Source organism: Sceloporus occidentalis, unplaced genomic scaffold (genome assembly GCF_023333645.1).
Source record: "Sceloporus occidentalis isolate IW3139 unplaced genomic scaffold, rSceOcc1.0.p SCAF_5, whole genome shotgun sequence".
Classification (NCBI taxonomy): domain Eukaryota; kingdom Metazoa; phylum Chordata; class Lepidosauria; order Squamata; family Phrynosomatidae; genus Sceloporus; species Sceloporus occidentalis.
The window spans coordinates 169,621,107-169,765,285 of NW_028316985.1; the positions used below are offsets into that span (position 1 = coordinate 169,621,107).

The following is a 144,179-nucleotide window of genomic DNA, read 5'->3' on the forward strand; positions in this document are numbered from 1 at the left end:
CACTGTCTGAATATACAAGAAGGCTCAGAACAGAATATATGTGCATACATTCACACATATGCATAGTATGTAGGTCCAATTTATTTAACAGAAAGGTACAAACTGAGCAATACCATTGGGTTATTACTTAGGACCTAGGAAGCATCGGTTTGATCATGTCTTTTAACTGACTGGCAGCAATTCTTTAGGGTAGTGTTTTTTCATCACTTCTGCCCTGCTTCATGATCATTAACTGAAGAAGGTAGGGATTGAAGCTGTTTGAGTGTTTTTCTATGCAAAGCATGTGCTCTACTATTGTAAGGAGAACTATAGTACGTATACGCAATGAGAGAAACAAAACTGATTCACAGTAGACTGACAAAAACCCGGGGGTTTATTATTCCAATAACCCCCACCCCCTTTGCTGATTTTGGTTATTTTTCTTCTTGCTGATTTCTTGCTATCATGCTCTTTAGTCGATATTGACTTGTGTTCATGACTTAAAATACAATGTTGGCTTACACAAACTACTGGACCCAATATTAGTCTCATATAGTAACTCAAAGGTACTGTCAGATGTAGAGAAAGACACAATGAAAAAAAGAAAAATTACTCAAGAACAGAGAAAGAGTAAGAGGCTGGTAACACTTTATTGCATTTAATTAGATTGCAAGCCCACTGGGCAGGACCTGTCCTTTTCGTAGTGTTTTTGTACAGCACTTAGTATCTTAAAACACTTCAGTTATAAGTTACCTATACTCATAAAAGTCAAAGTAACATCTATTTATAAAACCATACAATTATACCTTAACAGGAAAATTGATAAGGAAGTTTACTATATAATCCATACACTCCTAAACTTAGTTGGACAAATCAAAGGTGATTACAAACACGTAACTGCTTAGGGACATTAAAAATAATAATTTAAAAAACTCACGGGTCTCAAAGTTTTCTGATGGGCCAGTTGACATTCTTACCATTTCTTAAAAACCATCTAAGGATTTATCCAAAAGGATAAATAATTCTGGTTAAAGAATTCCAAAACATGAATTCAGAAGAACTAAAGAATTCTTAAGAACCAATAATGAGAAGGCCTCAGTATAAAGTTACAGTGTTTCATAAAAGGTACCTTTAAAGACCTAGACTTTTGTCATTCCATTCTGTATTTCAAATAACCATTTAGCAAAAACACAATCTGTTAGGGTCAAATTTTATTATGTGAACATACAAAACAGTACAGTACTTCAAATAAAAACAAGCAAAGAGACAACAAATATGGGCATTTAAAATAAGGCACATTAAAAAAACCACACATCCAGTGAAATAGACAGGTTCTATATATATATTTGGAGGTAGAAATAATTACAAAAATATGGAACAATTTTAAGCATTAGCAGTTCCATTAAAACTAGGGTCCCCATTAAAACTGCCTTGTTGAGTTAGCTTTTGTGGTATTTTATGCACTACATTTTTCCATCAGCTCTACACTTTGCTTTTGAGTACCAGTAGGGGGAAACTATGTCATGAGCAAGACAACCGGGTAATTACAAAAAGTTATAAATGTCCATACAAATGTATTTAATAACAAAAAGTTCTTGAAGCACCACATTTTATTTTTCCTCCAATAAAAAAAATATGTACAATGTTTTTCTTTACATGATTATTAAAGACCTAATGATGTTTTTAATAGGGTTGCTATATCTACTGGAATGGCCCCTTCTTCTCCTGTAGAGGGAAAGAAATATATCAGAGCTGCACATGTATGAAGTATTTTATAAAACAGTTTTTATAATCTATACAACTAAAACAAATGAACATGAAGCAATTGTCCCAGGCCTCCAATACAAGACCTCACACACTGACATTGGCATTGCTACATTTTTGCCAAATTATTTCTTTCAGTAATCCCACTAACTAATGGGGGGGGGGGGGGAGGAATCAAACAAACAAACTTTTGTTTAAGTAAGACTGTTACACTCACAGGTGGTACTAATAGTAGTAATCCAGCACAAACTATACTGAGACATTTTTGTCATTATATCTAGGGCCCTTATTTTCCCCTCAAAGAAATTCAAGGCACTACAGAAACCCAAGGTGCTTACTCTTCCTCCTCCTCATTTTGTCCTCATAACAACCTTGTGAGGAAGTTTAGATTAAGGGGCAATCATTAGCTCAGTCACCTAATGAGAATCACAGCTGAATCCTAACACTCTAACCACAATGATCTAAGCTCTGAGTTTCACCATGACTACTACAAGAACATTTATTTATTTATTTCTATCCCACTTTTCCCCCAGGTTGGGACTCAAAGTGACTTACAATCATCATCATCATCATTGTCAAAAAGGCCTTACAAACCAGCATATACCCTTTTTATAATCTTGGTGACTTAACACTGGAATACTGTTCCAGTGACTTGGAATCAACATTATTGTAAGAGGGAGTAAGAGATGTGAGAGTTTCTTGGGCCTATACTTATAAAACACTGGCACAAACCAGTCTATACACAAAAATTGTTCTGCCCTGCTGACAGAAAAGGACACTGTGCACACAAGTGCTTGTGCATGCCCAATGTGGCTTTTTAAAACTCAGTAGATTATATCCCAACATTTCATCACTAACTGCATTTGGCAGTCCATTGAGTGTCACAGAAAGGATTCAGTAAGTAACACTTTACAAAACACTAGCTCAACACTTATTCAGGAATATAAAGCTAGTTCTGTGGTTCTTTAGACTGTTATGCAGAGAAATACTGGATTAAAGAGCAGCAGGTTGGAAACTGAGATACCTGAATCTCTACAAAAGGAGAGGCCAGTTTGGAACATTGTCAAAAACTATTTCATTCATTGGCTTTTCTTTGCGAAGGAAAATTCAGGAAGGACTCATCCCGCGCTTTCTATAAGCGCGTTGATGACTAAATAGGCCAATATATAACTCCAATAAATGCTTAGTCCATGCCACTACATACAGGTCCTGCTGTGGAAAACAGTGACATATAAACTGAATCCTACAGCTCCAGACTAATCAATGGAGCACTAATCAATACAGGCTCTGGAAAACCTGGTGCAGTGAACTATGCCTTTATCAGTGCTGTATTCCAGGTCTGAAAATAAGGCCTGAACAGACAGGCCAAAATAAAGCTGCTTTGGGTCACTTTGGAGTTATGCTGTTTAAATAACACACGCATCTTAAGAGGCCAGAAGCTGCGCCAAAGCTGTTTTCCAGTCCTTAGGACTGGAGCATGGCTTTGCCACAGCCTCCGGCCTCTTAGGATGCATGCATCATTTAAACAGCATACCTCCAAAGTGACCTGAAGCAGCTTTATTTTGGCCTGTCTGCTCAGGCCCAATATATTCCCATTGTGAACATGCTCCCCACCCCCATCTGCACTTCTTTCCATATGAGAACAAGTATTTTCGGACAATGTTCAAGAAGGCTATTTGTCAAGGAGAAGTGCATGAGGTCTGTCCCCAACATCCATTAGGAGCATTAAGGTATCTCTGCCATTACCATCAGTTATTTGTGCTGTGAACTAGCTAAGATAGATTTTGCTTGAACTGCAGATTCTGTTGCATAACTTTAAATGTCTTTATTAAAAAAAATCACTAAATGCATAAACCACTCTCACTTTTCCTTCACAATTTGGTGTATCTAGGGTGGCTTTGTGAGAACTTACCTGCATCTGCTGCTGTCATGTCTTGTTCTAGTTTTAACTTCTGTTGACTGATTTTGAGCATAGATTCCTCTATAGTCCCTTTACTTATGAGCCTTATGACTTTCACCTCTCTAAAAATGAAAACAAAAGAACCAGCCTGTTCATATAATTCTATAAATCAACGTTACTGATTTAGGAAGAAAAACACTCTTTGCATTTAAATTGCACATTATGCTACAGAAAACAGTGTTTATAGTTCAATTTATTTTTATTTGGGGGGAATAGGGTGACTACCTCCTCTTAGACTCACAATGACGGTAACAACCAGTCCCTATTTCAACATTCAAAAGAAAGTTAAAATCAACTTGTGAGGAAGAAAGCACACTAGCCCTGCATCCTCTATCATCACCTCTTTGCACAGACAGAACAACCACCTGAATAGAAAAGTCTGTGTTCTAGGTGTGGCAACTTTCAGTGGGGTCAAGCCGACAGGCATGATAGAGTGGTCAGAGGTCACTCCATCCATGATTGCCTGAGGACTGCAGCAACCATACAGCCTGCTCTTAAAGCAGCCCACCACCACGGTCCCGAATGGGCTGCCAGCAAGGAAGGCTTTTTCCTTTTTCTGGTGGCCACAGCTAATCTGGGGGCATGTGTCGTCTGCATGCCATACCCCTGTCACTGCTGGAAGCTGCTCTTTTTTGCTCTTGTGTTTTGGACCTATGTAACTAGGAATGTGAAAGGCCTCCCTGTGTAGCAGGGGCTTTCCTCTTCATATTATCATTCTTCACATGAAGAGAATGTGCCACGTTAACTCTCACCATAATCATTTACTCTCCACATGAGGGAAATGATTCCTTGTTAGTTGCTACATTACTGCACTACACTCTTATAGTGCTGCTATTCCACTTTTACTGCTCTGTCTGCCTCCTGTTGCATTCTGGTGTTTGTAGTTCAGTGAGGCCTAAGCGTTCTCTAGCTAAGAATTCTAAATGCCTTTCCCTGAACTATAGTGCAGTAAATCTCCTATGTTCAAAACCTACTCTGAATGCCAGAACAGAATATTGACCCCATTCTGAAAACCTAATTTTTTCACTTGGGTTCACATCACTGTACAATGTCAGTAAATTAAGTTTTTGACCAGTGGTTTCAATTTGTAAAGGCTCAACCTTAGGATCTGCACCTGTACTTTGGGTTTTTATCTACCATTTCACTCAAGTGATATGATAAAGATAGGACAATCATCTAGCCTATCACTTAAGCTTAAAAAGCATTCTGAAAGGTGAATCCTACTGCCAAGAAACAGTGTGAGTATGTATGTATGTAGTTTTCCCCATACATATATAAGGACTATGCTCAACTTTGAAAAAGGGAGAAGAAAATGGAAAACAGAGGAAAGTCCTATCCAGTGTAATACCATGTTACATATGTCAGTTTAAACAGTCATGAATCTGCTATGAATTCCACAGGCAATCCAAAACTTTTGTAACACACATATCTGCTGCCTTCATAAATTAAACAAAGAATCCCATACCTGGTTTGCCCTACTCTATGACATCTGTCTTCAGCCTGTTTGTCATTGTAAGGGTTACAATCAATGTCATGAAGGATGACCACATTGGCTGAGGTGAGATTAATTCCAAGACCTCCAGCTTTAGTTGAAAGCAAGAAAATGAAGATATCCATATCTGAATTGAACTCATCTATCAGGTGTATCCTACAGAAAAGAATGAAAACAAAACTACCATCAGTATGCAACTTGGGGGTGGGGATTGTCCTCCACAATTCAACACTATAGGACGGACAGACACATATATGTTCATGCAGACTGCTAGTATCAAGTGTATGTGCAAATTGCCCATTACAGACCTCATCCCACAGGCATGCCTTTCACATTACCTGAATCACAAAACATTTCAATGGAGTCAGTCCACATTCAGTTTCCAATCACTGAATGTGGATAAACAAATGGCATGCAATCAGTTTCAAACTTCTCTAGTCATCTTGATTATCAATCATTTAATATTCTTATTTTCAGTTAAACTATCTGCTGAGATATATATATATATATATATATATATATATATATATATAATTGTGAATTATGTGCAATACAGGTATACCTCAGTGAATGAAGTAGATGTGTTCTGGGCATTACTTTTTTTACCAGAAAATTTGGTAGCAGAGGTAGAAATAACATGGGAAGAACAGAGATAGGTTCAAATACCACAAAAAAGGAAAAGCAGTTCAGTATGTTCCACTGAAGTTTTTATTCAAAACTAACAGTATGCACATTTGAAATGAAACATCCAAGTCAGATAAGTCCTGCATAAGTAAACAAGAACATTTTGACCCTTCCAGAGACTGCTCAAAGGCCTCTTCCAAACTGCATCCAGGATAGTTTTGTCTTTCATCCCGCTCTACTTTTCTTATGACTTCCATTTTGGTGGCCAAACATTTAAGTCTAGGCTTTTTAAAAACATGGGTGTACCAGGTGATGCAGGCTAATTCACTTTCCAACTTTTTTTCTGTTTTGCTGTTCACCCATGCTCATTAAGGAATTTCAGAGGCAGCTGATATTACTTCGAATTTACAGCTGATATTACTTTTCATGTTGTAGGCAGGCACAGACAACAATTGGCTGAGAAGTATAGGACTGTTTCTCAGGTCAAGGTTGATTGTGTTGTTTACTGAACACATGCTGCTACAACCTGGCAACAGAATATCTATGTTTCTCCAGTGCTTTACCGTCCTCCCAGTGCTAATGCTGTTCAGAAAAAACTTCCAGCTAGATGACAAAGAGGAAAAGAGGAAAGGCTGCATGGGGAGAAAAAGACTTTGTAAAAAGCTGAAAGGCTTTGTAAACTTAGGTATGCCTGTACTTTATAATTTTTGTTTTAAGCTTTACGGCTATTGGTCTGTTTCCTTTCATTGCACATACCATATGCAGGGAAATAAACTGCATTCTGAAATTATAACACTTCTGGTGTTCAATGCTTTCTACTTCATCATCAGTACATACCAACAATCAAATCCAAATAGAGGCAAAAATGAATATTAGTAGGACCCATCAATGGTGTACTTACACTGTCATTTGAGGTTTTACTAACCTGTCAGCAATCTGTGTTTTTCCATCCAGCCTAAGGTATCGATGTTGCTCATGTTTCAGAAGAACCTCTAGGATATCTAGCATCATAGTAAATTGGCTAAAAAGGACAACTCTATCACCCTAAAGGAGGAAAGTACAGACATTAAGAAAAATCACATCCTTGCTGAGAACCTGAAGTGTGTACAAGCACACACACAAACTGAGAACAGGTTGAATGTAAGTACCACAGATTTCAGATTGTTTCTTTCAGTCTATGCAGCCGACTTCTTGCTTCAAGTGTTTCAGATATGAGCACCTAATATACTAATCCAGTGATGGCAAACCTATGGCACACGTGCCAGAGGTGGCACTCAGAGCCCTCTCTGTAGGCACCAGTGCCGTCGCCCCAGTTTGTTACTAGAAAGCCAGAGGGACATGGCACTTCACAATAAATAAGTGGGTCTTGGGTTGCAGTTTGGGCACTCGGCCTCTAAAAGGTTCACCATCACTGTAAGTCGAAAATGTATGCCCCAAAATTGACCCCAAAATCCCAGGTCAACTTATTTACGGGTCAGTATGGTAATGTGATAGCAGTTCTTTCAGATTTCCCCATGCAGTCAGGAGAGTCGTTTCTTTTTCTCTTGAGTCAAGCAGAAAGAGCCCTGGGGGATTAATTGCTGTTTATTTGATAGTCCCTCTCCCACCTGCACGCCTCTCTGTCTGTGAAGTGAAGGCTGAAATGCTGAAGCAGAAAGCCTCATGGGTGATTGATTGCTGTTTCAATAGTCCCTCTTGCTGCGCACACACATACACACACTGAAGGTATAGATGAGGTCAACTTATAGTTGAGTATATACAGTATTCAGCAGCAAACTAATGCATATTTATTTCAAATATTTGCATCTTTTATTTTAATTATGCATGATCCCACCCTTTCTTCAAGGAAACTGAAGTCCCCTGTTTACATATTTAAGACAGAGTTACCATACATATAGCACACTGCCATAGGTAAACAGGAAGACAGGCACAGTGTTAAGCAGAGTTAATAACAAACCAACATAGTGGGACCAGCAAGATGTAAGTTCAAAATAGTATGAACAACTGCTGACATCATATGTCTAGTTAGTGTTATGTCTACAGTTGACCATTCTTATACATGGATTTTTATACACAAATTCAAGCATCCACAGTTTGAAAATATTACAAAAAAGTATAAATTTCAAATATCAAACCTTGATTTTCCATTTTTATAAGGGACACTATTTTGCTATGTCATTATATTTAATGGGACTTGAGCATCCACAGATTTTGTTATACATGGGGGATCTTGGAACCAAATCCCAGCGTATAACAAGGGTCCACTGTATTATGTCTCCAAATGACCTTCAGAGACAGAACTTCATGGACCTGAAACCAGGCCTTCCATACTGAAGCCCAATTATTTCTATAGGCTTTTATGACACCAGAACAGGTGACAGGTGAATTCAGCTCACATATATATAACATGTAACACTGCAGAATGTCCAAAATACATTGGTAAAACAAACCTTTTCTTTGAACTCAGATAAAATGCGTGTCAATGTTCTAAATTTTCCAGAATCGAAAATGAGGTCCATTCCAAGTTTAAAGTCACGAATATTTGCATACTGTTTACAAAGCAAATGCAATTCATAATCTGTCATCACAGACATATCTTCATAAATAAGGTCAGGGTTTGCTTCACAGTGTGTTGGTTCCTAAAAAACAAACAAAAAGGTAGCAAATAAAGTTAGTTGTTTAGGAACTAACAAGAACACTCAAGCACAATTTCACCTAACACTGTTATAAAATCATCATGGTATATGTGAACTGTGGATCATAGTATCACAATTAATACTTCAAGAATTGTTTTTAGATAGGCCAATATGAGCTTTTATCTTTATTTTTAATTGGAGTGCACAGACAATGGGGTGAGAGTCCTTTGGAAGCAATGGATGCCAAGAAAGGATTAAATCTCACAAGGTTAATTTTAAAAATCCCAGCATGAACTCACTGTTCACTGTGGATCGTGCATGTTACACATTATCATCATATGCAAATACAACCAATGAACTTTGTATGTTCACTTTCCATTGTTTATCATCCTCTCGTGACAAATAAAGCTGACTTTTGACAAATCACAGAACATTTTTACTCTTCATTAATTTTATTCCATAATTTGTGACATATTTATAATTGCAGCAAAATTTTGCTAGATACTTGGCCTATCTTAATCAGACTTTAATTATAACCTTTACTTAATGCTGAACACACAGGTGAACAGCTGATATTTGGCTCATTCTGACTTAAAGTGTATCAAGAAATTATTGTAGTATTTAAATCTAGCATCCTACCTTGAGCATGAGTTGTGACATCACCTTAAGTTTTTCAGACGTATAATACTGGCGATGTAAGAGAGGATGATTGGCCATTTTTCTTAGCTGCATCATTACATTTCCCATTTCTGTATTTTTTTCTATGAACAAAAATGGATGATACAGCATGAATGAATTGCAAACTATACTACCAATTCTAAGTGTGTTCATAAAATTTGTGGATACTGCTGCTCCTGCTGCTTTTTGGGAGACTGCCAATGAATACCAAGTGGCTCTATTTCAGAGGAAGGAACTGGCAAAACCACCTTCTTGCCTAAGAAGACCCTTTGAAATTTGTGGGGAGGCAATAAGTCTACAGGCGGCTTGAAGGCATGTTATAGATACACACACCTGCAATCTCAACTGAAGTCAGTATTTTGCTTTGTTCAAAACAAAAGGGACAAAGGATGGAGAGAAAATTTAAAACATACATACCGTGACTGTCAATAGATTTCTTCAATGAGCTGAAGAGATCTTGGTATAGATTCTCCTGTTTGTCAGACATTTCACACCACTCCACAATATCTTTTTTGGGAGGCAGCTGTTTAAGGACCTGGTGGGTCAAAACCAAAGCTTTTGAATTATTTGCAGACAAGACTATGGATCATAGCTACACCTGCTCGGAAGATAGTTCTGTTTAAGAGACGCTGAGCCAAAACGATTTCTGAAGTCGAAAGCTTTCATGGCCGGCATCGATAGTTTTTTGTGGGTTTTTCAGGCTATGTGGCCATGTTCTACAAGGGTTTATTCTTGATGTTTCACCAGCAGCTGTGGCTGGCATCTTCAAATAAATGATTTGTTTATACTGAAACAATTGCAATAGGTTAAAATGAAAACATACCTCTTCTTTTACTCGTCTCAAGATGAATGGTTTGATTATCTGCTTGGCATGTGCAATTCTCTCCTTTTCATAGATACTGTGTTCCTCAGATGCCTTCTAGGAATAAAAATCAAAAGCATAAAATGTATTTCATATAGTGTACTCAATCAGGTTACGTTAATTTAAATTAAAATGCTACTTTTTATCCTAGTGGAATGCAGTTATTTTAAGTATGAATATTTGATTGAAGAAATATTGTGATAATTGGGTGCAATTTCTAAAACACTTATTACAGTATAACGTGTCAGTTTAAAGACACATAGGAACATTTATGAAACATGATTTTGAATTGTTAGGATAAGATAAACCATCTATTATGAAAACCTGGCAACCATGTTTCTGAATAGTAAAAATGTAATCAAAATATACTTACTGTTTTAGAAGAGAATATCCTCCGAATTTCACTGGTGCTACTACTGAACATGTGTGGCATCACAAAATTCAAGAGGGACATAAGTTCCAAAAGATTGTTCTGAACAGGAGTTCCTGTTAGCAGCAAACGATTTTTTGCCTATTTTCATAAGAATAAATATAAACATAGACAATAATTAGTGACTATGAAACAAGATCACTATGGTCTCTTCAACATGACAATAAAATTCTCTTATTGTTAAGCAATTTAATTTTCTTACTTACTTACTGTATATGCTCACGTATAAGTCTAGAGATTTTAGTCAAAAAATTGACTGCCACAACCTGATTATCCACAGGTCAGTGGAAGTGCTGTACTTTAATTCTTACAAAATAATAAAAAAAGAACCACCCCCACCTGGCTTAAGGAGACAACATGTGAAAGGGATCTAGGAGTCCAAGTAAACCACAAGTTGAACATGAGTCAACAGTGCGATGCAGCAGCTAACAAGGCCAATGCGATTTTAGGCTGCATCAATAGAAGTATAGTGTCTAGATCAAGGGAAGTAATAGTGCCACTATATTCTGCTCTGGTCAGGCCCCACCTGGAATATTGTGTCTAGTTCTGGGCGCTACAATTCAAAAAGGTCATTGAGAAACTGGAGCGTGTCCAAAGGAGGGCGACTAAAATGGTGAAAGGTCTGGAAACGTTGCCCTATGAGGAACACCTTAGGGAGCTGGGGATGTTTAGCCTGGAGAAGAGAAGGTTAAGAGGTGATATGATAGCCCTATTTAAATACTTGAAGGGATGTCATATTGAGGAGGGAGCAAGCTTGTTTTTTGTTGCTCCAGAGACTAGGACCCGGAGCAATGGATGCAAGCTGCAGGAAAAGAGATTCCACCTCAACATTAGGAGAAATTTCCTGACAGTAAGGGCTGTTCGACAGTGGAACACACTTCCTAGGAGTGTAGTGGAGTCTCCCTCCTTGGAGGTCTTCAAACGGAGGCTGGATGGCCATCTTTCGGGGATGCTTTGATCTGGATTTCCTGCATGGCAGGGGGTTGGACTGGATGGCCCTTGCGGTCTCTTCCAACTCTATGATTCTATGATTTTATGATTCTTTCTCTGAGTAAACTGGCAAAGGGTGAGAGCTTAGTCTGTCCTGGAAGCATCTAAAAAAGCATTGACGTCTTCCCCCTCTACTCTCTGCCACAGCACCACTTTTCACATTTTTGAATGCCTGGGCAGGAAAATGGTGTCGGTGACAGCTTTCTGGTACTTTCCCTCAAAGGAGTGACGAGAGGAATTGGACTTTGAAGAATCTGAATAGAACAATTGTGTACGTTTGTCAGCTTTTTTGTATTAAAATCAGGCCAAGTTATGATATTAAAGTTAGCAACTACATTTCTATACTGTTTCATTCTGAACTAAGCAGTCTCTAATGCTTGTAGGAATTTGTAGGTTTTTTTGTCATCATTTTCAATTACATCTTTTACATCTTGTGTTACACGTGTCTACGTTTTACCCTTGACTTAACCACTGGTCCTATCAAAATCTGTAATTTTGGTCTCCAAACCTGTCCTGAGTTTATGCATGCAGTAGTATATACATTATATTTTTAAAAAGAAAGTGCTCTGCTTCTGGGTGTTAGCCTGCATTTGAATGAGGTACCAACTACAAGCAGGAAGATAATGACACTGGTTGAACACACCTTAAACTAAGATTTAGCTTCCCTTCCTCTTCTAACTAAATACAGTGTGCCCTTACTTTACGTGGGGGATCCATTCCGGACTCCCCTGCGTAAAGCAAATATCGCCTATGCTCGAGTCCCATTTAAATGAATGGGGCTCGTGCATGAGGTGGCGTGGCGATGCACACGCACTATGGCTGTGCGACCCATTCATCCCTATGGGACGCGCTGCCCCTTCTCTCCACATGGCTTTCAGTGTATGCTGAAAGTTGCATAAAGCATGCCCGCGTATGATGCGGGCGCACTGTACAGTTTACCCACTGTAAGTCCAAACTAGAATAAACTGTGGTTACTATGGTTTAGGGTAATAAGGAAATTATTTCTACACTTTTTAAATCATCCTTACCAGGACTCATGCAAAAATGGTGAAGATAAGAAAACATAGTTTACAACATTTGTATTTCCTGGTCATTTTAACACATCTAAAGCCATTCTAGCTGCTAAATATTAAGATCAATTATAGCTAAATAATCAAGAAGCTCTGTACAAATCACTGCATGCATAGCCAAGAATCTATTTAAACCTGTATACTATCCAATGACAGAAGATGAAATCAAACTATGCAAGGATTGTAGAGAGAGTGGTTTGACATTCTACCACTTGTGCAACAAGGAACATTGTCATAGTAGTAGTAATAATAATAATAATAGGATTTATTTATATGCCACCCCAATCACTGGGAATCCGGGCGGCTTACAACAGAGGGGATAATAGATGGTTCCCTGCCTTCAGGCTTACAATCTAAAAAGACACAACACAAAAGGAGAAGGGAATGGTTGGGGGGGGGGAGGGGATCAGGTCCAGTAGTTCTTCTCTCCCTCTGAGGCCTAGACCAAGTAGGAATTACCATATGGGCAAGAAGTAGCAATTTCATGGTACAACACAGACAGAGCTTTCCCCTCCGCTGGCCTTCAAGAGGATTTTCAATAAACAAATGTAGTATTCAAACCAAGGAAACAATTTAATGTCAATTTCCAATTGTTTTTGTTTTTAGAATGTGAGAGTATATTTTAGAATTTGAGAGTTCCCTACTGTATCTGGTTTATATCACAATCCCATGTATGCTTACTCAGAAGTAAGTTCTACCATATGTTAGCATAATTTATCCAAGTAAATATGCACAATCTACATATGACAAGTTCCTTTCAACAGAATAATGAAGAAACCGAACATCTTAAGTAACATTTGAGAAAGAGTGCCCTAAATAAGAGCACAAAATTAAAGTCTTACATTAATAGTCATCAGATGCTGATAGCGTACAGAACCCATGTTTTTCAACATGTGACCTTCATCAAAGATTGCATAATTTAGGTTCATTCGTCGGAACAGGCTGCGATCTTCTGCACTGCTAATTGCACAATTATACCTAACGAGAGAACAGACATTAATAAGAGCCAGAAGAGGCAAATATGAAAGAACAACAGTGCATTTTTCATCTACATGTCCTTGACCTAATAACAGCTACTTAACCCTTTATTAGAGTCAAAAGAATTGTGGGTATAAGGAAATGAGTACTGTTCTATTAGAACTTCTGCAAGTGAAGAGTTTATTTAGTGTTATAATAACTAAGTTAGCATACTATTAATAAGCTTTCTTGGTTTCAGTTTCAATTTCACTTTTTGCACGTATATTAGTAAAAACATATTTCACACATAAAGAGAAACATCAGACCAATCCCCGACATGAAACATTTTAAAAGGTAAAGGTAGTCCCTTGACATGAATGTCTAGTCATAACCGACTGTAGGGGGTGGTGCTCATCTAAGACGAAGAGCCAGCGTTGTTAGAAGACGACTCCGGTGCACCAAATGCTGTTACCCCTGTAATAAATACTAAGGGCAGGGTTAAAAGTGCTTTATTTAAAACTAGGAGCAGAAGAGGATTTAAACCCCCTGCCATTCCCTTTTTATTTTAAAGAAGGGACTACGTAATAAAATCAATTTCATGGCTACTGTTTTGGATGGCAAATCCAATTTAATTGTAATTAATGCATATGTTCAAAAGGGTACATTCACTCATAGTCATGACCTCTACTTGCATGTTACATTCAGTGTGATAGCAATGTAAGAACTTCTTTCTCCCCTTTCCCCAATACCCAATACCATCACATTGATAATTATTTACTTAGGTCCAAAGCACATTGCAGAAATAATCCAGTTTGAGTAACTGCCCTGGCTCAAAGCTAGGGAATTGTGGGAACTGTAGTTTTGTGAGAGATTTAACCTTCTCTGTCAGAGAGCTCTGGTATCACAATAAACTACAATTCCCAGGATTCTATAGCTCTGGTCCAGGGCAGTTAAACCAGTCTCAAATTGGATTATTTCTACAGTGTTTTGGACCTTAGAAAGTATCTATTATAAATAACAACTGACTAGATATAAACATAGGTCGGTTTTTGCATGTTGAAATCACCTTGGACATACAACGTATGCTCTGTACACTCAGATACAATGCAAGAAAGGATCCTGATAAATGGAATCTTGCTGAATGAGTGGGTTACATGGCACCACACGATTAGGCTATGTTTTCACTCTAGCAGTTCCCACATTGCAACTTTTCTTAAATAGAAGGAAAGAGACACCTCTAGGGATTCCACTAGAATTAAACCTGCTCCCTGTAATTATGGAGAATAAGCCAACAGTTCCTCCTGTTTGTACAGCCTCATCTTGGGCTTTACATGGAAAGTTTGGATCTGATTCACCTTCAGGATAAAGTGGAAGATATTTGGAGGCAGGATGACTTCTTAGGAAACAAGGAACAGCTAAATTTCATATAAGACTTATATGCTTACGTTGTTACAATCACATTGAAATCCACCACTTTATTATGGATATCCATTCTCAGATGCCTCCTGTCCTCCTGAGACCCTAAAGGAAAAAAAAATCATTGCATTTCTAGAAAACTCTATACAAATATGTTGTGTGAAAATGGTAACTTCTTTGTGTGACACCTGAAAAAGGAATTTTGGCTACATTTGTTGTTCTTATATATGCCTTCAAATGAATTTCAGCTTATGGTGATCCTATCAATGAAATCAATGAAGATTTATTCAAAATCAATGAAGATTTATTCAGAGGTTTGTATATCAGTCTACATTTTACCTTAAACAGAATTTCTTACCATAATAAAATAAGACTTGGAGTTCAGGACACCACAGGTTAACTTCTCTTATCCAATTATCTATTTAAAAAAAAAAGAGATTTGAATAATTACTGTGAAGTTATTTACAACTGTACATTCATATCAACATTAGTTCCAGCTCATTTCACTAAAGTACATATCTAAAATTGTCTTAATTAATTTGTGATATGCAGCTGGATTCAGAAGCTAATCATGTTTAGCCATGAAATTCATCTGGCAGACCTGTTTCAGTTAGCATCCCTTAGCTGAACTAATGCCACTTGTACCTGAGAATGAGTTCCACTGAAATCAACAAGGTTTCTCTGAAAAAAGGAACAAGATTCTTCTGCTAAAAGGCAATCCCTTATGTGCTGTCTAAGTTCTTTGGGTAAAGGACAGAACATGTATTTTTTTTATTTTAAAGCTTCATAAGCCATGGCCTCATCTCAGAAGAAATGTATATGAATATCATAATTAATATGATAATTATAATAGTATCTTCGAAGTACTTGACAATGAACAAAAATGAAACAATAAAACAGTAAAACTGACACCCCTGCAAAAGACACACAGTAGGCCCTCCCCTTATGTGGGGATCCGTTCCGGATCCTTCCGTGTAAGGGGAAATCCGTGCATGCTGGAGCCCCATTAGAATTAATGGGGCTTGCACCTGCAGTGGTACAGTGGCGCCCCTGCATCATGGGCGCGCGCCCCATTACATCTTCTGTCACACTTGCGTAAAATGCAGGCACACTGTACAATCTTTTAAATAAATAAATAAAACAGAATATATGAAGCAAATTCTATGCATGTTTACTTGGAAGTTAAGTGTCACTCAGTTCAGCTAAGCTTATCCCTATGTAAACTTGTATAGAAATGCAGCCCTAAAAATAATTTATGACATTTCTTACCTATTGTCGATGCTGGCACTACAATCAAATGTGGACCTGTGTCACCTGCTTGGTAAAGATATGCCAGAAATGCAATTGCTTGAATGGTTTTTCCTAAACCCTAAGTAAAAAACGGAGCAAAACATAATGTAATCACTTTTCCAGGTTGCAATTAGAAATCAACATTTCACTGATTAACTTTGGCAGGGGACAGACTGCCCCAAAAGGGTGGCCTGCCGGCGGCCTTTTTCCCTCTGGAGGGACACTGCAGCCGCTAGACCAAACGGCATCCCTCTGGAGGAAAAAGAACCTGGAAAAACCGGGTTGTTTTTGTGCTGCTCAGCGGATGTAACGTGTGCCAATTGGTGGATGCAACAAGTGCCGTGCGCCACTTACGGCATAATGGCGGCACCCTATGGACGGGACGCCGCCACACTGTGCTAGGGTTAGGGACTGTGTGGTTGCCACGCGGTCCCTAACCCTAAAATCGGTGCCATCATGGTGCATTTGCTTCCTTCTTGTTGCCAATAGGGAATGTACCATATGGTGATGTAACATTGTGAACAGTTAATATCATCCCAACCACAAAAAGCATTTTCCTTTCTATTTGCAGAACCAGCACTTCTCCCCTTTACAAAAGTCCACCAGCTATCTAGGCTGCTCTGTTTCCCTTGACTCTCCCAGCAAGTGTTGGCCCTCAGGTTTTTAATAACAGCTGATGCTGATCCATTCACATCAGCTGGTTTCACTTTTGTTACTGGTATTTGATATTCTGGAATCCCAGCTAAAACAACAGCTTCTCAGCTGGCTTTTGATCCCATCAATTCCTACTCCCTAGCTATTCCATACGTCCCCCTAATCACAAGTCATTCTAAAACCTGGACTAAGTGACCTGTCCTAGCTTATGTTTTCTTTCACAATGACTCAGTCTAGGTCCTTATAGGTCATGGCTGCTATCCCAACATGCTTCTGCCTATCATGCATATGTACCCCAAAACACTACAAATTTGAAATCCATTGCTGTTGTAACTGAGAAATTTCTCCTTCTTTTCCCTTTCACTATTCCTTCCAGAAGTTGAAGGTATCCCATCTAGGGCCCTAGATTTCTTAACTACTCATGTGCATAATTGTTGCCATTACCTCTATCATTATTTTTTATGGTCCTGCTGCCAGAATTACTGGATAGCTGGAAAACAGTCTTGTAATGAGTCTCCCTTCATTACCTCCCCTCCTTAAACTGAATAGAAGAACACACACTGAGACCATGGTGCCTTGATTCCAGCAGCTGAGGACAAGCCCTGCCTCCAGACCAACTGTCATTGCTCTGAGGGAGAGAACAGTAGTCAGGCACAGCACCATTGTATCTTGATTCCGGCAACTGAGGAAAGACCCTTTGTCCAGACCAATTGCCATTGTTCTGGCCTCTTGCATTTGCTGGACTTAATTCCCTCCCCCACTGCTACCTCCTTTTCCTTGTGTTTTCTGTGATTTCAGATTGTAAGCCTGAAGGCAGAAAATTGTCAAATTGGGTGGGGTAAAAATGCAATACAACAGATACGTAGATAAACAGATAATAGTTGAAGGAAAATCTTCTTTCATCTCCTGTTCCAGTGTCCTCCTAGGTAGCTAAGGTCAGCCCTATATAATTCACTCATAGTTAGTCATGCAATTACGAACGGTTTCATCAGAATGAGAAAAGATCACAGTATTTTCAACCTACCATTTCATCAGCCAAAATGCCATTCAGCGAATGTTTATGCAGAAGTGCTAGCCAATTTAAACCGATCTTCTGATATGGCTTAAGCTCCATGCTAAATATAGAAAAGAAAAGACACCATTAATTCTTACGTAAACTCAAAACGAATGACCAATAATTCTTCAGATACATAGGGCTAAGAGCTGGCATTACAAAGATGAAATCTCCCATTTGATTTTTGCCTCTGACATGAGCTCACAATTAGGAAATCTACCATTCCTCAGCTTTGGTCTTTCTTCCCAATTAATTGTGTGAGGAATAATAATACCAACATACTTTATGTTGTTGTTGTAAGGATTACAACCAAATAATACACGTAGATCACTTTTATCATGCAAAAGTGCTTTACAAATACTTTGCCAATGTTGACTAACTTCATTATTACTAAAATAAGTCTTAGGGTATAACCTAAAGATCCCTTAGTCAAGAGATTTTGTGTCACTGATTTCAATGGAATAAACTTTCCTGTTATTGATACAATTAACATCCATGTAATTTAGGCAATATCAGTTCCTGAATACTACACACTAAGCATGAATGGGCACCATGAACTGCTAGGAACTATATTTAAAAATGTTGTTCCCATGGGATTAAAGATAGTTGATATTTACAATACTTGATAATCTACACATCTCTAGTACAGCCTAGTTACACTGTCCGAAGTAAAACAAATTACTAAACCCAACACAGACAACTATATCCAAGAGAAATGTACAGTAAGTATAAATCAAAGTCTCTAAGATTGGCTGCACCAGCTCAGGAAAAATGCTCAGTGCTGGCCACTTTTCAAAGCTAATCTATTGTATTTAGATTTTAAGGACTTTCTGCTTCCTACCAACTTACATTTTGCATACATTCAACATTAAATAAAGAGCAATTATGCCAACCTTTGATTCAGAATGGAAGGTTGCTCGATATTCCATCCACCTGCCCCATCTCCGGTGATCCTTGTCACTTGTTTGGTCAGTTTATTTGAGATCTCTTCACATTTATTCATGAGTTTTAACACAACATCCCTCTCTCTTAATAATGTTTTACAATTCCATATAATATCTTCTGACAAGCCGTTGGTCTTGCACATTTTTGTGAACTTAAAGGAGAGAGGAAGAAAAAGATTAGCCACCAGTACTAAATAAAAGCTAAATCAAAACCAGTCTGAGGAAATTGTATTAGACTCTCAGCCTACTGAGCACCCTAGACTACGTAATTATTTTTAACCCAACTGGATCAAATGCAGACTTCCTCATGAATGGCTCCTTGTGTTGGCATAAAGAACTAGGATTCAGTGAATGGCAACTTTCATTGACTCCCCCCCTTTCCTTGCACTGTCCAGCACTATCGCACACCCTGTTCTGGGTGATTTTGATCCAGACTGAGTAGGTTTGGGAGATGTAGGACCCAGGCAGAAGGAAGTGGCAAAAGCTGCATGCTCATTTTGCAATCTACACAACTCTGTATTCTATCCACAGTAGTACACTTGAATAAAATACTAAAAAAGAAAGAAAGAAAAGTTTTGTATTAACAAAGCAGATTAAGAAACACTGTTCCAATTTTATGGGGTTTTCAGGCCCACAAAAAACTATGGCCTGTTACAGACTGCCAAAATAAAGCTGCTTCGGGTCTATTTGGAGGTATGCTATTTAAATGATGCATGCATCCTAAGAATCTGGAAGCTGCAACAAAGCTGCACTCCAGTGCTTAGAAATGGAGTGTGGCTTTGGTGTGACCTCCGGACTCTTAGGAGCCAGGCATCATTTAAATAGCATACCTCCAAAGAGACCCGAAGCAGCTTTATTTTGGCTGTCTGTAACAGGCCTGTAACAGGCCTATGGATGCTGGCCATGAAAGCCTTCGACTCCACGCTGCTCTAATTATCTGATACAGGGAAATAGCAGGGATTTTCTTCTCTATGCATCAGATGACAGGACCATATTTGTGCCCTTTGACTACAACTGTTTCTTTCTTTCCTGGAAATGTATTGGGAGCAAGGACCCAATAATTCATTTGCTTGCATCACTTTGAGTAGCACTGAACTAGATGGTCTGTGACAGAAAGACATAGAACACAGACCCCTATGAAGGTACACACAAAAATGACCACTGGCTTAAAACTATACACAGAGTATATGCCTATCATAAGCTGTTAACTTTCATACTAAATGAAATTGTTTCCTCAGAGAATTGTAGAGTAACTTTCCCTGAAGTTACTTAAAAGAAAGCATGCCTGCCCATGAAAGAAATCCAAACTAGACTTCATGTCAGTATCTCCTGAACAAACTATCAACAACCTGAGACAATTTTGTTGTGGTTTTAATAGACCTTTGCAGCCTTCTTTGTTTTAAACTTTGTTTAAATTGTAAATTTCCTCAGATGCCTTGGGAGAAAATATATATATATATAGAAACAAAATAAATAAATGAATAAAGATAAGGATAATAAAAATTCAAGTAGAATAGCACATAATCTATATTTCATGTAAAATATGAATGTGTGAAAAGTGAAAAAAGACTTGATTGTGCATTATTCCCCTTAACTGGTTCACACTGAAAACTAAAAAATGCTAATTTCACCAATAATTTGTTTTTAGCTATGACACTAAGACTGCTGTACAACAATGGAAAATTTGTATCTCAACAACAGAGGGCACTATCAATACAGAGTTGAGGACATGGCACGTTACATTTGAGCTGTTTTTACAACGTGCAGTGTGTGTTTTATTTTTCCCATCTGAACGGCTAATGACAAAGTAAGGATCGTTCATACTCCCCCCCCCAAAAAAACCCCTCAAACCACTGGAGAATCAGACCTCTGGCAAGCATTTTAAAGGGTCTATGCCCCTAACTTCCCATGCTGGGCTACCGTGGCTAAAAGTTGCTGTATATGAAACTATCATTTCAAAAGAAACCCATGAACAACTAAACCTTCAATGTTTCCATACCTCCCATATAGAAAAGTGGGAAGGGGGAGAGAAGAATGTCCTTTCAAAACTGCAATAGCCTTGTCAAAGTTCTGGCTGCTATTCTAAGATTTCCTCCAGCACTAAAGAACCACCCGCCATGTTTTTCTAAGCAGGGAAGTGACTCGAGGATAAGTGAAATAGCATGCAAAATAAGCTAACATTTTCCTAATCCTGAAACTGTTAGAATCTTGTTGTGACCCCTACAGAAAATCAATCAGACATTGCATCTGTTACTCTCTTTCTATAGAAGTTAATCTCATGCATAATATGGAACTCAAGAGGCCTTTTTGTTTTGTATTTTACCAAGATGTATCTTCACAGGCAAAGTCCTCTTGAATTGCATTTTGGGGGAAAAATAGCTCAAATTAAAACACACTCCTCAGTTATATTTCTTTTGAAGCAAGAGTCTCACATTACCTAAAATGCACCAGAATGAGGCAGACTGCTGAGGAGACAAGGGCCATTACAAATATGATCCATGCCAACATTTTCCTACAAATAAAAAGCCAATACAACTGGCAATGGGCCGACTGATAAATCCTTCCACATGAGTCTCTACTATTTTAAAGGAGATTATTACAGTACACTTGTGGAGCATTCAGAGGTATTCCCTGCTACAGTATGACACTCTATTTTACCAATGTCATGTGTAGAGCTTTCCCTGTGTAACTGTTTTACCAAATGTTGGAATGAAATGGTAGTTACTTGGTAATCTACCAGGATGAGGTAAAAAGGGCTGGAAGGCATTAGACAATATGACAATATGTTTAGGAAGTTCACATTTCCTAATACTCTGATGGCCTCATCAAAAATTCCAATACCTGCTCCAAGACAAGTTTTAAACTTTAACTCTGGTTAACATTAACCATGATGAATGAATTATTTATTTATTTATTTATTTTTTAGGTATTTATATCCCGCCCTTCAGCCCTAATGGCTCTCAGGGCGGCTTACATTTATTATTATTTTTAACCAGACAGTTTCCTGCCCGCAGGCTTACAATCTAAAAGACAAGACACAAAAGGAGAAGGGAATGGTGAGGGGGGGAGGGGATCAGGTCCAGCATTCTTCTCTCCCTCTGAGGCCTGGACCAAGGCAGATGGACCGGAGGGAGGGCTCTGCTTCTTCCAGGCAGGCCTGGTGGAGCTCGCCTGCCTCTCTCTCCCAGATGGTGGCTGAAGGGAGGGCTGGTCCTCTTCGAGGAAGGCAGTTGGAGCTCGCCTGCCTCTCTCTCCCAGACGGTGGCTGAAGGGAGGGCTGGTCCTCTTCGAGGAAGGCAGTTGGAGCTCACTTGCCTCTCTCTCCCAGATGGTGGCTGAAGGGAGGGCTGTCCTCTTCAAGGAAGGCAGTTGGAGAATTGGCTGTGATAGAACTATGGTTAAGGATGCAAAATAATCGGTGCATGAAAAAAGCAGCAGTATGAAATCCAGTGGCTTGTTGGTGCTATTTAAAGTTACATTTAAACAGGCAGGGGCATTGAGAAGGAAATACTACATGGTGCTTCAAAGACAGAGTTCTTAACAAGTTCAGTTGCTTTTCTGTTTCAGGCTTATTCAGAATATCTTCCTCTTTTAAGAGTGATCCTTTCTGATTTGGCTATAACAGTTATTTTCTGACTTTTTAAAAAAGCAATACTCCAATAGGATTTATAAACATTTAACCTTTTAAATAAGGACACTACAGAAGCAAAGGATAGAAAGCACCTGAAAAAATCACTTTCAGACTGTGTTTGAGCAGTTCTAGCAAAGTCTTGTTGGAAGTATGTTTACAAAACATCTGTCAATCTACACAACACTGAACCACCAAGGGTAGAAATGAGTTTCTCTTTAAACCACAAGGATATTTTTAATAAGAGACCAAACATTGTAATAATTATTCCAAATGCCTAAAGCTCAGGTTGGCATGAAGATAAGACTTGTAATCTTTAAGTAATGCATGTGAAGCGAAACCATCTGTTATAGAAACCACCCATTTTCTTGCATGCCAGATTGTTAACATCTGTTTCCAAGTTAGAACAAGAAGTACCTTCAGCTATTTTTCACCATGAACCTTATTAAAAATAGGATATATCCAGTTAACATACTTTGGTTTAAGTGTAGACATTATTCCATTTGCTAAGTACAGTTGTAATCCAGTCAACTTTAAACTGGTTAGAATCCCATTGCCTTAAAAGTGAAGTGAGTTTAGGTCAAAAAAGTGCAAGTGTTTTAATTATGAACATAAGATACTTCCTTACATCAAGTCATATCATTGATCTGTACTAGAATGCATTCTATAATGCACTGAAGATGGCTCTGAAATTTTAGAGACTGCAAAATGCAGATATCAGGCTGTAGATGGGAGCCAGGCAGCTGGAACATGTTACATCAATATTCTGGGTCTTAATTCAAAGTAGTTACTTTAAAGCATAAACCAGTGTTCAGTCAGTTTATATGAAGGGCTACCTCCACCAATATGAGTATGCCTGTATTTTAACACAAACCTCACTGGCCTTTCTTGTATGTCTATTAGTTCTATTAGGAATACCTCTCAGGTTGGTGAGCATAAAGGGTAGGTTTACTTGAAAAAGTACCACCGATTGTAAAACTCCATTCCAACAATCCATACGTAGTCCTTTCAATCCAGATCCTTACATGGGCCCTATGAACCAATTTATTTTGGACTGCTGTTTCCTTTCCAGCGCCACTGGTTTTAAAACTATGTGGATTATGTGCATGTCCTTAGCTGATTTTTATGAATAGTTACTGGTCTAGCATGAACAGTTTTAAGGTTGTATATACAAATGTTTTAAGTTGTTTTCAGTTGGTTGTTATTTTAGTATACTAGAGGTTTATATACAAAGATTATCTCTAATCACACCTTGTGTGGTCTACATTCAAAAAAGCAACCTGAAAATATTTAAACAAAATACATATTACCCAGCCTGAGGGTCATGGCTGTTTCTCATCCCGCTCTTGGAAGTCTCTTCTTTAAAGCCAAAGATGTTGAGAATTGGTCTGAGACCTTCTTCATATAAAAGATGATTTCTTCTATGAAGCCACAGACTTTTCAAAATGTAGCTGGATCCAACTAAATGTTTTTAACAACGTATATGTATCTCAGAAGACTGTGGATCTAATCTTCACCTAGGTCAGTTTCCATTCCATCCAATGAGATTTGCATAAATACAAAACTAGGAGCTTCACGTACACATTTCATGTTACTCTATGACTATTGAAGTAAACAGCATCTGACTCTTGCATGCACATATATATATATATATATATATATATATATGCTTTTACGATTTCTGCATAAATCTTGTCTAAGTAAAAAGTAACCATCTATTCCATTAGATATTTATGCAAAGAACTAACACATATGGTGATCTCACATGATGAAAAGCAAATCTCACATTATGAAAAGCAATAAACCATATTTATGACAAATTTGCTTCAAATGTTGCTTTTATCCAAGGCTGCATCCACACTGCAGAAATAATCCACCACTTTAAACTGTCATAGCTTAATGCTGTGGCATTCCGGCTTTGTGAGCCATTTACCCTTATCTGTCAGAGGGCTCTGGTGCCACAACAAACTACAGTTCCCATGTTTCTATAGGATGGGCCCATGACAATTTAAGTAGTGTCAAACAGGATTATTTCCACAGTGTGGATGCAGCCTAAGTGTTAAACAACAACAGTATGGCATACTGGGATGCATCCAAGAGTACTTTCCACTGAAAAAAGGGGAACCTCTGGCACCCAATATATTTAATAGTTTATACGTTTTCTACTGATTTCTACTATTTAAAATAATTGCTTTTTTACTTGTAATGAAAATTGTTCACTCTTAATCTGCATTAATAATTTCCAAAAAATATCTGAAGCTATATCCTAAACCAGCAATTTTAGCATTCATTTCTTCAGGAAATACTTATTCCTGAAATTCTAATGGCCAGCTGGATAGTCCATTAGGAACAGCTATCAACTACATACTGCAAAGCTGCAAGGATAAAATTATCAATTTAATTCCATCCTACTTCAGCATATTTCCTCATTAATAAGCTTTATGGAATGCTGTTTCTTAAATAAGGGGTAATTTTCACAATTTGGGGAGAAAATTTTATTTTGGCATTGACTGTCCTGGCCCCCCTATTTATTATGCTGTTCTGTTGAGATTTTAATGGTTCTTCTAACTTTATTATGAATACTGCTCCAAATGCGGTTTTAACTGGATTATTCCAACATAATCTTTTTATTTTGTTATTAAACACAATGGACAGAAAGATAATTTACAAATGTTTAATATTTAAAGTAAGAGCCCACATGGTGTAGCTTTGAGGGTTGGTCGATGACTCTGGACAACATTGTTTGGTTCCCTGCTTGGCCATGAAAACTCACTGAGTGACTTGGGTAAGTCACATGCTCTCGGCCTCAGGAGAAAAAAACAAATCTTACCAAGAAAACTCATGATAGCGTCAGCATTGCTATACGCCTTAGCATTGCTATATGTCACCAACAACATTTAAAGCAATAACTAAATATAAGAAATTAACTGCACATTAGCACTAAAGATTTTAACATGCTTCTGATCACAAGAGTTAGTTTTTCTTCTTTATTTGCAGGTTCCATCATAAATCATCACCACCACCATTTATATTTTGTGTTTCCTCCACAACTCAAGGAAAGTAACACTTAACCTCATTGCAAAATCCATTTTACTAATACATTTCCTACATACTGAAGTTCAGTAGTCTCTCTTAAGCACCTTTAAAAGATATACCTTTTTAAACTTCCAAGTATTGTAATTTGCTGCACTTTATTAATTCTGCAGGCATGTAGCTACAACAACTATATAGATGTCTGCCTGCTGAAAAAATACATCTGTTATAAAAGGGATTACTGAATCTAAGCAGGCCCACACAACTTAATTCTACAGAACTATTTCAGAGAACAGCAGCCCTGTAGCAATAACTTTTGAAAAGAATTGGTTTAGACAAACCTCAACATGTTTTCAAAAGGGACAGATGTTCTATTCAAAGTAAATGCTGCAGGCGAAACAGTCTCTGGAGAAGTGTCTCTCTAAAGCTGTGCCTCTACGCCTTTCACGTATGATCTTTAAAATACACAATATACTTGGGTATTTCTTCTTTTTAATTTGAAAACTCAACAAAGTTATCTTAGACTCTCATATAATGAAATGCATGATACACAGTATAGTATGTATAAAAAGTGTTCCTTTAAAAAAAACTTTTAAAAGTAGAATGCATACCAAAAAAAAAATCTATCTTGAGCATACCTTCTCTCCAAAATGCTAGTTGAAAGAAAACATTCTCAGCACAATTGCTAACTAAATAAAAGGCCAATTTTCTACTATTTCTCTAAAACTGAAATGAGCAAAAATCATAGAGTCAGAAATACTAGAATTCCACATTTAGGTTCAAATAATTACATCCATTTGCCAATTTGCACTGATCAGGTTAGAGGCTGTACACTTTGCAGAAACATACATAGCTCAAAACAAATAATTATAGAAAACATTTGGAACACAGTGCCACAGTTTGGTACAGTGTTCCACGTACTCACCAGTAACAATGATTTCTACTTTCCACTTCCATAGTAAGATTTTCTGACGTTGCTTTTAAAACTAAAAACTTAATAGCTCTTCATAAAATGGCTATTTTGCTTAGTTCCCAAAACCAAGGTTAAAAAGGCAGCAGAGTATGATTCAAATGAAGATCAACAACAAGTTAATTATCAAAAGAACGCTTTGCTTAAAAGCGAAGCTTAAAATATCCATCCTGGGATTTTCAATCATGGAACAACCCTGGACGTCAGTTGCTGATTCTCTGAAGCAGCTGCAGTAAAAATTATGCCACATTCTTGCCTTCTGCATGGTTTCTCAGCTACAGCAGATCACAACAGGCTTGGAAACAACTGTTTCCCAAATGAAAGCTAAATTCTTCTTCTGCATTGAAATGAACCAAGTTTGAGTGCTCAAGAATGAGTGACAGTGTTGCCAGCCAATCAGCTTGTGTTTTTCAGGAAAATCACCCCTTAATTCATTCAAAATTAGGTCATCTGACACTATTTGAAATGCTATTGGCTTAGAATGAGCATAGTGTTTTAGCCTGATCAGGAAAAGGCCACCTATCTATGTCTTCCTGGATTTAAGGCATCCTTGACTGCATTACATACTGTGGATATTTGAAATAAAAGATGAATGCAGACTTACCAGATCTTCCCAACTGTTAAAGGTACGGAGTTCTATTATTCTCTGAGCCTTTTTCTGAGAACACTGTGGGATCAAGGTGAGTTCACTAGGTGTAGCTTCTTGCAGAAAGTTAAGAATTTTAGCTCTGTAACCGTCTTCCATCATTTCATCACCACTGCCGTAGTCTTCATCAAGGGAGCTACCAGCTTCTGAGGCAGATTCATAATTCACAACTTGTGAGTCCTTTTTAGTATTCCATATTTTTTTCTTTTTATCCTTTTTCCTGAAGCCGTTCTGAGATTTTGTGGGAAATTTCTCTTTGAGTTTCACGTTAGTGTCATTCTGATAACTGGTATCAATGGAGACCCCTTTTCCATTTGAAACTTCACTTTTGGAAGGATTCTGTGTATCTGTATATACAACAACAACAACAATAAAAGTTATAGAGAACTTAATAGTAGACAGTAAAAATCAAGGGAAAATTACAGACTATCAATGGCTGTGTTCTGGAATATGTTTCCATTTCCTTATTCCAAAACATGTTATTCAATATTTGCCAGTTTTTCCACGTTCATATTACTGTTCCAATACTTTATACAATTCCAGTACATTTTTTACAATAATATTTAAAACTTTACCTTTCTCAGTATACTACAAAAGGAAAAGATAAGCTTTAAAATCCAGGGCATTTATTTATTACCAACCTTTTTTTGTAAATCTTACCTGGTTAAATCAGAACATCAGCCAGCACTGCTTCTTATAGTTTTTATTGAATGCAGTGAAAGGCTTTTCTATAAATTATATAGAATAGAATAAAATAAAGTATAAAATTATGTATGTATGCTGTGTTCAGGACACTACTGAACAGTATTTACATTATGTATTTTAAATAATGTATTTTAAATTGTATGAATCTGTTTCAATGAAATAACCACACATTTACCAGTAATGGTAAAACATGCTTCTGTTCTAGTAATCAATGTCTTACATTTCTATATAATATTTATAAAATATTTATAAAGTAAAACAGTAATCTGAACCCTGATTAGTGAGCTTTGCATTTTAGCCCTGTAAGGGAAGTTAACTTAACACATACATGGAGAAAAATGAATTGCATTTAAAATCAAGGCAGTTAATTTCATCACATTTGAAAAAGGTGCACTATAAACTGCAGCAATTAAATCCATCAGCATAATACTTAAAACAGAAGTTAAAGGACTGCCATACTTGCAGAGGAAGTATTACTTTATGCAGCTCATTTCAGCATATGAAAATTAGGACCCAAAGAATGAGCCCAAGGAGACTTTAGACTTGTGATCTTCAAACAGCAGCTCCCACTCACATGGTAAACTCCTTATAAAATTGATAAAACCTCTGGTATATATATATTTTGGGGGGGGGGGGGGTTGCTGGTCAAAGAGTAAACATAAGGATGCCACTGGATTGTTGTGCATTCTTGTGACGGTCTCAGTCAGTTTTTACCGATCTCAACATGTAAGTGTACCATAGATATTACAACCTATATTGAGTGAAGCAATCCATTTTCTTAAAGAGTAACAGCTAGAGCAGTATTGATATGTATGAGCAACCTGGGGAACCTTTGGCTCTTCAGATATTTGGATGACTACTTCTGGAATTCCTTACCACTAGCCATGCCAGTGAGAGGTTCTGGCAATTGAAGTATATTACATGGGAAGGGCCCAAGATTCCCCATTTCTGATCTGGAAAGTTAACAGTTTCACAAGTTTTTGTCAGTTAACTACTGCTGCTAGTAAGAAGCAGAAGCTGCAGATTGTCCAACTATTTAGATAAGAAGTCCACCTTTCTTGATACAAAAATAACCAGTCTGGGTATAATGCAACTTAGGATGGCTCTTGTGTTGCCATTGCAAAACTTAAGTATACCAGCCTCAGAAGCCACAAAAGCTACAATAAACTTTAAGGAATGGGGACTGGCCATTTTACACCATTCCACTCAGTGTCTTCATTCACACCAAATTAATATTGGTTCTTTTCTGTGTTATTTTCCCTCTCTCTTAGTTGCCTTAGATGGAAACTGTTAGGCAGAAAAAATTACAACCATTTTAAAATTAAAAAGTGTGTTTCATTTTTTTTTGAAAGTAACCTATAATTAATTGACAGCCACTTACATAAAAAATGCTCTAGCCTATTCTTTTCCCACACCTCTCAGTAATCTCTGCTTACTATTTAAAGCACATACAGAGAAGCTGTACACTGTGCTTTTATATGAAAATTCGTTCTGATTTAGTCCACAAACCTAGAACTTCACTATATTAGTATAATGTAAAACATTATTCTAGTATTCTAGCAACAGAACTGCTATATGATACATTTTGAATGGCAGATGGTTTTATCATATTATTGAGATGGCCAAAGCAATATTTTCTAATTTAAGCAGGAAGTTTCCTGTTGATTTTAACATGATATTTTCAATGTATGTTGATTTTACAGGCATTTTCTTAGATCCCTCCCGCACCTCTCATGAGGGCAACAGCCAAATTGGGGCAAAACATCCCATTTCATAAACAGGAAAGAAATCCTACAAAATTTCAATTTTATTAAATAGATAATCCAGCTATATCTACTGGGCCAAACCAAATTGCAGCACCCTGTTTTGTACAGCGGGGAGGGAGACACATCTGGGAAACTCACAAGTAGAACATGAAGACAACAGTTTTCTTCCACTGTCCTTCCCAAGCAACTTGTATTTAGACTAGATAATGTCTCTGAATAGTGACATGGCATATAGCCATGATGAATAACTGCTGACAGCATTGTCATCAGTGAAGCCACATGACTTGTATCCTATCACTTTCAAATAGAATAGTCATGAAATTATCATTATATCATTGAATGAGCGGGCCTGCAATATTTCAGACAGAAGCAGCCCTTGAATATAGCGCTGATATGTGCTGATTTGAGGGTGACCCAGTGTTTATATTGTGGGTATATCCTCTAGATTGCATCAATTTAAATTGCTAAAAATATGAAATGGACAGCATGCTTGCTGGTTTCTTGCTCCCTGGATGTATTTGAGGCCCTCAACCATGATGCATTTCAGAAGGTGCCTTGCAAACCCCTACCCACACTAAAGGGGAAGACTCCAGGAGCAGCAATTGTCCTTTTAAATTGATTATAGGGTCCCTCTCATTGTTCAACAAACATATCCAACATTTCAGCATCAGAAGTGGACCTCTAGCCAGTTGCCTTTTTTCATTTGTCATTATTTCTTTTCACAACTCCAAGAGGGTTCCAAGAGCAGAAAACTGACCCCTAGACCATTCTTAGTTGCCCTTCCTTGCTCTAAAACATGATAGTAGCCTGAGACATTAGGGATGGTCTTGCAAGTAGTCTGATGATTTTAGTGAGCATACCCCTGGTTCTTTTTTTGTTTGTATGTAATGGTGGCCAGAAACAGATGTACAAGAAAGAAAAGCTTCCAGCTGCTCTAGGGCAGGGCATGCAGATGATGCACACCCCCAGAGCAGCTGGAAGCTGTGTGGAGAGCACGCCCGGCCAGGAAAAGCCAGCTGGACAAAGAACACAGAAAGTTTGCTCTTTGTTGGTGTCCTGTTTGGGACCCAGATCAGGACCAATTGCTGTGCTCCTGTGCTGATCAGTGGTGGTGATGATGACTAGGCCTGCAGCAGCCTCAGGCTGCTCCAAGCTGCCAGTCTGCATGACTCCACTGTCAATCACCGGCATGAGCCCAGTACACTATAGCTTGTACACACACGCAGTCAGCATGGACATAGTTCTAGGATGTACTATCTGCAAGGATTAAGGATTTAATGTACAGAAGATAAGAAGAAATGGAATAAATGTATCTGACAACGAAGACAATGTGAAGTTAATACAATGTATACCTTTATTACTTGCTTCTGCAATGGGGATATTCTTCTCAATTAGTGTCAGGGAGGGAGAACACCTGCAAATCTCATGCTATTTGGATGGAAAAGCCAGTGATGTAAGGAAGCACACTGGCTGATAAAGTTAGAAAATGTGGCTTTGACTATCTTTATGACATTTGACATCTAAACTATCGGCCTCAGAGGGAGCCATCAGGCAGACCCAGCAACATCAGGGACTGCCTGAAGGAAGAGGCCCCTCCCTCCTCAACTGTCATCTCGGCCTCAGAGGGAGCCATCAGGCAGACCAGCAACATCTTGGACTGCCTGAAGGAAGAGGCCCCTCCCTCCTCAACTGTCATCTCGGCCTCAGAGGGAGCCATCAGGCAGACCAGCAACATCTTGGACTGCCTGAAGGAAGAGGCCCCTCCCTCCTCAACTGTCATCTCGGCCTCAGAGGGAGCCATCAGGCAGACCAGCAACATCAGGGACTGCCTGAAGGAAGAGGCCCCTCCCTCCTCAACTGTCATCTCGGCCTCAGAGGGAGCCATCAGGCAGACCAGCAACATCTTGGACTGCCTGAAGGAAGAGGCCCCTCCCTCCTCAACTGTCATCTCGGCCTCAGAGGGAGCCATCAGGCAGACCAGCAACATCTTGGACTGCCTGAAGGAAGAGGCCCCTCCCTCCTCAACTGTCATCTCGGCCTCAGAGGGAGCCATCAGGCAGACCAGCAACATCTTGGACTGCCTGAAGGAAGAGGCCCCTCCCTCCTCAACTGTCATCTCAGCCTCAGAGGGAGCCATCAGGCAGACCAGCAACATCTTGGACTGCCTGAAGGATGAGACTTCTCCCTCCTTTAACTCTATTTTGTTTTTTTTACGATTTTACTGTACACCGCTATGATCATCGCGGAATAGCGGTCTATAAATAAAACATATTATTATTATTATTATTAAACCCTGTTTCATAAATGTCAGAACTGGCTACTGTAGGGAAATGTAATCCATGAATATGAATTTTTTTAGAAAACTTTCCCACTTCACTTGGCACTGGTTTCTGGTCTGTCCCACAGACTAGCACCTTTGGGTATCAGCCTAAAGGTTGAACAGAGCTTTTGGAAACATGGCATAAACTTAGATCCTAAGAATCTCTTCATTCAAGAAAAGGTATTTCTATTCTGAAAGGCCCCCTCTGACATTGCCTCCCTTGCAACATGTCAACTTCTTTCAGAGGACAACCCACCCCATAAGATTTTGAGGAAGCACAGCTGTTACAGAGGGAAGGAAAAGACAGGAACACTTCATAAATGTTAACATGAATTAGTCCAAAGTCTCATCTGTCTGGTGTGCTACATTTAAGTTGTGAGGCAAATTTCATGTTTCAAGTGATAATAGACTGGATAAGGAAAAACAGACTAAAACTGAATCCAGGTAAGACGGAGGTACTTGCTATAGGAACCCCTAATCTGAGTATGGAGATATGTTAACTGGTCCTGGATGGGGTCACACCTCTCCTAAAGGACTATGTTCACAGCTTGGGAGTACTCCTGGACTCGTCTCTCCAAATGACAACTCAGATAAATGTGACTGATGGTCAGGAGTGCTTGTTATCTGCTTCGTCTGATATGCCAGCTGCGACCCTACCTGGAGCCAGGAGACCTAGAATTGTTAGTACACGTGCTGGTAACCTCTAGACTAGACTTCTCTAATGCACTCTACATGGGGCTACCTTTATGCCTAATTCAGAAACTTCAATTTGTTCAAAATATGGCAGCCAGATTAGTTGCTGGGAAATCTAACACCAATCCTAAAATCTCTGCACTGGCTGCCTATTAAACAAACAAACAAGCTTCATTTATATACCGCTTTATACCGCCTAAGCAGTGTCTAAGTGGTTTACAACTGTAAGCTAATTTGCCCCCAACAATCTGAGTACTCATTTTAGTGACCTCAGAAGGATGCAAGCCTGAGTCAAACTTGAGCCCTTTTGCTGGTCTTGAACTTGCAACCTTGTGGTTTTGAGTGAGTGGCTGCAATACAGGCATTTTAACCACTGTGCCACCAGGGCGCTGTACAACGTGTTGGTAATAACCTTTAAAGCCCTTAATGGCTTGGGTCCAGCTTACTTGTGGGAACGCTTCCTTCCATACAATCCACCCTGCACACTCAGGTCCTCTGGGAAAAATTTACTGCAGCCAATAAAAACCAGGTTGAGTGCAGTTACCCAGAGGGCCTTTTCATTGGCCACTCCTAAATTATGGAATGGCCTGTCAGAAGAGATCCAACATATCACCAATCTTGATGGCTTTAAAAAACTCTTCCGACAGCCCCTCCCTGACTGATCATCTTACTCTCACAGATATGGATTACCTTGACTACCCCAAGATGACTGGTGTAATTTTTGGTGTTTTAGTGATTTTAATATGATTTTATAATGTTGAAGTTGTATGTGTGTATTTTATTACTGTAATTTTTTACTGTTGTAACCCGCCTTGATCCATTGGAGAGGTGGTATAAAAATAAATTATTATTATTATTATTATTATTATGTTTTTCTAGAAACAAATAATTTCTTTTAAAAAGGCAATGAAAGCAATATGATGGCAGACAAAAAGAACAGTAAAGAATCTCTTGGTGCTGACAATACTAGAACTAGCTCATGTCAACTCTCTGGCAGAGAAGATAGATGAAACTTTATCTAAATGGTAACAAAAACTTCCATCAAACTTGAATTGAAAATTAAGAAAGCTGTGTATTTGCATATCAGAAGTGGGTTTTGGGAACAAGGAATGGGGGATAGGAAAATACTTTGATCTATTCTGGCAAGATTGTATTAAGGACTTGTCTTTATGAAAAATAAAACAAACTGCTACTACCACAGCTTGCTATCTCTGAAAATTGCTGTCTAAAAGGATCTAACATTAACTGTACCAAGGAATGAGCATTAAGGAAGAATGAGAGTGGTTGCCTTGCACATGTGGAATGCATACAATGCTGTACTATTCTTACAAATCTCTTCACAGGGAATAGTTGGTCAAAAGGGGGAAAACAGTATGGCAACAATCCACAAACGCACTATAAAGTTACTTCCGCTCAAGTGCTGAGAATTCTGGAATTCCCTCTCTTTGCACAGCAATCTCACCTTGCCCAGAAGTTAACAGTGAAAGTCAAAGAATATCTGATTTAAAGGACTGGATCATGCCTCCCAAATCAAGAGTAGAAGCTGTGTGGCCCTTTATTTGTTGTTGATACTCAACTGTCAGCATTGCTCAGCACTGGTAGAGCTGATGGGAATTGTGTGTGAGGGAATCATTTAAAGAGCCAAAGTTAACCGATTGGCTGTGGGGAATTGCAATTCAACCACATGTGGACACCTACATAATTCTGATCCCTGCTCTACATACAAAGTTCTTACCAAAAGGACAGAGAAACTGCATAATAAGAAATATACTACAATAACTGTGACTAAAATTTTTACTCAAGGCTAAGATGTCCCCAGCTTTAAACCATTTACAACATTCCTTAATGGTAGAGATAGATTTTCACATTAAATTCAGTTATTGCTACAACAAGATATGCAACTTCTTCAGAGAGATAAAACATATAATGGCAGGAAAAATGATTTACACGTCTTAGGTTAACTGTACATATTGACAAAAATAAAGTGAGTGTTACCCTCTTGATCTTCCATAAACACTCTTAAAGACTCCAGAGATTCTTGATATATCCAGTTATGTTCTTGAAGTACATCCCTCAGTTCCTAGTTATGAAAAATATTATAAGATATCCTATATAGTCACATAAATCATAACCTATAAAGAGCAAGGTATTATCACATTTGCACATATTTTCACCTATGCATATCAAAACTAAGGGAAACGTGTTAGGAATGTTCACTTTTACAACTATGTTCACTTTTACAATTTAGGCATATAGCAGTGTTGGGGGTTTTTTTCTGTTTTTTTTCCCCTGTCGTTTTTTAGTCAGTGCACAAAGCTGAAAGTAATCCAGAGGGATCAACCCTCACTCCCAGAAACACACTAGCCTAAGTTCCAGAACAGTATATTGTAAGAGTTTACAGAACTAACTTAGGACCTGATAATAACTTTTTTTACTGTTTCTTGAGTGGACTGACACTGAGTCTTCAACAAGACTGCTCCAATACCATACACATTAATAGAAAATTCATTCTCCAAGTTAATTAATTAATATCAATTAATTAATTAATATTAATTCTGTCCTTGTCTGCCTACCCCTTTCCTCAAAAGAAAGCAGAGCAGTGGAGGAGTATTGCAAGCATTCACCCAGCTTCATCCTCAACCTTGCCTTCTCCTTAGGAGAAAGCCAAGCAGTAGAGGAGACTTGTAGGACAAGTATTTGCCCATCCTCCTCATCCACTGTCCAGCCTCCTCTTCAGAAAAAAGTTGGATGATGGAGGAGCCTTGCTTGGCAAGCATTTGCCCATCCTCCTCCTCTGATGTCTGGCCTTCTCTTCAGGAGAAGGCCAAGCAGTGGAGGAGCCTTGAAATCGTTCCACATCTTTGTGGTCCACCTAAAATCCTTTGGCGGGCCACATGTGGCCCTTGGGCTGTATGTTGTGCAGGCCTGTTTTAAAAGGAAAGCAACCTTATTGAACTCACTATATAATTTATACATACACATTATATTAATCATATATTTTGTGCCAAAGACAACATACCTCTTTATCCAAGCTGGGAAATTCTTTGTGCAGTTTGCTCACCAAACCTTCACGCTTTTCCCACTGATTTTCAGGACTTTGCAACTATGATTCAGAAAAAGATTCATTTCTTTTACTCTTCATCTCATTTTACTAATTTGAATACTACGATATAGAACAACCCACTCCTAGAAACCTCATGTATTTGTTATTTTGAGTACAACAAGTTGAGTCTCCCTTATCCAAAATGCTTTGGACCAGAAGCGTTAGGGATTCTTTTTTGGGGTGGGTGGGTTGAAATACCTGTTTTTAAATATACATATTTAATGAGATATCTTAGAAATGGGACTTTATGTGAATTTGAAGGCATTCACCACAGGCATCACTAGTTTTTGTGGGTTTTCTGGACTACGTGGCCATGTTCTGGAAGAGTTTATTCCTGATGTTTTGCTAGCATCTGTAGCTGGCATCTTTAGAGAATGGTAGCATAGAAGTGAGTGGGGTATATATACTTTGTGACTCTTGGTTGAGAGGAAGTGATTTACACATTAATCAATGTGTTGGTCTGTTGTTGAATGGCAATGCCTCAGGGTGTCTATTTAATTAATGATCCATTGTCTGCTGGGAAGCACCCCTGACCCTGCGTGGTTTTCATTTGCACTTGCGGGGTCTTGATTTTGGGTTTTTTTTCCAGGACTGGTAGTCAAACTCCATTTCCTTTAAGGGTTTTTTCTTTCCTGTTGAAGTTGTCTAGGTGTTTTTGGATTTCAATGGCTTCCCATTCTGACCTCATATTTGTTGGCATGGTCCATAATTTCAGTGTTTTCAAATAGCATTTTATGCCCAGGTGGTTAATAATGTGTTTCTGCTACTACTGATTTTTCTGCCTGACCCAGCCTGCAATGTCTCTTGTGTTATTTAATTCGTGTTTGAACACTGTGTTTGTTCCTATGTAGATTTGTCTGCAGCTGGTTGGTATGCAGTAAACTCCTGCGGCCATGAGAGGGTCTCTCCTGTGCTTTCACTCTACACATAACCTGAAGGTAATTTTATACTTTTTAAAATAGCTTTATGCATAAAGCAAACTTTGTGTAGACTGAACCATCAAAAAGCAAAGGTCACCCACAAAAAAAGTTTTGATTTTTGGAATATTTCAGAATTCCAGATGCAAGGGAGACTCAATCTGTACTACCATTTGGAGAAGTAACTTCTGTGTAGCCAGATATTCCCATGCTTCTGTGTGTTAGATTCAAAGACTGAATTCCTCCAATAGTAAAAATGACTATTTCAGACATAAATGTCAGCAGTTTTTATCAGCACACCTCAGTTTTAGCAACCTACCTACCTACCTACCTATTGTTCAAGATCACAGAAAAAGGGCTGGAAGCTTGCCCAAGTAGTGCTAAGTAGTGTTTTTCTACAAAACTATTTGGAAATACAGATATCAAATTCTGCCTTGCACACTAAATGCATAAAACATTATATATAATGTATGTATCTGATTTCTGGAACTCCAGCAGCTATTTAAACAGTTAAATCTAGTCTGGATTTCTGCACTTAAGATATCCTCAGCTACTTACAGGGTCAATCTTTTTCTTTTTTGCACTTTGGTCATCAATATCTCCAGAATCACCTTGAGCACTTTCCTCAAGCTTCCTCTTTCGAGATCCACCCTCTAAAAAAAAAAGTTTAGTTTAGTATAATCAGAAACGTTTTGGAGTCTAACATCAAAGCACTTCAATTTTTAAAAACTTTTTCTGGCAATTAGAATAGATTACATAGAAATTGCATTTTTAAAAAAGCTGCACAAATCATAATTCTCTTTTCAAAATGTGATTGAATAGACGGATTAAATTTCTACCTGCAGTGACACAGGATATTAAACTTTTTACTCCATTTCATCAGTGCTACATTATAACCTTAATATAAGCTATTCGAGCAATCCTGTATTCTGTTGGCTGAATAGTACACACCACTGTACAGAGGCTGAAAAAACTCTAGGCTGCAATCCATATGACTACATGTACTATAGATCATTTGTCCATCTCCTGCAGGTGAGGCTTCTAGTTCCTGCTACGGCACAGTCCCATCACCCTTGTTCTTAACTCTAAGTTACCTTTGGAACCTAGGGGAGTGGTTATGGAGATGTGCTGTAACTCAAAAGTGAAGCTGTGTACATAGAACCTCATGTGTAAACACTTTTTCTGGATCTCAGTTATAGCCTAATTTTGAAGCAAGAGTTACATATTTATAATACATTTAATAAGTCAATAGGTAACAGTCAGTATGCATACTGTGTTGTATGCCTTCAAGTCATTTCTAACTTATAATAACTCTACGGTGAACTACTCGTCACAGTAGTTACTATGAGATATTTAATGAAACACTTCAGATCAGTCAAGGAGTCAATATAGTTTGATCAGTCAAAAACAAACCAAGTTTTCCAGGTTTTTGAAATCACCCAATGGAAAAAAAAATAAGCCAAGCATCTGTTCAGCAATTCCTCTTCCTCTTAAAGCTTGCCAGAGTCAGAACACCATGTCATTATGTTCAGACATGTTTATTCTCATCCAATATTTTGTACGTAGGAACGCTCATTGTAACATTTGCCAACTGCCACAAAATTTTACTGAAGAGATCCATTTGAGAAACTAAGCAGGATACACTTACTTTTAGGTGGGGAACTGGACTACAGCAGAAAAAGCCGAAAGGCAAAAAACAAAAAGCCTCAATTGAGGATATTTAAGAGACGTATAGTCTCTTGCCAGTTTCTTCCTCTTAAATATAACATAGAGCACCTGGTATTTGTTGCTAGTCTCACATCCAAGTGCTAACCAGGCCTGACCTTGCTTAATTTTCCAACTCTGAGTATCCTTTATCTTAAAAAAAAATAACCTTATGAAATTCATAAGGTCATCATAAATTGACAGGTGACTTGAATGCACATAAACATACACATAGTCTCTTGCAATGCTATGTATGCCTTCCCAGCAATAAGTCTCGTAGGTACAATGAAACTTGATTTTGAGGCTGTACCTACACTACAGCATGATTAGTTTGCCACCACTTTAACTGTCAAGGCTCAATGCTATGGAATTCTAGGATTTGTAGTTCTGAGATATTTAGCCTTTTCTGTCAGAGAGTTTTGGTTTCACATCGAACTACAAATCCTAGGATTCCATAGGATAGAACCACGTCAGTTAAAAGTGGTGTCAAACTGTATTAATTTTCAAATTTGCCAACAGCCTGAGTCAACATGCACAAGACTGTAGTGCAGGTCCCTTTAAATTCAGAAGGTGGTATCCGCACATAGAGAGCAACTATATTTTTAATGAGCCAAGCAAAGGACTACATGGTTTCTGTTGCCATACTTAGTATTCAAAATGAGCTTGATAATTCTGAATATACCCAACAAATATTAAGGTAAACTAATGAGAAAATCTTGGAACAAAAATAAACTGGAAACATAATCAAGGAAATATCAGCTCTGGGGAAGCAGAAAAGGAATCTATAATGTGACACTGGCAAAACTGAATAGTATGATTTAAAGAACATAGAGAAGCACAGCAGCAAACATGTGACAATAACATTACTGCTGTTCTCAGATGACTTTTTAAGTTTGTATCATGAAGAGCTCAGTTGTCTTTATAATTCAAATTCTTATATCAAAAAGATACTAGGAAATTGCACATAAAGGTTTATTCAGTTCATTAAAGTTATAATTTCATTGAAGAATGGAAATAGGTTCTCATCTTGTTTGCTTTTTCTTCCATTGACAGTAATTATTTCCAACAGTAGAGAGTCACCAAATTCAATGCTTAACTCTGACATGAGACAATGGAAGGGGAGAAATCTCTTTTTAGAAAATAATTATAAGGCAAAAGGTATTTAGAAATATCCTTTGTGTCTTGCTTTCATTTCTCTATTATTCCTACGTTGCCTCTCTAGTGTTTATTTTGAAGAATGTAGTCTCCTTAGGGAAAAATCTACTTTTTCATTTTTTGCAAATTCCATATGCATAAAAATAGCATCTCAGAAATTTTTAGTATTTAACTAACATACTATTTAACTAGTGTATCTATTGGAGAAGGAGCCACATCATCTGCTATGGCTGAACAACAATTTTTATCAGAAAAACACATACCTTCCTCAACCAACTTCAGGCCAGCAGCTATAGCTTCATCCATTGTATTTGTTGATTCTATCAGCTAGAGAGAGAACAAAAACAACAAACATTTCTTTAAAAAGAATATAACAGCAAAATCCTATGTGTGCTTATTCTGTTCCACTGCATTCAAATTCTACACCAAGAAAAAATGATTCTTGCAACCAATTATGGGAACTGACTGCCATTTTTTCTTACTTGTGTAATTTATCTTAGTTTGTCTAGTTAAGGAGAAGTAAAAGGAACAAAGTAAGACATTATAGTTCTTCTAGTAGTCACTCAAATTATCTCACCTTCTGTCTGGCTTCTAACACTTTAGTAGACACTGCTGACAATCTCAAGCACATCTACACAGACATTAAGTGCTAGAAAACTTGCTTAAAGTAAGCAAGAAATAAACATGACTTTTTAAGGAACCAAATTTCTATGCACTGATAATTAAGATTACTAAATGTATTATTTTTGTGCTATTCTGAATTTTAAAGTACTTTATTCACTGTCTCAGCGATTCATAAAAATACTCTTCAGGTCAATATCATTTTTTCAAAGCCAGCTTTTGGTGATGAGTGAGGTATAAAGTGCCAGGGTATATGTTTTAATAAACATGCTCATAAAACATGAATTGTAGATAGCAAAGGAGTCTCAGTTTTTAACCTGCTATATGGCTATACAAGGGTGATCAAGCCCACAACCACACAGTGCATTTAAAAGACAAGATTTGAAACAGAACATACCAACTCATAGCTAGGTTTTTGTTCCTATGCTGCATTAAGTAATGTAATATTAGAGGCTTACTTCGTATTCTATACCAACACTGCTCAAGCAGACTAAATGAATTAATCTTCATAACCTCAGATTTGTCTTCAAATGTACCAGAAGCCTATATGTGAAGATGTTCCCTTCAAAACTGGTAACAATCCAAAATTATATTACTGTACTTGTAATAACTCTTTGTCACTCTTTTGAGGAAAAAGTTCCTTTAGTGTTTGGAGTTTGCAGTAGTTTAAATCTTCTTCTTCCTCCTCCTCCTCCTCCTCCTCCACCCCATCTTCATCTTCCTTTGTTAAATTTGAGCCTTGAGATGGGCCATTTCTGTGTGGAGATTGTACTGGCTTGACCACATCTTCTTCACTTTCAGAAGGTTCAGAGCTGTCATATATGAAGATAAAAAACATTTTAGTCTAAAGCTGCAAAACAAAATTTTGAAGAAACATATCGAGCAACGTCTGTAGGAATGCACCTTTCAGAAACACATAATGCCTTGTCTCCAATCAAGTTCGAAGGATAGTGAGAACTACATTCCAGCCTGATCACAAACCCTTATCTACTCTCAAACCATTACACCATGCTGGTTACTATATTTTGTAAGTAATTCAATAAATGTTTGTATACCTCTCTAAAAAACCACAAGTATTGTTCAAGTTGGGATTGCCCGCCTTCCCTATATTACCTCATCTGCAACACTTGTGTACCAGAAACAAGCCCTAAATTATATCTTAGAAATAAAAAAAATAAAATCCCAGAACACACAGATGCAACTACGTTGTACAATATTTTGGGCCAACGTTCTAAGTGTGTATCTCAGTCATGCTGTCTTATAAGATCACATCTATTCATATGATGACATGGAAACCTGGGTTTATATACCTTCACAGGTAAACAATCATATCCATATGACTTACATAATCTTGCCACCCATGCTGTACTAACTATCATTAGATTCCTAGGTAATGCTCACATACATAAAAATCCTCCTATCATACAACATAGAGTGAAATGCCTGAAGATCTTGCATGAAAAGTGGAGCATGAATATGAACATGAACACCCACACACCACTCAATAATGCCCTTGGGTCACGAGAGAACTAGTAGACAAACTTTTTTGGACAACCAAAGATCATTATACGAACCAGAAAAAAGGGCAACCAACCAGTAGTTTTAACACACACACACCCCAACTAGAAATGAGAACTTCAGTATAACAGCATTGGAAAACTTGTGTTCCTCCAGATTTGCTAGACTTCAATTTCTATCATCCTGTGCTAGTCTGACCAATGATAAACCATAACAGGAGTAGCAGTTCATCTGTATGTGGAAGGCCAGAAGTTCCTCCACCTCATTGTATCATAATATCAGAGACCAGCAAAGTGGAGAAAAGCTCTTTAAAAGAAGGTGTTAAATGTGTATCAATTTGCTTTAGATTTGCCTTGGGTGAAAGTATTAAATATTTGGGTTGACTGTAACAAGCACTTCCAAAGCCCCATTCATTTCTCTGAAAAGTTAATACACAAGTCATTATCTTCTACATCTTTGATAGAATGGAATCCTTGAGGGCATGTTGAAATGCACATCTAATTACCAAGTTGTTGTCACTTATAATCTCTTTTTCTTGAAGATGTTGTGTAATTAAAGAACATTAAAAAAGTATTAGCACACCCAAAATGAAGCTCTACAGAAAAAGTCAAAGATACTTATTTTAGAAATTCTTTTGAACACATGGTTTTGGAGAATGATTCTCAAATGATTTAATGAATATTGTTCTGAGAATAATTTTCATGTAGAATTAAATTAAAATTCAGAATGAAAAAGATACACACAGCTGTTAGGAAAGGTTTTTAAATGAACAGTGTTTGCTTCAGTATTTAAAATTCATTTGCTTCCAAGAGTATAGAAATTATGAGGGATGTGATCCATTATATTATGATTCTACAAAATCTTGCATGGGCAGTCTTCATAGCATGCTTGTAGAAAGCCAGTATAATGTACTGGTTTCAGTACCAGACTAGGGCTCTGGGAAACCAGGGTTTAAATCTCCACTCAGCCAAGGAAACCCACTGGGTGACTTCAGGCAAGCCACACTCTCAATCACTGAGGAATGTAATGACAAAATTCCTCAGAATAAATCTTGTCAAGAAGAGCCTATCACAGGATATCCATAAAATTCAGAATCAACTTGACAGAATGTATAAAATATGTCTGTCTTTGACTAAGGATATGGGAATTTAGTGAAAAGAAGGGGTTTGGTTTATTTATTATACTGTATATACTCATGTATAAATCTAGAAATTTTAGTCAAAACTTTGCCCCCCCCCCCCCCCCAAAACAGAGTCAATTTATCCATGGGTCAATGTAAGTATTCTGCTTTAATTCTTATATCAAAAAGGAACCATCCTCTGTGAAAGGCAAGAATATAATCTATCCTGGAAGCATTAAACCCACTCTACTGTCTCATCCATCCCACATTTAGTGTGGACAAAACCAGTTATGCCTGATGGAATCCTTCAGGATTTTGTAGGGTTTTTTTGGCATCATTTTCCTTTGTTTCATCCTTTAAATTCTTTATTTCATGCTCCTAAGTTTTACCCTCGATTTATCCATGGGTCATATCAAAATCCCTAATTTTGTCCTCAAATTTGCCCTCGACTTGTACATGAAGTCAACTTATAGTCGAGTATATACGGTAATTATATCCTGCATTTTCATATAGTATTCAGAGCACAGAAAAGTCATTTTAGCCATCTCTCTTCAGCCATAAATATAAAGCTACCCAGTCCAGCAGCCTTGTTTAAGATACACTTCTAGAGACGGGGCTGAGTTGTGCATGCAGCAGCTGCATGTTACAGGCACTCAGTTTTCCTTACAAATCAGACAACGCTGTATATATCCCCTTTCCCTACCTGATCTGAGCTGTCTCAATCACAGGCAGACAGCAGTGGTAATTACTTATTGTGCTTGCCTAGATTTAGTCTGATATGAACCCTTGTTAAAGGTAGTCTCTGCCTCTGATGTATTCCAAGAAGTTGCCTGTTTTTTGTTTTCTCTTCTCCTGAGGATAAGGGGTGGGGAAAGGTGAGGACACAGAACAAACGTCTAGCCATTACCTCCCACAGACCCAGAACCTACTGGGTCAATGTCTGTAATATCTGCTGTGAGGACAATGTTCAAAGAAAAGGGGCTATAATGTAGCAATGCCACACACATCCTCCATGAACAAGATTCAAGGTTCATGTCCCAGCATCTTGTTAAAAGGTTCTTAGGTGATAAGACTAAGATAGATCTCTACCTGATACCCCAGTGACTAAAGGGCAGGACTTCATGCAGGACTTTAAAACGCCCAGGAAGGACCTTGGGATGCTAGTGATGCTCCCAAAGGCCCTGACAATTCCACCCCCCCAAGAAAAAAAATTAATCCACAAGAAGCCTTTTCAAAACAAAAAACCTCCACCATCTGGGGGGGGGGTATTCCATGTTGTTTCAGGGTGCTCCCCACATTAAAACTGCCACCCAGCTTGAGAAGCAACTGAAAATGAGTTCATTGTGACTCTGGTCAATAGAACAGCACAGCCACAAATCCAGCAGCAACCCTGCAGACTCCATAGCGTGCCCACTGTCGCTCCACTTGCCATCCTATGGAAGCCTGGTTCCATCCTGTAGATGCCTGCAACTGTAGTCTAGGGGCGGGCATTTAGAATTCCTAGCCAAACTACAAATCCTGAGATTCCATAAGATGTAGCCATGGTAGTTAAAGTGGAATCACAGTGTTATATTTGTCTTGTGTTGCCCAGGACATATAGTAGCAAACAGGGTGATATAAATCAAGGCAATGTACATGGTGGTAAAGGTGGTAGCTTGAGACAGGAGACTGAGGTTGTAGTCCTCACGCAGCCATAAACTCACTGGGTGATCTGGGACCAGTTATTCTTTCTCATCCTGACCTACTTCACAGAGCTATTTTGAGGATAAAGCAAACAGAGCCACATCTTTCACTTTGAGATAAGGAAAGGTGGGATATAAATGTAACCAATTAAAAAAAAAAAAAACACTGGATGTTCTTGGGCAAGTCACATACTCTCAGCCAACGGCATGCCTCCTTTGAAGAAACGTGCCTAGAAAACCCTATGATAGTTTCTTCTTAGAGTTGCCATATGTAAAGAAATGACTTTAGAGACACACAACAAACAAACAAATGGTTATGGCTTATTCAACAGATTTATATATTTTTGATTGTTACTTCCTCATATATTGCATAAATTCCTCACACATAAACACCCAATTATCATTCATTCCTTATATACAGTGGACCCTTGTTATACACTGGGGTTTGGTTCCAAGATCTCCCGTGTATAACAAAATCCGTGGATGCTCAAATCCCATTAAATATAATGACATAGCAAAAATTGTGTCCCTTATAAAAAATGGAAAATCAAGGTTTGATATTTGAAATTTATACTTTTTTGAACATTTTTAAACTGTGTATGTTTGAATCCATGTATAAGAAGGGCTGACTGTATTACAGAAACAACATTGCAAATACAACCAATAACTCATATATATACAGTGATGAGCTAAGCAAGACCAACGGTATTACCTGGTATACCACTTCATCATACAGTGATAGCCCTCATCCCCTAAGAGTTATGTCAAGAACAAATGGTTCCTATCACTCTTGCCATCTCCAAAGGTTAAATATCCACAAAACAGTGAAGCTAAGGAGGCAAAAATAAAACTGAACTTCGCACATGATTTGAAGTAACTATTTCTGCATGTAGATAAACACAAATACACATATTTTTTAATTCAGAATGCAAAAACTCAGTGGCAGACTTTTCTATAAACACTCACTGTTTACTTTACTGAGTAGATATGTGATGGAAAACCACACTTCATTCAGTGGGTCTGAGATTGATTAAAAATAACATTTACAGTGCAAGTCTTATACATATTTACTCAGAGCTTCCAGTGAATTCAAGAAATCTTATTCCAGGTATGTGAGTACAAGACAACAGCCTTGTTTTTTTTTTTTGTTTGTTTGTTTTTTTGTATTAAGAAGTTGCCATCTGGTAAAAAGGAAGCATTCAGGAATATGGGCTTAATATGACCTTGCAGATATAACTAGGGAATCCAATTTGATAGACTAATTCACAAATGAGCAGATAATGGAATAGGAATTATAATAGCTTACATTATAATTACATCCTTCCTAGGAGCAGTGGGCTGCTTTGCATGAGTGTATTTTGCTGGCACGACCTCTTCCTCGCTTTCTGATGACAATTCAATAACATCTTTCCGATATTTAAAAAAAGATGACTGTGTTGTCCGCTTAGCTTCAGGTGTTTCTGGAACACTGGAATCATCTTTGGAGGCATTTTGAAAGAGAAAGAATATGTATCATACATAGAGATCAAATTTCTTACTATTATTTAGGTATTGCTAGAAATAATTGTGCTGATCAAATATAAGTTGCGCTTTTCTGCTACTTTTGAATTAAAATTGGTTTATTAAATAGTCTCTGCTTTGGGGTATATTTTACATATAAACAAACTGTCCAGAAAATATATATTAGAAGTTGGGAAACAAATATGATAAATAAAAATCTGGTCCAACATATGCCATGCTGGCAGCCTCAGCTTAACTTTAAAAAAAGTCTCCAAACTCTATAGTTTTAAAAATATGTGTTTTTTTTAAAAAAATGTTTGTCTATATATGAAGTCAAATACAAGAGAATGCCTGCACAGGTCTCTGGGTAGTGAAGGGCATTCAGCGTCTCCTTTGCTACTATCAAGTCACAGCAGAAAGCATGACAGAGAGAGAAATAAAAAGTTGATGGTTCCCACTACTGTGTACAACTTTAAAAAAACCAAAGAGCTGTCTTGGTTCTTTTCAGGACTAGAAATATTATGATCCTGGAGGTATGCAAGACTAAATAGGAAAGAAAGCAACACAGACAAATGGACAGCAGCTGCAGAATGGGGTTGCTGTCTAACAGAGGTTTATGGGAAATAAATTTAAAATGTGAAATTGCTCAAGAGATTCTTGCTGGAAACTTCAATAAATCTAGAGCTTTTATAACCTCAAATAAGTCCCCAACACAGAAAATGACTATAAAGCAAGAACTCTGTAAATAGAAGGTATGACATACTCCCTGACATGCAGATAGTTTATTGCAAAATGATAGCAACAACATGCAATTGTAGAGATTTAGGATGGAGGGATGAATATATATATATATATATATATATATATATATATATATATATATATATATAGTGTGTGTATATGCATATGTATAAAAAGAATTTGCTGCTTATAGTGCTGCGAATTTTGAACCAGATGCAACTCCCAGATATCTGCTCTATTTCATAGTAAAATGAGGTTACCACCATTTAATAATTAGGCCATGGTACCAGACACCTCCTAGTCACTGACTCATTTTACCATCACTGAGGCTGATTAAAAGACATGCACAATTAAACTGTAGAACACTTGCATTGGACTACCCAATAACTCGGGGCTGAGCCATAGTTAGTATACCACACTGCCTAAATATTGTTTTATTTCTGATTAGAGTAAATCTTTGGAATCCATTAGATTTCTTTATATGTTGACTCAGCATCCAACAATTGATTAAGTATATTCTAGTTATGTCTAGCCAACAGGATCTGGTTAAATAGTGTAGGGAATTGAGTTGAAGCACAGGGATTGTTGTTGGGTGAGCGTAAGATCCTATAGTTGGCTTCTGATCACTAAGCCAGAGCACAACAGAAACAGGAACCTCCAACTTAGGTAAGGAAAAACACAGTTTGACAGTTCAATGGGAAATTCTTATTACTACCAGCTAACACCCAATAGCAACAGTATTTGTTTAAAATTTGCCAACCCATATTTTTAATAGAAGCCTTTCAGTGACACAAACCTAACTGCGTGGTAAAGCAACATTTGCACACAGGTGCACTAGTAACATGTTTCATGTTTAATCCTGAGTGTCCCATAAAAGATAAAACTGGAATTTCACCTTTTTAAAAAAATCATAATTCATATAGTGTGTTTAAAAAATATTCCAATCACATGCCTGAAAATTAGCAGCCTTTTATCTTAGTGTATATATTTTGGCCTACATATATTTGCTTGGAATTATGCCTTCTTTCATTAATAGAAATATAATCTACATTATTAGGTTTATGAAACTTGCAATATCTGGACTGTTCAGCTATAGTCAGAAGTCAGATAAAAGAGATTTATTTATTTTTAAAGAGATTTGAGTGAAATACATGTGAGTTTTGCTGAGCTGAACCCAACAACTTCTAGGTATTCATTATAATCTCTACCACCATTGAGAAACATTCCCTCACAACAGAGTCTGCAGAGTAGTTCAGTTTCAAACTGTAAATTTAAACAGCTTTTACATTTCATCTGCAAAACAGATCAATTACATGTATTTCAGGGTACTTCATAGTACCACAAAATGTTAATTGCTTCATGAGAGGGATTTCCGTGCTTTTATAAAGTAGGGTTAAAATATACAAATAAATAAAAAGGTTAATGTTGCCTGAAGATTCTGCCTTGTTCCAAAGCTGACAGCCAGAGGTTCCCAGGATGGGTAAAACAGAAAACTATGGTTAATTACAGATGACTGAATTTTACTCAGACATAAAATTAAGAGAGAAGAGATAGGATTGTGTGTGTAAGCACATACAGGCATAGGAAGAGATATGACTGCTGTTTATACATGAAGTTAAGTCGACCTCATGGATAAATCGAGGGCTGGTTTGGGGCCAACATTATGGATTCCGATATGACCTGTGGATACATTCAGGGTAAATTTAGGGGCATGTGACAAAGGATCTAAGGGATGAAGCAAAGGAAAACACTGCCAGAGAACTTACAAAATTCAAGTAGGCATAACTGTTTGTGCTTATACTAAAGGCTGAATAGATGAGAGAGTATTGGGGGAGGGGGTCAGTGCTTCCAGAACAAATTACACTCTTGCCTTTCACCAGGGATCCTTAAAAAAAGAGAGAGAGAGAGTTAAACTTACATTGCCCTGTAGATAAGTCAACTCAGGTTTTTTGGGTTAATTTTTTGACTAAAATTTCTAGACTTAAACATGAGTACTGTATTTTCTGACATATAAGACAACTGGGCGTATAAGACAACCCCCAAATTTTCCTGTTAAAATATAGTTTGGAATATATTTGCTGTATAAGACTACCCCTCTTCCAACGCACACCAAATAAAAATTTAAAAAACATCAGAATTGATTTCAATATGGTAATTTTAATTCAAATACTTATGACATGCAAGTACTTAGCAGAAAAACTTGTTGTATACAAACCCTGCTTGGATTGGTCAGCTCTCCCTGCCTGCCCATCCCTCCCTGTCTCCAAGACTATCAGAGTGGTAGCGCAAACACGGTTCTTTTTTCCATACTCCAGGTGTCCCGGACACCTGCAGCTTGCTCCGCCCATCATTTACACCTTCCTGGTCAGGCGCCCCCTCACCTCGTCATTGGGACCACGTTAAGTCACTTATTTCTACGAATCCTGGTGAGTGGATTTTCTTCTATTGTACTTGTACAGCACCGCCTTTGCTGCTTTCATACAGTCACTGCATCTGGCGGGGATGTGGCCATTTTTTAGCTCCCCCTACCATATGCGGCGACCGCTGATTCTCCAGTCTAGCTCGGAAGTTTCAGTACCCACCCTATAAGACGACCCCCGACTTTTGAGAAGATTTTCCTGGGTTAAAAAGTAGTCTTATACGCCAGAAAATACAGTAGAGTTTTGATTATCTGACATAAACAGGCCGGCTGATAGTCAAATAATCGAATATGTCAGATAATCCATATTGTCTCCAATGACGGTGCATGCCTGCACACGCACACCACCACTGACGACAAAAGTCCCTCGCCTCCCTTCCCTTCCTCCTTCCCTCCTTGGCGGCTTGGATCTCCTCAGCCTGCAGGGCCCAAGCCAAGCGCACAGTCCTCTCCTTCGTGGCAAACTCCGCTTGGCGCCTTTTCTGTTTGGGGGCATGTCTGGGGGCGCAGAAAGGCCACAGCCACGCCCCCAAGTTATCCGACAGTCAGATAATCTGGAATGTCGCATAACCGAACGTCGGGTAACTGATACAGTACTGATATACGGTCACTGCAAATATTGCTTTTCATAGCCTAATGTGTGAAACAGGGTCAGATGCAACTGGAACATTCTTATCTCAGCTTTCCAAAGCTTACTACCAAATGAGGACGAGGCAAGCTTGTAGAATTTGTAATCTTAAAAGCACTTGAAGAATTCTTGGAATAGAGGTTCTATCTCCAGTAACGGGAAGGAGTGAGATTTTTCAAACAAGTACACCATGTTATCTAGCCTGAGCAACACCCTGATTCTAATGTATAAAACCCTGAACCATTTAGGACCTAGACACCAAAGAAGCAATCTTATAAATAATAAATAAATAATAAATAATTTATTTTTATCCCGCCCAATCAACAAGGAATCTGGGCGGCTAACAACAGTGAAGATACAATAAAAATACAATAAAAACAAACTAATCCCTTCCCAGCCCCCCAGCAATATAAAGCAGCCAATAACAATAAGCAATATCCATACAGTGGCAATCAATAGGAAAACATAAGAACATTACAAGTCAAACAAGGTTCAAGAAAATCCTTTCCCCAACCCCTCAACACAAGTCCACATAAAAACAATATTAAACAAATTAAATATAAACATAACATAGAACCTAATAGAAAAACATAAAAATAGCAATTACAATATGTCAAAAACCATAATCCATATAACATAATAAACGACAATTTATCACAATTAATTAAAAAAACAATTATAACAGATCAAAGTTCAAAGGAGGCAAAAACAGTTTCCACAACCGCCTGCCAGGCCAATGCCCCAGGAGCCGACACAGGTGCCTCCTCTCCTCCGCTTCCAAGCGAGGGACCAATGGAGTGGGTGGTGGGGGAAGGCACAAGCGGAGGTTTTGAGGCCTCTGCCAGGCCAGCAACCCAGGAGCTGACACAGGTGCCTCCTCTCCTCCTCTTCCAAGCGAGGGACCGATGGAGTGGATGGTGGGGGAAGGCACAAGCGGAGGTTTTGAGGCCTCTGCCAGGCCAACGGCCCAGGAGCCGACACAGGTGCCTCCTCTCCTCCTCTTCCAAGCGAAGGCCCGATGGAGTGGGTGGTGGGGGAAGGCACAAGCGGAGGTTTTGAGGCCTCTGCCAGGCCAACGCCCCAGGAGCCAACACAGGTGCCTCCTCTCCTCCTCTTCCAAGCGAGGGACCTATGGAGTGGGTGGTGGGGGAAGGCACAAGCGGAGGTTTTGAGGCCTCTGCCAGGCCAACACCCCAGGAGCCGACACAGGTGCCCCCTCTCCTCCTTTTGCAAGCGAGGGACCGATGGAGTGGATGGTGGGGGAAGGCACAAACGGAGGTTTTGAGGCCTCTGCCACACCAACGCCCCAGGAGCCGACTCCTCTCCTCCTTTTGCAAGCGAGGGACCGATGGAATGGGTGGGTGGTGGGGGAAGGCACAAGCGGAGGTTTTGAGGCTTCTGCCAGGCCAACGCCCCAGGAGCCGACACAGGTGCCTCCTCTCCTCCTCTTGCAAGTGAGGGACCGATGGAATGGGTGGTGGGGGAAGGCACAAGCGGAGGTTTTGAAGCCTCTGCCAGGCCAACGCCCCAGGAGCCGACTCCTCTCCTCCTTTTGCAAGCGAGGGACCGATGGAATGGGTGGGTGGTGGGGGAAGGCACAAGCGGAGGTTTTGAGGCCTCTGCCAGGTCAACGTCCCAGGAGCCGACACAGGTGCCTTCTCTCCTCCTCTTCCAAGCGAGGGACCGAAAACAATAAAATCTTCCTTTTATTGTTACGCCTGTAACTTCTTACATACCAAGGACAGCCCTTTAGCTGAACGAACACCTAGTCTTGCCTCAACAGAATTTGTAACAGAGCTTTCTCTGTGATGGTAGTCTACTTGTGCAATAGTTTCCCCAGAAAGTTCAACTGGTATCATCATCACTATCATCATCACTATCATCATCATCATCTATTTATATCTTGCGTTATCCCAATAATGGGATTTAAGGTGGCTTACAACGTATTAAAACAATACAGATTAAAACTTCAGACACAGACTTCAATAAAAAAATAAACTTTCTTCATCTTTTGGTGCCCAGTGAAAACAATATTTTTCAGTGGCCCTCTGATTAAACAGCTGGGCCTATTAGTTCATAGGGATTTTTAAATTCTGATGTGGAAGAATGAAATAAACATTTTATTAATCAGTGATAACTATATCATAACTTCCAGACCCAAAGACACGGAACTATTTTGACATAACTGAATCCTACACCCAAGGAGATCATGTGCCTACTCATCCCTGTAAAGAAATCTAAAAATAAGCAAAATACTGTACCCTGATCCAAAAAACTTACAGAATAGAATAATTTTAGCAGAATGATGAAAACTACAGTTCAACAAATCTGGATGGCAGCAAGTCGAAAAAAGATGATTTACAGGGTTCTGGATTAACAAAACAACAAATAACTTTTTAACGATATCCCAATATCCCACTAAGAAAACCTGTCTCTGGTTGATTTTGGTATGATTTAAACTAATCATAAATCCAACACAGTTCAGCAAGAAAAACCTTGCCTTGCTCAAAAATCCACCATGATCAACTGTTGCATTTTTGGTCTTCAAAACCACATGTAAGTTATACACCAAAGCACATCACTTAGTGTATTTGCACAAAACAATATGCCAGAATTACTAAGAATTCAGGACTCTTGTAGCACCTTTGAGACTAATTGAGAGAAAGAATTTTGTAGCATAAGCTTTCACAGTCTGAGTCTACTCACTCTGATAGACTGGAGCCTGAAACACATGAGCAAAATAAAGTGCCTTCTGGGCACCTGGGGGGGAGTGGTGTTCAAATGATGCACCCCCCCAAACTGCGTGGAACTTGTGCCAAGGCTGCCCAAACCCAGCCATAAAAGGAGCAGCAAAAAAGCCAGTCCTTGTTGGAGGCCCATTCAGGCCTGTGGCAGAGGACCACTTTAAGAGTGGGGTATGCGGTTGCTGCGGTCCCAGGGCAACTGCATGTGGAACAGCCTCTGGCCACTTTTTCCTGCTCATCTGCATGATGATGACTCTGATGAAGTAAGCCCAGTCTACAAAAGCTTATGTTATGAACATCTTTCTCCCAGTTAGATTCAAAGGTGCTACAAGTTCCCTTTGCATACTGACTCAGTCTAACCACAGCTGTGTCTTCAAATAAGAATTTAGGCCTATCATCTATGCAAGCAGCATACTGCTAAATACTATCTGACTGGTACTGCTTGGTTCTTCCCATCAAGAGGTGTGGCAAATCTAACAAGGGAAGCACCAACACTAAATGTGTAGTGTTACTCCTAGTTTGTTGCTTCCCATCAAGGAAGAATTAGTAACTAAGAAAACAACACGGTTTTGCAATCCTAGCTTTGCAATTCCAATGAAAAAAGAGACCACATTATAAATGATCCATGATTTCCAAAAGTCATGAAAGCAAAAACATGGCAAAAATGGATGCCTATGGTGCCATCTAAAAGCTTAACTAACCTGGCAAGTTAAAACAAGACAATCAATTTAACATTTGGTTAAAATCATTTATGTCCCAAAGGCTTTAATTTTTTTTTTAAATGTTTTGACTTGATGCCAGAATACCACCAATGTTGGGCTGAACTGGGCCTCTAAGGGGAGGATATACCACAGTGGGGGTACTAAAGCACAGAAGGCCCACTCCCATGTCTTTCTACATTGTATTATCCCCACTGGTGGGACAGAGGCGGGTTACAGACTGCCCTCAAGCGGCCGTTCTCCCGCTGCCGCCATTTGCTGAGGAGGGAAGCCCCAGTGGCCAGACCGCGAGGCTTCCTGGCGCAGTGAAAAAGGAGCGCCGAAATGGAGCTCCTTTTCAAAACACGGAAGTGGCGCCGTGAGGGGCAAAGCGCGCCCTCGCGGCGTCACTTCCGCCGTGACACGTCTGGATGCTATGTGTCCAAGACGTCAAAATGGCGGCGCCCATGTGGATGGGCACCGCCATTTACGACGTGCTCCGCGCGTGTTGGGGCCGGGGCCGGTTAGGAAGGGGCAACTCTTCCTAACCCTACCACGCCCCTTCCTAACCCTAGCACACATGGAGCGCGTCGTAAGTGGCGGTTTGTAATCCGCCAGAGAGAAAGGCCTCTCCAACAAACCCGAGTCCTTTGCAGGCATAGATAGGGAGATTTTCTACATGTTTATGAATCAGATAAAACAGAACTTACCAGTTTTCTCTGACACATCTGACGCTGGAGTGGCTGGTCTACTATTATGATCAATGACAACATCATCTTCCCTATCAACAATAGCAGCATGGCCTTCTGAAGCAGCAGAAACTGAAGCATGCTTATCTACAGCATCCAAAGATGAAGAAGCAGCAGCCTCCTCCTGATCTGCAGGAAGGCCAGGAGATGGAGCATTCCCTTCTGCCATTTTTGCTTTCTTTTCAAAGCGAAAGCGGTCTAAATTGAACAAACTCATTATCTCAGCTTTTCACTTCTGCCAGTTTAGGGAGTTGAATGTTGCAATTCCTGGGGGATGTTAGTAGCACCATATAAATCAAAAGTATCTGGAAGGAGAAAAATAGGATGTTAGTGGAAAAGATATATAGAACTTTTGTGAATGATGGACATCCCTTATGCTAATACCGTGCAGCTGAATTTATCATTCAGTCCCTTTTCTTTTATATCTACTATTTCCATCAGTTTTCTTCAATTTGGTGCCCTCTGAAGATTTTGCAACACAAATCTTATCTTCTCTGACCACTGGTCATGTTGGGATTCAGAATCCAAAATACCTGAAGAGTTAGAGAAGGCTAATCTAAATTCCTAAAATGCTTGCATGTTTAAATATGTGCTTTTGATCAACCGTCACTTAAACATTCTTTTATTACTGTAATGCACCTGTTTATTCTTTGAGGATATAGTGGTGATAACTATTTATCTTCTTGCTTCCTTCTTTTGGGGACTCATAATGCTTTGTCTTGCATTTCTCTCCAAAACGTTCATTAAACACTTGTCAAAAATATACACAAGTTGGGAATGATCTATCAGTAGAATGATGATGTGCACCTTTTCAGCAAGTTTTGCTGTCACAGTGATAGTTTCGTATATGAATCTGATACAGGAGCATCCCAACTCAACTAATGGTACAATGACTCAAGAATAGAGATGCCTATTATACATTTCAGAGGGGAACCTATGTTAGTCTGTTGTCCTTCTTGCAGAGTCCTCTGTGATCGGTTACACCGATCTCATCTGATGCATTTATTAGCGACTGGCAATATACTGTAAAGCATGCTGTACACTCCTTCAGCTTCTTAACATATATTTATATTTATTTGTTATATTTATATTTATTTATACATATGCACATAAAACCATATTAGCACATGCTACAGAAGGCTATTCTGTCACTGTTTTGAAATTCCAACTGGTGTAAAATGCCCTGTAATTGCATTGTCCCAGTTTGAGATTGGAATACTAAAAGCCATTACAACAGAAATCAGGATTGTTCACTATTAATCCTTGTATGGAACTGAAGCTGCTACTTTTGATCTCTATACCTTTAAATATGTTAGACACTGGGCAGCTCAGAAACCATTTTTATAATGATAATGCATCAAAATATTTTGGAGGACCATCCTCTTGGCTAAGGCAAGTGTATGTGTCTTCCTGTAATTATTTTACAATAGTGCTTGTAGCTGCAGGACTTCATGCTCCTTTCTGTGTCTTTCAATTGATCTGTTCACTTAGGGTGACCCCATGAATTTCAAGGGTTTTCTCAGGCAAGGAATACTCAGAGGTAGTTCTGCCCGTTCAAGCCCCTTTAATGTTGGAATCAGGCTTTTAATAGCTAAGGACTAGTTTTAATACACTTGCATTTTTATGGGTACTTCTTCATACTTTTACATCAAATTAAAGTTTAAATCTACCCCATGCTTTTAGAATGAGGCAAATCAGTAAGCCTGCACAAAGTGAAGTCAGACTGGACAGAACCCTTTCCCAGGACCCCATCCCACCCCCACAAAGTTATTTTCACCCAATCACCATTTACTTTCAGCTCCTCTCACAGATCATGGGACATCTGAACAAGGAAGCATTTTAGGCTTCCATCCAAGTAAGCCCATTCTCCCTCTCATAACCCAACCAGGACCTTAATCTACACCATGCCTTGAAGGCTTGTTGTTGTTAATTGCCTTCAAGTTGACCATAGGCTAGACACATCCAAAATTCCCTGTCCTTTACTGCTTTGCTCAGGTCCAGGCCTGTGACCTCCTTGATTCAAATCTAACCATCTGGTGTATGGCTTTCCTCTCTACTACCCTCCTCCTTTCCCAACATCATTGTCTTGGCCAAAGTACGACAGCCTCAGTGTAGTCATCCTGGCTTCCAGGGGGATTTCAGGCTTTATCTGCTCAAGGACCCTTCGTTTGTATTTTTGGCTGTCCATGGTATCCGCAGCACTCTTCTCCAGCACCACATCTCCAATGAATTGATTTTCTTCCTGTGGGGTTTCTTTAGCTTCCAGCTTTCACATCTGTACATGGTGATGGGGAATATAATGGCTAGGAAGATCCTAACTTTATGCTCAGTTTTATATTTTTACACTTCAGGATCTTGTCTAGTTCTTTCATAGCTGCCTTTCCCATTCCTAGGATTCTTCTGATTTCTTGACTTGCAGTCTCCATTCTGATCAATGATTGATCCATGGTATTATTGAGCCAAGGTATGGGAAATCTTTTAACTATTTTGATTTCCTCATTGTCTAAGCATGAGTGCTGAGGATACCATGGACAGCCGAAAAGACAAATAAATGGGTCCTAGAACAAATCAAGCCTGAGCTCTCCCTGGAAGCCAAGATAACTAAACTGCGATTGTCTTATTCTGGCGACCTCATGAGAAGGCATAACTCATTAGAAAAGCGAATAATGCTAGGAAAGGTAGAAGACAGCAGAAAAAGAGGAATAGGAGGGGAGATGCATCATCAAAGTGTCATATTTTGTTGGTATTCATAGAATAATAGAGTTGGAAGAGACCACAAGAGCCATCCAGTCCAACCCCATTCTGCCATGCAGGAAATCTCAATCAAAGCATTCCTTACAGATGGCCATCCAGCCTCTGTTTAAAGACCTCTAAGGAAGGAGACCACAATACACACCGAGGAGAGTCTGTTCCACTGTCGAACAGCCCTTACTGTCAAGAAGTTCCTCCTAATGTTGAGGTGGAATCTCTTTTCCTGGAGCTTGCATCCATTGCTCTGGGTCCTAGTCTCTGGAGCAGCAGAAAACAAGTTAGCTCCCTCCTCAATATGACATCCCTATCATATCACGTCTTAACCTTCTCTTCTTCAGACTAAACATCCCCAACTCCCTAAGTCGTTCCTCATAGGACATGGTTTCCAGACCCTTCACCATTTTAGTCGCCCTCCTTTGGACACGCTCCAGTTTCTCAATGTCCTTTTTGAATTGTGGCGCCCAGAACTGGACACAATATTCCAGGTGAGGCCTGACAAAAGCAGAATAGAGTGGCACTATTACTTCCCTTCATGTAGACACTATATCTCTATTGTTGCAGCCTAAACATTTTCTGCCCTAAGTGCAGTACCTTACATTTCTCCGTATTGAATTTCATTTTGTTAGATGGCTGGACTCAACCAGGAAGGTCACAGGCCTAAATCTGTAGGGCCTGAGCAGAAAGACTGAGGACATGGGGTCTTGGAGATGTCTCATTCAAAGGGTCACCAGGAGTCAGGGCCCACTCAAAGGCAGTTAACAAGGACTAGCCCCTTTCTTCCCCTCTTCCTGCTGCCCTCTACCTTTCCTAGCATCATTGTGTTTTCTAGTGAATCCTGGCCAAAGTACAATAGCCTTAATTGAGTCATCTTGGCTTCCAGGGAGAGATCCAGTCCTAGGCTCCATTTGCTTGGCTTCTTGGCCATCCACGGTAACCTCAGCATTCTCCTAACCCATCTCAAACGGATCCCCCCACTTTCTATCAGCTGCCTTCACTGACCATCTGAAGCTTCCCTCCAATTTAGCCCACCTCCCCCTCCCCTACAGAACTCCATTCTCTTTCCCATGACCCAGCCTTTAATCCCCCACCAAGACTTAGGTCCAGAACACACTGCAGAAATAATCCAGTCCGAAACCGCTTTAGCCGCCCTGGCTCAGTGCTAGGGAATCCTGGAGTTTATTGTGGCACCGCCAGAGCCTTCTCTCCGACAGAGGAGGCTCAATGTCTCACAAGACTACATTTCCCAGAATTCCCTAGCATCGAGCCAGGGCAGCTAAAGCGGTCCTGAACTGGATTATTTCTGCAGTGTGTTTTGGACCTTACTCCCAAATATCCTCCTCCTTTCAATCTTCATCATCATCATCATCATCATCATCATCATCATCACACAACAGTTGTGTGTGTGTCCCCCACTCCCCCAATTTCTTTTGCTTTCCACCATCTTCCCTCTCAATCATCACCACACCTTTTCCTTTCCTTTCCACCATTTTCCCTCACACTTCCCCCATGCCTCCATCATCTCCATCCCGATGTCTGTCTGACTCCTTCCTTCCTTCCTTCCTTCCTTCTTCCTGCAGAAGAAAGAAAGGCCCAACTAACACACACAAACGCCTCCTTCCTGACACCAGAGATCCTCGTCGCCAAGGGAGAGGACGAGGCACTCCAGGAAAGGAAAAACCAATGTCGGATACAGGGCCCAAATCAAAAGCACAAAACACTTCCAAGATGGAAATGTAAACCCGTGCTGCTTTAGCCCTGCTCAAAATGGAGGACGTTTTGGAACCCCTCCTGCGGGCAGTAAGCCTGAAATGTAGACAGCAGGCCATGTCCTGGAAAAGGAGGACGCCTCTGGGCACACTGCCTTAGAGGACAAACGGAGGACGTCCTGGAAAAGGAGGACCCTGCGCTTAGCCCTGGGCCATTTTGCAGCTCCTATTGGAGGAGAGGCTGAAAATGGAGGACGGGTCCTGGAAAAGGAGGACGGGCCTGGCCCCTCCGCCTCACCCGCAGCGTTCCCTGTCGGAGGGGAAGGAGACAAAGGGAGGCATAATCAAGGGCCGCGGGGGCTGAGGCGGGACGGAGCCTCTCCTCCTCCTCCTTTCCCCGGTGTCGTTTTCCTTCCTTACCCCGCCCCCGCTCCGATGCGGCGGAGGAGAAGCAGCAGCAGCAGCAGCAGCAGAAGCCGGGCGGCGTCTGGAGCGGCGCGAGGCGGAGCGCGCGCGGCTCTGTCTGAGGGGGAAAAGATGCCTGAGGAAGAAGATAGAAGAAGCAGAAGGCCGGCGATGGCGACACAACGAAGCGACGCCTTTCGCTGAGGGAAAAAGACCAGAAAGGAAACGGGGAGGGGGCGGAAAGGGGGGAGATTGTACCGAAAAGGTGGCGCTTAGTGATGACGTCACTGAACAGGCTGCTGCTGCTGCTTTTTTCCCAGCATCCCTAGGTATTTTCCTCCTCTCTAGAAAGGAAAGGGGAGAGAAAGGAGGGAATTCTCGCTTCTTGTTTGCGCGCGCATACCGGGCTCGGCAGGGTGGGATGCGCATGCGCTGGAGTCGGCCGTCGCAGCAGTAGTAATAGCAATAGCGTCGACGATGGACGCGGTTCGACAATGCGCCTGCGCGACAATGTACCAGCCGCGTTGAGGAATATAGAATCCTGGAAGAGGAGGCGTAGCGTAGTGGTTTGAGCGTTGGACCATGGCTCTGGAGACCCGGGTTCGATCCCCAGCTCAGCCAAGAAGAATTGTAGGGAGCCACTGTGGTATATTGACTAGGACTGGAGAGAACAGGGTTTGAATCCCACCCTAGCCATAGCTATGGAAGCCCACCAGGTGACCTTGGGCATGTCACACTCTCTCAGCCTCAGAAGATGGCAATGGCAAACCTCCTCTGAGAACAACTCCCAAAATAAAATAAAAAAACCAAACCCGTGATAGGGGTCCTCTTAGTGTCACCATAAATCAGAGCCATTGTGACTCAGCAGTTGACTCTGGGAGGCCAGGGTTCCAATCTCCACTTAGCCATGGAACCCCACTGGGTTTATCTTGAGCAAGTCACACTCTCTCAGCCTTAGAGGAATACAAATGCAACAAATCTTGCCAAGGAATCCCCAGGATAGGTTTGCCTTAGGGCCACCACAAGCCACAAATGACTTGGGGGAAGGCAAGGTAAAGACTGTGCCATGGAGGAAAGAATTTGGGAAGCTTCCTTTCTGAACTACAACTCCCAAGATGCCCTAGTCGCAGAGTTTCTCAAGCTTTGATCCTCCAGCAGCTTTGGACTTCAGTACCCAAAGAAGCCTTTGCCAGCATGGCCAATGGTGAGGAAGTCTGGGAGATGAAGTCTAAAACATCTGGAGGACCAGAGGCCTAGTGGCTTGTGTTGGCTGCGGGATTCTGGGAGTTGTACTTTAGAAAGTAACTTTGCTAAGCTCTGCTCTGTCCTGCGGAAATCATTCAAAATCTGACTGGGTCGTTGAAGATACATTTTGTTTGATTAAAATGTTTCAAGCGATAGACCAAACTGGGGTAGACAATGTGTGGCTCTTTGGATGTTGTTGGACTTGGGCTGCATCCACACTGGAGGAATACCCCGGTTTGGCACAGCTTTAACTGCCCTGGCTCAGGGCTATGGAATTCTGGGCGTTGGAGTTTGTTGTGGGCCCAGAGCGGAGCTACCACAAATGAGTTAAGAAAGATAAAAACATAATTAAGTAAGACAATAGCTGAGGGAAGTTTAAAAGCTACGACACATTCAAAACCATGTATGTGTGCATTTTGAAGTAAATTAGTTCCCAAAGGCTTTAAGATACATCCACGTTTGGCTTGATGTTTGAAAGAAACCAGCATGAAAGCCTCTGGATGAAAACCTAGCATTTCCTTTCTCATAGGCTTTGTATACAACACAAACCCGCCACCAGTCATAGTACTCCATAGTGCACTAAATGGATTCGAGTTGTGACTTTTAAATGCTCCTATATATTAACAGTTGGACTTTCTTTGGTAAGATGTACACACTTGTGAGTCATGTGTGTCTCTTATCTATAGATGAGATGGAATAACAGAGGCTGGATGGCCATCTGTCAGGGATGCTTTGATTGAGAGTTCCTGCATGGCAGAATGGGGTTGGACTTGGTGTTCCTTGTGGTCTCTTCCAACTCTACGCTTCTGTCTTAACGTAAGATGGGTTAAGATAGCTACACCTTTGGTGAACACTACTATAGTAGGTGTTCCATGTGTAGGCGACTTGAAAGCTTCCTGTGTCAAGCATTTTTCTATGCTCATTTTGTTCCCAGTTCTGGGTTGATGGAGCACTTGCAGATCTTGCTGTGGAATAAACGACAACAATGAAGCAGTACAATGTGACAAAATAAGGCTGTTTTCATCTTTTCCTGGAAGACTGAATTTAGCTCCCCGAAGCCAGAATGCTAGCAACATTGCGATAGTATGAGGATCTGCTTTATATGGGATCAACAGATTGGATCCTAGCTGTGCAACAGAAAATGGGAGTAATGCACAAGAGCACATTCAATGAACCTAAAATAATTGATAGTTAGCTCAGATATAGATAATTCCAGATGAAGAAATTTGGCTGAGTGCTTTAAAAAGTTTACCATGCTTGAGACGTCATTGAACAATTTTAAGTGTCAAGAATAGACATACCACCTATCAAAGATGAGCTAAGAAAAATGCAGAAAACTATCACAGTATATGTTGGAGGGGCTACACTGCTTTAAAACAAAGCAATATATGATCTTTTAACCATTAGAATAACAGGTTACATATCTTCTGAGGCATGTCTTCTTTTCCTTCACTTGGAAAAAACAACAGCTCTTTCACTATGTTCCATATGAACATGAAATGAACAAAGAACCATAGAGTGCCTGCTGCTTTTAAATTAAAATTCAACAATTAAAAGTAATTGATTAGTTTCAAAAAATCAAAAGTGCTTTGTCTCTCCTGATGTTTTTAACTGCAGCTTCCACAATCCCTTACTGTATCATTGAAGTCTAAAACATCTAGCACAGGGGAGAGCAACTACAGAGACGCTGTGGGCTGCATTTTCGGTTTCTGAAGTGCCTTCCCTGATGGGCAAGGCTGATAAAAGATGGATTGCTAAGGGTTATGTAGTTCAGAAGCAAACCAAGAAAATCAGACGACACAAATGTGACCCAAGTGCCCTGGTGGACAAGAGCCCTGGTGGCACAGTGCTTAAATGCCTGTACTGCAGCCACTCCCTCAAAACCACGAGGTTGCGAGTTCAATACCAGCAAAAGGGCTAAGCTCAACTCAGGCTTGCATCCTTCCAAGGTCACTAAAATGAGTACAGCGCGCCCGCGCCATACGCGGGCACGCCTTACGTGGCCTTGAGCATACGCGCTCAAGCCGCGGGGCGCGCACAGGGCGGAAGGGGCGGCGCGTCCCATTCAATTGAATGGGCGCGCACGCCTGTTGCGCCCCGCGCGCGCCCACACCGCCGTGCACGAGCCCCATTGTTTCCAATGGGGCACGAGCATAGGCGGAATTCGCCTTACGCGGAGGGATCTGGAACGGATCCCCTGCATAAGGCGAGGACAGACTGTACCCAGATTGTTGGGGGCAATTAGCTTACACTTTGTAAACTGCTGAGAGAGTGCTTAAGTGCACTGATAAGCGGTATAGAAATGTACTTGCTATTGCTGTTGCTGTCTCTCTTCTCATAGCTGTGCAAGCTGGTTAGTAACAGAAGAAAATTAACTCTCCCAGTCTTTTCTCAACCTTAATAGCTTTTCCTAGCCTCAAACTGTGAAATTAATGCAAAAATATCATAGAATCATCATATAGTTGGAAGAGACCACATAGGCCATCCAGTCCAACCCCTGCCATGCAGGAACTCTCAATCAATGCATCCCCAACAGATGGCCATCCAGCCTCTGCTTAAAGAAAAGGAGGGGAATCCACCACTCCAAGGCAATATATTCCACTGTTGAACAGCTCTTACTGTCAGGACGTTGGACAAGCTCATAAATACAAATTGACCCATTCTGTGTTTGGCCATGATGCTAACAGGGATTCAAAAACTCATGTTTGATGAAGAGGTGCAATTTATTACTAATTCAAATCATAACATTTATTATGTCAGCTCCCAATCTACTTTAGGAAGGTGGGGCCATACTTGTTTTTACAATGTTGGATCTGTTAGATTTGTACTCATTACAAGTATTCCCAATTTGAACCATGCATATTGCGGTCCAAACAGAAGGAAGGTGTGTCGAAGCACTTTCGGAATGCGCACAGAAATTTATCCATAATCCAAAGAAAAGTTGAACCATAGATGAGAGTAGGCTGCCCACAATGGATTTCAGAAATATTGGTATTAAGTAGAACTTGGAATTGATCATGGAGTGGAGTTGCAGGAGTTGGACTAACAGCAATAGCTTTCCATTTGTTCCAGAAAGTCACTGTTTTGACCTTGTGTTCTATGCCTTCCAGCATGAGTACACATATGTAAGAAAGTGAGAATCAATATATCTGGCACTGCCAAACTAAACTGTTCTGCTTCTCAACACAAAAGGAGACAGCCAACAGAAGGCTATAATGATTGAGCAATTATGTACCTCACATCAAAGCAAGAAACTGAAGAAGGCAGGATATTGGAAGGAAAACAGTTGCGAGGTGAAGGGTGAAAACAAATGAAGAAAGAGGAGAATGAAGCTTAAGTATTAAGGATCCACAAATACGGGATTATGAACAAGGCAAAGCTTGTTAAATGCTAAAACAACTGTGGAAGTTTGTATAATATGATGGTAGGTGGATTATTATCTTTTTTACACTGTTTTAAATATGTAAAGACTGTGTAATTACTAAGAATTGCTATAATGACAACTGTTATGATCTGAGATGGGTTCCTGACCAAAACACACAAAAAAAACTGGGCATAGAACCAACTGAGAGATGCCGCGCACCAGCCAAGAATGTGCTTTGTAAGAAGCTAAGAGGCTGATAAAAACGTTTGTTGTTAGACCTTGGAAGTGCTGGTATAGAGCTGAAAATCCAAATGGTAAGTGACTTCTCAGAAGGATGTCCTAAAGACATAAGGGATTTCTGTGTACATCAAAAGAACTACAGTTTGATAGAGACTCTAACAATCATCACAGCGAGTGCTGAAAATAGAGTTAAATGGCTGAACTGTACCCAAGATAAATCTTGTAGCACCTTTGAGTCTAACTGAAAGAAAGAATGCTATGGAATATTTCTTTCAGTCTCAAACGTGCTACAAGATCTCTCTACATACTGATTCTATATACTAACATAGCTATATCTTTGAATTGTACCCAAGATAGATCATCAAGTCCCATTGATTTCAACTGTTGTACCCATAGATATGACTAGGGCTTCATCTGAAATGCAGAAGTAATGCAGTTTGATACCACATTAACTGCCGTGGCTCAGTGGTATGGAATTCTGGGATTATTATTATTATTAAGTTTTATTTATATAGTTCTATAAATTCACACAGTGCTGTACATACAATCTTTTTAATAAGACGGTTCCCTGCCTTCAGGCTTACAATCTAAAGACACAACACAAAAGGAGAAGGGAGTGGTGGTAGGGAAGGGGATCAAGTCCAGCAGTTTTTCTCTCCCTCTGAGGCCTGGACCAAAGCAGATGGACTGGAGGGAGGGCTCTTCTTGATTGATTTGTAGTTTGCTGTGGCACCAGGGTGCTCTGACAGAAAAGGCTAATAATAATAATAATAATAATAATAATAATAATAATAATAATAAATTTTATTTCTATTTCCTGCCTCTACCTGTGGATCGAGGCAGGATTACAACAGTCAGTATATTTCAGCAATAAAAACATATCAGCTACATATACATTACTATCCATACAATACAATAAGTCGACTCTCCATAGAAACATACAATACTAACAGAGGTGAGATGTTTTACAGCAGGTTTGGTGGGTAGGCTCGCTGGAAGAGACCTGTCTTCAGTGCTTTCTTGAAAGCATCCAGAGTGGTAATAAGACAGATCTCTTCCGGCAAATAATTCCACAATTTGGGGGTCATGGCAGAAAATGCTCTGTGGGAGATAGTCACTAGCCTGGTTTTTATGTAGTCTAGTGACTTTCTCCCAGATGTTCTGAGAGTGCGGGGCGGATTGTGTAGGGAGAGGTGTTCCCTTAAGTAACTTGAGCCCAAGCCATTTAGGACTTTAAAGGTGACAACCAACACTTTGTATTGGGCCCGGAAGCTAATTGGCAGCCAGTGAAGAGATTTTAGTATTGGTGTTATATGGTCAAACCATGATGCTCCGGTGACCAATTTAGCTGCTGCTTTTTGAACTAATTGAAACTTCCAAACTTGGTACAAAGGCACCCCATGTCGAGCGCAATACAGAAATCTAGATGAGAGATTACCAGTGCAAGTACCACTGCTTCAAGATCCTTTTGGTCCAGGTAAGGGCGCAGTTAGTGTATCAACCGAAGTTGGTACCAAGCACTCCTAGCCGTCACATTTACATCTCCCAGAATTTCATAATATTGAACTATGGCAGCTAACGTGGTATCAAACAGTATTATTTCTGCAATGCAGATGCAGCCTTAGTTTGGATCCAACCCACTGTGGGTTTAATTCATGAAGCTTAATTGTGTGCCCGTTATTTTAAATTCGTTGGGGTACATTACAGTTATCCCTGTTTTTTCTGGTGATTATCTTAGCAGTTTAGGTACAGTTCAGGAGTGGGAAATGCCTGTTCTCCTAGGCATTGCTGGACTGCGGTTCCCATCACTCCTAGGTAGTATAGATAATAGCACAGAATGATGGGTGCTGCAATCCAATCCTGTGCTAAGCTCCACACAAAGGTTCTGGAATCTGAATCTAGGGTCCAAAACATTGCAGAAATAATCCAGTTTGAGACCACCTAATTTGTGTTCCACCTTTTTTGGGGGGTGGGAAAGCTCTTAGAATAGCCTATAGGCACATAAAAGACATAATAAATCAAAGAAATAAAAAAGTAACAAATATAGAAATTAAAACAATTCAAAGAATATAAGGGGACAACAGTACATGGGTGAGAGTGCAGGCCTGACTGCCTTGGAGTCACCTATCAACTTATGCCAACTCCATCAATTTCATTGTGCTTTCTTAGGTAAAGAAAACTCGGAGGAGGTTTGCCTTTGCCTTCCTCTGAAATACAGTCTAGAACACCTTCTAATCCTTGGCAGTCTCCCCCGCCATCCAAGTACTAACCAGGCCTGACTTTGCTTTATTTCCAAGATCAGATAAAAGCTGGTGCCTCCAGATTTGGCCAAACATACTGTATATACTCATGTATAAGTCTAGAAGTCTGAGTCAAAATGTTGATCCAAAAAAAATGAGTTGACTTATTCACGGGTCAATGTAAGTACTGTATTTTAACTTTATTTTAAAAGGAATTATCCCCTTCTGAAAGGCAAGAGTGTGTACTGGAAGACTTGATCCTACTCTATCTGCTTATCCATGCAGCCTTTAATGAGCACATACAGTTAAGCCTGCTGGAATTTTGTAAGTTCTTTCCCATTTTTTCCCATTGCTTCTTCTTCTAGATCCTTTGCTACATGCCCTTAAGTTTTACCCTTGACTTATCCATGGGTCATATCAAAAGCCATAATTTTGGTCTCAAAACCTCCCCTCAACTTATACATGAGATCAACTTATACTCAAATATACAGTCGCCTCTTCTTATACACGGATTTTTTATACACGGATTCAAGCATCCACAGTTTGAAAATGTTCAAAAAAGTATAAATTTCAAATATCAAACCTTGATTTTCCATTTTTTATAAGGCACACCATTTTTCTATGTCATTATTTTTAATGGGACTTGAGCATCCACAGATTTTGTTATCCATGGGGGATCTTGGAACCAAACCCCAGCATATAACAAGGGTCCACTGTATACAGTACTTGTTTATTGATAACCATTGGCCACTGATCCCTGGCAGGTTTCCAGGTAAGAGAATTGTACCCTATGGACACAAATACGCTGCAGGTCCCTGGCACACTTGGGGAAAAAATTATCAGCCCCCAACAACAGATAGCCCGAGAAGCACTGCAATAGATGTTTTTGGATTGAAGATCCAACAGCCCTAGTCAGTGGTGAAGTGTGCTGGGAACTACAAGAACATCCAGAGGGCTGTGCAATTCCTACCTCTACTTGAGCCATACTGAATCTCCTGTACTGTTATATAAGTTGATATCTACAGTCCACTTAAATAGGCATGTAATTATAATTGTAGGCAGGATTGAGCTATTTTTCTCCATAATAAGGTGACATAATGTGCATTACAGATATACTGGCTTCATCTAAATTTCCCATTAAGTTGTGATACAAGGTGCTTTGTGGAGATCGCTAACCTGAATTGATCCCCTCAAAATGCTTTTTATGGCTGTGCTCCTTTGGGATGTTGACAAAATGCTGTTTAATATAGTTTTGGTGCCAAGTGCATTCTAAAGGAGGGATAGAAATTGTGCAGCCCTACAGATGTTCTTGGATTGCTCCTCCCAGCAAGTGTATACAGCACCATCAGAGGTCAGGAATGCTGGGAGTTGCAGTCCAACCATATCTGGAAGGTTACATCATTCCCACTCCCATTTTGAAGGAAAATGGTATCAATGACAGATTTTGGAAGTAAGTAGTTATAATTACTTTTGTTTTATTCTTTTTTGCAATAATAAGGAACATAACCAACTTACATTACACAAGTTGGAGCATGTTTGGCACATGTCCAGAGAAGGGTGACCAAAATAGTGAACTGTTTGGAAACCATGCCCTATTAGGAGCGATTTAGCCTGGAGAAGAGACGATTAAGAGGTAATATGATGGCCTGTTACAGACTGCCAAAATAAAGCTGCTTCGGGTCTCTTATGAGGTATGCTGTTTAAATGATGCATGCATCCTAAGAATCCGGAAGCTGCACCAAAGTTGCACTCCAGTGCTTAGGAATGGAGTGTGGCTTTGGCGTGACCTCTGGACTCTTAGGACCCATGCATCATTTAAATAGCATACCTCCAAAGAGGCCTGAAGCAGCTTTATTTTGGCAGTCTGTAACAGGCCGATATCTCTTTTTAAATATTTAGTTTTCACTGTTCTTAATTATTAACTTTGTATTATTTCATGCTAATGTTTCAATTGTCTTACTCTTTGATGTACACCGCTGTGATCGCTGGAATAGCGGTATAGAAATAAAATTTTATTATTATTATTATTATATCATATTGCAGATGGAGCAAGTTTTTCCCCCTGCTGCTCCAGAGAATAGGATCCAGAGCATTGGACTCAAACTACGTGAAAAGAGATTCCACCTCAACAGTAGGAAGAACTTCGTGACAATAAAAGCTGTTTGACAGTGGAACACATTGCCTTGGAAAGTGATGGAGTCTCCTTCTTTGGAGGTTTTTAAATAGAGGCTGGGTGGTCATCTTTTGTGGGGTGCTTTATTTGTATATTCTTGCATTGCAAGTGGTTGGACTGTATGCCCCTTGAGGTCTCTTTCAACTCTGGTTCTATGAAAATTGGGACACATGGGGCCAAGAAACAACAAAGTGTATTCAAGACAGCAGATTATTAATGATTTTTTTTTTACTCCACAGATACCCAGTATGCTTTGAAATTGCCCTGAAACCTGTTAGTTTGGGAGAGTAAACTGCAGCACAGGGTCTGTGGAATCCTGAAGTGCACGTTGAGGCCTGCTTCTAAATCTTGTATAGAATTGATGGAAGGTATTTCTAATATAAATTTTGAGCCACAAGACAAGCTGTCAATGGCAGATGGGATTTACTTGATTGCCTTAAAAAAGATATGTTTAAACTAGCTTACACATCTGTAGTTGAGAAGGTGGTGGAAAACTCCCATATGTAGTACATGACATTGTTGTGACAACAACACCATACTCCCACGGTATTTTGAAGAGGGAGCCTTTGGTGAATAAGGTCTGAGGTTGAAACTGTCACAGCAGTATCTCCTCTCTTGTTTTAACAAAAGTGCTCTTTAAACTTTCTCTCGCAAATATAAAAGACCACAATTAGTTGGCAGTCCTTCACACTTCCAGTATCCCAATTGGTAATAGGTTCCCAAGAGTTATAGGGGGTTGCTTCCATGTTTTTCTTTCATAAGCACTGTGATTCTACTTTAAATGTCATGACTGCATCCTCTTGAATCCTGGGATTTGTTTAGGGAGGCACTAGAACTCTGGCTGAGAACTGTAAATTTCATTCCTTAGATTGCACATCTCAGGAATTGATAGGATGGAGCTATGGCAGTTAAAGTCGAACCACAGTGCTATGACTATAGTGAGAAAGGGTCTTTAATTTAGGTATAAGAGTTGTTTCAGCATATTTGTTCATCTCAGAGAAGAGTGGTGGTTTGTTTAGCTCTAAAACAAATGACTCTGAACTAAGGTCAATGCAAGCTGAAGTGCCCTCATTGCCTTCTTGTTTTCTCTGCAATGTTGCAAAATGGACCTGCCTCCTTTAGGGTAAATTCTCTGGTTCCTGTTCAAGCTTTATAATGCCTGCTCCAAGGACACACCCCATGATGTTCCCTAATACATGCTGCAAGGTGTAAATAGTGGGATCAGTTTTGTAAAAATAATGCAAGTTTGCCTCTTTCCATAATGCCAGAGAAGTTCCTGTGGGTTTTTGTACCAACAAAGATCAATGACAAATTCTTTTCATCCACCCAATGAACCACACCTAGTGATAATAACATCCTTTTTATTTCTTCTGGTTCTGAAAAATAAATGTTTACCAGCCTGAACAAGCCCAAAGTGATTGATGAAATGCTTGTCTTCTTATAATGCACCTTTAGTCAAAGCTACATGACAGAAGAATCAGACTACTGCTACTACTAGTAGTGGTGGTGGTAATAACAATAACAATAGCAACAACAACAACATAATATTTTCAGCAAGTAGAATAGCTTCTGGGGTTACAACTATTATCTTAATTGTAGTAGTAAGTACTACAATGAGATTTTCTGCTAAAAAAAACCCAAATCACACAGGCTAAGTTAGCCTTACCCAACTTGGAACCTTCTAGATATGTTGGACTTAAATTCGTAGTATCCCTAGATAACATATAGACCAACAGCTTGGCTGTACAGCTTTGGTACAGACAGTATCTCCCTATACAAGCCTACCTGAGTTTTAGGATCTTTGCAGGAGGGCTTCCTCTCAGTCCCACCACCATCACAGGTACAGCTGGTGAGAGCCCAGGAGCACTTTCCTGATGGCTGCCCCCAGGTTATGGAACTCTCTGTCAAGGAGGCTTGGTAAGGCTCTCCTTCCTCTGTCTTTACTAACAGGAAAATATCTTAATAAGCAGACATTCAGTTTTTAGCTGTTCGGGGTAATGCAATAGGTGTGATGGTTCTTAATGTATAAGAGATTTCAATGTGCTTTTAACTTTAAAATTCATGTTTTTAAGTGGATTATATTGAATGTTTTTTAATTTTTTGTATTTCAGACTGTTTTTGCTGTATAGTTTTAACATATGGTGTAAGGTCCCATGTGAAAGAAAGGTGGGATACAAATTAAATAAATAATTTAAAGAAAGAAAGGACCAATATACAAAGATTGGGAAAGCCAGTCTGTAGTCTGAAGATTTCTTCTACAACAAGCCCAAACCTGGTCATTGTGGGGATGGATGACTGCCCTTTATATTCTTTGGTTTTCTGGCTGACTTCCCGGATGGAAGATAGGTCAGATACAAATGCCATTTGCGATTAAGAGTAGGAATGGAGACATTCATAGTGACTTTTCTTAGCCCTAGCAAAGTGCCCATCCATATATGTGTGGAATGAAGCTTTGTAAGCTGTAGCACATTTTCTCTGCCCAGTTGTTCTGCCCTCATTATAGCAGGATTTCCGAGTATCATATGTCACTTTTTCTTCCTCAGAGTAAATGGTAACCATGCACTTAAGTGGTGAAAAAATGAATGATGCCCTTAAAAACAGTATGGGGTGGATCTACGCTTCCTGTACCTGGTGTCTGTGATAATTTAGAAACATAGCATAGCCCTTTCTATTAATTTCATTTACCTCAACTTAAGATTCTGACTTTCTGACACTGTAGAGTATGTGGGAATGTGAACACAGAAAATTGCATACTCTCCCAACAGTCCTGATTTGGAAGGGACTGTTCCAATTAATCCTCTGCCATCCTGCTTTTTCATTGTGTTTAAAATATCCCAGTTTCTCTTTCTTTCCATTCCCCCTCTTTTTCTCCAGCTTCCTTCAGTTGTTGCAAACTGAGCTCAAAGTGTAAAAGTAGTTTGCACTCAAGTAACTCATCAGGGGAGAAGAGAAAAGAGGGTGGAATCTTGACCTTCTTTGTGGCCTCAAGCAAAAATAAACTACTGCAGCCTCTTCTAGCTTGTATATTACGCCTCATCAGTATCTTCTGCCATCTTGACCACACTCTGATATTGCTTGGCCGGATGTGTATATGTGACAGAGTCATTGGGCAAACTTGGTTTCAAGACACCTAATCCCAGTTTGGGCTGACTGAGGGAGGGGCTGCTGGAGAAGGAGTAGATACTACTGCTGCTACTACTAGTAGTGGTAATAATAATAATAATAATAATAACAACAACAACAACAACAACAACAACAACAACAATAGAATATTTTCAGCAGGCAGAATAGCTTCTGGAGTTACAACTCCAGGAGATATAAAAGGAGTGAATGATTGGAAAGTCGGTTAAGGGAGTTAACTTCAGTCGAGTTGATTTCAGTTCAAGAGAGTTCTGCTCAGGGGAGTTTAGTGCAGAGCAGTTGAGGGGGAGTTTAAGAGAGGTGAATAGAGTTGAAAGGAGTTGAAGGGAATTGAGTTGAGAAAAGGGATACTGAATGAGAAAGTGTGTTGGAGATTGTAAAGAGGAAACTATGAAATGCCTACTCCTAATTCTTGTGTAACCATACCACCTTGGAACATTTCTACTAAATGTTATTCAATAAAGTCAGTATTTATTTGTTACAACAGAAGCTTCTGTGTATCTGAATTCTAAACCATATAGGCACATAAAAACATGCTACCAAAAGATACTAAACTTATAAGTAGAAGACACTTGGGGCCCTTTCCATTTTGGGAAAGCATATAAAGGGTGGAAGCTGGGCAGGTGTCATTAACAAGGAGCCTTTTAGTGTGTAAGAGATACTGTAAAAGGTAACCTCAGAGTGTAGAGAGGAGGTCTCTCGTGACATTATGTTATTGTCATGATCAGTAAAGCATAAGTAAAAAGAACACAACAGCCTTTGCTGAGGACCAAAGCCTGAATCCTGTATTTAGTCCCAAATAGAGTAGGCATATCGAATTAATGGGATTTACCTACAGTTGTGTCCCCTTTCAGTAGTGGGTCCAATGTTTCTTCGCTAGTTGGGACTAACCTGTAGGATCCAGGCCTGGGTCTGCCCTGGCTACAATATGTTGCATGTGAACAATGCTACAGACTGTGTCTGCACTGGCTATGATATTCTGGGGAGAGTGGAGAATCTTGATCCCAGTGTTACCCTGACCTCCCACTGTCACCTAGCCCTCTTTACCCATACCAGGGATGTTTTCTGCATGTGCATCCTGCTTAGGCACCTGGCATATCCATCACCACCATGGGCTGCTTGCTTCTGGGGTCAGAACGAGGCACCAGTGATGATCACATGGCAGGACACCTTGTTCTGACCTCAGCAACAGTGATAGAAGCACAGGGTTGCTGGGTAGGACTCACATGGAGATAGCTGACCTGAGGTGGGAACAGAGGGCTTCAGATCTTCCCAGAAGATCTGAAGTAAGAGGTAAGTTTTTAAAATTCATGTTAGGGGTGTTGTGTCTTGGTTCTGGTGCCAAACATGCCGGACATTGTTCAGACTGTTCACACTAGAGCAGGGGTTTGGGCCATGCATCATCTGAACAGGACATCACCAGAATGGGAAGGGCAGGCTTTTTGGCCCCTGCAGACAAGGCAACAGAGAATCCCTGTGTGTTGAGGGGAATTTGATAGGCCATCTACTTGAAATTTCTCCTTGATATAGAAAGTACTACACTAGGACCTATAGTAAAGGATGGGTGGGCAGAGGGGGTAGTGTCCTGTCTTCCTTGCCCATCACAGGTATATCAACAGCATATCAAAATACCTCCATTTTCATCTGTATGCTTCTCAAAATTGTGACCAGAAGTCAAGACACATCATTATCTAGTCAACATTTTGGGAAGTGTACAGAAAAATACTTGTTGTTTTTGAGGGTGGTGAGGGGTTCTAGATAGATTGTGGGTATTTTCATGTGTTTTTGTGGATGTTGGGGCTTTGTGCAGTTTGGGGGCAAAAATAAAGCAGAAATGGTGCAGTTTTTTTAAAGGGGGTTGGGAGGCTTTGCTGTACAATTGAGGGAGAGGCTTCCGTAATGACAACATTATACTTCCAACTTCCTCATTTTGGCAGAAACAGCCCCAGTTAATTTATTGCCATCTCACTTTTTCAGCTGTTATAAAAGTGTGCCAGTTTCTTTAGCCTCCTCCCGCTTTCCCCCTTTGTCTTCAGATTTACTTCCTTTGGAGCAAACTGAACTCAAAGTTCAAAAGGAGTTTGCACTCCATTAACTCACTAGAATAGAGCAGAAAAAAAGGGCAAAATCTTGCCCTTTCCAATAGGCTCAGGCAAAAGGAAACTGCTACAGCTTTTTCAGCTTGTCTGTTATTCTTTGTGAATACCAACCCAGCACGGCAGGAAGAAAAACAGATTATTATTTGCAATCTTGACTACACTGTGATGTTGCTTGACCACCTGTGTCCTGGATTTTATCTGTGAAATGTTGGAACATATACTACAGTGATATCCAGGATCTGCATTTTCCTCATCCTTGAATAGAGCATTACAAAGAGATGGACATCCAACTCTTTGTAATGCTCTACTCAGGGATGAGGAAAATGAAGTTCTTGAGCAAGGAGAAAGCTTACCCAACCCCAGTAGGTAATTTGCTCTTTTGTCAAATTGCCCTTAAGAATTTCTCCAAGTGTTCACCTAGAATCTGCCATCCTGTGACATATACCCATTAGACTTAATCTTGAGCAGGAAAGGACAGGGGGCAGTCAGAGTAACAAAGAATAGAGAAGGAAAGGAATGAGGATCGAACATTATTAGGAGTGTATGGCCAGCCTAACCATTAGTCAGGAAAGAGAGCTGCCTCCTTCAACTGATTTTGGGTGTTATGAGGGAACGTTTGGTCTAAACCAGGACACCAGAGCTGAGCCAGCAAGTACTGTATTTTAAAAACCCAACCAAAGTGACTTTAATTGTCCACTAGGGGGAGAAGAGTTTGTGAATCAAATTCAAATCCTTCAATCAGATGCTATACTTCTGATATAACACAGTCTCTTTTCATTTACTTTTCTTTGATTCAACCAGATCAACTATGACACCTGGTTGAGCTATATCTTTGTCTGTCTGTCTGTCTGTCTGTCTGCCTATATAGCTAGCTAGCTAGCGAGCTAGCTAATCTATCATAACCTAAAATAAATTTAGTCTGTTTTTCTCCCTACTGGGCTGCTTTGGTATGTACAGAAATTTTCTCCACAGATATCTCAAATTCAGGGAAATGTGACCCTCCAGGCATACTTGGTTTTCCCAGGGTGAGGCTCATCCATTGCACTCTGGGTGTGCTGACCCCTGCGATTTCCCTAAATGCGGGAAATTGGACTGCATAATTTGTGGTAGGGAAATTCAGGGAAATGTGGCCCTCCAGGCATACTTGGCATTCAGCTTGCATCATCCTTCATCATTAGCTATGTTGGTTAAGCACTTGCAGTCCAACAACCACTGAGAGTCACAAACTCCTGGTTTCATTCCTCAATATTTTTTCACTTTGAAGTCATATAGTTTCAGAACAAATATATCAAGTCAACCTACTGGTTGTGTATAATGTTTTTGAGGCTGCAAATGTATGATCATCATTAAAAAATGTTGTTCAGGAGTTACAGTGTCCAAGAATAGCCTTCTAATTGTGTTAGAACTTTAGTTTAAACCCACGTGGCATAGTAGTTTGAGTGTTGGACTATGATTTGCTGGAAATGACTTGAAGGCACACCACCACCACAAAAACAAATGTATGATCATTGAAAAATGTTGTTCAAGAGTCACAGTGTCCATGAGTAGCCTTTTAATCATTTTAGAACTTAGTTTGGGCATATATGAGTGGTAGGATACTTGTAATCCCCTTCAGAAGATGGGAATTCAAATATTATGTAGAAATTCTAGAGACTCACAATACTTAGTGGGTCTTCTTTCCTTTACCTGTAAAGCAGAGATGGTCTCTACTCAAGAAAGAGTGAGAAGTCACTTTATAAAATTGTTGTGTTACCATTGCTCATCATAGTGTTTGAAAAGTAGCTCAATTACTTGTTTCTGTATTTAAAATATAATTGCTTGTTACTTTTTTGCTTCTTAAAAAGCACCTTCTGGCTGATAACAGAATTACAGAAAACTTGAAAACATGCTGTCAATGTCTCTAAAAATGCCTTATGGTATTTAAAATCATGTAAACTAGAAAATATTACTCCTTATGCCAAAAAATAACTTTCCCCTGCTTGTTAATTATTTTTGAACATAATTTCATTTCACCTTCATTACCAAGAAAAGGTAACTTGCGCAAGAAATTATGTTGTTTGGAACTCATTCTTTCCAAGCTCTGAATATCGGTAAAAGTATGAAGTCATAGATTGTATACAATTACAGTATTCATTCAGAAATAATATACCTTTCTATTATGTTTTATATTGTGTTTAGGCTGTTCTGCAATGATTTTCCTTCCCTTTCCCTTCTTTACTACAAAATTATGGCTCCATGCTAGCTGAATCACTTTTCATTTGCTCTGCACAACTTTCCAGTAGTCCACTATTCAAGAACAGGTTTGTGAGACAACAACTGAATGTCCACTAGGTGCCAGGCTTCCTTTGCAGAGAACAAGAATACTTTTTAGGGAACTTTATGCAGCTACTGAATAGAAAACTTTCTCTTCATTTTAAAGAGTTTTGTGAAGCAGGTCTTTATAACCAAGGATTTCTCTGTATATTCCACGCTTTAAAAAAAGGTTAAAATGCTGCATATATGAAGGGGAAGGACATATAAATCTATAATGGGCATGGAAGTGATTTTTTAAATGGAGTATATGTTTCAATGCTAGCCAGCATGGTCTAGTGGTTTGAGTGCTGGGCTAAGACACTAAGAGACCAGGTATGAATTCCCACTCAGCCTCAGAGCACGGCAAAGGGAAGCTCCCTCTGAAAAAAATTCTGCCAAGAAAACCCAATGATAGGTTTGCCTTAGGGTCACCATAAGTCAGAAATGATACAATCATAAGGTTGGAAGAGACCATAAGGGCCATCCAGTTGAATCCCCAAATGACTTGAAGGCTCACAACAACATATGTTTCCATCAAAATATAACTTGGGCTATATTATAATGTATTGTATGAATGATCCACATTGAAATATTTTTATTTTTGTTTGGATGTTTTATTACTTGGTTGATAAGTCACTTTGGATGCAATTATTAATATGTGTGATTGAACATTATAAAGGTGAAGCTACCACTGGATTAAATTTCTTAACACTGTATGAGAGTTTGTAAAGATTGCAAAAAAGTACTTATTGTAATAAATCTCTCCTGTTGTTTAGTCTTCTGCTAATCAATAACCAAATGAGATTCTGATTTGTGTCATTTGGATGTCAATAATACAATTTTTTTCTGATAATAATAATTTTAAAAATAATAATAATAATAAAGGAATTCTCCACCTTGGGCTCCAAATTCTATGAAACTTAATTCAATGGCAGACCTCACCCAGCATTCCCTCTGGTCAATTTAGAGATATCACTTACACATTGTCAAGCATTACTCTTTCTACCAGTGAATCAGATGCTGAGTGTTGAAAAGATTATAATATAAATGAGGCCACTGAGTTACAAAAGGAAGAGTCCTGTGTGCTCAGAGGAACTACAAAGTTTCTAGAAGCCTGAAAAGGGAGGGAAGACCTCAAAATGGTGTCAACATGCAGAATATCTGGTGAAAAGAAGGTGGTGGAATGGAAAATCCCAGAGGAGGCTGGAACGCTGTATAAGAACAGTGCTTTATTCCAACATTTTGTTACAGGTCCTTTTTATTTTTAAAATTTAAATTAACATAAAGCATAGTATGTTTAAAGAACAAAAGTCCAGCACCATTGAGAGACTATGGTTATAAAATGGTCTATGGCAACTCAGGGAAAAGGGCCTATGGCAACTTAGATACCTGGCCAAAACAGAGAATATGGATCTGTGGGCCTTCTGCGTGACCAGCTTTGTTTGCAAATTGAATGAAGGAGGACCCTGTGTCCCCAAATGTATCTTTGATTCCAGTACTCACAAGACTCTAAATGCATTAGTTTCTCTGTTAAAATGGTATTCCATGTTCTTGCCCACAAGCTATGTATTTTTCAGTTTCTTTAAATCCTTGCATTTACAGGAGATAGCTGCACAGGCTGCCAGAAGGAGGAGGAGGATAACTTGCTTGTGCAGCAGGTCTTTGCTTTGCCCAGGGAAAATAGAGAATAATAAAAGTTTGCAACAAAAATGAATAGTTTGCTTTGTGATGAGCAATACTATTTCTAATACCATTAACCAGTAAGTGTGCACATCTTCATGATATATCCATAAATGAGAAAGAGATTTCCTTCTCCCTGCAGCTTCTTCAGCAAAAAGAGGAAGACAATGGCAAACCACTTCTGAATAAGTCTTGTCAACTTTATGATAAGATCACCACAAGTTGGAATCAACTGAAAGGCACCATAACAACAAAAAATACTGAACATAAACATTAAGAGTCCTTTCCCCAGGATTTAATCATTTGCCAAAAAACGCTGAATAAAATGGTCTCTGCTTGTAGGCACAAGAACAATTGGGAGGGTGCCAGCTTAGCCTTCCTTGGAAGTTTTCCATAGCGCAGGACCATCACTGATTCAAGCCTCCTCTCACCTTCCCACCAAATGTGCTTCTGAGGCTGACAGCCTGGATTGAAAGAAGGCTCCTTATCCAAAGATTTCAAAAAGCTGAGCAGGCTTATATGGGAAAGTATAGTCCTTCAAATAGTCTGGATCTGAATCCTTGAGAGCTTTATGGGTCAAAACCAGGACTTTGAATTATGCCTGGAAATAAGCTGGTGAAGTTACCTTAACAAGGAAATCCCCTGTTTACTGTAAATGGCCTATCTTAATAGTTTGACCACAGCATTTTGAATGAGCTGAAGTTTCCAAGTACCATTTGAAGGCCACCACATACAAAGTGTTACAATGATACAAATGGGGTGTAGATGGCATGTAACAACATGTGTTGCTGTGGTCAGATAATGCTGTGGTCAGATAATACATGCACATTTGCTGTAACACTGCACACACTAGTCACAATAGAAACTTAGCATTCCTGTTCTGATCATAGCCCAAGGGTACGAGTTGCAAAGCCAAGTTTTCAGGAGGTGTGTAACCCCATCCAACACAGGCTGAATCCCTGTTGCTTGATCTGCCCTTTAACTGACCAGGGCATCTTTGTCTTGCCCGGATTAAATTTCTCCTTGTTCTGTTTCAGTCAGTCCATTACTGACACTAGATGCTGGTTTAGTACTAAAACAGCTCCCTTGGATTTAGGTGAGAAGGAGAATTCAAATTAGGTATCATCACTACACTGATGGCAAGCAACCACAAAACCCAAGACAAATTCTCCTAACAGTTTCATAAATAGCATGGGGAGCTAGAGAGAACCCTGAGTATAACTTTGTGAAAATGCTTCCGCAGGAGAAGTAGAGCCATTGTAAAAATACCTCCAAGCCCCATTCCAGAGAGTTAGCCCCAAGAGATACCATGCATGGTCAGACAAATTGGGCATGGTGTGCTTCCTTCTAAAGTTTCCTTTGAGTCAGTATTCAGTCTTGGAATCATTTTTGACTACTACTTTGCTGCAGTAGAAATCATGAACTAATACAAATATTAATGTAATTCAGTCTGTGAATAATGTCTTCCAAGTGACAAGAACCTACAAACCTAGGGCAAAGTCATAGCTACAAATTATTTAAATTAGTTATTTAAATGAATTATTTTGTTATTGAAATTCATTCATTTCCTCAATAACCAGCGACTTCACATTACAATCCCATTTGATCCCATTATTTATAAGGGATATAACCTTTCTTTTGCAGGATAACTGTAACTTTTAGTTGCTTTCATAGTTTCATGTGGCCTCACTGAATAGGGGAGAGGAGATATTACATGATTTAAGTGCAAGCTCATGCTGTATCATATGCTACTGAACAAAAAAAAATTCAGATGCCTTATAAAACTTCAAGGAACTATTTGTGTTACTTTTGGGAAAAGGGGAAGAAGAGAGGCAGTTCTTTAAAAATTATAATCATGTGGGATAACAGCACTTCATTACTTTTGAACAGTGTCCAAGCTCTGGCCTTGGATGAAAAGGGATGATCTCCATGTCAAATGATATGACATCTGGGCAAATAGAAATCCTGGCAAATCTTTCTTTTTAACACCTGTGCCTTCATCTTCTGATTTGGCATGATTTGTTCTTGAAAAACCCATGCTGGGGCTTCTTAACCCTTTCCTTGGAATGCTTGCCAATTTATTCATTCAGATAATTCCCTGGGCATTGAAACCTCTCATTAGAGTGCCACCACACTCATCAAGTGGGAATGAAATTGGCAGCTGACTTGGCAGCAAGCATCCCTGCCAGAATGGGCAATATAAGAATGATAGCAGTGAGCCCTCTTGTCTGACACCTCCACATGCATGGAGCTGCACAGCAACCCTGTAAAGCAGGCCAGCATTATTGTTCCCATAATATAGAGGTTGGTGAGGCTAATGCTTGCCATGCGATAATAATGAGGGAGCAAGACTTCTTTAAGGCTAGAGCGCGCACACACACACACACACACACACACACACACACACACACAGAGTGGAAGAACAGCAGGACATAAATCCTGGAAATAAATAAATAAAAATAAATAATAAAAATAACTTTTCCAAGCTTCATTAGACAGTCAATAAAAGATTCGGATGGGAACTTCTTCTAGAAACCTTTTTTTGCCTATAAATTGTTTTAATGATGTAATTACATATAGAAAAGTAATATTAATTGTGTGTGTGTAAGTATTTTTATAAATATGTATAAGAGCTAGCATGATACAGTGGTCTGAGCATTGAACTACGATGCTGGAGATCAGAGCTTGAATCACTTGGCCATGAAAACCTACAGGTTGACCTTGGGCAAGTCACACTCCCTCAGCCACAGGAAGGCAATGGCAATGGTACACAACAGCAACAACAAATTTTGTATAAGTAACGTTGGATCAAATGCCACATGTATTTGGAGCACTGCATTTTGTATTGTATTTGTGTTGTAGTGTACTGTATTTGACTGGCCTTCTGTGTGGATAACAAGTAGTTTATCTCTTTGATATGCCATTGTGGTTCAGGATTGTCATTACTGAAGGAATAGTTCTACATCAACTGTTGATAGAAGAAGATACAGTGTGGTAAGACTCAGGGTAGATATTCTGATAGTAGGAGTTCTTCCCATTTCCAGGCCACATATTTTTGATTTAGCATCTAACCGAAAATAAAATTAGCAGCTAACAGACAAACTGTACAGTTGGAAAGATGTGTCATTGGAAATATTCCCCCAAATTAGATGGGTTTATATACAGAATGTTAGGGGTCTACTTGCTGGCATCATGGGTGGTGTGGAACCACATTTCCTCGGCTAACAAGGCAAAGCAGCCCTCAATAGTGCCTCATGTTCTACATCTTCAGTCACTTGTAGAGCAGAAATCAGGATGTTGTGCTCACAAGAGACAGACCCCACATCTGAGGCCATTTTGCTGTGTATCAAATGCTCTGGGCTATGGTCATCAGACTGAAAGTGGGAGGACAGTTCCTATACTTTTAATGGTTGTGTAGGAGGGGAAATTGTAACAGGTGTTGCTTGTCATATAATAGTATCATAGAGTTGGAAGAGACCTCAGGGGCATCCAGTCCAACCCCCCTGCCATGCAGGAGCACAGAATCAAAGCACTCCTGACAGATGGCCATCCAACCTCTGCTTTAAAACCTCCAAAGAAGGAGACTCCACCACACTCCAAGGCAACTTTTACCCTCAGCAAGTTCTTCCTAATGTTGAGGTGAGATCTCTTTTCCCCCTGTAGTTCAATCCATTGCTCTGGTCCTATTCTCTGGAGTAACATATAACAGGTTTGCTCCACCTTCAATATGACGACTTTTCAAATATTTAAAATGAGGGCCCAAACAGACAGGCCAAAATAAAGCTGCTTCGGGTCACTTGGAGGTATGCTGTTTAAATGACATATGCATCTTAAGAGGCCAAAAACTGCACCAAAGCTGCCTCTAGTCCTTAGGCCTGGAACATGGCTTTGGCATGGCTTCTGGCCTCTTAGGAGGCATGCAGCATTTAAACAGCATACCTCCAAAGTGACCCAAAGCAGTTTTATTTTGGCCTGTCTGTTCGGGCCCAGAGTTATCTTTCTTGAATTGTTGTGCCCACAACTGGATACAGTAGTCCAGGTGAGGTCTGACTAAAGAAGAATAGAGTTGTACTATTCTCTCAGTCTAGACAATGTACTCTTATTGAAGCAGCCTAGAATCACATTGCCTTTTTTAGCTGCCCCATCACACTGTTGACTCATGTTTAGCTTGTGGTCTGCTAGGGCTCCTAGATCCCTATCACACTTGGGAGATTATCGCACTGCGTTCTGAGACCGTTCTCATCACGTGATGAGAACGGAACGCATTTGAGTATACCGCACGTATGTGTTCCAATCGGGTTCTCAGAACGTTTAAATGTGTTCCAAATGTGTTCCAGGAGGGTACAGCTATGAATGTGTTCCCAGAGAGCTGAAACGTGATGAGAACGTTTCAACAGAGGTGTGTGCGATATTCTTATCTGTTCTCAAATCCGTTCTCTCATTCCTCCGTCTCCTGATTGGCTGAAAGAATGACAGGCAGGGAGGGAGGCAGGCAGGCGAGCGACTGCAGTGAGGGAAGGTGTGTGTGTGTGAGGGGGGAAAGAAGGAGGGAGGGAAGGGAGGAAAGTTGGGACAAGTGAGAGAAGAGGAAAGAAGGGAAAGAGAGAGAAAGAGAGAGGGAAACAGGGGGGCCAGAGCAGAGAGCAAGAGGGAGAGGGTCTGGCTGCTTCTGCGGGGGCCTCTAGTGTCATGTCCAGCGGGGCTCCTGTGCTGGCAGCCTGCAGGAGGCAAGGATGGCAGGGATGCCTAGGACCTTCTCCTCCTTCCCTCCAGGAAGGAACCCACAAAAGCTCCTCTGTTTGGAGCAACACACAAAAGCAAGCAAACAACTCCCAGAATTCCATAGCAAAGAGCCAGACAAGAATTAAAGCGGGGAGGGAAGCTCACAGGCCCCACCTGGAATATTGTGTCCAGTTCTGGGCACCACAATTCAAAAAGGAGCGTGTCCAAAGGAGGGCGACTAAAATGGTGAAAGGTCTGGAAACCATGCCCTACAAGGAATGACTTAGGGAGCTGGGGATGTTTAGCCTGGAGAAGAGAAGATTAAGAGGTGATATGATAGCCCTGTTTAAATATTTGAAGGGATGTCACATTGATGAGGGAGCAAGCTTGTTTTCTGCTGCTCCAGAGACTAGGACCTGGAGTAATGGATGCAAGCTCCAGGAAAAGAGATCCCACTTCAATATTAGGAGGAACTTCCTGAGAGTAAGGGCTGTTCGACAGTGGAACACACTCTTTCCTCAGAGTGTAGTGGAGTCTCCTTCCTTGGAGGTCTTTAAGCAGAGGCTGGATGGCCATCTGTTGGGGATGCTTTGATTGTGATTTCCTGCATGGCAGAATGGGGTTGGACTGGATGGCCCTTGTGGTCTCTTCCAACTCTATGATTCTATGATTCTATGAAGGCACACATTACATGCGCACACACACAGGAGGCAAAAGGCTGACAAGCAGCCAAAATGGGGAATTGGGATGACAGCAGAGGACTCTTCTTTTCTAATCGGTTTAAAGAGCTGCTATGGCTGCCGGGGCTCTGCCCTTGGCCCAGTCCCCTCCCTGGCAACTTGCTTTTCTTCGGCTTGAAGAGACCTGCATGGAGCTCCTCCTTCTTCCCAGCCTTGCAAAGGAGGTTTGGGATGTAACTTGCAAGGCTCATCTCTCCTCATTTCTCTTTCTCTCTGCCTTCCTCCCGATCCCTCCTTCTTCCCTCCCTTCCCTCCCTCCTCCTTTCCCCCCCTCTCTCACACACACCCCTTCCCTCACTGCAGTCGCTCGCCTGCCTGCTTCACTGCCTCCCTGCCTGTCATTCTTTCAGCCAATCAGGAGACGGAGGCGGCCTTGGTGGAATATGTTCTCGGAACGGTTTCAGGAATCGCTGTGCGGTAAAATGCAGTTCTGATCACGTTCTGATCACGTTCTAGTTTACTAATGCAGTAATATCTGTTCCAGGAACGTTCTCATCACGTGATGATAGGAACGTTCTCAGAACACAGTGCGATAATCTCCGTACTGTTGTCAAGCCAAGTGTCACCCATCCTATATTTGTGCATTTCATTTTTTCTGCCTAAGTGAAGTACATTTCTGCCTGTTGAAATCATTTTGTTAGTTTTGGCCCAGCTCTCTAACCTGTTAACATCATTTTGAATTCTGATCATGCTTTCTGGGGGTTTAGCTACCCCTCCTAATTTTGTATAATTTGCAAATTTCATAAGCATGCCCTCTATTTTATCATCCAAGTCATTTCAAATTGTGAGAGTTGAGAGAGGCTGAAAGCTTACTTATATAAGCTTGGCTCGCATGCCCTGGCCAGTCTTGAGCTGTCTGGGCAACAGAGAGAGTTGTGTCATGTTGATATCAGAAAACCCTGGCACATTCGATTTGACATTACTTTTTCTTTACAAAAGCAGCCATATGGATCAAATCCTGACTGGGACTATAGCATGGAAGTTGGTGGAGGATTACGTTGGGGGGATGGCTTAACACTTTCCCTCTGTGCAGGATTCAAACATGGCATTGAAGTAATGGCTTTGACCTTCAAGAATCTGTAAATGGCTTTTGAAAACAGGTGCTGGAAAGTATTATTGTTTTACCTGTGTAATTGTTTTACTGTTGTTCATGGTTTTACTGTGGCTGTTTTTCAATGTATGTAAAAAGTCAGTTCTGTATTGAAACACAGGGTGAAGATATTTTAAAATATATTAAAATATTTGAATAATATTGGAGATATTGAAATAACAACAGTAACAATAATAACAAGAGAAGAAAAAGAATAGTTAAATGTTACTTTTACTTTTATTTCTAATATTGGAGTTATTATTTATAGCTCTTTCAGAGTCAATCATTCAAGAATAACTCACAGCATTATTAAAATACAAAGATAATAATAATAATGTATTAACACATACATAATATTGTGTGATCTATGAGTCCCTGCAGACCATGTTTTCTTTAAAAATGCACTCCTGTCCTGAGCAAGGGGACTGAAAATGGAGGCATTCTATGGCATTTTTACATGAGTGGCTGTAAACCAATTCCACAAACTGCAGCAATTATGTGCAGGTTTTCCAAACAAAGAAGCAGCTGGAACAGAAAGTATCCCAATAAATGTATTGCTTTTTGCCACTGTGGTTCCTTTTGTCTGACCCAGTGTAACACTTTGGGACAAAACATGTCCCATCCATGCACATTATTATTATTATTATTATTATTATTATTATTATTATTATTTTGGCAAGCCATAATGCAGTGAAGTCAAGATGAGCTCTTGTGATTGTCGCAGACTGGCCCCATTTACAAAAACATTGGAATTTTCACTAAGGTCAGAAAATACTACACAAATCACAAATTGCAATATTTCCCTCACCATTCTGGTGCATAGGGATTAAAAATGATAAAACCGTGTCATGAAATGTGCTCTGTTTGGGAAGACAGCTGCAGTCTTGGAAATCATCTGAGCAGGGAAAAACCAGTCTATATCCAGAAAGAGAGACCTGACTTTGGATACCTCTCCTCAGATTTCATGAAAACCTCCACAACCCTTACTTTTCAGGTACTAGTGCTCCAAAAGGGGCAGTGGTAAAGTGGGGTGGATTGAGGGGCATTCACTGGGGATGGTAAGAAGGGATGCAGATATGTAGGACACACATATCCATGGGAAGGTAACAGTTAAATCACTCCTCATTCTTTTTTTTTTCTTGTTGGTGTCAGCTGGACAGGGCTTTGGATTCCTTAGGTGTTCTGATACCAGAGCTTCTGACCCTAGCCAGATGACTGTTATGTAGACATCTACAATATATTTCAGGTTGAGTCTCCCTTATCCAAAATGCTTGGGGCCAGAAGTGGTTTGGATGTCAATTTTTCAGATTTTGGACAAACTGCATATACCTAATGAGATATCTTGGCGATGGGACCCAAGTCTACACATGAAATTTAATTATGTTTCATATAACCTTATACACATAGTGTGAAGGTACTTTTAAAATAATTTTGTGAATAAAACAAAGTTTGTCTACATTGAAACATCATAAAGAAAAGGTGTCACTATTTCAGTCACCCATGTGGATAATTTTGGAGAATTTCGGATGAGGGAGACTCAGCCTGTAGCAGTAGCAACTATAACCAGCATCAGGAGAACAATAATCACCAGATCATTGAAATCATACACATGTTTTCTTTTTTAAAAAGTAATAAAATATTTAGGGAAATAAAGTGGAGATAGTTTAGAACCTGGAAATTATAGCTGGGATCCTGTTGGTGTGTTACACCTGTGAAGGAATAAATAGCAACAAACGAAGATATGTGGTTGACACCATACTACCAGCAGAAAACATTGCAGACTTGAGACAATTATTAAGGAAGGTCAAAGAAGAAAGTGCAAAGGCAGGTTTACTGATGAACAAAAAGGGGTGTGTGTGTGAGGATTTACACAAATTCAACCTAGACAATGAAGAAATCAGAATTGTAAGAGTTCCTGTACTGTGGATCAAACCCTGATCAGAACAGAGACTGAAATCAAAAAATAAGAATAAGACTAGGAATGGGAAGGGAAGCTATGAAAGAACTAAAAAAGATCTTAAAAAATAAAGATATACAACTGAGCACTAAATTTAGAATTGTCCAAGCCATTGCATCACCATGTACAAATGTGAGAGCTAGACATCGAAGAAAGCAGGTAAGAAGAAAATCAATTTATTTGAGATGTGGTGCTGGAGAAAAGCAGTGGTGTTCCCATCCCTAGTGTCAGCCGGTGTGGGTGTGGGTGGGTCTGCTGGGAAGGAGTGGCAGCAGCCAAAAGGGTGCACTCAGCCCTCTCCTTCACTGTGTGGCAGAGGTCTCCTTATAAGGTGGACTCAGCAGACACAGCAAAGCCGGGATGGTCTGCCCTCTCATTCACTGTGGCAATGGAAGTCTCCTTATGAGGAGGCCTCTGCCCCTGCAGCAAAGCTGGGAAGGGGACTCTCAGCCTTCTCCTCTTCCACCATGTTGATGAAGTCAGGAGCGGTGCAGTTAGAGCAGGGCACAACCAGGTGTTGCCATTCTTCTGGGGGGTTATGTGGTGAAGGCTGCAACCCCGCATCCCGTAGTGACACCACTGAAGAAGAGCAATGAGGATATCGTGGACAGCCCAAAAGACAAACAAATGGGTCCTTGAACAGAACATGCCTGAAATCTTACTGGAAGCCAAGATCAGCAAACTGTGGCTGTTGTACTTTGGTCACATCATGAGAAGGCATGACTTATTAGAAAAGACAATAATGCTAGGGAAGGAAGTAGAAAGAGAGGAAGACCACACACTAGGATTAGGGAGGTCATGGGTCTGAGTTTGCAGGATCTAACCTGGCTAGAGGCTGGGAGTTCTGGGAACTGTAGTCCACAAAGTATAGTGGGCCCTTGGTATCTGCTGGCATTTGGTTCCAGGACCTCTGTGGATACCAAAATCCATCCCATTAAGTTTCATTAAATTTAGTGGCATAGCAAAAATTGTGTCCCTTATACAAAAAGGAAAAATCAAGGTTTGCTTTTTTGGATTTTATATCTTTTTTGAATATTTTCAAGTTGTAAATGGTTGAATCTATGGATGCAGAATCTGTTAATATGGAGAGCTGACTGTAATCTTTTTCATTCTCCAAGATGAGAAATCATAACTGACTGCATCTGCTTGATACATGCCCAGTATACATCTAGAATCTCAGTCTTCCTGTAAACTGTTAACAACTTTTGTTGGGAATTATGTAAGGAATGGAAACGTGGTTGCTGGGAGACTGTGCCTCTAACTCATGAAGTAGGAATCAACATTACATGTTAACTATCATAGTTACTGCAGAGAAAGGCCACAATATTTTATTCTCAGCCCTGTCATTTGTTGTCTGTTTTGCAAGGGTGGCATCATTTAAAGATAAAGACATTTCTTTATTCATGCATCTCAGCGAGTGGTAAATTGAAAGTGCTTGCTCAACTTATTTTGGATGGAAATTAGTCTAATTAGTCCATACAGATAAAGAATAGTTGTTATTTTCCAGAATGGAGCATAACTGATGTGTTATGGCCATTGTTTTGTAACCTGTGAAATCAGGAAGACCCTCTGTTTTGAAGCAAGCTTTCTTTCATGAGTGAAAAATGCATGAGAAAGTCATCAATGTTATTTCTGATTTGTTAAGTTTTGGGGGAAAACACCTCAAAGATATCTTGCAGTAGTGTATTATGTGCAATTAAATCCCCTTTGCAGGGCCTTACTTTCAAGTAAGATTTTAGAATGAAGATGTTAAATTTCTTTTCTGTTGAAGACATATTTGTCCACTGTTCCGGATATTGGAGTCAAAAAATAATTTATTGTTACATATATGGAACATAGATATGTTCCAACTTATTTAATATTTTAGATATTTTAACATAGCATGTTTGTAAGTCAGCAATTCAATTGGTGCTGTAATTTTTACTTTTTTAAAATATGGTTTTCTCCCCCACCAAAGGCAACAATAAGAAGCAATAACAATCTCCATATAAGATTGGATTTGAAATGCAGTGGTAGTCTGCCTTGGATGAAGAGAACAACAACCACAGAACTACTCAAATGGTTTGGAAACTTATTTTTCAAGTGAGTAATTCCACAAAAGCAGAATAGAAAAGACTTCTCTTTTTAACTCTGTTGTTTTCTGTAGCTTCTTCCATACAACTGAACAGATATATATCAGATATTGTTCATTGCTGCAGATTTTAATAAGTACTTCCATAACAATTCATCCACCTATTAAAATCCAGACTAATCCAAGAAGATTTTATTGTGAGGGTTTTTTTAAAAAATGAAACAAATAGTTTTATTGCTAAACAAGTTGAAAGATTTTATTGCTAAACAAGTTGAAAGATGCTAAATATTGCTGTATCTGATAGATTCCAGGTAAGGGATTGTTAGTTTTTGTGCTATTTGTTGTACATTGAATATGACTTTTAATTTTCATAATTCTCTCTCCCCTTCAATGATGGTATTTTTTTTTTCTCCACTCTCCTTTTGCATGTTTACCTTAATTCTTTCTATGGTCAGTGGGCAAATGAAATTTATCTGTCTCATGAATCTTTTTTTATTTATAAGAATCACATCTCAAAATGAATGTACATTCTTTGAGTGAACAATTCAGCCGCTGACGCCAACCTCTGAGGGAGAATATTGTGGTCATGGTGTCTGAACAGTGTGGTAGCTATGGCTACCTATATAATTCTTAGCAATGGGGAAAAAGAAGTGACAATGACATTAAATTTAATCAGGTTCCCCTTTTCGGTAGTTCCCACTGGGATGAGCCACTAGTGTCCTGCCTTAAATATTCAAAGCCTTCAAAGTTTGTATGCGTTTTTATGCCAGGACAATATCCTGCTAATAGAGAACAATGCATCTGTCATGTATCTCTTCTTTGAGTAGCCGTAAGTCTGGATTTCGCAAGTACAGGGATATTATGATTGTGTCTTTAGCAATTGTCCTTATGATAGCCTTCACTTAGGAAGAAGGAAAAAGAAGAGCTGTGATGAAATGTAGCTACTAAAATATAATACGCCTGTCTGTTTGGAATATAGATCCGAGACGACTGTCCTCTTTTTAGAAGATAGAGCTTTATTTCCAGTCACACTTCATCTGATATAAATGAACCAGTGCTAAATATCAATGCATGGTTCAATGCATCTGGAAACACAAACCAACATATAGTAAGGAAAGAAAGACTGAAATACATGTAACTACACACCAAAAGCTTCAAGTTAGCTCTTTAACAGTTGAAAAGATATTTTAGAACTTACTTGTAGGGGCTTTTGTTAAAACTAGGCTAACTTCTCAAGCCATTTTCCCCTCAGAATTATGCACAGTGTATACTGTTCCCACATACATTTTGATCTGTTTATGAGAGCTGAACACTACAGTTATTAATCATATCAAAGGAAAGCTGCTCCAGTCAAGAAAGTACTGGCAAATTAATTACAATCTTTTTAAATTCATAATTATAGCTGAAACCATATGCAAAATTTTGTTTGGAGTAACTTGCCTTGAACACAATATTTATTATATTTTAAATATAAATATGCATAGGAATGCTCTATGTTACAGATAGCAAAATATTCATTGGGTTAAATCCAGAGTTAATATACTTAGAGTAGTCTAATTGAAAGAAATGGATATGTTCCATTGATTTAATATGTTCAATTGATATAAATGAGTCTGGTCTAAGTAAGTCTAAGTCTGGATCCAGGTAATTGATTTTGATGTTGTGGGAGAATTGCTTGGATTGGCGTTCAAAGGGGGCTGCAATTAACTGTTAACACTAATTAATTAAACCCTTTTTAATTGATAAAATTATGTAGCAGTTTTTAAAAAAATAAAAGAAGACTGAAAATAAATGCATGTAATATATTCTCTTTTATTTCTGTGAGATCATCAGAATATATATCCTCTACTGAACTGAGTATTTTGTAGAACAAAACATATTGGATAATGAAAAAAAAATAGTTACTAGGATACTGAATTTTGCACTTACTGATTTGTCATTCCCTGTTTTATTTTAGCTGTCATTTTTAATTAAAAAAAGTCAATCAAAATAATTTTACAAATTAATCTTTTCCTGTATTGATAGTGCATTCCTCTAGTGCTACTTGTACATATTTTTTTAATAATGTGTGCTGAATCTGGTCTGCTCTGCTTTGATGCCACAACAAACTACAGTTCTCAGAATTCCATAGCATTGAGCCATGACAGTTGTCAAACTGGATTATTTCTGCAATGCAGATGCAGGCGAGGTGAGTTTTTCCAAAAATGCACTTTTCCACCTGTCCCAACTTCAAATTATATTCCTGTAACAAAGGACAAGGTGAATTTTGGGCTGCAGTTGAAAAAAGCAAAGACTTCAGAATAGTCTCATCTTATGCATGTGGTGGTTGCAATTCCATGGGGAGTTCTGATTCAATGTAAGAGCTTTTCATGATGAGTCTGGCAGGTTCATTCTACACACATTCAGCTGGGCAGCTTCACACATTACATGTTCCTTATTGGAAAGTATGAACAGCACCACAGGTTGTCATTGAGAAAAGAATAATAAAAACTAATGGAGGTGAATTTCTGTGACAGGAAAAGAAAAAGTTACAGAATCAACAGAAGATCCAGGCATCCTAACAAGGAAGAATAGCTAGGGGATAATAGTGGATCCGGTGTGCAGTCCTTTTTGTGAAAGAAAATCAGTGGAACTTGTACGAATAAAGTGATCTGGGTGAGCAAAGTGGGGCCCTGGGATCATTTGCAGCACCTGCATGCAGGTCTACATGCAGCTACCCAAGATTACCTGGACTACCTTGATCTCATGGAAAGGTGGGCTAGAAATAAATGATTTATTATTATTTATTATTACCTTTTTTTCTGGCCAGAAAAGGAAGGAAGTGCCTTATTTGGAAGACTCCCAGAAGAGCAAGTGCCTTTTGAATAGTTTTCAGGACCCCCTATTTATAATGTTTTTGTTTAACATCCAAAGCATTAAAAAAAAAACTCATCAGAACTGAAGATCCAGCCATCTCTGAATTCCCTTCCTTTCCCATCTTCCCCTTCCTGATTTTGGTATTTTAGCTCCTGGATGGTTCCAAAGGCGTATTGCCTCAGCATCCAGCACAATTGCCCACCCCAAGTTAGATGGTATTCTGAATTTAATGAATTCCAAATGTGCTACTAGGAGAGAGAGGTGTGTGTTTGGGTTTTTTTTAATGCACTGGAAAGAATTTGAACCTGATTCTACATTTTCACTTCCAAGTGGTACAAGCCAGTGATGGCTTTATGACATGCTGCTTCTAAGCACTGAGCTGACCTCTCAGTGAAATGTTTGGGAAAGTACAGCTGTGTGTGTGTTTACAATAGGCAATTTTGTGTTTCTTATCTCCTATTCCTGAAGGTTTTGGGTACTCTACTGATTGCAAGCTATGCAGCTATGGGGGGGTCAGTGGGTGGGTGGGTTAATTAGTTTCCTTCTCCTGATCACTTATCATGTCAACCCACTAGAATACACAGTAGTATAGATGTAAAGCTAGGTAAACAGAGCACATGCTTTACATGCATTAAAAAAACCTGTTAAAATCCCCTGGAATCACCAGGTAGGATGGGAAGTCCCTGGAATCTCCAGTTAGGTCATTCTCAACCCCTGGAAAACCAAAGTGAATCAGTGTAGAAAATGGGAAGATAGCTAGGCCTGTGGTCTCAATTGGTCTAAATTAGCTTGCTACATTTGGCTGATATGTAATTTTATTTTAACAGATTCTACTTAATGGAGCATGTGGCTTGTACAACTTTGTTGACTTCTGTGCCATGAAATCCTTTATCAACTCAAGAACTGACTGAGAATTGATTTTTATTTTTCTTGCTTTCATCACTGAGGAGTGTAAGAAAAGGTGAGAGAATACAGTTCAGCTGTAATAGTATGCACACTTACACAAGAGTGAGACCAACCAAGCTCAATGAGGCTTTATAAGTAGACATACAGTGGACCCTTGTTATACACTGGGGTTTGGTTCCAAGATCCTCCGTGTATAACAAAATCCGTGTATGCTCAAGTCCCATTAAATATAATGACATAGCAAAATGGTGTCCCTTATAAAAAATGGAAAATCGAGGTAAATTTATACTGTTTTGGAACATTTTCAAACTGTGTATGCTTAAATCTGTGTATAAAAAATCTGTGTATAAGAAGGGCCGACTGTACATACATTTGCAATGTCAAATGATAAGACTTTATATCGACATAATGATTTAGAGAGCCAGCATGGTGTAATGATTTGAGCATAGGCCTAAGACTCTGGTGATGCAGGGTACGATTCCCTGCTCAGTCATGAAAATTCACTTGGTGGCTTGGGCAAGTCACACCCTCTCAGCACCAGAAAACTATGTGATAGATTCACCTTAGTGTCACCATAAATTGGAAATGGCCTACTTCTGGAAATACCTCAAGTCAACACTTGTGGACTGAATATAAGTAATGCCATGGTTTCAGGTCTACGGTAGTTGGAAGAAGCAGCTGAATTTAGATGTCTCTCATTTCACCACATACAAATTAATGGTAATAGTGGATAGGTGTTATCACTAGCTACTGCTGTTGTAAATTATCACAAATTCTTACAGATTTTTTACCGCTGTGATTCATTGTTATTTAACCCGATTATTTGCAGTATTTTTCTCTGTACCTGCTCTGCATATGCTCTTGATAATGTGGGATAACCAGAGCTTCAGAAATTTACTTTTTGGGGGCTTGAAAATACTAGCACCCCCTGCAGGATTCTAGTAATTATCCAAAAAGGTACACTATCTGAGTCTGAGGATAACACTTTGCACATCAGATGATGTGGACTTTTCAGTCCATGAAATCTTTTGTCCTATCATTTGTAAATGATTAAGGTGCTACCAGCCTCAGTGGTTCTTTTTAATCAGTCATTCTGGCCTGAGATCTAAATGCCCACAGCATTTTAAGCCCTTCAGGGTAGAATTTCCTAAGAAAAGAGTTGTGATTCAGGCCAGGGTAGAATAGTAGAATGCAGAGTGTCAGCAGAGTGCAACGTGAACAAGGAATCACTGTGTGTTTGACATTTATGCTGTCTGTAATCAGCAATAAGAGAGAATAAAAGCAGAGTAGAAAAAGAGCAAGGAGAAAGGATGAGGGAACCCTTTAAGATTTCAGGCATAAAGCACCTCCATTCTTAACCAAAAACCTCCAAGCTCATGGAGGGTATTTGATGCTGCAGGCACCCACCTGTTCTTGATATGATACATTCTTAGTAATCCATGTTTCAGATTCATCTTCAGGGAAATGAGGCACCAGTGTTCCAGTTAAAACAAACCACATGCATAACAGTGCTAAAGATACTTATACTTCACAAGGGAAGCAGCAATATAACCATCTCTTCTGATTTTATCTAAATGCCTCCTCCTCCTCCTCCTTGAGCTCACTCAATCACTTTAAGGGCAGTTGTGTGAATGTGTATGAACACATGTACACACACATGCATAGAAGATCTGCAGAGAAAGAATGTTGTCTATCACACTTAAATGAATTGCCATGCAAAGTTTTCTGTATGCTCATCAATACCTCTGCTTGTCACTGCCATAGGTTAGAGAGCAGGAAATTTTATATTGAAATCAGGTAAGTATTACACTGTCAAATACAATAATGACACCCCTGCCAAATAATACAAACCCCCTCAGAACAAGTCGTCAAAGATAGCAACAGAAATGGAGGTTATACTTTGTATGGATTGCATCCTAATAGGTTTTAAACATAATGATGACTAACTAAAGCTGCAATCCAATGCAAATTTACCTGGCACAAAGTTTTATTAAAATCACTGGAAACCGTGGTCCATTCATATATGTGTCTACTCACTATAATGTTCAGTGGAGCTTACCCCCTAGTATAGGATTGCAGCTTTGTACTTTTTAATAAAATGAGTTTAAAAACTGAACGAAGGTGGGTGATCTATAATATCTCTGAGGTGAGCATACATATACATGTGCACTATTGCACTGTTACCCTCTGTGTGATTTCCCCCTCCACTAAGCAGCCTGCTTCAGGTATGTAGTGCTGTGTGCATGTGGGAAGAGAATCATATATATTTGTGGTTAGCTTTTGCTTCTCCTAACAAGATAATTTTGCAAAGTGGAGTCCGAAACTGTATACTTCTTTATTGTCTCATACAAAAATGTTCAGTCTAAATGAACCTTAGATTTCTGGCTACTTTGTCATGGTAATGGTAACCTAATGCAGTTGATTTCCTTGAACCTTTTCTCCATCCCTTTCAGCAAGGTCACACTGAAAGCACCTCCTATGCTGTGCAGATAAATGCAATCTATTCTATCAGGTAAGTTTTTTTTGTTGTTGGTTTTTTTTTTTTACAGACCGCACCAGATTTCTTTCTTTAGAGAACACTGGCAAGCTGCCTTCTACAGTTCAAGGTTCAAATGCTCAGCTGGATTTATTAAACTGGTACACGTGTTATCTTGGACTGATATTTTTCACTCATAGGAGTCATTTGCTCATGTTTTCTAATCTCTATGTGATTTTCTGTTTCTCCAAAGGACAGCCAGAACAGCTGCATCTGAAGTCTGCCATCTAGAGTGTTTCTACACTGGGCAGTTACAGTATTTAGGTGCCCCTTAGCTGCTTTGATGCCTACGTAATTCTGGGATTTGCAGTTTGGTGATATGCTTAGAAAGCTGTGTGAGAAAGTTCAGGTGGATTTTTTGAACTAGAACGTTAGAACTCACTAGCAGAGAATGCTAGGCACTTCAGTAATGACAGGATTCCTCACAATGGAGTCATGACAGTTAAAGTGGTATCAAACTGATTTAACTGTGTAGTGTAAACACATCCTTGGAGTGTATTCACGTCATTGTTCTTGTTGTTGTTCTCATTATTGTTGTTATCATTATTATTGCTAGTGTTATTTAAAATATTTCTGTATTCCCAGTCCAAGGTCTCCCAAGATGATGAAAAAAAAATCCCAGGTAAAACAATAAAACATAAAAACATTTTAAAAACACATTAAAATACTCTTTAAAAACTCATAAAAACAGTCCAAAACAATCAAGTCCAAAACAATCCACTTTTAAAGTAGTTAAAGCAGCAATTTCAAGCTGCTTGGGTAGGAAGTTTCACAGTCAAAGAACCGTTATAGAGAGCCCTGTTACATGTACCCACCAACCTAACTTCATGAGATGTTGGGACACACAACAGGGCCTCCTCTGAAGATCTCAAATTTCTGGAAGGGAAGAGTTATGGGAGGAGGTGGTCTTTCAGATAGGTCTCAAGTAGTTTAGGACTTGTAGGTCAACACCAGCACCTTCGATTGAGCATGGAAACAAATTGGAAGCCAGTGCAGTTCTTGCAAGACTGGTGTTACTTTGTCTGTAAAATTCACACCTGAAATCAGTCTGGTTGCTGCATTTTGCACTAGTTTCAGCTTCCAAACACTTTTCAAGGGCAGCTGCACATAGCACTCACTATAATAGTGTAACCAAGAGGTAATTAAGACATGAACCACTGTGGCAGGATTTGCCTTCCTCAAGAAAATGCACAGCTGCTGCATCAGGTGGAACTGGTGAAAGACACTCCTGGCCACCACAGCATCCTGGGTATCCAGGAGCAGTGCTGGGCATCCCTAAGCTACAACCCTGATCTTTCAGAGATAGAGCAACCCCATCCAGAATAGGTTGTGATTCCAATCCCAGGCTGCTTTTCCTACTGTCCAGCAGCACTTCCATCCTGTCTGAATTAAGCCTTAGGGGCTGTACAAACAGCCCCAAAGTGGCTGCCCCTTCTTCAGCCAGATCGATGCCATGTCAACCTCATACCATGGCCCCAATCTGGCCTTTCCAGGGTGCAAAAAGTGGCTCCTTTTTGTGCCCTGGAAAGGGCTCTGTAGCCACAGTGCCGTGACTATACGGAGCTCCTTCGGCACTGTATTATATGGATGCAGCACCAGAGGAGTGCCATGATGCTGTGTGCTGTGTGGAGTGGCGTGTGGCATCATGGTGCCCTGGGGGGCAGAGTCAGGGCATGATATGATAACCCTGTTTAAGTATTTGAAAGGATATCAGATAGCGCAAGTTTCAAGTCAGAGCATGTTTGTTTTCTGTAGCTCCAGAGAACAAGACCCAGAGCAACAGATTCAAACTACAGGAAACGAGATTCCATCTAAACCTCTGGAAGAACTTCCTCACAGTAAGAGATGTTCAAGGGTGGAATATGGTGCCTTGGAGGTTTTTAAACAGAGGTTGTCCAATTTTCCTAAGACAAGAAGTGCCCAAGACTAGAAAGAAAACAGACGACAGTTATAAATCTAATAATAACATATGCTTTCTACTCAAAGCTAAGGTATTTGTGTCTTTGTAGCAGGGTTCCAACCACAATAATGGTCTTTGTTGTGGTGGCAGCCAAGAAAGACTTTGACTCTCACCTTTAGGTCAGGGAACATAACTCACAATGCAGCCAATTATCCCACAGTCAGGTTCACAAAGGCAACCACTGTGGATACTGAAAGTAAAAGTATCCTTGCCCTCAGAAAATTGACTATAAAAATAGAACAATGGGGGCTGTCTTGATCTACCAACTGATGGGCTCACTTTTCAGCCTAAAATAATAATAATACATAAAACATAGACATAGGCTATGTCCCCGCATCTTCCAAAGCAGAAACATTCTGATTTCTTTTAATGACTACCAGTACAAAGAGTCATGATTTTGTGTGCGTGTGTGTGTTTCTTCTTCTTACAATCCTGCACTGCTTCCTAACTTTTGAAATAAATGAAACCAGGATGCTTAGAAGGATGATCCAAAACCTGGAGCTTGGGAAAGTTCCTTTTTTTGGACTAAAACTCCTAACTTTGCATTGACCTAATAATTAGGCAGTGAATAAGGCACATCGCATATAAAGGTAGCAGTAAGAGAACTGATAGTATACTTATTTGCTCTTCTTTTTGTCCTGTTTCTTATAAATGTGAGTCATATAAAGCAGTATCATTACTGATTGGGCCAGTGGCACACATCATGGTTTGTACTGATTCTGTGTGTGTACTGGGACAAGTTTAGTTCCCGAAGAGGAATGATCTCTTTCCTAAATTTTTCTAAATGAAGAAGTAACAAAAGAAGGAAACCCCCAAATTCTGCTTTTACATAGAGATTCTTCTCCAAAAGACCAGAAGGATAGGTGTGCATATGTGGAGGGGCTGGGGGGGGGGGGGGAGGAATTGCTGTTTGTGGTAGGGAAGCTTTTTTTAAATGTTAATTCATGTATCTCAGACATGAATCTTGCTTTTGAACACCTATACCAAACTTAAAGTTTATGGTCACAAAATGAATCCCTTTGAGTAGTACTATCAGTGAAAAATGATTTTGTTCCTTGGCAGCTGTACATGTGAAAGGGATCTAGGAGTCCTAGTGTACCACAGGCTGAGCATGAGTCAGCAATGTAATGGGGCATCTAAGAAAGCCAGTGCAAGACTGAGGAAAGTAATAGTAACACTCTGTTCTGCTGTGATCAGACCTCACCTGGAATATTGTGTCCAGTTTTTGGTACCACAGTTCAAGAAGAATATTGACAAGCTGGAACATGTCCAGAGTTGGGTGACCAAAATGGTAGAAGGTCTGGAAACCATGCCCTATGAGGAGAGGCTTGGGGAACTGGGTATGTTTAACCTGGTGAACAGAAGGTTAAGAGGTGATCATAGAATCATAGAGTTGAAAGAGACCACAAGGACCATCCAGTCTAACCCCCTGCCATGCAGGAACTCTCAATCAAAGCATAGCCAACAGCCTCTGTTTGAAGACTTCAAAGGAGGGAAACTCTACCACTCTCCAAGGATGTGCGTTCCACTGTCGAACAGCCTTTATTGTCAGGAAGTTCCTCCTAATGTTGAGGTGGAATCTCTTTTCCTGTAGCTTGCATCCATTGTTCTGGGTCCTGTTCTCTGGAGCAGCAGAAAACAAACTTGCTCCCCCTCCTCATCATGACATCCCTTCAAATAATAATAATAATAATAATAATAATAATTTTTATTTATATCTTCCCACCTCTCCCAATGGATCGAGGCGGGATCACAACAGAGTTAAAAAACAGTTACAGTATTCTAACATTTGTTACCAAGAAATTAAAACCACAGCTCAAAACATAAAACATCAAATGTAAGATATCAAACATCGTCAGTCAATTGCAGGGTCAGATGCTCTCGTTCCGTTCCAATGGTCTTCATAGGAGGTCAGGAGGGTATGTGCGGCGAAAGAGCTCTGTCTTTACTGCCCTCTTGAAAATTTCCAAAGATGTGACAAGACGAATCTCCTCTTAACCTTCTCTTCTCCAGGCTAAACATCCCCAGCTCCGTAAGTCGTTCCTCGTAAGGCATGGTTTCCAGACCCTTCACCATTTTAGTCACCCTCCTTTGGACACGCTCCGGTTTCTGATGGCAATAGCCATCTTTAAATATTTGAAAGAATGTCATATTGAGGATGAAGCAAGCTTGTTTTCTGCTGCTCCAGAGAATAGGACATAGAACAATGGATTCAAGCTGCAGGAAAAGAGATTCCACCTAAATAAATTCCTACCAGTAAGAGCTGTTCAGCAGTGGAACATGCTGCCTCAGAGAGTCTCATTCTCTGGAGGCTTTCAAGCTGAGGCTGAATGACCATCTGTCAGGAATGGTTTGATTGTGTATTCCTGCATGGTAGAGGGTTGGACTGTATGGCCCTTGTGTTTTTTTCCAGCTCTATGATTTTATGAAAAATAACAACCATTAAGGAGAGTGAGGGAGTGCCTTGTGGTCCATATTAGTAGGACAGTGAATCTTTGAGTTTTTAGAACAAGCTTTATTGGTACTGAGTCCTGTTCCCAAAATAGGTTCAGCTTCCTGGATGGTTCCCATAATGTTTAGACTTTAGTTAACCTTTAATGTTACTGGGCCCGAACAGACAGGCCAAAATAAAGCTGCTTCTGGTCACTTTGGAGATATACTATTTAAATTATGCATGCGTCCTAAGAGGTTAAAAGCCATGCCAAAGCCATGTTCCAGGCCTAAGGACTGAGGTGCAGCTTTGGTGCAGCTTCTGGCCTCTTAAGATGCATGTGTCATTTAAACCGCATACCTCCAAAGTGACTTGTAGCAGTTTTAGTTTGGTCAGCCTGTTCGGGCCCTGAGTTTCTAAAACTTTTTTAAAAGTGGAGCTGCTGTTTTGGAGCCCTGGAACATATCAGAACCAGAACATAGAGCATGGAAAAATTACCTTTTTGAACCACAATTCCCAGAATGAGACAAGATTTCAGGGGACTGTGGGAGCTGCAATTGATAAAATGCTCCCCTGTCTCCAGCATCTCTCCAGCATAGCCTGTAGACAAAGAACCTTACATTTCTGATTCTACACTGGAGCTATCACTAATACAGTATTTTCAAAAATGTAGATTTTGTACATCTTGATCTATTTGAGGAGGATTCCAAAATGCAAGAACATGCATATTCAATGTGCAGTTATGCAGAGGTAAGTCCCATTGAAATCCTTGAGCTGACATACAAACTATTTCTGTGAGGAATTACTCCTGAAAACATTTTTTTCCAATTGTAGTTATTAACTTGTTGGCATCACAGTGCAGGTCTTAATTCTAAATACAAATCCACTTGAAGGTTTTGTGTTGTATTTGAGAGAGTAGGGCAGTATAAATCAGTTGCTGTTGCCATATTTGACACTATCCCACACAAAAAAGTAGTTCTTCCCCACATACATTGCTCCAGTTAGAGCAGTTTTCTTTTCCTTTCTTTCCTTTCCTTCTGAAGTTGAGAGAACCATTGTACCTGTGGACCAGTAGCTATGGTTGCTGACACTTGATCTGTTTATTCCACCTGAAAATCTCTGACCTCTGCATTACCTGTGTCAGAAGAAGAATAGAGTAGTGGAAATACATTGACACAAGATTCTCCCTTTACTTGCAAGACAGATATAGACACAGGGAATTTGAATTAGAATGGGCAAGCATGCCCTCTGGGATCCAGTTCCTTCTAGTCTTCTGATTTCAAAGGCAATTGCTCCCCTTCCATCCTGGCCCTACCTTTCACTGTTGGAGTCACTGCTTACATTAACCTAGCCATTGACAAATTCAACACCATCTCTTCTTTGAGACATGGGGGACATTTAAAAGGTGCTGGGGTGAGGCTCTACCATGAGGCATAGTGAGGCCACTGCTTCAGATAACAAAAGCTGGAGAATATAGATCAATGGCAAGTTCTGGGATGGCAGAACTGTATGTATCATGCAGCCATCCCAGTATATCCCCTGAAATTATCTGCTGCCCTTTCTATCACCAGAAAAAAATGTACTAGTCCATTCATCCTCAGCATGTGGTGGAGGAGTGCAGGCCATTTTGTCTTTTCTGTTAGAGAGCAAAATATATTTTAACACAGATTATTGACTATTCATTATCTACCTTCAGGCAGAAAGTGAATAGTGACTCTTTTCTTCATTGGAATGAAAATGTGAGTAAATGAGAAAACACTAAGCCATCTGAAGGCCAATGGCACAAAATGCACTACCTTATTTCAGTGATGGGATTGCATGCTTCTGTGAAGCAAAAGGCTATGCTAATGGCAGCAGTGATGCTGATAGGGTCTCCCATGTTAGACAGGCTGTTGCTGAGGAGTCAGACTAAATGGGTCAAACAGGTACTGGACAGCAGCAGCAGCAGCAGCAGTGTGTGTGTATGAGAGAGATACTGGCAAAGGGTCTCTCACAGACAACAACAGTCACACCATACCTAACATTTGTTAGTACTTTCCTGTTTTACTCAGGCATGGTACACCACTTTTGAATGTCTTTTGCCATGCAAGTCCTATGATGTGGCAATCCAAAATGAAACAGGAGTGGTGCCAGATGATGAGACTCCCAGACTGGAAAACACTCAACAAGCTACTGGGGTTGAGCAGAGGACAACTATGAGTAGCATTGTGACTCATGGTGCAACTGTACTCAAGATGAAAGGATATTCAGCTTTTAACATGCTCAGAGGAGAAAGGAAAGTCTGAAGCTGCACAGCACATATTATAGGAACATGGAATGTGAAGAGCATGAATCAGAGAAAAGTAGATGTAGAAAAATAAGAAATGGAATGTATAAACATTGCAATACTTGGGGTTAGTGAGCAAAAGTGGACAAAATGGGACATTTTGAATCCAATAATTACAATAATTTCCTGTTTTACTCAGGAAATGAAAATGTAAGAAACAATGGTGTGCATGAATAGTGAAGAAAGTTGTAGCAAAAGCAGTCAAACTCTGACCAAATCATAGCAATAAGGCTTCAGGGAAAACCCCTCAATATAACCATGATCCAAGTTTATGTTCCAACTACAGAGGCAGAAGAAGAGGACATTGAAAAACTCTATGGGGGAGTCAAGGATTCATCAGAACAGGACTTCTTGTTAATCATAGGTGATTGGTATACAAAACCAGGAAACAGAGCAGAATCAAAGCCTGTAAGAAAATTTGACATAGGATCAAGAATTGAAGCAGGAGAGGGACAGACTGAATTTTGCAAGACCAACAGTTTGTTAATCAAACACATTGCTACCCAACCCCTGTAATAATGAGACCAGACACATGATATATGGGGTAAAACAGGGCCATTTATTGACCTATTTATTAAATTCTTAATGGAACTGTAACTAATACCTTAACAAAACCAAGTGTGGGAGAAGCTGCATCCAGTGTCTTACCTCAGACCACCTCTGCAGCTTATCAAGGATGATCACACTCGAGCCCTCAATGACAATCCAAAAGTTGGGTTGTTCATTGGCCACTCGCATAAGGAAGTCTAACCAGAAAGCCTCCTTCCTATTCTGCAAAGATTATAGCCAGGGTATTCTTTCAAGCCAGACCTAAGGGCCATTTCTTTCTGGCACCCCCCAGGTTGTAAGGCCTGTTGAGGTGTTTCCAGAAATGTCCCTTCCACCCAAAAAGTGTCCAAGGTGCTCACCAAAATCTAATCCAACATTCATGCCAAAATTCAATATCAATAAATCCAATGAAAATCAACATTTTAAACCAAATTAAAATTTATTTCTGACACCACCCTAGCCAATTTCTCATATGCCGCTGGAAACAGTATGGGGTAGGTGAAAAAAACCCATAGAAAAGGAAAAAAATTCTACCCAGCCTCAAGATGACCAAGAAAACTTCATACTAAACCAGCAGCAGGTGGGTGGGTAGATGGTTAATCCAGGAATGAGACCATCTGGGGGCAACAGGCAAAGCATGCCCTTAACTATACCCCCAGCAATCTCATGCCATGGCAACCCTGCCATGGCATGATTTAACTGTCATGGTCTCAACCAGTAGGAGGGCAGCAAACAGCCCATCCCAGTTGCACAGCCTCCAGTGTGGAGGGGGTGGGATGGCCATTCTTAAAGCTACCCTAGAGATGACTGTATACATGGACATTACCTGATGACCAATATAGAAATCAAATAACCAACATAATTGGAAGTGGAAGATGGAAAGCTCCATTCTGTCTGCAAAAATTTAAGATCTGGAGCAGATTGTGGCATGAACTGCTAGTATTTAAAAAAACATTTCTATAAAGCTAAAGAACATTGAACCAACGATCATGGCAAAATACAACTTGAGGAACATTTCCATAGAATTTAAAGATAATCTAAAAAATAGATTTGCACTATTACCATAATCCTAACTAACCAGGAACCAGAAGAATTTTGCAGGGACATTGTCAAGGAGCCAGGGACATTGTCAAGGAGGACTGCTAAAGAAATGTATAGCCAAAAAGAAAGAGAAGCCTCAAATGGATGACAGCTGAAACTCTTCAAGCAGTTAAGGATAGATGAGAAACAAAAGTAAAAGGGGACAGAAATTGAGTCCGAACCCTAAACACCCATAAGCTTTACAGTTCAGTCATTTATTGTAAGTGGGCATGTTGCATTCCAACTGTAATCCGTAGAGGGTGGAAACAGCTAGTAGTTTGCAATGCTGTTCCTTCCTTATGACCTCCTTTGATAATCCTACACATTCTCATGAATTAATAAAAGCCATCAGACAGATATCTATATAAATAATGGAAGATGTAATACCATTTTATTGGAGAAGACTTGGTGAATTTTTCTAAGGGTCTGCTCTGGGGAATAGACTAGTGTATTGTCTGTTTGAAAATCTATCCTCATTCTTGCATTCTTGTAACTCATACATTCTGAGTTAGATTTCAAGTGCATCTGTTACCTTTTCCCTTCATTTACACATGCACACGAACTGACCTGCGTACACATGGGCCCAATGACTTTGTTACAAAGGTGTGGCACACACAGCAGCCACACAGTACTTTGACAATAGTATGGAAATTAGCTCATTGAGGGAGATGAACTGTGAACAAGACATGTTTTGCTTCATTAAAAATGTGTAGAAAGAATACACATTGATTAGTATAGCAAACCCTTATCACTAGAATGGAAAATATTTCTGAAATCAGAACTAGAGAAAGAAAAGTCACAAGCTGGGTGTTAAACTATATACAGGAAAATGGCAAGGTAGGGTTTGGAGGTCTTATTTTTTAATTTTATTGTATGCCACCTTTCTTGTTCATTTTTAAAATGAATTTCTTTAGAAAGTCTCTAAAGAAAGTCATTTTTTAAAACCTTAAAAATGTAAAACAAAATCCACAGTTTAAAAATTATGTGAGGTCAAAGGCTTTCACAGCCTGTGTCCATAGTATTATTTGGGTTTTCTGGGCTATGTCGCCGCATTCTGGAAGAATTTATTCTTGATGCTTTGACTGCATCTGTGGCTCTTTGAAGATGCCAGCCACAGCTGCAGGTGAAACATCAGGAACTAATTCTTCCAGAACATGAACACATAGCCCAGGAAACCCACAGAAAATGATGGGGATCCTTTATGTTTCTTAAAAGATGGATACTGCTGTTTCACTGAGAGCAGTAGGGCTGTGAAATCTTAAGGAGCTGCCTAAAATCTCAGGAAAGTGATATGTTCTCCAGATCTGCAGGCAGGGAGACAGATCACAGAGTAAATGGCAGTGAGGGAGGAGAATGCTTGACCTTTTTGTGTCAAGTGGCTTGAAATTTCCCTCTCCCCATTCTCAGCTAGTGCCAGGGCTTGCTATCTTAGCTTGTCTCAGGTGTTGGTATAGGTATTGTGCTTGTGCAGTGCTGGTAAAGTGAGAAGCCAGCAATAGCAATAGTAGCTTCATTTATATACCACTTCATACTGCCTAAGCAGTCTCTAAGTGGTTTACAAATGTAAGCTAATTGTCCCCAACAAGCTGGAGAAGTGAATGAATGCAGTAGTTCCATTGCGCATTTTGGAGCACAGCATTGGAAGTGGAACAGCAGAGTTTTGCCTCTTTAGCCTTCTTGTTTTAGAAGTCATGCAGCTGAAGTTCAAAGCCTTCCTAGTGGTGAAGCTTCAAATAATGTAATGCAGCCTATGTGCCAACCTTTGCTGCTTCACCTCTGTGACATCACCCTTTGTTCTCAGATTTTTGTTCCAGAAATGGAATGATGCCACTAGTGGCTAGTGGTGGAGCACTACGAGAAAGGCACCACAATGGGCATCTCAACTACATAGACACCTTGTTGCATGAAGATTTTTCTTAGAAATGGCTAATACGCCAATATCCAGCAATGAATTAATGATTTAATAAAAGATGATGATAGATGGTGAACCCATTATTAGGGACCTTTGAACCGAACACAACTTGACTTCAAAAACAGCACTGAAATGGGGAACCAGTGGTGAGATATCTCCTGAGACACTGGCTAATTCAAATGGGAGATGGCACAAAAAGAAGTCAGGAAACTCAGGGAAGGAAATACAATGGGGAGTTATGTATATGCATGTGTATGATTTGCCTGAGTAATTTCAGCACAATGCTATAGTGTTCCCAGATTGTCCAGCAAAAAGCAAATGAGTTTAAGGTTCACAAGCCCAAGTGCATCAAAATCTGCTCATAAAAATAGAACAAGCAATGTACTGTATAATGTACAGTAAAAGGTTCCTGGACCTTTTTCAGAAATCAAGATGCCAATTCATTATACAACAATATTAACTCTGAATTTTGTTCTGCATTATTTCTAGGAAAAGCAGAGAGAAAACCCCATTGGGAGGCATAACTACCCTGTAGGGTTTGAGAAGACAAGCCACCCAGATCCACATATTGCTGTGGGTAAAATGCAGCCATGAACTGTTCACAAAATATGAAGCTCCCTTTTTGTACACTAGCTAGAATGTGGCAGGACATACAAGGCAGCAAGTTGGCTCAAGGAAAAGGGAGATAGAAAAACAGCATATTAAGCACCACAGTGCAAGAGGAATGATCACACATTGACAGTCCTCAGTGGTCTCCTGTCTCTGCTCCTGCAGCTCCTTTTCTTTGTTGTTGCCACCTGTTTACCTACTGTGTTGGAACAAGTAACCAGTAAAATAAGCAAGAGAGCACTTTAATTTGTCATAGGTGCCTAGTCTGTCTGCCACACAACAATAGCTCCAAGGATTCCTTGGGAGCAGGGAATGACTCTTTTGTGTCTGTGGTAGAATAACAAGGAGAAGTTTTGCAATCTGAGATAGATTGCAGTTCTGAAAGATAGAGCAAATTCAATCTTCTAAGTAAACCTATCCCTGGATTCAGCTCATTTAATCCTATAACAAATCACATCCATAGCTAGGGAAGGGTTCAAATCTATAAGACTAAAGTTGCTGAAATGTGACTGTTTTCCTTTGCAACAGTCACATTATGAATCAGTTTCTTTGACAATAAATTGGCTGATTAAAAAGCTGAAATACATATTTACAGTACTGGGAGTTTTAAGGAATATTTTTCTTGGGAAATGGGGAAGATTATTTAACCTCCATATGCCAAACAGGACATTTGAGGAAAATGTTTAGGCTCTGAGTCACATTTTATGGTAGAAACCACTCAACAGTAGTATCCTCTGAACAATAAACAGTTTCCCCACATTTTAGCCAGTTGCCTTATATAGATTTTTTTTAAAAAAAGATCCTCTCCCCAAGGATCCAACAAATATTTTAATTTTTGTCATTTTTGTTCTGATAAGTTCAACATATTGGGACAAAAATGTCCCACTCCATTTTTTTTTGTCAATTAGGATGTGATGAGGCTGAAGAGAAGTGCTCTGGTTATTAGCAAGTTGATCCCCACTTGGGGAAAATAAAAAATTTTCCCATTAAGAAGACACAGGAATTCAGGAAATATATACTTGACTATAAATTGACCTCATGTATAAGTCGAAGCAGGTTTGGAGGCAAAAATGATGGCTTTTGATATGACCCAAGGATTTGTTGAGGATAAAATTTAGGAGCATGTAACAAAAGATCTAAAGGATGAAGCAAAGGAAAACATTGCCAGAGAACGTACAAAATGCCAGCAGACATAACTGTTTGTGTTCACACTAAAGGCTGGATAGATAAGAAAGTGGTATGTGTGTGTGTGTGAGTGTATTGAGGACAGATTATACTCTTGCTTTTAACAAGGGGATTATCCCCCCCCCTTTTTTTAAAAAAGAGTTAAAGTACAATACTTACATGGGCCAATATTCAAGTTTTTTGAGTCAACGTTTTGACTAAAATTTCTAGACTTATACATGAGTATATACAGTACTTGACAGTACTCAGAACGTACACTTCATCCTATCCCTAACTGTGGCAGGTTACACACCGCCATTTAGTACGTATTCTATACGTACTAGGGTTAGGAAGGGGCGGTGCTTCCACACACCCCTAACCCTAGTACGTATAGAATACGTACAAGATGGCAGCGCCCTGTTCATACGGGCGCCGCCATCTTTACGTATCGGAAGCTGTGCATCCGGACGTCGCACGGCGTCTATGACGTCGCAAGTCCGCCCCAGGCGCCTCGCGACGTCATAGAGGCGCCGCAAAAAGAAGCTCCAAAATGGAGCTTCTTTTTTGCTCCGCGTGGGAGCCGCGCGGTGTGGCTGCTGCGGCTCCCTCACGGAGCAAATGGCGCCGGCGGGAGACCGCCGCAAAGCGGCGGTCTATAACCCGCCTGTAATTCACAATATATTGGAATTCTCCCTGGGATCAGGAAATACCCCATATGTCAGGAAATGCAAGTGCTTAGAAAAAACATCCTAGTGCATTTAGGTTAAATACCTTTTTTTGTTCCAAAGCCTCCACCTGCATCTGGAAAAGGCCTACTAGAGACCAGGCTAGGAGTGTGATTTAATTCTGTGACTGGCAGCTATAGGCATGCCTGGGGACAGTGTCACTGGAGAGACCCTCCATTCCCAACCCTAAATGTCTGCAGCCTGTGGTGTCCAGGAAGGACAGCCCCCTGTGGTACTGCCAAGCTCCTTGCTGTCAGAAGGCTAGGACCTGGACTAATTCATTGCAGTGAAGTTTAATTAAACTGCACCCGAGTTGTTTCCCTGGTAAAATAAGTGTGGGAAGAGAATGTGTGTCAAAAGAGACATACCCCTGACTGTGTGCGCTTCATTGTTATTCCACAACTAATATATTGTGGGAATTCCCATGGAGTCCATGATAAACTGTATTATCAGCTTCCTTAAAATAGGCAGTCTACAAGTGTAGGTTACCACTGCAGCCCACAATTCCATCAATCCTCCTAATTTATTATATTATAGCTGTATGTGAGGTCTCCTAAATTCATTGTGGCTCTTTCATGTTGATAGAAATGCTTGTTTTTTCTCCCAGATAAAGCCAGTTATTAGTTGTTGTGTCTGTGTCTTCAAAGCCACTTGCAGAAAAATATAATTACTGGCGGAGAAATGTAAACTGCATTTGACACACTGTCTACAATAAAATGTAAAGATTTTTTGAGATCTACTTACCGCTGCAGTCGAATATGAAGACACATATATATACGTCCCACACATTGAATTTTTATTTGGTCCTGGTTTTATGGGGCATTTTATAAATACAGTTATGCTCTGGGAGGATATCTATATCTAATCTGTATCTGAGTCTCAGTTTATACGCATCAATGTGTAAACTGGAAAAGAATCAAATATAAATTAAGTACAGGCGTTTTTATTTTCAATTTTTAAACATTAACAAATACAGCAGTTCATATACCATCATATACAAACATTTTATTTTGACGTAACAGCCAAACGTAATTGTCAGTTCATATTTAGAAAGAGTTTCTCCCAAAATTCATTAGGTATGTCTGGAGCCCATACAAGCATGGCATAACCTCTATCACACACACACGCACACTAGTAGACTGCAAAAGCTGTGTGTTTATGAACTTTTCTTTTTATGAGATATGATGATAGATAGGGCCGGCCCTGTCATTAGGCAGAACAACATGGCCACCTCAGATGGCAGATATTGAGAGAAGGCAAAAGTGTTGGAGAAGCTACTTGTGGGCCATGCATCTTGCCCCTAGGTTAGGTTAGCCGTTTTAGGTTAGCCTGCTGCCTTTAGTTGTGGTGGAAGATGATCTCCAGTCACTACTGTGGAAGAAAGATTGAAATGAAAGTTTAATAAGCTTTTGTACATGGATTTGAGAGGGAGTGCCATCTTGTTCTTAACTTCAGGCAGCATAATATATTGAACTGCCTAGTTACAGTAAAGACATATGGAAGTTAACAGAATAGATCTTCAATTAGGAATGTGCAAATGGGTAGAAGGAAATGGATTTTACTGTTCCCACACTATCCAACAGCAGCTCCTCCAAACATGTCCTCTCAATGTTACACAAATGACTAAGGCACCTTGATCAATGGGATGGGTTGTGGTTCAATAGGGAGAGGAGATCCCAAAAATTGTACAAAATCCCTTTAAGTTTTTAGTCTATTAAGTCTGAGTCAGTGTGTCTTCTTTATTGGATTAGGATTCCAGGGGACCAGGTTATCACTATTCATCCATGGAAACCATATATTATTTATATATGTATTTATTTATTGAATTTATATCCTACATTTCTTCCAAAAATAGGACTCACTAAGTCTCTTTGGACAAATCACACTTTTTCAGTCTTACAGGAAGGCAATGACCAACTCCTTCTGAATAAGTCTTGTCAAAAAAAACCTGCATGTTGAATCTGACACGAAGGTGCATGACAATGATGACAACAGCAATACTAACTTATATTAGGTTTTCACATTTCATTGGATACAGAAACTAGTTCTCTTGAAGTCAGTGGTCTTTCTTTGAAGTCAATGCAACTGGGATTGTATAATAGCTGCTTAGGGAGCAAGTGTGTTAAGTGGTTTTGGTGATGGACTATGACTCTGCAGATCAGGGTTTGAATCCCCTCTCAGCCGTGGAAACCTATTGGGTGACCTTGGACAAGTCCCATTCTCTCAGCCTCAGAAGAAGGCAAAAGCAACCACCTTCTAAACAAATCTGGCTAAGAAAGCCTTAGAGTTGCCCTAAGTCAGAAAACACTTGAAGGCACACAACACAACAACAACAACAACAGTTGCTTTGTTCCACATAGAACAAAAAGGCTTTTGCTTTCACAAATTCCCTCAAAAATGCCCCTTTGTAAATGTTGTTGTGTAACAGTCAACAGATTTTGTATATTCAGTGCAAACTTTTGACATCTGATATCTCTTTCGGTATGGGGCAGGGGCTGAGAATTTACTCTGAGAGTATTTGACAATTAAAACTGGAATACAGTAGCTGATAGCTGGAATGCCATGGCATTAAGTATTTAATTATACTTAATGGTGAATATATAATATTATAGTTTAAGGAACATAAAATCTCATTAGGTGTTGTTGTTGTTGTTGTTGTTGTTGTTGTGTGCCTTGAAGTTATTTCTGACTTATGGTGACCCTAAGGTGAGCCTGTCATCAGGGTTTCTGGGGCTGAGAGTGTGTGATTCATACAAGGTTACCCAGTGGGTTTCCATGGCCGAGTGGAGAATTAAACTCTGCTCTCCAGATGCAAAGTGCTGGTGTTTGGGTATCCAATAATCTGAATTATAAAACATGTTAAAAACAAAAACAAAAAAAATCCATTCCAGTTTCATTTCAGGTTTGCAATTCCCTCATACCCTTCAGCAATTATTTCTATCTTCATTCCATGGTTTCAGTCCTGTAAAACAACAACAACAGACCTTTACTTTGCTCTCTTCCTGGCCAATTTTGCATATTTAAGATCACCTTGCACTTCAGAATCATTGAAGGTGCAATTAACCTGGAGTTCTGGCACCATCCCAGTTGAGATCATTCCATTTTGCCAGCTTAGGTTTCCTCCTCTCTTCCAATTGGATTCAATGTTGTGCTGTTTTCTTGTAGTCTGTCTTCTTGTCTGATGTTATTCTGTGATGTTTATCAGGTATATTGTGGCTCTTTTCTGATGCCTATCACTGAAAGGAGCTAAATATGAATACTATATGAAATGTACGGATGGCACAAATTTGTATGCAATATGAGTTTCCTCTAATTAATTATGTATTGTTCATCAATGTCAGGTGTTTTATTTTGAAAAACAAAAGGCCCTCTTTTGACTCACTTGAACATTAACAAGGATCTAGGCTGCAGTAGTAACTGTGTACTGGTTATGTGCAGTGGTGTTACCAGATATTAGGGGAAGGTATCCCATTCAACAAAGGAAGCAGGACTGTCCCGAAATGCAGCAGGGAAAGGCTTACCACATTTGGAAGTAAGTGAAATAATATCCACTACCATCTACACAGTCCTAACTGTAAAACATCAGCCTAAAATCTAACTGTACCACTGATTGTGCCATTGGCTATGGGCTTTTTCACATGAGGCTTAAAAAATAGAGCAGGATAGTAGCATCTGTGGCCATACATTATCACCTGATGCTGTGTCTGTCCAGCAGGTGGTCTGTAGTCTATCTGTTGCTGGGACGCTCCTTCTCATTAACAGGCAAAGCCCATCAATGCCTCCCAGTTGTGCTGCTTTCCCACTGTTGGTGCACATGTGATAAATTCGTCTCATAGCAGTTCTGATACATGCAAATCACATGGTGTGAGTGGGTGTGATCCTCTTCCCCGCTCCCCACTTCCCCTTGCTATTCCCAAGTGGGCTGTTTTTCTTTTTTCTTTTCCAGTTTCTTTTTAAAAAATCTAATGAATTGCCATGAGCTATGATCATACAATTGCACTAAAAATACAAATGAAAATAAATACAGACTGGAAGGCATGCTGGGAGGGACATAGGGCAGGGAGTGTGGGTATGGTGGTCAGCATATGGAAGACAGAGTCTGGAACAGAAGCAATGTCATGGCAATTTGGAATACTTGTATGATACTGACTGTCCCCAACCTGGTATGTTTGTGTTTCCTAACATGATTGTGGCACTTTATGAGCCTGGTGTGATAAAGTCTTTAATTAGTAGTACTTTCAAGACTAATGTATTTTATTTGGCATAAGCTGTTGCAGATCTATCCCCACTTTATTACATGTATGTAGTCTGGAGCCCAGAAGAGCTTATGCCAGATACAACTTGTTACTCTTTGCATAACTCATTATTTTTGCTGAAGCAGACTAACATGGCAACCTTTTGTCATCAAAGATTATTATGTAATGCATTATTTTAGATGGGACTAATGGTCCAACACACTTCTCCCCACATTCCCTCTTATAATGTTATAACTTGGGATTATCCAGTGGTGCTACAGTTGAAAGATTCAGCACAGACAAAAGATAGTACATACCTACATAAAAGAGAGTGTATGACTATGAAGATTAGCACACCATCTTTTATTCTTGTGCTAGGCACGGGATGTAAATACACAGGGATGGAGTCTATCGCATAGCCCCATCCCCGGTCAGTACTTATCCTATACCTTGGTATTACCTGGGACCTTCACATGTCTTCAGGTCTATGTGTCCTTCCCATGGGAAAGTTTCCTAGTGTTCCAAAGGTCATAATGATCAGATAAGAACATACAGAAATATAGAAACCCCACATATAGCATGGGTGGTGTTGGGTATGCTCTCCTCCCTCCTTTGGTCTGTCTTTCACTGGTTGATAAAGATGTTTCTGTGAGAAGTCTTTTGCCAGCTAAGCACCTGCAATTTTTTTAAAGCAGGTATGAGAAGCATGTGTATCTCTTCAGCTGTTGTTGGACTACAACTCCCATCAGCTCTAATTGGCATAGCCAATGTTGAGAGATAATGGGAACTGTAATTTAAGAACATCTGGAGGGCCACACATTCCTGATCCCAGATGTAAAGGGTTTTTTAAATAGTGGTCTCTGCCTTTCTGCTATTCAATTTCACAATGTTCTGAATTTAAGCTGAAGGCAGGCCTGATTAGTGCATATGGTAAAATAAAAATTTCTATATGAATAAATAAATGTAGCTGTCACAATTATTAGTTATCATTTTTTATCTCACTTTTTTCTGCTGCCATGAGCAAAGGGGTCACACAGACTGCCATAAATGCTCCCGCAAAGAAACAAACCCCCAGAAGTGGCCAAATGTCCATTTGAAAGACAAGTATTTGTTTGATGCTGAAAAGTATAGAGGGGGCACTGGGAGCTACATTAAAGGTGAATAGCTTGTTCATGGAAGCTTCTGGCAGAGGCAATTCATCGTCTTCCTCTTCCACTTAGAAAAGGGGTGCCTGGAAGAAGGGAAGACCACATAAATAATCTTGGGAACTGCACATGGTATAAACCTTGGTTTAAAGCGATCAAACCAATACCCACCACATCTTATGGTTTGCTGTGGTGGTGAACTGTTTTTCTTCTCATTGCTCACAACCTCCTTTCCTCCACTATCTAAGATGCAGCTGAGATGTAAGAAGTCACCACTAATTACACTTCATTCGAAACTGACCCAGTGTGGTTGCAAAGAAGATAAAATATCATTTCTAAGCCAACCATTTGGACTGAGATTGGGGGTGGGCACAGTCCGTGCTTAGAGTTGAAATGGGAAACCAGGCCAGGTCAGGCTCCATTCATTGAAACCTTCTCCATCTTGTCAAATCTCTGAGGCGCATGTTGTACTGTGACAGCCCTATCCTGTCACAAAGCCTTTTCTGTTTGGAATCTGTTCTTGAGACTTCTGCTAGCCAACAGAGCATAAACACCAAGGTGGAGCTACAGTCCAAAAAGCTGCCCAGCACAATAGCTACTGCTGTCACAGCAAGACAATCCAGTGGATTTTCGGCTGACGTTTCTTCTCATGATATGCATGACAGAAAATCTAATGGGGCCTGTGAGTTTCTTCAGCAGCTTTTAAGATCTTCTAAAGTAGCCCCTTATCAGCTCCTGTATATTCCCAAAATGTTTACCTGCTACTGGAGACCATTGACAGTACCTATGGATTTATTTCCCTACCCACTTAGCCATCTATCAAGATAGCTATAACATAGTTCATCCAGAAATTAGAAAGAGAAAGTGATACATTAGAAGTGTAAACCCTTGGGAATAATTAAATATCCATGTTCTGGTAAAGCTGCAGTCAACAAACATACAGTGGGCCCTTGTTATACACTGGGGTTTGGTTCCAAGATCCCCCATGGATAACAAAATCCGTGGATGCTCAAGTCCCATTAAATATAATGACATAGCAAAATGGTATCCCTTTTAAAAAATGGAAAATCAAGGTTTGATATTTGAAATTTATACTTTTTTTGAACATTTTCAAACTGTGGATCCTTGAATCTATGTATAAAAAATCAGTGTATTAGAAGGTCCGACTGTATTTTCTATTGCATTTTGTATACAAAACTGAATAACTGCCTTTTCTATTGTAGTGCACCCTGCAATGAATATGTTATGCCACAGAGTTACTATACAGTTGGCCCTGATTTGATCATTTGTATTTACAGCACTGTGTGCATTTACAGCGCTATAAAAATAAACTATAATAATAATAATAAAAATGGGGGGGAAGTGCGTAAACTTAAGCCCCATTAGAACTAATGGGACTCATTCCCGTGGCGCGCACCTGGTGCGCCATGGGTATGTGCCCTATTGCTTCTTCCAGGGCATGGGAGAAGTCTTTCCGGTATGGCTTCCAGCGTATGCTTCCAGCATATGTAATTTCTATCATTAAATTACTTGAATAACTGTTAGTTACACATACACTTCCAATCTCTTTATCACAACCTAGTTACAGTTGCATGTTTTTCAAAGGATCTCTTTATTTTCACATTAGACCTGAATAAGTGTATTGACTTATTCCTATTTTTTTATTCTATGAATGTGGACAAAAAATGTATGCGTATGTGCCTCCAAGTCGCCTATTGACTTATGGTGACCTCATGGATTTAATAAGGTTTTCTTAGGCAAGGAATACTAGGAGGTCATTTTGCTAGTAAAAGGAACCAACAACAACAACAACAACAACAGAAGCAGCAGCAACAATAATACAGCTTTCCAGGAAAGGCTACAGTGATCTTCAGAGTTAGGACAATCTCTCTAAAGAATAATGAAATCTATGTACATCCATCCCTCATTGCTGTTTTTAAACAGAAATTAAAGTTTGGGGTTAATTCTGAAGACATAATAACAGAGACTTTTCTTCATTGGCACTTGTACTGAAAATTTAGATATTTTACCCAAACATTTTGTATATTTACTGTTGGTCTTCAGAGAAACGACACACAGGTCAGCAAGTGTCAATAGCATTTTAATTGCTAAAGGATTTTTTTACAATGCCACCAGGGAATGGGTAAAATAGGAGACTGTCTATTCTTCCCTGCTTCTCTTCATGAAGTGTATTCTTGGCTGTACACATGATCGTTACTATGCATACAGATAGGGTCTTAACAATGCTGATCTGACATCTAAGCATTTCACCTGCCATACAGGACAGCCTGCTCGTTCTTTTAAGCTTACTTCTTTGGCCAAATGCAAAGGAACCACTGTACAACTCTTTGCTTATCTCCTGTACTTGAGTCAGCCAAGTTAGTGGCTGGATGTGTCAGATATCACCTTGGGATTTAAACAAGAGCCATTTTACAGTTAATCCAATTTCACTGCCTACATTTCACTCCCTTTGATTTAAAGGCAGCCACCTACAAAGCAAGCTTGTGCTATTATTTATAAAATTCCTCTGGATTTGGGGAAAACGATAATTTCTGTCTGCATAATTTCTTCATGCATGCAGACTCTGTTACACTCTCCTGAAACTGTGCCAGTGAGAAGTAGGGGAAGAATGTGTTGAATTTTCTTTCTTAAAATTCTTCAATTGATTTCATTTGCCTAAAACAATTTTACTATACTGAGTATTTTCATCCTATTGACATTTCTTTGTCCTGGCATCTCTGTAAATATATGGATGGGATGCATATTTTGCAGGCAAGTCCTGATTTAATGAAAGAATACAGTTGGCCCTCTGTATTCACAGATTCTTTATCCACAGATTCAGCTAAACACAGTAAGAAAATATTTTTAAAGTGTATAAATTCAAAAAAGCAAAATTTGATTTTGCCGTTTTATATAAAGGGCATCATTTTACTTTGCAGGAGCCTCACTGCATATCTAAGCTAGGAATCCTACATGGTCCTGAATCCTATTCATATTGGTTCATTGGGCCTACCTTAATTGTCTAGCCATAGCTGAAGTACTGTGAAAACATATTATTTCAGGACTTAGCTCCTAATATTTTAGGACACAATCCCTTGTGGATTCTCTTGTTTAAAATTCCCATTGGCCCCAGTTCTTTTAGGAGGGCTAGATGTCAGATTGTTGTGGGTGAGTTAGTTATATTTAATGCACATTTTAAATTCTAACTTTTTTTTGGTGATATTAGTGTCACTTGTGGAAGAAAAGCCAGGAGCTCTCCCATGGGTGATTTCTTTGGGGGAGGCTAACTCAATTGTTTTGATGTAAAGGTTCTGTCTCATTCTTTTAAATATTCCTTTGATGTTGTATTGCTCCACTTGTAATAGACTGTTATTGCCCTAGATTGAATTTGCAGAGTGAAGGTAAATCTTTTGTGATGTGATTGTGTTGCCCTAAACTCAATATTGTTCAGAGGGCCCTTTATAACTCTCTGGTTCCACTGCAACAAACAGGACAAATTTTCATTTTTACCCTTTTAGGTTTTTTCTTTATTATTATTATTCCTTGTTCTAAAACTGAACCTGAGGATGTTTGCATGCACATTCCATGAGCAGAGAACTCATGCAGCATAGGTAGGGCCATTGGTAATTGTCCCCTGAACACTGTATGGTTTTTAAAAATTAATAACGTGTGAGATTTATTGTGTTGAAAGAGGCATTGGGTGATATTTTTGTTCACTCTGGGCAAGGGAAAGAAAAAGTTTCTTGCTTTGCTCAAGCCATTCAACTACTATTTCATAGAATCATAGAATCATAGAATCGTAGAGTTGGAAGAGACCACTAGGGCCATCCAGTCCAACCCCCTGCCATGCAGGAAAGCCAAATCAAAGCATCCCTGACAGATGGCCATCCAGCCTCTGTTTAAAGACCTCCAAGGAAGGAGATTCTATCACCTTCCGAGGAAGTGCATTCCACTGTCAAACAGCACTGTCGAACGGCCGGTCAACCAATTACAGATCCATGTAACAGTTCCTTTGTCTAGCCCACATTTTACAAGCTTGTTTGCAAGAATGTCATGGGGAACCTTGTCAAAGGCCTTAGTGAAATCAAGATATACTATATCCACAGCATTCCCTTCATCTACCAAGCTGGTAATTTTATCAAAGAAAGAGATTAGGTTTGTCTGGCATGACTTGTTTCTCTGAAACCCATGTTGACTTTTTGTGATTATGGCATTGCCTTCTAGATGTTCACAGACTCTCTGTTTAATGATCTGCTCCAGAATCTTTCCTAGAACTGATGTCAGACTAACTGGACGATAATTGTTGGGATCCTCTTTTTTCCCCTTTTTGAAGATGGGGACAACGTTTGCCCTCCGCCAGTCTGCTGGGATCTCTCCTGTTTTGCAGGAGTTTTCAAAGATTATTGCCAATGGCTCCGATATTACATTTGCCAGTTCTTTTAATACCCTTGGATGGAGTTCATCTGGTCCCGGAGACTTAAATTCATTTAGATTAATAAGGTGTTCCTCTACTATCTCTTTACTTATTCTGTGCTGAAATTCCCCTATTCTGTCCTCTGCTCCATTATCCTCAGGTTGAGCACCCTTTGCCTTTTCTGAGAAGACTGTGGCAAAGAAGGTGTTGAGTAATTCTGCCTTTTCTCTGTCTTCTGTTAGCATTTTGCCATCTTCTCTATGCAGTGGCCCTACCGTTTCCTTCTTCTTCCTCTTGCTGCGGACATATCCAAAAAAGCCCTTTTTATTGTTCTTAACCTCTCTAGCAAGCCTGAGTTCATTCTGCGCTTTAGCTTTTCTGACTTTACCCCTACACATGCCTGCTATTTCTTTGAATTCTTTTTTTGTGATTTCCCCCTTTTTCCATTTCTTATACATGTTCCGTTTCAAACTCAGCTCAGTTGAAAGTTCCTTAGTCATCCATCCTGGTTTCTTGAGACACCTCCCGTTTTTCTTTCTCACTGGAACTGTTTGAAATTGTGCCTTCAGTATCTCTCTTTTGAGAAACTCCCATCCGTCCTGAACTCCTTTATCTTTTAGTATTTCTGACCATGGAATCGCCTTCAATACTTCTCTAAGTTTATTGAAATCCGCTCTCCTAAAGTCTAGGATGCGTGTCTGACTATGCCTGGCTTCTCCTTTCCACTGTATTACAAACTCCAAGAGAACATGGTCACTTCCACCTAATGATCCCACTACTTGCACCTCATTAACCAAGTCATCCTTGTTGGTTAGGATCAGATCTAAAATAGCTGACCCCCTTGTTGCCTCTTCCACCTTTTGGACCATGAAATTGTCTTCCAGGCAAGTGAGGAATTTGCTAGGCCTTGAGGATTTTGCTGAGTTTGACTTCCAGCAAATATCAGGGTAGTTGAAGTCGCCCATCACTACTACATCTCTCTTTTCTGACTGTGTGGTCATCTGTTCTAGAAAGATATCATCCAATTCCTCAGTCTGACTTGGGGGTCTGTAGTAGACGCCCACCGTAACATCCTTGTTATTTCCCTCCCCTTTGATTCTTATCCAGATGCTCTCCACCTGGCTTCCATGATTGATGTCCAGGATCTCTTCACTGGTGTAAATATCTCTGACATATAGTGCTATTCCTCCTCCTTTCCTGTTTGGCCTATTTCTCTTAATAAGTAATGCAATAATAAAAGTTGGGGAACCTAAAGCCCTGGGGCCATATGCAGCCCCACCACAACTGTTTCTGTAAAACTGTTTCTGAAAGATTGTTTCCTCATCCTCTCTGGATCCCTGGACCACTCTTGTTCTGGCCAAAGAACGATGAACAGTCTGCCCTGAAAGTTTTACCATCAGGTTTCAGCCCCCACAAGGAGCCAGTGTGATGTACTGGTTTAAGCGTTGGACTATGACTCTGGAGACCAGGGTGAATCCCTGCTCTGCCATGCAAACCCCTGGGCAAGTCACACTCTCTCAGCCTCAGAGGAAGACAATGCCAAACCTGTTCTGAACAAATCTTGCCAAGAAAAACTCATGAAGGGCACAGTCTCACAACCCCAGATTCCTGAATTTATTTTAATGTACCCAGAGAGATTCACATCCAGCAAGAGGATCAGAATTGTCTCTGAGGGCCTATTCCTATTGTGACTCAAGTGACCTAAGTTGAACTATCTTCATTGTTCTGGATGACAGGTCCCTCAACTAGCAGGGAATTCAGATCAATACTGCTTGTTCTTCTCTAATGATGCTGTTTCTGCCATTTAAAAATATATATATAAAGTTTTCACACCTAGAAATGCAACAGGTCTATACAATATAAACCTGTTGGAATAGAAGTTTGCATAAATAAGACATTAGTTTTGGTATGGCTTTTATGTTAATGTGGTTGTTAGCAAAAGCTTACTGGCTTTCTTTATATTTCCTCTTTGTACAATCTGGAAACAGCAGGATACATCTTGTGTCAAGCTAACCACTGTAGTTATTGAATATGTTATCACACCAGCTGTTTGTGTCTGCAAGGGGCAAGGGAGTAGTTCCCCAACCCAATAGACAATAATCCCCAGAACCCCAGATTTCATTTTTTAAAAGCAGATCTCTAAGCTTTGTTGAAGTAAAGACATAAAGCAAAATGTGCCGCCAATAGTCTGCCCATTTTTAAAGCAACTAATTTGCTACTACAGTATTTCAGTGTTTTTTAGCCAATGACTTAAGTTGTGCCACTGATGTGACACAGATGTAATTTCTAGATTCACTTTAAGATGTAATTTCTGGGTTCACTTTAAAGTTATTGTTTTGGTCTTTCTAGGCAGGGCCTGCCCCATTAAAAAAGCAAGAACGCAACAAAAGTCCATGAGTTTTATGGAGCTGCGATTGGGTAGTCATATGTCGGCCAATCTCCTTCAAATGATAACTGCAAAGACAGGAGATATTTATCTTTCTAACGTGGATTTTATTGAAATTATATGTGTTTTATTGCCCAGTGTTCTTCACTTTTCCATGATAATGAATTTTTGTAGTCTTATACAAATAAGTCATCCTTGAGTCTTCTGGTTCACTTTTGCACTTCTGGATGTCCCAGACACAACACTTATTATGGGGCCGAATCTTGAATATACTTCACACAGCCCCTGAAACACTTCACATGGGCCTACTGCTCCAGCATTGTAGAACAGAATTGCCATATGCACTTCAGAACTCAATCCTATATTTTTCATTATTATTTATTTTCATTATTACCTGCATTATTATCATTATCATTATTATCATTTCATTAGCATGTTGTTACCACCCTGGCATTATCTTTCCATGGTGGTGAGATTGTATACTCCTGTGAGGCAAGATTATACTGATAGTAACAGGCTGCTAGTAGGGTCTCCCATATCAGAGAGGCTTTTGTTGAGGAGCCAGACTAAATGTGCAAACAGCTTCTGGGCAGCAGCAGTAGTGCGGGAGGTTGTGTATGACACTGGTGGAGGATATCTCAGAGACAGTGGCAATGACACCAAGCAAACACTTGATAGTAATGTGCAGAAGGAGGCTTGGCAAACCCCTTCTTTTACCACGAAAGCCTTATGATGAGACAATCCAAAATAAAATAAGAGAGAGTGCCAGAAGATGAAATGCCTAGGTTGGAACACACTCAACAAGCTACTGAGATACAGCAGAGGACAACTATGAGTAATGCTATGACTAATGATGCAACTGGAGTCAATCTGAAAGGACCATCAGCTGTTGATATACTCAGAGGCGGGGGGAAATGTTTGAAGCTACACAACATATAGGGACATGAAATGTGAGAAGAGTGGCGCATGGGAAACAAGACACAGTAAAACAAGAAATGAAATGTATAAACACTGCAATACTTATATGTTGATGTTAACTGCCATCAAGTTAACTTTGGCTTACAGTGACCCAATAAATGAGCAGTCTCTAAGTCACCCTATCATCAATAGCCCTGCTCTTGTAAACTCTGGGCAGACTCAGGGTCGTGGCTTCCTTGACTGAGTCTATCAATCTGTAATGTAGTCTTTCTCTTTTCCTGCCACCTTCTACCTTACCAAGCATTATTGTCTTTTATAGTGAATCATATTTTTTTCATGATATGTCCTAAGTATAACAGTCTTCAGTTTTGTCATCTTGGGGTCTAGGGAGAGTTCAGGCTTGATTAACTTAAGGCCCATTTATTGGTCTTTGTAGCAGTCTACAGTATACGTAGAACTATCCTCCAGCACCACATTTCAAATAAGTTGATTTTCTACCTATTAGCTTTTTTCACTCTCCAGCTTTAACAGTCATGAATAGAAACTGGAAATACGATGGTAGGGATAATCCTAATTTTAGTATTCAGTTATATAACTTTACACTGAAGGGTCTTGTCTAGTTCCTACATAGCTGCCCTTCTAAATCTTACAATTCAAAGATATAGCCATGTTAGTCTGTAGAATCAGTATATAGAGAGATCTTGTAGCGCCTCTCAGACTAACTAAAGAAAGGAGTTGGCAACATGAAATTTTGAAGACTTAACTTCTTTCTTTCTTTAGTTATTCATAAAGGTGCTACAAGATCTCTTCTAAGACTTAGTTTATTTTAGATTTCTTGACTGCAGTCTCCATTTTGATTAATGACTGAACCAAGTTATGGAAAATCTTTAGTTATTTCAATATCTTCATTGTCTCCTTGAAAGTTATGTAAATTGTGTGTGGTCATTAATTTTGTTTTCTTAATGTTCAGCTATAAACCTGCCTTTGACTTGACAAAAAAATTCTGGTGAATGCAATAGGAAGAAATAATGAACATTGCTCTTAGGAGCATGTGTTTCTGTTTGTGTTTCTTTGTGACTTATTTGAGTTTATTTTTCATGTGCACATACTTCATTCCAGGTTAGAATTTCAGCCAAACTGCTTAGGGAAACCAATACTAATTAGCCTGAAACACATCAGTAAACACAAGTTTGCTGGCCTAGAGCTGTGTAGTGTGATAGGCTGATGGATTCAGAAAGTCATTGTATGGTTGAGGTTTAGTAAACTCCCCTGAGTCCACCTTTCAAAAGTATAAAAACTGAACAAGAAAGAGTGGTCTTGATCAGAATTCAAAGTCATCTCATTTCTGGCCACGATGGTTGGTTTACAAGCTTTCTGCCTACTACTGTCCCCAATTGTTTCAGCTACATTTTGCATGCTAGCGCTCTTATTTCAATGGTCCCCAGCCTGCACTCTTATTCCACATAGATTTGGCTCATGCTTTTTCTCCTAGGTGAGTGTGCATTTTAATTCTGTAAGTTAAAGGGCCTTTTTGTGAGATGGAACTTTGTCTGTGATAACATGATCTCCTTTCCATCCCTTGACCTTTTAACAAGGCACTTTGGCTACATTCACCATCGAAGTTGGCACAATGTGCAGAAAAAGGAGGTGAAGGGGAGGAAGAAGGCTGTCATCCAGCTGTATGTCCTCATTACTTTCAGACCCTTTGAAACCTCATCAAAATAGTAGTAGCCTTGAGAATCATCTTTATTCATACGTACCCAGCTATATGCCCAATGTATATTCCCAAAGCAATATACCTATTTTGTCAGCTGAAACATGAAGTATTTGTGATAAGGAAATATGGATAGGGAAGGGAGAAAATCCTAGAAAGAAAAGCAGCGTTTGTAATAAGAGGCAAATCCTCCAAGGCTTGCCTCATCTTGGCTCTGGATTTCCCTGAGTTCTACTTCCTCCCACGTAAAAACTGAAATCAACCACAACCAAGAAATATCCAGAGGTAGACTGAGTACCTCAGACATGATATGTCACATATTTATTGTCCTCCCACTCCTCTGTCATCCAATTCATTCAGTTTGTCATTGCCTTCTCCTAAGGCTGACAGAATGTGAGTTAGGCAAGGTCACCCAGTGGGCATGGGGAATTAAACCTTGTTCTTCCAGAGTCCGAGTCCAACACTCAACTCAGTACATCATGCAGGTGACACCTCCTATCCAGGAATTCTGGGAGCTGCCATTAAAAAGTAACTTTTTAAAGCATTGTGGGGAGGATGCATGGGTCTTCTTAACCTCTTCTTGAAGGTGATGATGTACATATGTAATTTAATACTTTAACACCTATGGCAAAATGCTGTGGATCTCTGTGATCTGTAGTTTTGTGAGAGATTTATCCTTCTCTGTCAGAGAGCTCTGGTGCCACAACAAACTACAGATCCCAGGATTCCATAGTACTGAGCCATGGCAGTTAAAAACATGATGCAAAATGTGTAGCCATTTCTTAAAGCAACTAATTTGCTACTGCAGTACAGTGGCCCCTTGTTATACACTGGGATTTGGTTCCAAGATCCCCCATGGATAACAAAATCCATGTATGCTCAAGTCCTATTAAATATAATGACATAGCAAAATGGTGTCCCTTATAAAAATGGAAAATCAAGGTTTGATATTTGAAAAAAATTATACCTTTTTTAACATTTTCAAACCATGGATGCTTGAATCTGTGGATAAAAAATCAGTGCATAAGAAGGGCCGACTGTATTTCATTGTTTTTAGCCCATAATTTAATTTAAATTATGGTGTCAAACTGGATTACTTCTTCAGTGCAGCTGCACTGCTAGTTCTTCCTACTCATTATTTTGCTCCCAAATCCTGATGTGAATGAGCTATTGTCTGGGACCGATATTCTGAAAATCCCAGAAGTTCATTTGCAAGCTACGTCTGAGTGAACTTTCACATCGTCTCACATTATTAGTTTACGGAATCTAAAAAAGAGTTTTTGTGTAATTGTGGCTATTTGTTGCCATTTTCTCTTGACTTTCATTTCACTTTACAATAGTAATAGCAGCTTTATTTATACACCACTTCCTACTGCACTAAGCAGTCTGTAAGCAGTTTACAACTGTAAGCTAATTGCCCTCAACAAGCTGGGTACTCATTTTAGCCACCTTGGAAGGATGGTAGGCTGAGTCAACCCTGAGGCCCAGGCTGGGATTGAACTCACAACCTTGTGGTTTGTGAGTGAGTGGCTGCAGTACTAGCATTTAACCCCTGTGCCACCTGGACTCTTTTACACACATCATGAATGAGCAGAAACTATGGACTTTATCACGTGTGGCTTTTCAACTGCCATAAATGTTCAATAATATCTCCTTTGCTTCACATAAAGCCATCTCCCTCTCATTACTACCTTGTCTTCCACTGGTGGTCAGCCCACGCCTTGCCATTAATGGGGAAATCCCATCAATAAGCTCCCAATAGCACTGGTCTAGAACTACTCAATGGGTCTTGTAAACTAATCCTGTGGTAGTTCTGGGATTGTATTAGTGTCACAACTCCCCTGTCCTTACTTCCCTCTGCTATTCCAGAACAACAACAAAACAAGTTTATTTCATTTTATTGAAGACCATATTAGCATAACTCCAGAACTGCAAAACACATGCTGGGTAGGGCATAGAACACAGAAGTGGGGTCAAGGGCAAGGGCAGAAGAGAGTGCAACGGGCCAGCAACAACCTAGTCACACTAATGAAAGGACACGCAGTAGGGAGTGCTCCCAAAGTGATATTTATGTACTGTCTTTCATTAACACGGTTTCAGCAAGAATGGGAGTCATGTCATAAAGCTATGTATGCACTATGTTTCTTCTTGAAGAAAATGATGAGTAATTTTAGCAATTTTCTTTCCACTGTAAGAAAGCCTTTACAAAGTACACAGTTTTTGAAGCCTATTTGCAATTTGGAACTTGTCCCACACAGAATTTGCACGTGGTCCTTATGCACAGAAAACAGCATTTCCTGCAAAGGATACAGCTTTTTCTACACAGAATATAATATTTCAGTGTAGAAATATACTTTTCTGTAGAGAAAATGCTGTTTTCCTGCACAAAGCAATCTCATGAGAATTTTTTTTGCAGAGTAAGTCCTCAACTGTGAATATTCTTGTCAGTCAAGAGTTCTTGAAACTTGAAGGTGGGGGAACCGAAACATTTTTCTACCATTTAAAAAACATATATGCACCTAATATGCACCAAAGAAAATCAGCTGGAAATCAACTCCAGATCCCAGGGAGCTCATAAAGTGCATGTGTGGAGCACCATCAATGCACATGTGCCAGATTGATGAACCAAAAGAGGATAAAAATTAGACCTTAAACTCCAAGGTACTATTCACATATTCAGCACATATCTCAATGAACATGAGATAAATTGATGAACTAGGAGAGAGAAAACAAAGTAGAAACCAATCTTAAAATCCCAAGGGACTGTACTCTTCAATCTCATGTGCAAGATCCCATCATTGTGCACATGCCAACCTGATGAGCTAGAAGAGAAAAAGAATGCCCAAGCTTTATTTAAGAATTTTCTAAGAAAGCTCTGAAAGACTGAGCCAATTACAAATTGAGAATGGGGAGATCTCGCCCATCACTAAAGGAGACATATGCCGCTTATGTTTAAGGTTCTTTGTAGCAATTTTATCACTGCCTGCATAACACACTTTCAGGCATCAACAAAAGAATAAAGATGCTTGCACAACCCAGCCGATAGTGATAATGAAGCTTTGATATGTTGAGTCCCCATCATCTCTCCTCAATGGCTGAATTCATTCAAAGCAAGCTAGAATAAAAGGCTAGGAATAAAAGCTAGGGGATCTGTGCAGAGACAGTATTAGATTAGAAAGATCACCTAACACATTGTGTGTTTCCTTCTTATGTGTGCTTGTTGAGTGTGCCAGACGCTACTAGTTAGGTTCTGGTTTGTAATGTTTTCCAAAAACTATTTTGTCATAGTTTTTCATTTTATTATTCAAAGTGAAACTAACTGTGTGCGCGCGCGTATGTATGTGTTTATTGAAAATTTCCCCCACTGTATTAAAGAACTTCTAAAACAATTATGAAAAAAAGAATGTATGGCAAATCACAAGCAGCAGCTGTTATGTTTTCATTTTTGACTCTTTAAATGTTAGTATTTATATATAATCACACAATTTAGTCTACAATGCTATACCTAGTTATAAGACCCATTGAATCCAGTGGGGCTTACTTCTTAGTAAACATGGATAGCATTGTATGGGTACAGAGTGCTTTTTAAAAAGCAAACAGAATTGCACGAGTCTGAAAAAACAAAAGCTTTTCTGGTCAAAACAGGATCTCATAGGATTGCAGAGAGAATCTCCAATACAGACTTCTTCCTATCCAGAGAAGTAATATAATATAGTGATATATCATAGAATCACTTTTCTTGTAATTTGAACACAATGGTATATTTTCTAGCTTTCTGGAGAAAGCAAGCTTGCTCCATCATCCACTCAGAGTCAGATACTTAAGGGATAGTTAAGACATCACTTCTCAATCTTTTAGTCTTCTAGTGATCCTTTAGATCAGTGGTTGTCAACCTTTTGTCCTCCAGATGCTTTTGACTTCAACTCTGAGTATTCCTGAGCATTGTCCATACTGGCTGAGACTTCTAGGAGATGAAGTTCAAAAAATCTGGAGGACCAAAGGCTAAGAACCACTGCTCTTGATATTGTTGGACTGTTAGCTCAGCCAGTTATGAGGAATTTGCAAGTTAATGTCTAAGAGAATTTGGGGGTGGGGGGGTGGGTGGGTATAAATATTCCCCAGTCTACCATAGGAAATATCTCATGGTCACATTTTGTGCCAATTAATGGTAAATACCAGAACAGAAGAGTAAGCAAGCACATGGGTCAGCAGATCACAAAATCCCAATTACGGTGGGAAGTAGTACATTTATTTTAGGGCATTGGAGCATTATTTTTCAAAAGGAATATGTTAGCTTATTCTTTATATTTCCTGTTGTTTCATTTTAAAAGTGGCAAACTGAAAAATTATGCAGATCACCCCAAGTAAACCACCCAAAAGATTTTCCAATAACAAGTAACCATTATTCATTCCCCAAAGTAATGATGTTATGACTCATTGCTTTATCTAGCAAAAAAATTAAAAAGCAACAATAAAAAGCAATATTATTATCTGTAATCCATTATTCCCAAGCTTTGGTTTCTAGTCAGTTTATATTAATCATGTCTTCATTTTTATCTACATGTATATGTTAGTGTATGCTCATTTTATGCTAATCTTTGTCTTCTTTGATCTTCTTTTTAGGTGACACATTTCCTTTGTTTTGTAATGTACAAGCGACCATTGTTTTCCAATAATGCATAAATCACCAGCACCATTTGCTTGTCCGGCTCACCATCCCAAAGGCAGGACTATTTGGCAAGGAGAAAAACAAATCTCAGCATGACAGCCTGAAGACTAATGGAGAACCTGACTGTATAATAAAAAAAGTTATTTTTTAAAAAGCTCCTCACCCTGTACATTTATTTATTTATTTATTTATTTATTTATTTATTTATTTATTTATATTATTTTTTACCATTTAAAAACATTTTTAAATATTCTTTCCATCCCTAATATGCACCAAAGAAAATCAACTGGAAATCAACTCCAGATCCCAGCGAGCTCATAAAGTGCATGTGTGGAGCACCATCAATACACATGTGCCAGATTGATGAACCAAAAGAGGTACATACGTTCAACAGAAAAATATGGATTTTAAAACACTAGTAAAATGTTACAGATCCAGCATGGTCATTGACCTAGGACTCAAAGAGACGAGGGTTCAAATCCCCACTATGGCATGGAAACCCACTGGGTGATATAGGGCAAGTCACTCTCTTGCAGACTTAGAGGGAGTTAATGGCAAATCCCCTCTGAACAAATGTTGCCCCCCAAACCACGCAACATGATAGATTTGATTTAGAATAGTGATAGGTCAGATATGACCTCAAGGCACTCAAAAGCATCAGTAAACATTAAATAGTGAATTTTAATGTGCATTCGTTTTATTTGTTCTTTTAAATTGATGTATGTTTTTAACTGACGTGTGTTGTATGTAATATATTAATTTGCTCTTGTTCCCCTCTTTGCTCCATGGGGAGAGGTGGGTAAGAAATAACAACAACAACTATTACTATTTACAACAGGACTACTACTACATATTGAGAACCACAAAGGCAGGGGAGCAAAGTAGGGTTGTTAGTCCTGTTGTTATCTTTGATCACCAGTAGAAGATAACAATAGGAGTTCCCCCAAAGGCCACTCACCTTCCCAACTGAGAGGGTGAATAGCACCTCAGTAATCAGAGGTAAGAGTGGGATTCGTCAGTGTGCCACTTGCCCTTCCACCGGAAACACAAGCAGTGCCTTAATGTGAACAGTGCCATCTCCTTACACCAGCTGGTGGGACTTCCTCAGACTTGTCACAAGTTGGATAATGAAACTTCATTTCATAACCAAGAGGCATTGATATGATGCCCAGAGTCACTCCGAGGAAAGGATGATAGCAGATGACACTCAGCTTCACTTAACATCCAGTAGTCCATTGACCAATCCTCTTATAAATGCCAAAATAATGTAACTTAACATAGTCAAAAATGATCTTGTTCAGTATCCCAAAAGAAAATTGTGCACCCTGCTCATTTGGTTGCTCTTTTATTCTCAGTGTTAATCTGTTTCCCGAAGGGTTAAAAAAAAACCTGGGTGGCACTCTGTGGCTTATAACAAAAGTAACTATTAGTGAAAAACAATCTGATACATTCAACATACCAGGGCCCTGCTTCTTCCCTCTAATCTTTCAGCAAGACTCAAGGGAGGCTAAAGTTTAGATCAGTCTATTCTCTGCAGAACTTTGATTCACTATTAAATTCCGTCTAATGAAGATGACTTTGCCATCTCACGTTCATCAGCAGGCTACGCATGGAACAATAGTAGCATCTACCTTGTATAGAGGGATATTGTTCCTTTTCCTAGTTTGCTGTGACTGAGCAGAATTGCATGGAAATTTGCATGAACAGGAGATCTGTGATTCCAGTTAGTGTGACTGTTATTCCCATGGGTGCTGTGGGGTGCCATTTTGAAGCTGTAGGTGTTTGATTTACATAACAGCAGCAACACCTTCTATATCATGTTTACACAACAATATCAAAAGAGAGAGGACTAGTCTTTATTTACAACTGAGAAGGGCTTCCTTTATGTAGCCTAAATATTCTAAAGGCATCAAATCCCACCGGATCACAAACACTAAGAAGGGTCTGCTAGTATTTGATTAGTACTTGGAAAGGAGTATTCATTCCCTAAGAAAACACTATAGAATCCATGGAATCTTCATAAGTTGACAGATGACTGAGAAGCAGTTGTTGTTGTTGCTCCTCCTTTAGGTGTGCACTTAAAGATATGGTTGTTGCTGCTGCTGTAGGTACTCTTTCATAACCACAGGGTTTTATCCGGGACCAAGTGCTATTCAACATCTTTATCAAAGACTTGGATGATGGAATAGATGACACCAAATTAGGAAGAGTAGCTAATACCTCAGAGGACAGGATAAGAATTCAAAATAACTTAACAAATTAGAAGCCTTGGCCAAAACTACCAAAATGAATTTCAACAGGGAGAAATGTAGGATGCTATACTTGGGTGGTAAAAATGAAATGCACAGATATAGGATGGGTGAAATCTGGCTTGATGGTTGTACATGTGAAAGTGATCTAGGGGTTTAGTGGATCAAAGGCTGAATGTGAGTCAGCAATATGGTGCAGCAGCAAAGAAAGCCAATGCAATTCTAGGCTGGATCTATTGGAGTAGAGTGTCTAGATCAAGGGAAGTAACGGAGGTACTTGCAGTAGGTACCCCAAGCTGAGGAACAGAGATTTGTCAACCAGTCCTGGATGGGGGTCACACCTCCCTTAAAGGATGAAGTCTGAAGTTTGGGAGTACTCCTGGATCCATCTCTATAGTTGTCATCTCAAATAGATGCAATGGCCAGGAATGCTTGGTACCAACTTTGGTTGATACGACAACTGCACCCCTACCTGGACCAAAAGGACCTTGAAGCAGTGGTACATGCACTGGTAATTTCTCATCTTGATTTCTGTAATGTGATCTACATGGGGGATTTTGTTATACATGGGGGATCTTGGAACCAAACCCCAGCGTATAACAAGGGTCCGCTGTATAAACGAATGTACCAATTTCATATGTTCTTCTTCTTTACTTTTCTTTTAAATACGTACACATATAGGAAATACAATTGGCCCTCCATATCGACTTTTTTTTTTATCCATGGAGTCAACCATCCATGGCTTGAAAATATTGGGGGGAAAATATAAATGCCTCAAAGCAAACCTTGATTTTTGCAATTTTATATAATGGATGTCATTTTACTACCCCACTGTATGTAATGGGACTTGAGCATCCATGGTTTTTAGTATCTATGCGGGGGGGTGGGTGGGGGTGGTCTGGGATCTGGAACAACCGTAGCAAAATATTAGTTTTTTTAAACAATAGTTTAAGGGTGGGGGGAAGTATAAGGCAGGTTCAATGCTGAAGTGTCTGGATGTCATCTAGACAGTTTGCACTAGAACTGGGCCCTGCATTGCTGATTGCACTGACTGCTGTGGGAATGGGGCAGGACATTTTATTTGGCCTGTGAAGACAGAATCTAAGTTAACTTGAATTGAGATTTCAGGGTAGGAGAAGAAGTTTTTGTCTATTCTGGTTTGATTATTTACTCATTTTTGTGAGAATTATAGAAATTGTTGCTGAAAATAAATATAAAAATAGAGACACTGTTACATGTTCAGTTTCAGAATTCAAAGATATAGACGTGATAGTCTGTAGAAGCAGTATGTAGAGAGATCTTGTAGCACCTTTGAGAGTAACAGAAAGAAAGAAGTTGGCAGCATGAGCTTTCATAGACTAAAGTCTATTTAAATAATAATAAAAAAATAAAAGCTTTATTTTTACCCCGCCCCTCTGTGAAAAGACAATCGAAGTGGCTTACAATTAAAAGAATACAACAATTCCCAATATCCCAGTTATACCCTCCTTCCCCTTAAAACATCAGTTAAACAAGTTAATATTAAAATAATTAAATAATCAATTAAATTGCATATGAGGAAGCAGACTTTGGTCTACGAAAGCTCCTGCTGCCAACTTCTTTCTTTCAGTTATGTTCACTAGGACAAAGCACATTCTCACATTACTACAAATGACAGAGCTTTTCAGTGGATTGGGTGAAGTGCAACCCCTGAGTGCCCCCAAAGCCTCCACATCTCTTCATTTTAAAAAATTGTGATTTTTTTTTCACCCCATGAAAACAACTTAAAATTTCTCTACAACCCTTTCAGGAATCACCTGAAAAAGGAAACTGGTGAAACGAGAAGTATCACTTGTATCCCTTCCAGTTACACCAGGCACACCACTGTGGCCTACAGGAGTGTGTGGGGTCAAATTCCCCCTGTCCGTGATTTCCCATTCCTTCTTTACAGCAACAACAAAATACACTTGAGAGGAACATGTATCAAAAGAAAAATATTGAAGTATACACCCCACTCTCCCAAAGGAGAGATGATCGCTTACTCCCACAGGATGAGTTCATGCAGCAATCTGCAGGTCAGACAGTAACAGAGATTTTGTCCTTTCATGGGTTTAAATTTCATTGCAGGAACCAGTCACCTGACTTAGGCTTTCCACACCTGTACACATTTTTAAAAGCTTCTTGCAGTCAGTCATTCTCTGCCCCACATCAGATCAGCCTTTACATAATTTATTCTGTAACTTAATGTTTTATTTTATCTGTCATGATAACAGAACTATTTTCTCTTTGCTATTCAGTGGATTCTTCTATCTCCCCCAAAAGGTACATATCTTAGTTTGCTAATCACTCTGTTATTAATCTAAATCTCAAAATTCTAATCTTTGGTTCAATTGTTCATGATGCAGGAATGTTTTATTTTTACTTTTCTCCCCTTTTGTTTAGAAATATCATGTTTTCTTCAATCTTTCACTCATCTTTCAAAACTCTAATGTGAACGGGATGGTTTTCCCCTCCCACAGCTTCTCTCGTTTTAAATGCTTGTTGTCTCTAATGCCGATCATGTTTCTGAGAAATTACTTTATGTAAAAGATGGAGCAAGATAAAGTTGCCACATTCTGTTTTATCTCTTGGGTGGAATTATTAGGGCTTAAAGTTGTGGTGACAAGGTTGCCGCTCCCTAATAGGCCTTGTTGCCATGGGACTGGCCTTTTTGAAAAGAGCCACCAAGGCCCCCTTTTAATATTATCTTCCTGCTTGGCCAACGCACAAATCCTTGCTCACAGATAGCAAAACTTAGCATCGTATACATGGTAACACTTGCTGACAGTGCAAGCCTTTGAAAAAACAAAGGGCATGGAAACTAATACTGCTGAACACCAAAGTGCATCACACAAATGACAAGCAGTGACTCTTCAATACAAGAAGAGCTTTGTGACTCTTCTCCCATTCTTGTTTCATCTGAGGTTAGAGGAGGAGGAGAAAGAGAAGAGCTATTTTCAGTGTAAGCACTGCGACTGAGAGATCTGGTTCTGTTCAAAGGGAAGAGAAATCCTCTTATGGCTAAAAAGTCAAATAGTACTGGCTGAAGTTAACAACTGTATTCAAGTATTAGAAAGCCATATTCCTGTAGCTTACCAGGTTTGTTCACAACCCTTTAAAGAGATACAGATGAAAAGAAGCTAAAGTTAATGCTTCCCCCACAAGGTAGAAATACTGAGAATTTCTGTATTTTGCCAAGGTATAGGAGACCGGGCTTGGTGTAGTGACCAGGGTTCACATTCTGGCCATGTAAACTCACTGGGTGACCTTGGGCAAGTCAGTTTCTCTCAGCCTCAGGGCATGGCAATGGTATATCCTTCTGAAGAAACCTGATGAGAAAACATCATGATAAGTTCACAATAGGGTTGCCATAAGTCAGAAACACCTTGAAGGCACACAACAACAACAAATGCTAGAGGAAGCTAAAATCTAGGGATAGAAATAATATTTTAAAATATTTTTTCAAATGAATGAAAAGCATGTTTTTCCAGTGTCAAGAACCCCTGATGGGAAAAACCCAGAACTGCTGTTTCTCTTGTCTGTAGCAGGCAGGCACACACAACTACAGCAGAACCAGCTCAAGTAGAATCCCATTTTTTCCCCATCACAAGATTATTGCATTGTTTACTGCAAACATGCTGTTGCAACCCAGCACTTAAAGTCGATGTTTCTCTAGCCCTTCTTTACACCTTCCCTATGTTGACAAAACAACAACAACAAAAAAAACAACAACCCTTCTTCCAAGATAAAGAATGAGGAGAAAAAGAGTGTGGTGGGGAGAGAATAAAAGACGTTTGTTTTTAAAAAGTTCCTTTGTTAGACCTTTGATTAACTCAGGTATGCTTGTTATACTTCCCATGTGTACAGTTCCCCTTTCTCAGTTTCACATCCCTTGTGCAAAGTTTAAAAATGTATAAATATTATTTTTATCCATGGATTCAAGCATCTACAACTTGAAATTAATCAAAAAAGTATAATTTCTAAATAGCAAATCTTTTCATTTTATTTAAGGGATGCCATTTTGCTCTGCCATTATATTTAATAGGACTTGAGCATCCACAGATTTTGTTATCTACAGAGGATCCTGGAACCAAACTCCAGCGGATAACAGGGTCCCACTGTAGTTTCTCCCCCACACCCTCCCACCTTTAGATGTATTGCAAATATCTATTGACTTTCCTTTAGTTACACCAATGTCGATTTCTATTGCTTCCCCTCTTTACAACTTGCTAACTGTAGTTCTGAGCACAGAAAGTCCCTTCCTTCAAGCTGTTAGGAAGGATTGAATTAGGGGAATTTAATTAGCTCAAATTTACGAGAGGCGTGTCCTAACAACGCACGCAGCGGATTGTGTCCCTATGTGTATACCAGAGGTCATCTAGTCCATCCCCAGAGAGAAAGAGACTCAAAATGCCAATGAGTTGCAATTAAAATATAAACATTTATTAAAGCCACACAACAAAAGGGATCACACATGCACACACACAATAAATGCTAGAGCAAGGGAGGGGGAGAGTTTGGGGAGTAAAGGAGAAAGGATAGAGGCACCGTTGGAATATTTACCTTAGGAGTCTTCTCCAATGCGACGGATGCGAGTGATGGGGGATGGTGAGACACGGCCGCGGGAACGGAGAAAACAAGCGGCGACCGCAGTGGCTAGGAGCTGAGTTCCAGTGGGCAAAGCTAACTAGAGGCCCAAGAGACAGTGAGCTTTTGGCTTAGCTCGAGTGATTTCAGTGGAGCCCAGGGCTCAAGGTTTGCAAGCTCGGAGTGAGTTGCTCTACAATCAAGGAATGAGGTTTGGAACTTCAGCTCGACAAGCCCACTGAGGGCAGAAATTGGGGTCCTATTTATACTGCGAAATATATCCTCAGGCTATGGCTACCTGGTGAACAAAGGTCTTGATGGCTATCTTTTGTCTAAGCTGAAACTTACACAATGGATACACAAAGAAGAGGTCTGACACTTTTCAGGGGAAGACAAATATCTAGATGGCAGAGCTGTTAATACAATCACTCGCTCATTGGGAGAGAGGCCACTTCTATTGTCCTCTTCTCTTTGGGCAGCTGGCAAAACTTGTAGGGCAACTCCCAAAAATGCCTGCTGAAAGGTTTGCATTTTACCTTTTTTTCCTGTGACCAAGCCTAGCAAGCTTGCTGGCTACGTGGTTGGCTCGCTTTTGGGCTAATGGCGGCTTGCGATGGGGTCAGTCAGGGGCCATAATTTTTGATCGCTTGGCACCCAAAATTGATATAAAACCAAACTTGGTAACAAAGCCTTAGGAGCATCTAGAGAGGTAGTTTTTCAAGGATCATTCATCAGAGGAACTGATACCTGGTATTTCCTTCTTGGTGGATTGGCCTTCTGATTCAAGCTTCTGTACCTGAAAAGTGGCCAAAATTAAGAAGACAAAAGTTAGACTAGTGCCCATTTAGCCTCTGAGTCAAGACAACTCTCTTGATGAGACCTCTAATATTATTCAAAGGACAGCTTCCTGGCCCTCAGGATCACCTATTTGTAGGGGTGTCAGATGTTAGGGCATTGCCTGGAGTCCCAAGTTTCAATGGTTTGCCTCTGGCAAGCAGATAGGATTTTCAATTCTCCACTTTTTAACTCTGGGTGAAACACTAGGCTGCATGAAACTTCAATTGGGCAAAAAGCCATCTAGCTCCCTCTATAGCTAACTATATTTTGCAAAGGTCACTTGGGTTAGGTGAACAGGACCCCTGTGAATATGGAAAAACCACAAATAACAAAAACACTATGTTTTTACATGAGAGAATACCTCTCTAGGAACCTCTAGATCCTCCAGTGGAACTCTGTGGTTAACATCTGCAAGACATTGACCACAGAATTGCGCTGGAAGAGCTACAAATGCCTAGTGGAACATTCTCTCTAGGAATCTCTAGGTCCTTCAGTGCAAATTTTGGTTAAAGTTGACCACAGAGTCATGCTGGAGGACCTGGATATTTCTGGAGAGAACATATTAATAAAATCCATGAATAATCAAATTCACATAAGTGAAATCGGCAAATGTGGAGGGATGAGTTTACTCTTCATTCCCAACTGGGGAGTTAAGTATCTTCTCTCTGACTGTATGTTTGATGGATACGATAAGAGGGACTGCACTTGCTGTTTAAAGCTGATTGATCAATGACATCACCAGGCCCTGTTCCCATGTCATCATCAGGTGTCATCTCTTGATTTGATGTTTGGGCTTGGAACTTGCTGGGCTTGGGAAGATCCTAACTTGGGAACCCTATCAATGGTCCGTTGCAGACCCAGAAAGGCTTAAAAATAAAGGAAAGTGAAAGACAGATTTAAGTGGGGAGAAATCCACTTCTTGCTCCTTTTTGTGAGGGGCTGTTTTATGGTTGTGCAGATTGCAGGTCCTCCTGGCTTCTTCAGATCTCAAACTGCAGTTCTTAAAGCCTTCAAGATTGGAAACCCAACTCTTTCAGACAATGTGTTTTTTAACATGAGGGGGTATGGCATTTCAGGTCCTACAAGTCAAAATGCAGCCCTCAGGGTCCACTGGCACTCTATCAACCATCTTTGGCTGTACCTTAAGAAGAGCCCTCCCTCCATGGCATCGGTCTCCATCTGGCCTGGGAGGGAGTGAAAAGACAGGCTCAACACCATCAGGCCTATCCTTAAGAAGCAGATCCCTCCCTCCAGTCCATCTGCCTTGGTCCAGGCCTCAGAGGGAGAGAAGAACTGCTGGACCTGATCCCCTTCCCCACCACCATTCCCTTCTCCTTTTGTGTCATGTCTTTTTAGATTGTAAGCCTGAGGGCATGGAAACATCTAATTAAAAAGAATAATTGTAAGCTGTTCTGATAGCCTTTAGGGCTGAAGGGTGGGGTATAAATAGCATAATACATAAATAAAATAAAAAATACCTGTCCTAGGTTGATCCATCTGTTCCAATCTTCAGTTCAGTCTTCTTGATCAAGATAGCTTGTGTGAATGTCAGAGGGCTCCCTGTGGACCTGGGATTTGCAGAAACACCCAAGCTCAACATAGTGATTATTGTTGGCCTTCATTTTGTCTAATCTATTTCCCTTTCACAAATAAACCATGTAACTGCAAAACATACCTAGTAGAGAAAGTAAAGTATGGGGAAGTTACTTCTTTTAAGGCTATCTTCCGGAATCCACTAATCATCCTGGTCCAGAAGAAATACTGGCTTTTAAAATGTCCCAGTTTCCTTCTCCCATTTTGCCCCTTTGTCTTCAGATTACTTTAGTTGCTTCAAACTGAATTCAAAGTACAAAATTATTTAGTGTTCAACTCAGCAGTGGCAAGAAGAGGCAGAATCTTGCCCCTTTCTTTAGGTTCAAGCAAAAGTAAACTGCTGCAGCTTCTCCTAGTTTGTGTGTTCTTCCTCACCAATAACTTTCACCATCTTGACTATATTCTGCTTTTGCTGGGCCACACATGTTCCAGTTTTATTCATGAAATGTTGGAGAGTACAGGTTTAACACTTGAGCATTACAAAGCTACCTTATTTCCCTTTTGCCAGACTTGGGAACTCCATCAAGAAGTACTGAACATAACTATCATGTAGCAGATCCAGATACTCCTCCCTGGATTGTTGAGTTTATAATTGGATGTGACTGTGAGGGAGTATAGCCACAGAGCAAGACTTTTTTGATAGTTGTGGCATTTCCCCCCCTTTCCTGTTGAAGTTTCCTCCTGACTGCCACCTTCTACAAGCAGGGACGTAGCCAGGATTTTAGGAAGGGGGGGTCCAGACTAAGTGCCACCGTTATATTGGGGCTTGGGTGCAGCGGCGCAGCAGCATGCACCTTTCATTTTTCTAATGGAAGGGGGGGTCGGACCCCAAGAACCCTCCCTTGGCTACGTCCCTGCTACAAGCACATGTCTTGTAAGTTAGATATTAAAATATATAGGTTCTTCCAAACAGAGGCAACCAGAATTAGATGAATTGACATGGCTGCAAGGTTAGCAATTTAAACTCCCCCGCCTCCCCAGGAAGAAGAAAACTCTGAACACAATAGGCCTTGCTTCCCAAACATGAAGATAGGAGGAAGAAAAAGAGTCAATAAAAGATCTCATTTAATGTAGTGATGATGGGTAAGTCAGTGAAACTCATAACAAAAAGTGGTTGCTCTTTGACAGACCCCATATTTGAATTTGGACAAGCTGGGAACAAAGTGTTTTTACTCAGTGGGAAGCCCACAAGTCTATCATTCATATTACCTATTGCTCTAATAGAAGCCCATACAACTATGACCTTCTGAGGTCATTTATCTATTTATCTATCTGGTAGCAAAGTCCACACGAAAGAATCCCTAACTAAAGACATACACACACTCTCTGATGTATCCTGATTTACCAGAGAAATGTAATGGTTGAGAAAAAGGGCAAGGCAGAGATTGTGTTAGCTCCTGTTGTTTCTTTTCTGTATCTCATCTTTTAAACAAGGGATATATTCTGGATGTTGAGAAAGCAAACTGTATATCCTGAGCTCTGTGTCGGAAGTATATGATGCAACCTTTGTTTTAATTCTTACCACTAATACCATGGACTGTACAATACAGACATTAGAAAGGGGAAATCTTTATTTTCATTTACCATAATTTATCATATCAATACAAAAAACTCAATAACTTTTAAAGAATTAAAAATTATGCAATTAGCCCGTAGCAACACTGGTTAAAGTTGGTCCCTGAATGTGACTACAATCCTAAATACATTTACAAGGGAGTAAGTCCCAGGGATAAAGTGGTTAGTTACTTCCATGTAAATCTATGAGGTTTGTGCTGTAAAAGTTACAGTGTCTCTCTGTATGTGGGAACTAAGTGAAAAAGAAAATCGGAAATATTCTGGATAATGGATTTTATCTGTCTTCCTACCAGGTTCACACTATAAAACAGTTTACAGGCAAATAGTGGCTGTAGTACTTCACATGCCATTGTTTACACACCTAAAGTATAACAACACGAAAGCATATCCAAATTATATTGCTTTTGAATCTAATATTTCCATGTGATTTTTCAGTCCTCTCATAATACATGTGCAACAAAGCTTGAGAGAGGTTTCAGTAGCGTGGTGTTTTGTTAAATATGTGTCCCTGCAATTTATGTGAGGTTGTTGTGTCACTAGATTTCAAAGTTGTGCATAATATTTATGATGCCGTACATGTGCCTTTTTATTTGTTAATCCATTGTTAATCTGCCAGTGAAATTCTGACCTTTGTCCCCTCAGTAACAAACTCTATTGTCAATCAAATTCTCATTAGACATAGATATGACATAGGTCTGTGAATAACTGTCTATCTGACTGACATCTTGTCAACAATGATTTTTAAAAAAAAGTTTATTCAATTTTTAAAGATAGCTATCTACAATGCTATGCACTGATTTAATCAATTATTATCTGTCATACATTGTTGGGTGTAATCTATGCATTCCTCTAACATATTATCAAATAATGCGTTCCTTTTTGGATTTTTAAATGAGGAACCATTCTGTTATCCTAATATATCTGCAAAAAGAAATGCCTTTCCATGTTCATAGAATATTGCATTCTAGTACAGAATATGAAGAAACCACTTTTCAACTAATTCCACACTAACATCTAATCTATTCCTTTGAATTATATCATTTAATTAACTACTTCGTAATTATTTGCAATGATAAAAAGAGTATTCTTTTGGCAATTTTTTAAAAAAGGCTTTAAAATCTCATTTCAATTTTTTTAGCTTCATATTAGTTATTAGAAAAATAGTCAATACAACTAATATTTAGTAAAGCTGTTCAATACGTTAAACTTTAAGATACATGATAAAAATGTGCTTGATTTGGATTATATTCACTAATTGATACACACACATATACACATATTCATCCCAAGCATGGGAAATTACATTTTGGGATTACCAAAATCTGTCTGGAGAATTCTGGGAGTTGTAGTCCAGAAAGTAACTTTTCAAAATTCTGCTACTTGTCTGGAGGCAGAAGCATGGAGAGAAAGACACAGAGAATTTTAGAGCATTAATCTGCTCTTCAGACAAATCTTCTCTGGTTTCAGAGAGGGAAGAGGTGCAGATTAGGAAGACTAACACAACAGAAATATTTGAATATTATGTCAAGAACTTTCAGCTTCTTCCTTTTACTACATCTGCTCCTTTTTGGCAAGCCAAAATCCTTTCCCATCATATTCTAATATACACCTATTTTATTAGACATGCTAGTAAATATTTATTCTTAAGTGATTCTCTGCATTCTTCTGGGGTCCAGAACAGGCTTGACTGAAATGCTTTTTGAGGCTTTATGAGTGGTGTGTGTCTCTAATGTAGAGTGTTTGTCTTTTTGTCTATTACAATGAACAAGTGTACACACACCAGATTACAGAGTCATCAGCTGTAGTAAGGCTTTAGATTCAACCTGTCAAATACTTTGGGTTTCTTCTCAACAATCACTTTAAATTGCTGTTTTTCCCCCTTTAGAATTCACATTCATGAACTGATTTTGACAAACATATTTAGGCTTAGTATGCAAAGGGATCTTGTAGCACCTTTGAAACTAACTGAAAGAGAGAGGTTGGTAGCATGACCTTTAAGCCTACTTCCTAAAATGCATGGGGTAAATGAGGCCGTCCAGGGATAGATCTATTTAGCAGTCTGTATGTGAGAATGTCTATAAGAATGCAAAAACTTGTGGGTATAGAGATGAGGAGATAAATTCAGTTTTAATGATTGTGATGGTTGTGGGAGGAGGGACAAGGCAGGAGGAAGGATGCTGCCTAAAGCTAAGGTTAGTAGGTAACCATATGAAAGAGTATTGGGATGTAGTGTGGGAACCAAAAAGAAGACGTGATGAGCTGGCCAAGAGAGCCCCCATGAGGCTGGGGGGTTAACCAGTGTTATAATGTGTGTAGTAGGCCAGGAAACTATTGCCATTGTTCAATCTACTCTTGATGGACTGTAGTTTGTAGATATAATGCTGCTGTTTCTGTTTCCAACCTTCCTTTGTAGAGTTGTTGTTGTTGTTGTTCAAGGACCATATTCAAAGAAATAGCCATGTTAGTCTGCTTTAGAAGTAGATAAAAGAGTGCAGCTGTAAACTGTCTCAGCAGGAAGGAGAGGACAGGAGGGACAGAATCTTGCCCTTCTCAGTAGATTCTGGCAAAAGCAAACTGCTGCAGCATCTCCTAGCTTGTGTATTCTTCTTCACTAACTAATACGTTTTGACATCTTGACCACACTCTGAGTTTCTAGGCCACACCTATCCTGGTTTTCATCTGTAAAATGTTGGGAGAGGGGATATATACTGTACCTGGTTTATTCTAGCATGAGCTTTTGTGGCCTGCACGTTATCAAATGTAAGGAGGGAAGCTCTGTAATCATACATATATACAAATTGAGTGGGGGAGGGGAAATATAAAATGTAATGGAATGCGATTCATGTTGGTGTGGTGATAACTGTGTCTTAAAGATGTTGTTAAAGAGTAGTCAAAAGGACAAAAGTCGGATAGAAGTTTTGTATACAAGCATAGATCAGCAAGACAAAGACTTGTCCACTACACATGTATTCATCTGCTTAACTATGGGGCTCTCCAGACTGCCCCAAAGGGACAGGCTTGAGGCACCCAGTTTCCCACTGGAGGGACGCCGCAGCAGCCAAACTGTGCGGCGTCCCTCCTGACCAAAAAGAACTCTGGAAAAACGGGGTTCTTTTTGGTGCATGGGGATGATGTCATCAGTGCACCATTGGCGCATTATGACGCATCCATGACACAAGCGTGGCGCCTGGAGGTGCAGACACAGCACTGCGCTTGCATCATGCATGCGCACCATTTATGGACTGTGCCATGTAAAGATGGCGGCGCCCATACATGTTTGGGTTCTGGAGCGTGCAGATGCTGCACATTCCGGAACCCTAAAATTGGCCTGAGGACGGCGCTTCCCGCCTGTCTGTCTCAGGCCTATGCCTGCATTCAAAACCTGTGTCTCACCTTTACTCTTTTAACTACTTTGTACAACTATTTAGGCACACTTACCACTCCACTACCATGGATGCATCTGCACTGCACAATTAATGCAGTTCGACACTGCTTTAGGTGTTATGGCTCAGTGCTTTGCAATTTTGGGATTTGTAGTTTTTGTATTTAGCCTTCTGTCAGCAAGCTCTGGTGCCACAACGAATGATAAACCTCATGAGTCTATATAGGATGGACTCATGGCAGTTAAAGTGATGCCAAACTGCATTGATTTTGCCATGTGGCAGCAGGCCATGTTTTTCATTGCCATTACATCTCTCTCTCTCTCTCTCTCTCTCTCTCTCTCACACACACACACACACACACACACACCCTTGTCTGTATACACATCTGTCACAGAAGTATGTCCTGAAGAAGGGAAGGGGCTATCTGAAAAACCATGGCTGCAAACACACTGCAAAAATAATACAGTTTGACACGACTTTAACTGCAGAGCTCTGGTGCCACAACAAACTACCATCCCCAGAATTCCATAGCATTGAGTCATGGCAGTTAAAGTCATGTCAAACTGGATTATTTCTGCAATGTGGATGCAGTCCATTTCTCCCAATACAAACCTGCCAGAACTCTAAGATGTCCAGAAGAAGGCTTTTTATCAGTCCCACCACCATCATAGGCTTGCTTGGTGAGAACATGAGTGAGAGCCTTCTCGTTGACTGCTCCTACCTTTTAGAATACCGTTCCATGAGAGGTCAGACTGGCTCTCTCCCTCTTTTCCTTTCACCAGCAGGCAAAGACATTTCTGTTTAAGCAGGCATTTAATGTATAAGTAGGAGGAGTTTTTATTGGGCATGTTTTATTTCTCTTTCAAACTTTGGGTTGTTTTAAAAATTATTTTAATACGTTTCCTGAGTTGATTTTTATTGTTTTTAAATTTTATTGGAAGTATTTTTAATTTACTGTTTCTGGAAGCCACCTTGGGTCCCACTATGAGAGAAAGGTGGTGCATAAATGATAAACAAACAAATAAATGCCCTACAACTTTGAATGACATGTCAACATGCTACCTATAGAACAGAATCCTGCATTTTTTCTTCCCATCCTGCATAACTATTAGGCACTCATATAACAATTTGGTGTCTCATTGATAAATTATTAGCTCCCCTTCCATTTAAACCATTATTTTCCATTGAAATGTCTAATGATCCCACTGCATTTGTCTTTAACAAAGTACGATATCCTGAGCCATGTCTTAAAACTAAAGACAGAAACTGTAACATACACAAAAAACACACATGCCCCCACACACCAGAAAACTGGAGGACATTGTTGTTTTTCTGGGTGTTGCACTTCAGATTTAGGGGAAATTATCAGTCAGGGCAATAAATATTTCAGGCAGTTGACAACAATGAAAAGTAATTAACCCAGCTCTAGCAACAGGTGTTGTACGGGGAGATGCTGGCTTTTATCATGAAGTCGCAGGGACGTGTGCTAGGCTTGTTCATTTCTCATTCTCTTATTCACACAAAACCCCTGGGGAGATGATTCTGATGCCAACATTTATAGGATATAATGAAACCACATTAAATATGTATCTGACACCTAGTAACAACTCCATATGAAAGCATCCATTCTTGGCCTCCAGTTATGTAAAAAAGGATTTGGAGCAATTGGGCATGTGAACGTATTAGATCAAAAGTTATAGAACCTTTTTTGTTGTTGCTTTTAAAATGATCGGTACTACTATGCATTGTCAGTAAATTCAATGCATAGTAGTACTAAAAATAATCAACAATTTCTAAGGTCAAAGAAGAAAGTGAAAAGGTGGGCTTACTACTGAACATAAAGAAAACAAAACTAATGACCACAGAGGATCTACATAAATTCAACCTAAACAATTAGGAAATCAAAAGAGCTCCTGTACCTTGGATCAAACATCAGTCTAAAAGGAGGCTGCAATCAAGAAATCAGAAGAAGACTAGGAATGGGATAGGCAGCTATGAAAGAACTAGAAAAGATCCTAAAGAGCAAAGATATATAACTAAGCACCGAATTTAGAATTGTCCAAACCATCATATTCCCCATTACCATGTATAGATGCAAGAGCTGGACAGTGAAGAAAGTGATTAGAAAGAAAATCTCTTTATTTGAGAAATGGTGCTGGAGAAGAGTGCTGATGATACTGTGGATGGTCAAAAAGACAAATGGGTCCTTGAACAGATTAAGCATGAAATCTCCCTGGAGGCCAAGATGGTCAAGTTGAGGCTATCAAACTTTGGCCACAATATGAGACAGCATGACTCATTAGAAAAGATAATAATGCTAGGAAGGTGAGTGGAAATAGAAAGAGAGGAAGACCACATCCTAGAAGGACTGACTCAGTTAAGAAGGTCATGGGTATGCAATTGCAAGACCTGAACAGAGCTGGAGAGGACAAGGGGTCTTGGAGATGAATGAGAGACTTACAAGAGCCCTGACCATTAAATGTGCTTCTTAGGTCTTGCAAACTCAGGGTTATGGCTTTCTTGATTGAGTCTATCTATCTGTAATTCAATTGTTTTATTTTGTTACTGCCTCCTACTTCATCTTATGTGAAACAACCTGGCATTCTTGGAAAAGTCTAATCCTTACATTTTGTCAGAACGTCTTGTTCTGGCCTGGTTTTCATAGAATCATAGAGTTGGAAGAGACCACAAGGGCCATCCAGTCCAACCCCCTGCCATGCAGGAAAACTCAATCAAAGCATCCCTGACAGATGGGTATCCAGCCTCTGCTTAAAGACCTCCAAAGACAGAAACTCCATCACACTCCAAGGGAGTGTGTTCCACTGTCAAACAGGCCTTAGTCTAGAAAAGTCAGTTGCGAAAGACTACCAAAGTCAGGTGGTGTGTAAGCAGCTATCAAGTGGGAGCCAGGAGTTGATCTGGGAGAATTATAACAAGTTAGTATCCTGGGATAAACCCCACCCCCAGAAAGAATATAACTGCCTAGACAAAATCCCAGTCTGAAGAGGAAGGCTTTCTTATTCCACCTGTAGAGGACAACAGATGGCTAGTCTACTGTGGGTAGAACATGCTTCCTTACCCACAGGGAATGCTCCAACCAGTCTTCTGTACCATTATTCATATGGGTAGAAAATTGTATGATTCATTGGCACTTTTCATCAGGAAAATACCATTTCATTGCCAGAAGCAAACCTGCATTGTCTCACAGAACTGCCTTTCACCAGTGAAGTGGAGAAAAAATTAACCATGTGCTCAGAGTTTTTCTTTTCTGGATTAAGCATGCAACCTGTTTCATGTTGTCTCATGTTGCCTTTATGTGATACTATCATGGAGCAGCCTTCCCCACCTTTGCGCCTGCAGTTGTTTTGTACTAGAATTTTACTAAGTCTTCTGTCAGCCACTTTGGGTCCCACTCTGAGAAGAAGACAGCATATAAATAGAATAAATAAATAAATAAACAATCTAACAACACAATGGGCAAGTGTCTTATGGTTCAGGAAGATGGAGGTAGGTGATTGGTAGAAATAACAAACTTCCCTTTTTGTACACGTCTAGTTCATAATTTCTGAAGAGTCCCAAGGGGGAGGAAAGTGGGGGAGAACCTGATATTTGCTGTTTCTTCCCAA

The 144,179-nt window shown here is 39.7% G+C and overlaps 1 protein-coding gene across 2 annotated transcripts; it reads right to left on the reverse strand.

The window, feature by feature from the left end:
• Positions 1-610: 610 nt before the first annotated feature.
• SMARCAD1 (SNF2 related chromatin remodeling ATPase with DExD box 1) lies at positions 611-59,085 on the reverse strand. 2 transcript variants are annotated; one of them, XM_089526111.1, is made up of 24 exons: positions 58,981-59,085; positions 53,822-54,165; positions 45,688-45,859; positions 40,663-40,873; positions 39,704-39,767; positions 37,140-37,234; positions 35,581-35,664; positions 34,557-34,641; positions 27,036-27,424; positions 18,750-18,952; positions 17,827-17,917; positions 16,128-16,227; positions 15,217-15,276; positions 14,888-14,963; positions 13,328-13,463; positions 10,369-10,506; positions 9,957-10,052; positions 9,551-9,668; positions 9,095-9,216; positions 8,270-8,458; positions 6,745-6,863; positions 5,169-5,351; positions 3,656-3,765; positions 611-1,704 (listed from the first exon to the last, which is right to left on the reverse strand). In XM_089526111.1, the coding sequence occupies exons 2-24, from the start codon at positions 54,075-54,077 to the stop codon at positions 1,643-1,645; spliced, it is 3,159 nt and encodes a 1,052-aa protein (XP_089382237.1). In that variant the 5' UTR covers positions 54,078-54,165; positions 58,981-59,085; the 3' UTR covers positions 611-1,642. The 2 variants fall into 2 exon arrangements, with proteins under 2 accessions (XP_089382237.1, XP_089382236.1); XM_089526110.1 differs by lacking the exon at positions 58,981-59,085 and adding an exon at positions 58,738-58,965.
• Between the last annotated feature and the right edge of the window lie 85,094 nt (positions 59,086-144,179).

Bases quoted from the DNA above. Each gene is read 5' to 3' on its own strand.
- SMARCAD1 (XM_089526111.1), bottom strand. From the start codon at position 54,077: ATGAGTTTGTTCAATTTAGACCGCTTTCGCTTTGAAAAGAAAGCAAAA. The intron at 17,918-18,749 runs GTTGGCATAATT...TTCTATATTTAG, and splicing joins CCTTCCATTCTGAATCAAAG to CATGGAGCTTAAGCCATATC. The intron at 13,464-14,887 runs GTAAGCATATAA...TTCTCTCGTTAG, and splicing joins TTCAATGTGATTGTAACAAC to GTATAATTGTGCAATTAGCA.